The sequence below is a fragment of the Dendropsophus ebraccatus genome, chromosome 5 (assembly GCF_027789765.1).
Source record: "Dendropsophus ebraccatus isolate aDenEbr1 chromosome 5, aDenEbr1.pat, whole genome shotgun sequence".
In the NCBI taxonomy this organism is placed as follows: domain Eukaryota; kingdom Metazoa; phylum Chordata; class Amphibia; order Anura; family Hylidae; genus Dendropsophus; species Dendropsophus ebraccatus.
The window spans coordinates 34,022,462-34,139,596 of record NC_091458.1 but is presented as its reverse complement, the minus strand read 5'-3'; the positions used below and the strand labels follow the sequence as shown (position 1 = coordinate 34,139,596).

The 117,135-nt window shown below is 43.3% G+C and overlaps 1 protein-coding gene across 2 annotated transcripts; it reads right to left on the bottom strand.

Moving 5' to 3' along the window:
• Positions 1 to 634: 634 nt before the first annotated feature.
• TNFRSF19 (TNF receptor superfamily member 19) lies at positions 635 to 68,159 on the bottom strand. 2 transcript variants are annotated; one of them, XM_069972057.1, is made up of 10 exons: positions 68,029 to 68,159; positions 41,032 to 41,133; positions 36,904 to 37,014; positions 29,471 to 29,649; positions 21,229 to 21,314; positions 5,446 to 5,607; positions 4,383 to 4,508; positions 3,581 to 3,674; positions 2,927 to 3,269; positions 635 to 1,931 (listed from the first exon to the last, which is right to left on the bottom strand). In XM_069972057.1, exons 2-10 carry the CDS (start codon positions 41,101 to 41,103, stop codon positions 1,923 to 1,925), a joined length of 1,182 nt encoding a protein of 393 aa, XP_069828158.1. In that variant the 5' UTR covers positions 41,104 to 41,133; positions 68,029 to 68,159; the 3' UTR covers positions 635 to 1,922. The 2 variants fall into 2 exon arrangements, with proteins under 2 accessions (XP_069828158.1, XP_069828156.1); XM_069972055.1 differs by lacking the exon at positions 68,029 to 68,159 and adding an exon at positions 56,821 to 57,000.
• Between the last annotated feature and the right edge of the window lie 48,976 nt (positions 68,160 to 117,135).

Here is a 117,135-nt window from a genome sequence, read left to right as displayed (position 1 = left end):
GTCTGGCTATCTCCGGGCACTCCACTGTCAATCTGGACTATTTTAGAAATTTACAAATTATTGTAAGTCATTTCCATCCAACAATATCCATTTCTGGTCATAAATTAACCCTCCCCCTCGTGCTGCACCATTTTACTATTCGCTCTCCATCTACCATGCCCTTTTTAGCATCTTCCCTCATTTTCCCACTGATCTCCAGGACTCTTCGCATGCTGGACTCATTGTTTTTTCCTTAAATCACATTTGAGCTTGCTCCTAACTTTCACTGCGCTTTTGAGTCCTGTATGCAGAACACGATCAAGAAACAGACTGAATGTAGACTATGAGGCTACATCAGACCAATGAGTAGGCCTCAGTACAAATCCGCATAGCTTTACCAACATATGTGGAAAAAATGAGGTGTGAATGGTCCCTAAAAGAACCCTTTCACATTATGGGCAAAGTGGGCTGACGTTTTGTCATTAGAGATGAGCGAACCTGGAGCATGCTCGAGTCGATCCGAACCCGAACTTTCGGCATTTGATTAGCGGTGGCTGCTGAACTTGGATAAAGCCCTAAGGCTATGTGGAAATCATGGATATAGTCATTGGCTGTATCCATGTTTTCCAGACAACCTTAGAGCTTTATCCAAGTTCAGCAGCCCCAGCTAATCAAATACCGAACGTTTGGGTTCAGATCGACTCAAACCCGAACCCGGTTTGCTCATCTCTATTTGTCATTTTGTGCCATCACATTATGTTGGCTGTTTACGTGTGAAGGTTCTCAAGTCGGCCATATACCTTTGATAGCTGTCACATAACGCCCACGTACAACCTTTCGCTGAATGTGTGTTACCAATAGGAATGGAGCAGTACACTACAGTCGCCTCTCTCCATTGACAACAGTAGGATCAGGCACTAAAATTAAACATGCTCGATCGGTCATGATAGAATGTGGAGTCGCCATATATGCTGGTCCTACTGAAAATGGTGGGTTTAATTGCAAGAGTACAGGCACCTTCAGTACTACTATACTGAATATCAGACTCACTCCTGGTCCCAACAAGATCTTAGTTACAGCCTCGTCAGATCAGGCAGAAATAACGGACCATGTGCCAACACAACAAACAGCATAAACAAACATATACACATTTAAATAGCAATAGTCTAGAAAACATAGTAAGTAAAAGCAAGTATTCTTCCAAAAAAATACATCAACTATAATACAATGTTTCATATAAAAATGTATATACAGTACATCATAGAAATAGTGCTTATAGGCAATACATGTGGTGGTATCTCACTTTGACATGCGATTAATTAAATAGGTGTTCCTCAGCATAAAGGGGGATCGGGTAAGGGTCCAGCATAAGTGCGTTACATCTATAAAAGTCATATGTACAATACATAGGTGACTGTGGCTTGACCCGTTCAGGATGACAGTCAATGTATTCCGGAAAGAGTTGGAATGTGAAGACCTTATACGATACTGGGAATACCCATAGAAAATAATGGGATCCGTGCCTTAACTACATTTGTCCGATGAAGATGATCTGTTTATTTCCCATAAATAATGAAAAATCCCCTTTACATTCTGCTTCACAAGTCCAGTCAACTTCACCCAGTGGTTGCCTTTGTTCACGAGATTCCCTAGGATGTTTCCAATGTATCAACGTGCCAAAAGAAATTCCATCCAGAGGCACACAAATCCTCAGGTCCAGACCGATGTCTTAAGACGTTTTAGAATGAGCAACTTGCCATTCATAAATTTCATCCAAACGGGGAGACTTGTTGGTAAGGCAGATAAAGATGTAGATCTGCATATCTCCAGGTGGCGGATCAGAAAGCAGATCTCCAAGAACCTACCGGGTGGGTTTAGATGTAGGTCTTCAGGCGAAGCATCAGGCAGATCGTCTGGTTTGCTGATCTATACACAGATCTCACTCAGCATTCCTGAAATATAATAAAATTAATTTTATTATGATGTGATGATAAAATCACTTTCAATGGTCATAAATGGTGCAAAAGTAAAAACAATGGAATGTTGGATAATAAAGGAGTATTCCACTCAAACATAACTTTTTGTATGTTGCTGCCCATGGTGAGACTAACAATTCCTTTTATTCTTGTTATTATCTATTCAGTCTCCTTCCCCCAGTTCTGAGCTGCTGCTTTCTGCTAAAAACACAAATCTGTGTGAGCCTTTCTCTATTTCTCCCCCTCTCTTCTGAGACGGCTAATTTAAACAAGTCCATGGCTGGCTTTATCTGCAACATTGTAGCTTCTTTGTAATGCTGGGAGGGTTATTCTGAAGTCAAGTTGCTAATGAACTCATTGTGATTATCCCACCAGCATTACAAAGAAGCTACAATGTTGCAGATAAAGCCAGTCAGGGATTTGTATACATCAGCTGTCTCAGAAGGGAGGTGGGAGGAGGGGGAGACAGGGAGAAAAGCTCACACACAGATTTTTGTGTTTTCAGCAGAAAGCAGCAGCTCAGAACTGGGAAAAGAAGACTCAATAGATAGCAACAAGTATGGAAGGAATTGTTAGTCTCACCATGGGCAGCAATATATCAAAAGTTATGTTTGAATGGAACACTCCTTTAAATAAACATGGCCACTTTCTTCCAGAAACTCTTGTCCTTAAATTAGGTGTGGCTTTGCAGCTCGGTTCTGTGAATGGAGCTGGATTGTAATACCACACACAACCTGAGGGGCTCTGTTTTTGCAAGAGATTAGCTGGGATTTTTCTAATCCTGCTCAACCCCTTTAAATTTAGAGTATGAATAAAGGGGGGACAGCCTACACCATTCACTCCAAAGACAAATTATGGTGCTGTTCTCAGGAACAACGGGGACCCCAACTGATCTGCATGTTATCCCAATCTGCAAGTTCTTGGTCATGAAGACCACCATCTGCACCGGCACAATGATTAAACCACTTCACCTGATTCTCAGCTTGGACACATGAGGAGTGCTCTTCTTCAGTCTGGTTTCCCTCAGCTCCTTGACAAGCATCCGGCTCCAAGAAATGAAGATGTTTTGAAGACTCCGTCTCCGCACCGATACTCTGCACACTATTTGTGTGTAAAATACTTGGCTCCTCCGTATCTCTGTTCAAAGTGTCTGCATCTCCTCCTATTAGCTCCGGATATGGCTCACAGACAGGAGCGCTATCACTGCCAGGAGGTGTTTGCATAAGAGGCCAAGTTTCTGCAAGCTCTCTGCAGGCCGAGTGTGAAGTGGGTCCAAAATATGCTGGAATCATGTCCGCCACAGAATCTGTGTTCCTGAAACAAAAACAGCAATTATTAGAAGTGTCCCTAAATGATTCTAAGTATTAACTTGTATAAAGCCGTCTCCTACACAGTCTCTCATCCCACATACAACTGAGACTAGACTCTCCGCTCTACAGCCATGTCTCATTTTTCAAGAATGGGTAAGATACATTCTCATTCGGCCAAAAATAATACACCCCCCTCCCCCCCCCCCCCCCCCCCGTGAGCCATAGCTCCTCATTCTAGTAAATAGTGGTGGTCCGAGCTCACAAACTCCACCAATATGGCTAAATACATGAATAAGTACAATAAAACCCACTTACCCATCGTACAATGTACTGTGAGATGGGAATACACAACCATGGTCGATGCTGTACGTCTCCTCACAGCACAATGATGGAATCAGGTGAACAGGGCCTAAGTGGGGGAAACGACAAACAGTAGTTTGACTAAATGCATGCATGATCTAGTATACTCGGGTTTGTGCAGCATTTTTATTAGCGGTGGTTGCAGCCTATGGCTATGTTCACACTATGTAAGTTCCGCAGAAAGCACGGCCGCTGTTACATCGGCCGTGACTTCTGCTGTACTTCATAGTGCTGCAGGCTGAGGGAATCCCGGCCGGAGTGTATACACATAGTATACACTCCGTCCGGGATCCCTAGCGGCGCCGAAGAAAACTAACATGTCAGTTCTCTGTGGCCGCTATTCAATGAAGAAAACCCTGTCAGTTCACACAATGGAGCGAGCCGCTCCGACCGCACGATCCATTGTGTGCTGTGGGGAGTTCTGATGCAGGCGTGCACGGATGCACCCACATCAGAACTCAGCAGCGCTAAAGATCATCTGCCCGATACTGCCATACCGGCTGGGATGATATTTTCTGAGACCGGCCATTCCGTGACCGGGTCACAGAGCAGCCGGTCTCATACTATGTGTGACCATGCTTTCCAGGCAGCCTTAGGGCTGCAACCGGCTTCTACTCATCTCTTCTACTCATCTATAGTAATGATCTATCATATCAGTGTTGGATCTGGTAAAATGGAACCCAACGCATGTGGACAGAGCTGAATATCAGTATTCATGGCTGTGTACAGTGTCGGAGCATGTGAACCTCTCACTTACCACAGGCCTGTGGCGGCTCTTGCTGACAGCGGCAGTATGTCCTTTGTGGGTGCTCAGTGACTTGTGGTCTGTCGAAGCACAATAGCTCTGACCCAGTGTATTGCACTTCTTGGGAACGGCTAGACCCTGGATACCAGAGAAAGGAAGATGAGAAGCTCAATGAAAACAGTGTGTGTGGCCTTATGCAATGTCTTCATTGATAAATTTGCAGTTACATGTAGCGGTAGAGAGGAGACAATGGAGGGGGAGGAGGAAGAGGGAGAAGAAAGAGATGGTAGGAAAGGGAATAAAACCAAAGGAAAAAGGAGGGATTGAAAGAAAATGAGGAAAGATTAGAAAGGCAAAGGAGGACAGGAAGGAAAAGGGGAAAAGGGAAGAAGGAAAGGAAGGGGAATAATGGAACAGAATAGACAACAAAGAAAACAAAGCAAGATAAGGGGAACTAGGGAAGGGAGGAAATGTGGTAGGAAAGGAATAAGTGATTGTGCACTAAGAAATCTGAAACAGATCAGTTGCTATGGATAATGTGCTTAAACCTACAAGAAAAAACAAAAAACGCCAAGAACTAAATGACATGTATGGAGGGTATAACAACTTTTCAGGCTAATGAGAAAAAATATCCTATTTTCCCATACACTACACTGTAAAATAAAACCCAACTTTTATTCTATAGCCAGCCTTAAATTAAAAGCCCAACAAGGGTCCTAGGTCTATAATGAATGACCACGTTTCTACCAATTACCAGTCTCTATGCCTCCATTACTTGTGTGTCTGAAGTGCACCCGCCAATGACTGTCTCACACATGGAGCCTTGATAAATTGAAGCATTAGACAACTCCCCCTCACATGTTTCACCAAGCTAAGGTGGCCTCACCAGGGCCAATGGGGCCAGGACCATGTTGAGGGGCTTTATCTATTGGTTTTTTATTAATCTACACAATTGCAGACCTAGTATCTTTTTTTAAATTTAGGCTAATTTGTTAAGTTTATTTCATACTATAGTGTGGATATATATGTACACAAACATATATACATAAGTCAGAAGGGAAAGTTCCATACTTACAATTTGGTTTCTTTTCCATGAACTGCCTCTTGCAGTAGATAACAGAGAGGATAAGCAGAGCTAAGAGCACGGTGGATAAGGCGCTACATATAACGGCAGCAAGAGCGGTGTCCCGGGGGCTCGACGCTGTGGCTGTAATCTTCACAAGGTTTACTTTGCTGCCTGAAAGAGAACAGAAATAGCTGTAGATTAAAATGTGCCAACTTTCTGGAGGAGATGGACACATACATGCCATACTGAAGCCACGTCATCCGCCATCGGTGTCCTTTAGGGAATAAGCAGTATACACGAAGATAACTAATAGCAGAGGATCAGTCACATGTGTCTGAGCGTGTATTATATAAAATGCCCTACAGTCCAGAATTAACAATAATCCAGCACCAAGGCAGCTCTGAGGATGCCCCATTGTTGGGACGTTACTGTAATGTGCTTCTCTTAATGGAAACCTACAGTCTTAGTCATGCGGTCATATACATATATATGCTGCCAGCCAAGCTTCCCAATGACATTGATAGTTTCTGACAACAACAACCAATTCTATGAGCGAATGCTATGGCCAATATCCAAAGAGTTTATGGTCCGACCACAGTTATCAAAACCAGGAGCCAAGAACGAAAATACTCTGCGCCACCGACTGCTCCGCATTCCCATACAGATTTTCATTCTTCTATTCCAAACCTCTGAAATAGCTGAGCGCCCAGAACAAATTCATCAGAGCTCCCACGTCAGTAGACGGCGCGCCACCGAGGGGATTTTAAGGTATGAAATAGTAGAAACCAGCTTTGAAGGCGGCCACAATCAAAGCCAGAGGCGACTGTAGGAAAGCAAGAGAGGGATTGGGTTTCTTTACATAAACTCATTTAGCAGACATCTTGGCCGCTTTTTCTACATCAACTATTTCCTCCATTGACTTAGCTTTCGTTCAGATACAAGCCATGCGTGGTGGATTGTCTCATCTCGCAGAGTACAGTAGCTGCACTGCCGTCATGGTGCCAAACCTCCTGCTATAGACACAACACTAGAGGGATAGAGAAAGGCACTAAAGTAAGGTGCTTTGCTGCAGGTGGCTATACAGTATCAGGAATCCAGGGCTTTTGGGGGCCTTTAAAAATGTTGCCCAGAAATCGTTGAATGCATCTTACGTGAGAGCAGGGGCGTAGCTAGGATTTATAGGGCCCCATAGCAAAAAAAACTGTACAAGCCCCTCCTCCCCTAATCAAACTACTGCATATATAAATATATAAAAAATAAAATCTCTTGTGGCCAGAGGCAGAATCCTGGCTGCAGCTACATAAGTGACTGGCAGAGCAGAGAGCCAATGGCTACTTGCTCTGTCAGTCCACTGTAGTTAAATATAAGGATGGTTAAATACATAGGTGCAGGAGTAGAATACCTTCTGCTTAACCCCTTATATATTGCAGTGTGTAAGTGACACAAACCTTACTTACATGGGGCAACACAAAAAAAGGGTTAAAAAAAGAAGACAAGGAGCACTCTACTTCACTGCTCATGCACTGATAACCCCTGACCTCTGCAGAAGCTTTGCAGATGTTATCATTGAAGCAGAGATCTCATTGTCTTCTGCTTACTAACCCTTTCTTGTGTTGCAGCATGTAACTGAACACTGAGTTACTTACACACAGCAGTATATAAGGGGTTAAGCAGAAGGACACAAGATGGTTCTACCTTCCCTGTGCATCCCCAGGGCCCCCTCCTGGACAGGTTCCATAGCAGCTCACTATCCTGCCCAGTTTGCTACTTGGTCCCAACAACATGCTTTACACTGCAGCTCTGCCTCCTCAGATGACAAACTGAACGGGAACAAAAAGATCAGACAGATGAAATCCTACTGATCCTACTCTCATCTACCGCTGTGGGAAAGTCATGAGGTCTCCATACACATTAGATGTTTAGCCAGCCCCATCATGACCATCTTAGCTCCCTTCATGGTTATGATCACCCTTTACCATCAGTAGTCGTTGAACATCTCCTGTCATATGGCCGAATACCTTTTGGTGTAATTGGAGACAACACCTCTAAACATGACATAAAATCAACTCAAAAACATAACACTAAAAGTGAAGTGCTGAACTCGGGTCTGCAACGTGTGAAAGTTTCAGACATGTTTAAAGACTCTACTGACTGAATGGTTGTAATTTTTCATGTCATATATGCAGAACATTAAGTGTCCTGTGTCATTGTGGTATCTTCTCTCACCATCATGTCAACAGTCAGACAATGCCATCAATCACAGCCTGGCCACCCCTAGTACTCGGCCCGCAACCCTTGCAGGGAACTTGTCTGGTTGCTTCTCAAGTTTTTACTGCGTCTAAATAAGTGTCTGCTGTTCTCCAGGAAATGAGACTCATTTATGATCTGCTATATCAAGTCACTGTTTAAAAAAATATTTCTATAAGGAGAATCTTTGAGAAGGGTTGACGGAAAAAGGTTTGAGACAGCACAAGTGTGAACAGCGATTTTAAAAGAGTACTCTTTCAAATCAACTGGTGTCAGAGTTATGGTGCGTATACACGTAACGATTATTGTACGAATTTGCGCGATAACGATCGAATTCGAACGATAATCGTACGTGTAAACGCAGCTAACGATCAAACGACGAACGATACATCGCTCATTTTTATCTTTCAACATGTTATCAAATCGTCGTTCGTAAAAAATTTGCAAATCGTTCCGTGTGAACAGTCGTTCGCCGATTTAACCAATGTTTGAGATAGGCTTAAGCATTCCCAAACGATCGCAAAACGAATTTTCCGTACGATATATCGTACCGTCTAAACGCTGCTCGTTATGAAAAAAAAAAACCGTTACTCCGACATCGTTAATCGTACGATCGGGCCAATTATCGTTACGTGTAAACGCAACATTATACAGATTTGTAATTTACTTCTATTTAAAAATCACAAGTCTTCAGCTGCTGTATGTCCTGCAGGAAGTGGTAAATTTTTTCCAGTCTGACACAGTGCTCTCTGCTGCCACCTCTGTCTGAGACAGGTACTGATAGAATAAACAGGAAAGGGAAGCTACTGCCACAGTAAAGCTGGTGGTGCTAACCTAGTATTGGATCTTGGGTCAGCCCAATGTATATTAGTAAGAGTTCTCCCTAATAATTCATTAAAGAATTTGTACATTTGTACAGGCGATTTTAAGAAACTTTGTAGGCAAATATGCCATTATCTGCAGTCAAAAAGACTTTCCCCAAGTCCCCCCCTCCCTCCTCTCTCTCATTCACTGTTCATTATCAGGAAATCTCGACTCTTTTACATCAGTCAAGCCCTGTATATTCTATGGAGAGGGGAGGGAGGAGGGAGATTAGTCGGCAGCAGAGAGCAGAGAACAAAGGATTACACAGGGGGAGCTATGTGAAAGCCGGTATTCTGAGGTCAGTGCTGATTGAGAGGAGATAGCCTGGTGATGTAGCTGTAAATTAACTCTTTGTTGTCCTGTTTTGGTGCCTCATCTCCCTCCACCTCTCCCCTCTCCATAGACAACCATGAAGACAGGGGGGAGAGCTTCAAACTGCTTTTTCATGATAAAAATACATTTTTCGGCTAATAAACCCAATTACAAAGTTTCTTAAAATCACCTGTACTAATGATTTCTACAAAAAAAAAAAAATAATTAAAAATTAAACGACAGTGACACTTTAATATATCTAGTCCTCAAATAGTACCTTTCACCACCGTTTCTTATAGGTGTCCCCACTAGATTACTTAAATGGATCAAACTTCTAAAAGGAAACAATGTTTCTAATTGGCATAATAGGTAATTCATCATTGTAATTTAAAAAAAAAATTATATATATATTTATATACAGTAGTTACGAGTGAGTCCAAGGTGGAGCCTGACCAATTGACCACAAGTCTCCTGTTACACAATCCAATACTGGATGCTAGAAGATTGGCTTAATCAGTAAGTGATACACAATGGGCCGGGATTAGTAGCTGTTGATTCTAGATTAGTGATTTATAATACGGCCCATGGTATAGCAGGTTTATATACTCTAGATAAGGCTTTCCTTTCCACAAATATTGATTCTGGATAAGGCACATTATATTTTCACCCCAATGGCTGCGCGCGCTGTATATAATGTAAACAAGTGACAGGACTCGTAACCTTGCACTTTGGTTAAGTTATCTTCGCACATGGCTTAGAAAAGTTAAATTCTTCTGATGACAGAGGATCAACTGCAAGTTCCATTAGAAGAAGAAAGGAGATTCCTGTAATGTTTGCATTGAGATGAATCGCATACCAGAAGCAAATTGTAACTTTTTCTGAATAAAAGTAGTTTGTATTGAGATGTCACATGCACACAAGATTTATGTGGATTATTATAAAGAAGGATGGCTGTCATTAGATGCCCATACATTCTGGCATATTCTAGGATATACGATCACTTTATGATTAGTGAGAGTACGAGCTCTGGGACTCCACCGATCCCATGAATGAACATCGCACTTCTTCCCCTTAAAGGTACTCCAGAGAAAAAAAATGTTTTTAAATCAACTGGTGTCAAAAAGTTATATAGATTTGTAATTTACTTATATTCCCATACTTATCAGCTGCTGTATGTCCTGCAGGAAGTGGTGTATTTTCTCCAATGTGACACAGTGCTCTCTGCTGCCATCTCTGTCCATGTCAGGAACTGTCCAGAGCAGCAGCAAATGCCAAAAAAAAAAAAAAGAAAAGAAAACCTCTTCTGCTCTAGACAGTTCCTGACACAGACAGAGATGGCAGCAGAGAGCACTCAAAGTGGAAAGAACACAACAGTTTCTGCAGGACATACAGCAGCTGATGGGTACTAGAAGACCTGAGAATTTTTTTTAAAAGTAGTTTACAAATGTGTATAAATCTTTGTGACACCAGTTGATTTTTGTAAAACAAAAGGGTGTCCCACTGCAGGAAACCCCAATGTATCCTGCCAGAAAGTGTTCAATTTCTCTGCAGCACCCCCACAGGGGTAATTAGGTATTACATGGTAACCATTTACATGAATAGGCTATTCAGGAAATGCACAAAAGATCTGGGTCCTCCAGAGATTTTGTAAACCAGGCAAACCCTTTAAGATGCTGTATACGCTTTAAAACATTGCAGTGATGGACAAAAATGACGGATTTTATTATTGGCTACAACATGAATTCTATGAAGAGGAAGAGCTGCTGTAAAGCAAGTAATAAAAAGTAAAAGCACACACTGAGGCGTCCTCTTCTCCTACATCCTCTCCACAACATCTGTGCACTAGGATAAGACATAAAATAGCTTTTGTGCTTGAAATGTAAGTTTCCACAAGGATTAGAGGAGGAGGCTGCCAGCTGGGAGCGAGAACAAAGATCCCAATCGGAAGGGCATGGGCTCGGATTGCTCTGTTCAGACTCCAAATATTATCCAGAGCTCTTTCCCGAGTTGTCACCACACAATAACATATCTATAAAGGAGGACAAGCCATCGGAGGCTATAATGTAGCCTAAAACTTATAAACAGGTCAAACAGACACTGTATGGGTATGATCCCCTACATACGTGTAGTGCACCTGTAGATCCTTACACAATGTATGTAACCAAACATTGCCCCCATATAAGTTGTATTGTTTATACTTAAAAAAAAAATCTAAGAGGGCTAACACTACTGAACATACAAGTGAGGCAGCTTCTAAACATGAAGGCCTGATATTTCTATAGGGGTAGTCTGATTCGCCCTGGCTGTGGACATGACATCCACTGTATGAAGTTTCCTTGACTCCCTTACCTATAGTCAGGACACAGTAACAAGGTCTCTTGCTTTGGAGGACCTCTTATATACGGACAATGCACTGATCTGAATGGGCATTGTGTTCTGTGGTGGCACTGCTGGGAAACTAAACATTTACTGCCAGATTCCGCCACAGATCTCAGCAGGCGGAAACTTTCTGACCAACTTATGGCCGTGTTACATGGGCCACATCATTATATAGCAACGGTCAACACTGGCTTACTATGTGGTTTGGGCTATTGCTCTAAAGGTCCCCCATACACTTTATGCTAAAGTCAGCAGAACCTACTGCAGATGATGGCTTTGGCCAACAGCATATGGTGTATGAGGGCCTCCCTAGTCTCCACTGATGGTTATGTTGGTGGTGGTGGTGGTGTTGACCGGTCTTACCAAACTGTTTAGGTTCAGAAACGTCTGGCTTTTCATTCCCGTTGGCTTGCAAAGTTAGATGCCGCCCTAGGGAATCCTGAAAAACATACATGGCAGCCCTAGAGTGACATTCAACTTCTCCAGCTGCCGGGAGTCAAATACTGAACGTTGCTGAACCCGAACAGTTTGCCAGTCAACTCAACAGCGGTCAGGAGCAATGATTTTCATTGCTCAACGCTTTTGTTCTCGAAAGATAAGCAGGTGTCGTAGCTTCCCCATAGAGCACACACGAACATTTGGCCACGTATGTAGGAGGATGGGAGAGGTAACAGTTTCTCTGACAATTACTGAAGGTGTATAGGGACCTCTGCTATCAAAGGACGCCTTACCAAGTAGGGATCCTCAGTAAAATAAGGACCTTAAAGTTAATGAAAGTAGACAATCCCAACCAAAATCCAGGTGCTCCTCAGATAGTGAATGACTGTTTTAGCCGACTCAAGACAGAGTAGTAGACTGTGTATATATGTAATAGCTCCATACATATGGCCCGGGATAATACCCAGGCATGCAATAGGCTTTGGTGTTCTGTTTCTTCCGCTTATATGGATCACAGATGGATTAAAGTGGTGCACAACCCAAAGGACTTGCAGCTTGTGTAAGATACAAATGAGGGCCAAGAAACACTTTACTTTCACAGCTCATAACTGGAAATGTGCTGGGCCCAGACGCACCAGCTCTCGCCCTCCTACCTATGATCGAGTTATGAATGCTTGGCACACACATTGTTTGGCTTGACATTACATTTATGCCTTTTGTAATTAGATAAATACACACAGCTGAACGGGTCACGGAGGCACAATGAGGCTCTTTAAAACATTCTCTCTTTCAACAAAGAATACACCAATTGTTTTAGGCTCAGAGGGAAGATCAGACATCCAGTGTAATGTGACTCCTCAAATACAAGAGACTGTACAAGCCGAGAAGCCATTCATGTAGAAAGCGGGTACAGGAGACACTCTCATGCACCTCTGATGTGTTGGATGCACAATTGCTCAAGTGGCCGTGTGAGGTTTAGTGAGGAACAAAGCCATTTATTTCTTACTGCTCAGCAACTTGTGTGGAGGAATGCGGAGACGGACATGCTGGTGGTGGGTTCACTTCATCTTCTTTACATCCAGCGGTCTAGTAACAAGAAGCACAGCATGTTCCAGCCGGAAAAAAAGAGAGAGACTCGCCCTCCCCCATAATGACGATGACTAAAGCACTAAATTATAGGAAGTGTTTGGTTGGATCATTGCTGCTATAGGCAGAGAAACCGGCTATTAAAGAACAATTCAATCCCAAAGCAGAAATAACTATGCGGTTAGTATGTGAAATTCTAGGACGTTCCGTAATGTATTTATTTTATCTAGATTTAAAGGCTAGCGGTGAAATCACTTCACAGTAGGAGCTGCTTTACCAGGTTTGGGCTCTATTAACATCAGTTCAGATTCTCTTTTGATGGAATGAATAAAATGGTTCTGTTTTTTTTTCCCCATTGGCCTATTCTGAGGATAAGCCATCGATATCCGATCAATGGGATGTGGCACGATGACTGTAGCCAGAAGCAGACAGCTCCATACATCTTGTAGTGGTCATGCTGGGCAGCTCAACCCTAATTCTCCTTAATGGGAACTAAGCCGCAGTAACCCAGCATGGCCACTACACAATGTACAGAGCTATCGGTCTTCGGTTGTGTTGTGTGGGTGTAGCGGCTCTGGCAAACAGCTTATCAGTAGGATACCTGGTGCCACTTTACTAATAATACGACATGGAGAGAAAGGAGCGGCTGCACATCGCACCTATGGCTGATACTAATGCCGCTAGGCCTATTTTAAAAAACAAGGCCAGGATGTTGGTATATAATTTGATCAAACCATAATGCCCCGTGTACCACGTGCAGGTCCCCTGGCTCCCACGGGTCCCTACGCTGACTCCACACTGTGTCGGTCAGCGACCGCCAACCCCGCAAAGCGTGCACATGCAGGGGAGAGAGGCCATGGAATGGCCCTGCAACCCCAATGTCAAAGGACCAAACCCAAAATGCCCCACCAAAACCCAGCCGGCACCACCAGCGGGGAAGGCTGCCCCCAAACAACACAAGTATGAATATGGTATTGCACTCACCACTGCTGCTGCAGACAGAATGGGAAAGACATAAGGCACTGACATGTGAGCACAGGTATATTCTGCCAATTTGGGTCATGTGGCTCTTATGAAGGGGAGTGCCAGCTGCTCAGAAAAGGGAGAACTATAAAATACGACATTGAGAGAAAGAAGCGGCTGCACATCCCACCTACGGCTGATACTAATGCCGCTAGGCCTATTTTAAAAATGATGCTGCTTCCCAAGTATATGCCACCAATAAAAGTCCAAGAAAACCCTTTTAATGCATCATGTAATTCTATTCTTCAGGCCAAAATGATAGACACCATGATAAAACCCATTAGACTTCATTACTAGTGTTGAGCGGACTTAAAAAACTGTCGGGATTCGTAAACTTATACGAACCTGAACGCTTGAAATTTAATTCCCAGAAGTTACATCTGAAGAAGTTGAATGCAGCCTTAGGACTGCCAGACATACATGGATACAGCCTATGGCTATGTTCACCCGTAGTAGGAGACCGACCATTCCGTGACCCGGTCGGGTCACGGAAAAGATCATCCCGGCCGGTACTGCAGTAACGGCCGGATGATCTCTAGCGCCGCTGAGTTCTGATGTGGGCGCATCAGTGCGCACCCGCATCAGAACTTCCCACTGCACACTATGGAGTGTGCGTCCGAAGCCGCTCGCTCCATAGTGTGCACTGACAGGGTTTTCTGCGGCACAATGTAGGTTCCGTACCAATCATGGCCGTTGTAACAACGGCCGTGATTAGTACCGAACTTACGTTGTAAGAACATGGCCTATGGCTGTATCCATGTTTTCCAGAAACCCTATGGAGGCATCTAACTTCCCCTGACGCTGGGAATCAAATGTAGAGGATTCAGGTTCGTAGAAGTTGACAAACCTGGAATGTTTCTTAAGTTCACTGAACATTATTCATTGCATCTTAAGACGATAAATCTGGGAGAATTGGGGTAGCTTGGCACAAGAACCAGAGAGCTGAATCCCCATAAACCAGGGTCTCACTGGCTCTACCATGGAGTCTCAGGCTGTATCACAATCAGACCAGGTGCACATGTAGTACACAAGCCAAATGTATATATTCCATGTATTTGTTTCTATAAAGTGTTGCAGCTTTTGACCAGTTATATTATAGTTTCAAAGCCAGGCGAGAAGAATAAGCTGTAACGCAGACTGTGTGCCCAGCACAAACACTGCATCCATGCACACCATAGAGGGATAAGAAAGGCAGCAGCCTCGCAAATTGATGGCTTGAATGTCTAACATTCTTCTAACCAAGAACTTTTGATCAAGCTGTGATATGTGAAAGCTAAACACACATCAGTTCCCCCATCTGGATGGTGTTTTCAGCTGCCCTCGCTGTCACAAATGATTTAGGGACTTGAATGTTAACTAAATAACTAATGGGGGGGTCCGGGATGATTAATAATTTCTAAAATGTGGTGTCGGATTCTGCTACACAATAGCTCATCGGTAGTAATAGAAAAGCGAAGACTGTGTTATATACACAACCATCACAACATACATCATGTAACCCCTATGGGTGATGGAAGATCAGAATAGGCATGATGGTGCTGATTTTACTATGAAAGAATATAGGGGTAGCAATATAGTTTACCAATTTGTTGTCAATGTTGCAGGAAGGCGCCAATGGATTAACAATGTTCTGGGCATTTTGCACTGAGCAAGGTACTAGATTCTAGTTTTAAGTAGAGATACCCAGCTGGTATATGGTAAAAAGTATGCAAATGAGTTTGCCTCCAGAAGGATTAGGCCATCTTGTGCCACCTAGAGGTATCTACCCTGTATGCAAAGCTCAGGGATAGAGATGATCGAACATCAGGAATTTTTAGGTTCTATCGAACCTTCGTCATTTGATTCCCGATGCCTTCCCGTTCCTTGGAGAAGGTGGAGAAAGCCCAAGTACTGTCTGGAAAACAGGGACACAGCCTAGGTAATAGGGCTGTCTCCACCTTCCCCACGGAACGGAAAGGCATCGGGAATCAAATGACGAAGGTTCGAGTTCGATAGAACCTAAAAATTCCCGATATTCGATCATCTCTACTCAGAGAATGAGGAACTGGTCTGTTACATCCCATAAATATGATTAAAATACTATATTCTTTTTACTGAATTTAAAAGGAGGAATGCAATTTGTCATCGGGGGGATTTCTCAACCCTCGAAATAAATAACTCTTATCTACCATTACTGATAAGTGAGGCAGAAGGCGCCCTGGGCAAACATATAGTGGAGAGCTCCTTTACTAAATGCAGAGATTAAAAAACCTTTGTTTAGAAGACACTAAAACCATAGCAATGTAAGTGTAATTCAATAAACACTACAGGTAAAAGGTGTACTCCCTTCTCAAACATTGATGACATGGCACCCACACCAATATTGGGCACAAGTGATCTTTATCAAAGCAACCCATAGAGCAGACTAGCTGGCTTTCAAAGTCTACAGTAAAGATGGCCATCAAGAATACACTGTCAATAACCATCTGTCAAACATTCTTAGGTCCTCTATGGGGAGTGGTGGGGTAAGTCCCAACCAGACAGCTCTGGTGGCAGCATATTGCTCTCAGAACAAAAGGGTAAGGCAGAGAAAATCTAGCATTACCAGCTCTTCATCATCTGTCCGTAGAGAGTAGTAAGGCCGCCAAACGACTTACATGGGGCGAGGAGAGGGAGCTGGTATCGCTAGATTGTCCGGGCAGCTTATAGAAAATAGTGGCGGTCTGCTGCCGCAGCTCCTATTCCAGGAAGTGATGGCAGCGGTTCGCTGCTATCTAGATCGTTTATTTTTTTAACGTGTGCATGTCAGCTGATCATTGTCTTCTATTACACAAGACGATTATCGGCCGTAACGGACAATAATCTCTTCATGTAATAGGGCCTTTAGAAGTGCACGAATCCACTAGCTTTAGTATAAGGTGTATGGATGGACCTTTAGACATGTGATGGCTGAAGAGACCAACCAAGACCACCAACCAACCAATTTTTTTATTTTATTTATGGCATTATAACCTCAGCAGTCTCTGTTTTCTCTAGGTCTTCGCTCTGTAGACTGAGACACTACACTTGCCTGCTGTCTCCTTCCATAACATGTATTATAAGAAAAACATACGATTTCCACATACAAGATAAAAAAAGAAGAGTTCATCTGCCTCTCTTATTCGCGTCAAATGTTATGCCTCCTATCTTTCCCACTATGGGGATGTAAGGAAGTCTAATTTTTCCATCGAGTGACCTTGAAGCCTATGGCTATGTTCCCGCTATGTATTTTTTCGTAAAACTACGTCCGTTGTTGCCGATTGCAACAACGGCCGTGGTTAATACGAAAAAATATGATACCAGGCTGCCTATTGGATCCCGGCCGGAGCGTATACACATAGTATATGCTCTGGCCGGGATCCCTAGCAATGCCCGGCCAGGTCACGGAACGTCCGGTCTCTTGTGACGTGTGAACATGGCCTATCACTGCACTCCACTGTGAATGTCCAAAGAAAGTCTTTGAAAAGTTTTTTTTTATTTTGGGTTTCAGTCTACTGGCAAAAATTTAAAAGTAGTTGTTGTTTTTTTTGTTTTTTTTTTAAAAGAAGCTGGAAATTTCAAGGTTTTTTTGCCAGTAAAACAAGTGAGCTACTAAGAACATGGGTTACGAGGACTTGTCTGCATAGGGAATTGTAGGAGGGAAAATTTAGTGCTTTGGAGACGGCTGAACCCCTGCATATGTACGCTGTTAATGGCACAAATAAATGGGGCGTAGAATAGGGAACCTGTTCCTAAAAAAAGAAGGAGAAATCATAATTGGAAATGTTCTATAAAAGTTTTTGAAATTCCATTTTTTCTTTAAACAACTTGCTTAACCAAAATGACCCCGGAAAGTTTAGTGTTTCTACAAGGAGGTCTGCAGCGTCCCTCCTCCGGCGGAGGGTAAATGTTTAAACCGGTTTCTGTTTTCAAATATCTGAAAACCCAGGCAGTGAATAAAAGGAAGACGGGAGATTTATTGCCAGCTGGGTAATAATCAACTGCTACTAGTTCTTAGAATTTCTGATCAAAGTCTTAATAAACTCGCTACACTCTATAAGCCTTTAGCACAGGAAGTTCATGCCCCTTACAAGTGTTCACAGGCAAACAAAACACTTGCCAAAGTATCTCAGTGTTACAAAAGACTTTGTTAATTTATGGGGGCCCCACAGGCATTAACACTTTCATTTGCCACCAAAGCACTTGAAGAGAGCTTACAAATATTTGCCTCTCCCTTATAGACTACTTAGGTTTAAGGTTGAAATCTAATCTGTGTGCGCCGTCCTGCAATATATACACACACACACATCTGCTGAGTCAATGCTCCGATCAGAGCTTTCTTACAAAAATATTTCACAACTAAGATCTAAGCCGCCGACTATAGGGGAGAGTCAATTTATCAAACTCGTTGCAGCTTGGATCAACAATGGCTCTGGCTAGAGTCAACACAAAACGGGACAAGACGTTTTAATATGCTTCAGGGTTACTCTGACAGTAGTCTATTAAGAGGAGAAGAAAAAGAAGATGAAGAAGAAGACGAAGAAGATGAAGAAGAAGTGAAAGGCGAGCGGTCGGTAAGAGATGGAAAATGACGCAACTGTGTTAATAACTATGGAGAGCGGTTCTGTCGGAGGCGTTAGCATGAGATTAAGATACGATATTAAAAATTGGAAAAAGAACAATGACTGCCAAGTAAAACTAATAAAAATGTCAACCGTTTCCTACAGAAAGCCAATAAAATAAAGTATCTGTTATTGCCAATGATTTAGTTCTCCATCAGGCTATGTTTACTTTAGTAAAGTGCCATTTACTGCATGTATACACCGGAAAACCAGCCAGAAGGTATTCCAATGTATATCATGGTGCACCCATGGTGTGCCTGATATCTAATCGGTGGGGATCAAATCAACTGGTGTCAGAAAGTTATATACATTTAGAATTTTATGCAAAAATCTCCAGTCTTCTAGTACTTATTAGCTGCTGTATGACTTGCAGGAAGTGGTGTATTCTTGCCAGTCTGACACAGTGCTCTCTGCTGCCACCTCTGTCTGTGACAGGAACTGTCCAAAGCAGTAAAATTTTTCTAGGAGGGTTTGCTACTGCTCTGGACAGGTCCTGTTACGGACCAAGGCAGCAACAAAAAAAATAGCTCTTCCTACAAGACATACAGCAGGTGATAAGTACTGAAATGCTTGGGATCATTAAATAGAAGTAATTTACAAATCTATATAACTTTCTAAAAACATTTTATTTAAAAGAATATTTTTTTTTTAGCCGGAGCACCCCTTTAGGAGTGCCCAATGTCTGATATAAATGGACTATCCTGGACCATTGATAGAAAACCATTTGAAAGGGTTATCCAGGCTTAGAAAAACATGGCCGCTTTCTTCCAGAAACAGCACCTTTGTTCTCTTCAGTTTGGGCATGGTTTTTGCCTCTCTGTCCTGTTGAAGTAAATGGAGCTGAATTGCAATACCACACACAACCTGAAGACAGGTTTTTTTCCAGGAAAGTAGCTGTGTTTTTTCTAATCCCAGATAACTGCTTTAAATTTATAAAATTGTTTCCCAGCTGAATTTATTCTCTCAAGACCCAATACCAAGAAAAGCCAACAGCGGCCACAGACCATCCAGCCTGTACCTTTAAAAAATTAAGCGAAAATCTTACCTCAGATATTAAGCAAGTTACAAACCACAAAACTGAACTGACTATAAAAATCAATCAATTTACAATAGAGAAGTTTTCTCTTCATCAGATGCATAAGTCATCAATGTGAAATGTCTGCAGGAAATATAAGATCGTAACGTAATATGAAGAACTTAGATCATTGTATTACCTAATGATACTGTTTATGATTTACAAAAGAAAAATCTGACATTAAACGCCACAAATCCTCCCCATATGTACAATCTCAATCCCATATACAGGGTCACAAAGTCACATGTTCCTAATCTCTTTACTTTGTTGCAAACTTTGGGAGATAAAAGCATAGAGTTACCTAAGAGCTAAAACTGTAAAGAGGAAAAAAAAAATATATTATATACAGTGGTGCCTTGGATTACGAGCAAAATTCGTTCTGGGACCGTGCTTGTAATCCAAATCCACTCTTAAACCAAAACAAGTTTTCCCATAAGAAATCACTGATATGCAGACAATTGGTTCCACACCCCCAAAATAATGATTTTTTTATTCTGAATAACATGTAAAACAAATGAAACAAAACAATGAGAAACAGCTGAATATGTGATATGTTACTGTAGAGTATAGCAATCAGCATGTGGAGTATAATGTAAAGAAAGTACATAAGAATGAAAAAACAGCAGCAGTTTGTAGACATGGAAATGCAGGTCTCCATAATGCAGTAGCATAGTACAACAGGCTAGAATAGAAAAGCAGGGCTGCTGTCAGAGGTCTGTGTGGTCACATGACGGCAATGGGGAAGAGGGGTGTGTTCAGCATGGACCAATCAGGGAGTGAGAATCACAGAGCTGTGCAGGAGGACAGTGACCAAAACTTCTATATACAGCAGTGTGCATAGCTGAGTGTAAGTGCAGGCACATTATAGCAGGAAAGGAGAGAATGACAAACACAAGGATTGACAGACTGCAGGGCGTATGTGGGCACATAACTGCAGCACACAATGTCCGGGGAGAGAGAGGTTACAGCTATGAAGAGAATACCTCCACAGTCCTGTCCCCTGATGGAAGCCCCAGCCTTAAGTGGATCTGCTATGATTTGGAAGGTGAGGGAGGCTTCCTGGGTCAGAGTACAGGGCTGTAGACCCCGCTATGCAGACCATGCCCCTCCTCCACTTCCTGCCACCCAGTACAGGGAGCTCTTACACCAAAGCAATGCTGTGAGCTCTTCTTGCAAAACGCTCTTAATACAAGTTACACATAAACCAAGGTACACTTGTATATATATATTTCTTTTACACACACAAAAAAAATTCTATACAAGTACACATCAACAAGCATAAAGCACAGCAGCGTTGTGGCCCTAGGGCACATCAGATGCTAGCCCCGCCTCCTTGACACTTGATAAAAACAAGTACTTATCATTCAGAGGTATCATCTGTATACCTTTATTGCTTTCTAACACTACTGGTGTTTAATAGTGGTTATTCAGGGTGACAAATTTGCTTTAAGACAGCAGAATACAGCTGCATTTCTGTATTATGGGTGTGGGTTACAGCTCGATTGTAGGTCTCATGACTCAAACTACAGCTGTCACTTCAGGTCATCAATCCAACAGTCAGGCTGGGACTTGCATAGACAATACAGTCACAAAAGTGTCTGTACTATGCTAGTGTGAAACAGGCCATAGACCTCATATGAAAATGAAAGAAAAGCAAAACAATATAAAACACAAAAAAAAACATTAAAACACAAAACAGACTAAGCAAACAAAAGAAGAAGGAGCAGTGAAGAATGTGCATCTACTTACACTGAGGCTCGTACGTTGGCGGGGGATCCCCACAGGGAACACATTCCATGTCTTGAAATCCACCAAGCTTTGTCTTCCTATAAAACCTGTAACATACAATGTTCATCCGGATTAATATTAATTCTTCCCAGATTAGAATTTCTAAGATTTAACCCCACCATATTCTGCAAATGTTTTCTTTTAATGTCATTTAATCCCAGCACAATTATCATTTATTACATTGTAAAATGACGTCCATTTAGCCTTCCCCTTTACATCTGAACATATACACTGGTATAATATCCCCACATACAAGGTAAGTAGGCTGTGATGGATGCCCAAAAGTTGCCTACCTGCCCAAGTCAACCATTGATGTTGGCATCCGTCCCCCATGGACTAATGGTATCTATACATCTTTTTTTTTTTTTTAACTAAATTGTACAGTCTACTGGACTGGCCTTACCTATGACAAACTCCATATGTCATTGGCCCTCATGGAGAAGTTAAAGGGGTAATCCAGCGCTACAAAAGCATGGCCACTTTTCCCCCTCCCTCGTGTCTCCGGATTGGGTGGGGTTTCAAACTCAGTTCCATTGAAGTAAATAGAGCTTAATTGCAAACCACACCTGACCTGGAGACAAGAGAGGGGCAAAAGTGCCATGTTTTTGTAGCACTGCATAACCCCTTTAAGGCATGTCAGAAGCGTTCCCAACAAGCCTGCATTCTTGTGATCTTTCAAGCTGTTGCTTGGTTCTATCCATTGCCCCACTCCCTGTCTTATGTATATCCTGTAATATACTTCCTTTTCCTGCTGGGATTTCTAGCTAACTCTAGTGGGTAGGGATAGGTGAAATCCAAGCTAGAGTGTAAATCAGGAACAAAATGTACAGAAAGCAAGAAAGCAAGATCACAGGACTGTATAATGACTTTATCCTTATTATCACACATGTACAGATAGGTGCGCCCACAGGTGCAGCCAAGGGACCTTAGGCTGGACCTCTACAAATTGCACACTTGCCTATTCTAACATGCCTGCCATCCAGAACAGACAATTTGCTACTGTTCTCAACAGTTCCTGTCACAGACAGAGGTGGCAGCAAAGAGCACTGTGTCAGACTGGAAATAATACACCCCTTCCTCCATGACATACAGTAGCTGATAAGTACTGGAAGACTGGAGATTCTTAAAGGTGAAGTCCGGCGAAATTTTTTTAAAAGTATTATTTTGCCCCCCAAATATTATACAAATCCCAATATACACTTATTACGGGAAATGCTTATAAAGTGCTTTTTTCCCTGCACTACTGCATCAAGGCTTCACTTCCTGGATAACATGGTGATGTCAATTCCTGGATAACATGGTGATGTCACGACCCGACTCCCAGAGCTGTGCTGGCTGAGGCTGCTGAAGAGGATGATGGCAGAGGGATGCTCAGTGTCCCTCCAGTGCCCTGTGTCCCTCAGTGTCCCCCTGCCATCATCCTCTCCAGCAGCCACAGCACGCACAGCTCTGGGAGTCGGGTCGTGACATCACCATGTTATCCAGGAAGTGACATCACCATGTTATCCAGGAAGTTACATCACCATGTTATCCAGGAAGTAAAGCCTTGATGCACTAGTAAGAGCAGGGAAAAAAAACTTTATAAGCATTTCCCGTAATAAGTGTATATTGGTGATTTGTACATTTGGAGGGCAATACAATACTTTAATAAAAATTTTCGCCGGACTTCTCATTTAATAGAAGTAAATTATAAATCTCTGACACTTTCTGACACCAGCTGACTTGAAATTTTTTTTTGTAGTATCCCTTTAATGCTATATCGCAGGAAGAGAAAGTCCTCGCTACATCGTCAAACGTTTCCCCCTTTAATAAAACATGAATCTAAAGATGTTTTCGGTTATCGCGCTATCGCTCTGCAGAGAAAAGACTGTTCTGTAGCGTGAGATTACTGTGCAGCGTGTAAAAACAATCGCTGCATTCCTGACAACATGGCTGGTCTGAGTTACTTCAGTCAGGCATGGTCATTGCAACTTTGGAATCACAACAGAGAAGTCTGTGGCCTTAACCAAGCAGAGTGGAACAAATACTTTAGAAACTTACACAATCATAACCAGAAAAGCCTACAAAGAGCTGAAAAACCATCCAGTGTAGTTAGAATAAGTTACAAGCGTGCTGAAAAGTAAATGGGATTTCATAGTGTTCTGGAGGAATGTTAGCGGAGAGCGGCGACCATACGTGTGATGTTCTTCTGCAAATATAAGAATGTGCCTGTACAGCAATTCTTCAAATTAGTACTCTGGCTTCCTAAAATGTAACATATAAAGGCTCTTACTTTGTAATATGTGGATGGATGCCTGCCTTGGTAAACCCTTGTCATGTCGCAATATTCGCCACAGAGTTAGACTTTGACGTAAAAGGGGCCACCCTGGTATTTCCCTATTTGTGTTCCAATACTCGCAACCGAGTGGGACTTAAGGGGCTACGTATCAGGGTGGTTTGGTGATCTCCCCACTGGGAGGCTTCCCCTTGGCAATAGGCTTCCCTCCCCTGGAGGGATATCTGGCTATTCCCATGTTTTGAGACTCATAACAGAGACTCCGCGGACCCTTCATTTGCATATTTAAATTTACAAGGGGGCAATGCACTGGTCTCCCTGAGCTCAGCGATTGCTGTGTTTTGTTGGTCTATTTTTCATTGCCCCTGTTAGTCAGAATCCTACTCTACACTGACGAGGGGCAACAATCCCCGAAACGATCGTCTGTGGATGGATGCCTGCCTTGGTAAACCCTTGTCATGTCGCAATACTCGCCACAGAGTTAGACTTTGACGTAAAAGGGGCCACCCTGGTATTTCCCTACTTATGTTCCAATACTCGCAACCGAGTGGGACTTAAGGGGCTACGTATCAGGGTGGTTTGGTGATCTCCCCACTGGGAGGCACCTCCTTGGCAATAGGCTTCCTTCCCCTGGAGAGATATCTGGCTATTCCCGTGTTTTGAGACTCGTAACTGAGACTCCACGGACCCTTCTTTTGCATACTTTGTAATATGGGTTGCAATAAAGAGGTTGTCCATTTTTATTGATAAAAAGGGACCTACAACAATAAGCCTATCACAGAGTGTTCCACTGTTGAGGCTCCAAGTGATCAATTCCCCTATAGCACCCCCGCAGGGGAAGTTAAGCATTACAAGTAGGGATGGTCCGAACCGAGTTCATACAGAGTTCGTACGAACCCGAACAATCAGCAATGATTACCGCTGTCTGCCCGCTCCGTGCAGCGGGCGGATCCAGCGGGAGGAATGCCTGAAAAACTGGGATACAGCCATAGCCATAGGCTGTATCCCAGTTTTCCAGGCGGTCCTCCTGCTGTATCCGCCCGCTGCACGGAGCGGGCAGACAGCGGTAATCCGATGCCGAGCGTTCGGGTTCAACCGAACCCGAACCTCGGCGGGTTCGGACCATCCCTAATTACAAGGTTTCCAATGAAATCTAAGGCTTGTCAGATAAGGCATAGGACTGAATTCCAAAGAAAGGTAGAGGCAAAGGAGAGGAGTTTAAAGTGTCACTGTTGTTTATTTTTAATTTTTTTTTTGCAGAAATCAATAGTACAGGCGATTTTAAGAAACTTTGTAATTGGGTTTATTAGCAGAAAAATGCATTTTTATCATGAAAAAGCAGTTTGAAGCTCTCCCCCGTCTTCATGGTTTTCTATGGAGAGGGGAGGTGTGGAGGGAGATGAGGCACCAAAACAGGACAACAAAGAGTTAATTTTATAGCTACATCACTGGCTATCTCCTCTGAAGTCAGCACTGACCTCTCTGACCTCTGAATACCGTCTTTCACACAGGTCCTGCTGTGTAATCCTTTGTTCTCTGCTCTCTACTCTCTGCTGCCGGCTAATCTGCCTCCCCGATGCCTGATGTAAAAGAGTCATGATTTCCTGATAATGAGCAGTGAATGAGGGAGAGGAGGAGGAGGGGTGGCTGGGGAAAGTCTTTTTGAATGCGGATAATGGCATATTTGCCTAATAAACCCAATTACAACGTTTCTTAAAATCGCCTGCACTATTGATTTCAGCCAAAAAACGAGAAAAAACCCCAACAGTGACACTTTAAGAATAAGATAAAGAGGAAGTGAAGTGAAAGATCTATGGAAAGTGAAGGATCTTCTTGGATTAGGATCTGGAAAAAATGCTGGAACCAGGAGTAAGGAGAGCTTTTATTTTGCTAGAAGAATTCAGAATTGGTTTCCAGATAGAGTTACTAGAAAGACAAAGATGGGAGGCAGAGGTCAGGTATAAAAACGGGTAGGTGAATTGTTCAGCAGCATTGATGATAGGCTGTGTAGGTTGGCCATGAAGCGAATGTTCTCCAATGAGTGGCTTGGGGGCCACATATGCGACCTCGATCTAGCCCCCCCCAGCTATTGCCAACTTTAGGGGTTTTTATGCGCTAGTGGGATTTCATAGTATTACTAAAACTTGGTACTAGGGTAAAAACCTTATCACTAAGACTAGGGTAAAAGCCATATTAGAATAGGTCACTGATGATGAGAAGAGGATAGAGGTGACAGGTCAAGTGCCAAATCAAATATTATAACCCTTGTCGAAAATATATATATAAATATATATATATATATATTATATGTATATATATATATATATATATATATATATATATATATATATATATATATATAAAAACAATCTATGTAGTCTTCTGTATGTTTAAAGATCACACAATGCTTTAGAGTAGGGAAAGGTCCTTAAAGTGCTAATAAAAACTGATTTCATGGTCGTTCATCCTGGTAGAGTTGCATCTAATTCTACGTAACTCCCATCCTCGCTGTCCGATGAGAAGTGTAATATGGGCTGAGAACTCCTCCTGTCCGCCCCTACTTAATGATACCCCATGGCAGTGCTGGCTCTGCAGCAGGAGAGAGGCCTAAATACATTTACTTCAACACAAAGGAAGATGGAATTAAGGATTCAGGACAAGTTCCTCGCTTTAATTGAGAGTTCTCCTTTTTTTAATTCATTAGAAAAATATTTCGACCCTCTTCACGGTTAAGAGGGTTGATGCTTAGCGGTTTCGTACCATGTGGGGAATTCATTTAATATGGACAGACCTCTGCAATGGGCCATTGAAATGCAGAGGGGCTAATGAGCAGCAATTGAGTCGGTCTAAGCTGTATTTAATTGATCTGGGCTTGTCAAAATAACGTGCTATATCCAGCAAAGGAATATCGTAGAATGCCCACTCCACAGAAGAAAGGAGGACACATGAGAAAGACTTGGTATCCAAGAGAACGTTCCCTTAAAGGTGCCAGACACAAGTACTAGAGGAGAGTGTTGGCACAGCTCATCCAGATACGACAAAGTGTTATCTGTGGTTTTAGAGGAATTGTCTGTCTTACTCCACATTAAAGCCAGTTTACAGTTTAAAATACCCAAACCTCTATTCTCTTAACTAGAGCAGTTTTTATTATATTCTACGTTTTTTTTTATATTTCCTGTTTAATTCAAGTTTTATGTTAAACTTTTTTATTTTTATGTTTTTACTTAAATTTTCAATTCAACTATTTATATTTTAAAACAATTCTAAAATCTTGCAGTTCCCATTCTGACCACTAGGCCCAAAACTAAGCTGAGACTTCCTGTTCCATACACATAATTTCCCAGCAGTGTCCTTCTTATCATCACAGACAGGAGTGACACTAGTAAATAGATAACAGAGGTGCACACTATAGCAGATGTTCTCAATCAGTGTTCCCTGCCTGTAGGATGAGATCTATAAAAGGTCACTAAGCAGGCCCATAAACCTCATTTATCTGTATGGGAAAGGTCCTGTCTCTTGTAGTCTATGTCCATGTTTTTTTTTTGTAAAACATATTTCTAAATGCTGCTAAGGCAAGATGGCGGCCCATAATAAATGTAAATAAAAAAATATATATATTTTTATATTAATTATAATTGGAAAAGTTGCTAAACTGTTTTATTGTTTATTTAAATAGTCACTGTCATTTCAACTAAGACTGCATAAATGCATAAGTTAATAAAAAAAAAAAAAACACAAAAAGCTATGTAATATACCTGCTAAGAGACAATGTACGTCACTCTTCATTTCAATCGCCTTTCTCGGGTGTTTCTTTTCTCGGGGCACATCTTTTCTCTGTGACACAGAGCAGGGAGAAGGCCACATGACAGCGTTCATACTATTGATCGGCCCGTGTCTGAAAATTCAAACCCTGACCGATAAAAACTTTTGACGCGTCAAAGGCTTTTTTTCTGTCGGTAAGCTTAGTGGGGTATAAGGTTACAGCTGCCTATATAAGTCTATGGGAAGGGGAAGTAGATGGGGTGAGACAAAGGTAGAAACTTAGGGTGGTATTACACCGATGGGGGCTCGATAATACCTGTAAACGAGCTCCGATCTGCTAGATTGGCGCTCGTTCACTGGGCCTATTACATGGCTCGATAATCGTTTAACAAGGGCTGCAGGGACATTGTTACCGATGTCCTTGCAGCTCTTGCTTAAACTATATACATTACCTATCCACGCTCCAGGGCTGCTCCTGCGGTCCGCTTCTCCACGGGTCCCGCGTGCTCTAGCTTTAGCTGAAGCTAGAGCGAGCGGGACCCGAGAGAAGCGGACCGCAGGAGCAGCCCTGGAGCGTGGATAGGTAAAGTATATCGTCAGTCGCCAGCCGCGCACAGCTATTACACGTAGCGGTGTGCGGTCGTCGCCCGACAATTATAGGTTCTAACCTATATCAACGATCAGCTGATGATCATTGTCATCGGCTGATCATTGTATTTATTACACGGAGCGTTAATCAGCCGAATCGGGCCGATTTGGCCGATTATCGTTCCGTGTAATAGCACCCTTAAAGTGAGCATTAGATCTGAATGCTGAAATCACAGCATAGGCTGCTCAGTCTTGCTCAGTCCTCCATGCTGCTACCCATTAAGGGTATGTATACAGATATAGGGGAGCAGGATCTCATCTTCTGTGTGCTCACCGTACAAGAGACATCATAGATGTAAAGCTTCATCTAAAGGCTCAAAAACTGAGCATAACACAAAGTCATATAACAGCTAGAAATAGTGATGCTGCTACTACTACTACTACTACTAACACTACTACTACTAGTACAAACACAGGGCAGCATTTCTTAAAGGGCTACCATACATAACAGGTACACTTTTTAGTATATTATATATTGAATTATTTTAACCAGTTCAAAAGCAAACGATATCCAATAACAAATTTAACCTTGCTACACCTGTAACATGCGATTTGTCCACCTGACATACACCAAAGAATACATACATACATGAGCACAAGATGTTTACTATATAAAATTTATAGCTGATTTTCCTCATTTAATATTGTTGTGTCCGCCCATTCACGCCTTCTGGAAGGATTTCACAGACTCAACTAGGAATCCCAGTCCTGCTGACCTTGACGTTATGCCTGCTTGACCTACTGGCAGAGGAACACTGGCAGCTGTATACGGGCATAATTTTAAAGAAGAAGTCCGAGTAAAATTTACTTATTTTTTTCAAACTGCCGAGGAGGAGGTGGGTGAATAAAACATGCACTACCCTCCAAGACTATTGCTGGGGTGCGCTGTCCTCGCTCCTGTTCCTGGCCACTTCGAGGTCTGGGGACCTGGGATGTGATGTGTCAGGCCTACTCATCCAGTCAGCAAGAGAGGCGGGACACCGATACGGCTGTTGACTGGCTGATTGGGCTTGGAAGTCACGTCCTAAGTCCCCTCTTTAGACCAGGAATTGGCCGGGGACTGGGAACCAGAGTGAAGGACAGTGGAACCCAGCGATGGAGTCGGGGAGCTAAGTGCATTTCTTGTTCACCCACCTCCCCCACGGGTGTTTTGAAAAAAAAAAAAAAGAAAGAAAAAAGAAATCTGCGCTCGGACTTCCACTTTAAGGGAAACACTATTTTAGCCCGCAAAACAATAGTCTTAAAATGGATAACTGACGACCTGCTGACTAGAGTTGTAGCACCATTTGTAACTATATGTACAAACGTTTTTTCCTGTTATGGTTAACTGTTTAATTGCTGTTATTTATGTAATTTAATAAGACTGTGCTGTAACAGGGCCTTCTGTACTGGTAGAATGTTTCCATGTTTTTACAAAGCAATTCATGGATGTTTGCCATATACTTAATTTTGTTATACCCATTTATATGCAACAGTTTTTAATAAAAAGAAAATTAAAAATATATATATAATTCATACCCCGGTAAGCACTCTCCACATACGGCATTGACGGTCGCTGTGCAGTTTGCTTTCTGGTAGCGGTTGACAGATGCACAGTCTAGGCAAGTTTTGCATTTCTGGAAACCCCAGTCTTCCTTAAACCTATTAGGTCTACAGGGTAAACACTGCGCGTCCTCCCCATATCCAAAACCGCATTCCTAGAAACAAAAAACAAAACCATGATGAACAAAAGAAAGAAGCCTACATTTTTTTAGGTCTATGAACAATTATTGGCCGTATTATATCAATAAATAAAAATAAAGATTTCTGCATGTTAGCCACGGAAAACAATCCCAGTTTGAACACGTAACAAAAGCAATCAAATTCATACAGAAATACACATGGGATAATGTTTATTACTAGAGATGAGCAAAGCTCCAGCATACTTGGGTCTGTCCAATGGGAGAGAAAGAGACAAAATTGCTAAATGAATGTATTTGCAAAAATATTTTACTGGAGTCCTACACGTATAACTATATTAGTTAAGATGAGAGTACCCCTTTAAAGTGGATGTATCATCAAGTACATCCTCTTTAATCTGACGGAGGGATAGATCGGCGCCGTCACGGAGAAGCCGGTGCCACAGTCTGGTTTCTAAACCGCAGCCTGGTTCCCGTGTACGGCGCCGTTCTATCCATGGGTCCTGGACCGGGGCTGAAGCACAGGAGGCGGGCTGGCCTGCCCCCAGTGGGAAGGAATTCCCTCCCCTCTATGACGGGGCTTCATAAGAATCAATGGAGCCGTGTCAGGGGCGGGGGTTTCCTTCCACAGGGGGTGGGCCGGCCTGCCTCCTGTGCTTCAGCCCCAGCCGTGCATAAAACGGTTGTAGAAATTGTAAAAACAAGAAAAGTCACCACAATCGCGTCCACATATTTGTTATTGTCACCCTGACGACCAGAAAAGTATACACATTCTCGAAAATGACCAAAAGGGAAAGGAAACTCCAGCTTAAAAGTTGATTAAATTTACACAATTGGAATATTTATAATAATTCTTGAATTTGTTTTCTTTTATCTACAAAATTGAAAACAAAAAAAACACTAGTATAAGAAAAGTTACAAACAATTTCATATTGGGGAAAAAAAGCTGCAAAAATAATTTGGATATGGTATTAAGAAAACAGAAAAACTCTGTCTTGTGAAACTACATTGTAAAGTATAAAGTGTAAAATATTCAGGAAAATTCCGCAACAAATCCTTAACATATCAGGAAAATCAGCTGCATGCTCTATAAATCAGTGCAGGCGTTATCTGCCTCTTGTTAAGGGAGTTTTATAAACCCCCATTGACTTGCAGTGCAGTTCTAATCTGCATTCATAATCCACAACAAATCCAACATGCCTGACTGGAGCTTTCTAGCTGTCAAACCCTAATGTAGTCGGCACATCAGAAACTGCCAGATTTCTCTATTAAAGCGGAAGGAAAGTAAAAAGATATTCTTACTTATACTTTATTTCATATAGCCTATGGACAGCTTTGCTGCTCAGAATGTGGACAGTAGGGAGAATATACATGAAGGGGTAGAAAGGCTGTAGAGAGGGAGGAAAAAGATACAAGGCACATGCAGTGAATCACATGGGCTGTGCACATAGGTTGTAGCCAAGGTTTCCAGGACTCCCACCTTTAGCAGCCACTGCTAATCAAATGCTGCAATGCCAGGTTCAGATGAATCAGAGCGTGTTTAAAAGTCACTCAACTCTAAATCTGAACAGCCTGCACACTTTATATACGAGGGGTGAAGGTACCAATGAATACATAAGCAAACTTACCATTCTAGGTACATGAGCAAAATTTTCTTGAAAAATAAGGCGGGTTTCACACTGCGTTTTAGCAGTCCATTTAACACATAAACAGGGTCAACCACATTTTTGTGTAGGCTAAAAAAAACAAAAAAAAAACGCTTCCGTTTTGATCGTTTAAAAAAAAACAAAACTTTTGCATCCTTCTTTTCATAAAATGTATACGTTCAACAGACTGCAAAAACGCAGTGTGAAGCACCCAGCCTTACCCATTCTTATTTATTGCTCAGCCCCATTCTTCTGCTTCCACAAGCTGGTAGCAGGATCGTGCCATTATCCCATCGTCTCTTTACAGGAGTCTCCTTCAAACTATTTTTGCTGTTTAAACTTCAACAAGCTCATTGTGGGTATCGGTACCGGTAGAGTCTTTACCAATTTGACCGATTTAAAAGGGTATACCCATCTCTTACCTCTTCAGATCAAGGGCTCCCTGGTGCCCTCTTACCTGTTTGTTGCCACCAGAGAAGGAAGCCAAAAACATCAAGTGGCAGTGAGTTACGTAGTCTGCATATCGCTCATAGACTTTAAAGGGGTTATCCAGCGTTGCAAAAACATGGCCACTTTCTTCCAGAGACAGCCCCACTCGTCTCCAGCTTGGGCGGGGTTTTTCTGCTCAGTTCCATTGAAGTGAATGGAGCTTAATTGCAAATCGCACCTGAAGTGGAGACAAGAGTCGTGTTGTCTCAGAAAGAAAGTGACCATGTTTTTGCCTTCAATAGGCATTGAGCAAACAGTGTAGACCCTATGCAGATAGCGCCGCTAGTTAGCTTTGCCTGTTTTTGGCTTCCCAACCACCTCCAGCATCCATGAACAGGCCAGAGGGGGTCTGTGAAGTCCTTGATCTGAACATGGGTAGGACACACATGAAATGCTTTAAAGGGATTGTCCAGGATTAGACCCTGGATAAACCCTCTAAGTGTCCCAGATGGATATAGCCCTTTAAGCCTGACATCGGTGTTGTGTTTGTAGGCCAACCAATATTGGTGAGTGTAAAGGCACTTGTCATTTTTTCTACAAAGCTTTGTAAGAGCTTGGTGACATCCTCTGGATAACCTGTAAGAGTGGACGGTGCTGTCACCAAGAACCAGAAGAGGCCAGTTTTACATTTACCAGTGTACATGTCCTTTCCCATATTTACTGGATATGATGCCCATATGGACAGGTGGTGCTGCCTATATATTGGTATCCAATGTGTGTGTGTGTGTGTGGGAGGGGGGGGGGTAGTATATAATTAATTGCCTTTCTAGACCAAGCTAGTAGATCCAGCGTCTTAATGATCACTGTTCCTATCAGAAACAAAGAGTCTTCCAGCAGCTTGCAATGTGTTTTTCAGGGCTAATAATCTCCCTTACTACTATAGGCAAGAGCTAGCCATCCCCTGTGCTTGAGAAAGCATGGAGCATTTGAATGATAAAGGGTTTTCAAGGGCTCCCACTGGTGCATTATCAGCAGCTTATGGCCCAGCTCAGTGAGGTATCTGTTTTCTAATGAAGTCAGCGATGTGAATGAGCAGGAGACGTTCACACGCAGGCATTTCACTTAACCGATGTGAATAGAAACCACACCTTTCTCTGTGCATTGCCAAAGACACGTCATGTGGCGCTGGCCCCTCGCAGCAAAGCTCATCAAGCCGGACAATGGGGTAAATACACAGAAGGGGCTCTAAAACAATCCCACAAATTGCTCAAAGTTCTCAAAGAGATCAATAAATATAAAGGGTGTTACCATGAGGATGTGTGTGTATATATATATATATATATATATATATATATATATATAAATAAAAAATATTATATATGTATATAGTACTATATGTAAAATGAGAAACCCTTTACGCTTTGTTTGGCCTTTTCAAAGGGTCACTGTATGGACCAAAAATGACCATCCCCACAGAGAGCCATTTCGAGATCTATATGTTCTGGTTTTACTTTTAAAACTTTTTAATTGCTGTTACTGAATGGAATCATTACATCCTAAGGGCCAGTTCACACAGAGTAAAAGAGCGGAATTACGCAATGGAATCCCACCTGCCTCAGGGTCGTTTTGAGCGGAGATGCACGGAGAGCGGTGGCGTACGAGCCCTCCCATAGACAGCCTGTAGAAAACTGAGGCAGTCTTTTACTCCATGTGAACTGGCCATAAGGGTATGTTCACACTGAATAAAAGTGGTGGAATTCCACGCAGAGCCCGCCATGTCAATTGTTTGGGCAGAGAGATGTGGAGAGCCTAGGCACGTGCAAGTTGCCACACTGAGGTTGGTGGAATTCCGAGCAGAGTCCGTGGCTCAGAACAAAATTCCACCGACTTTTACTCCGTGTGAACATACCAAAGGTTGGAAACCTTCTCATGATCACGTCCAGTTGGCAAAAAAGTGCAAAATCCTTGGTGGACAACCCCTACCCAAGTGGAAACTGGCCTCATTGATATATCTGTTATTGGATCGTGATAACACCAGACAGAAGTTGATCTACCTACAAAAAAGGGCGTGGGGGTCCTAAGCATTACAATATGGTCAATAAACATGGGCGATACTCTATTGCCAACATGGCTAATATACAACTTACTACAACAACTAATATAACAACTTACATGGGGGGGGTTCATTCCTGTTTCCCAGGACCCTAAACATCAAATCAGTTTAGTTATGCCACCAATACGTACACAGGAGGGCATCACTTCATCATGCTTACCAATGGTCCCAATTCTGAGATCAATAACAATCAAATCTTACCCAGAAATGGCAGATTTAGGGGCATGGCTTCAATATTCCAATTTAGGGAATGACAGCAAAGTTGGGTGACAACCCGTTGAAGACTGCGTGTTGCAGCCGAGGCCGCGCTGTCTCTCCTGCCCCCAGCCCTGTACTTACCCCTCACCGTGCCCGTCCAGCTCCCTCCTCCCTTCCTGTGTTCTCCAGGCCTCGCTTATGCCGGTGCACGCGTCGTTGTCTCCTAGGGTGCGCGTGCCAGCACTGCTACAATTTAAAAGGACAATACGTCCCTAATTGGTTTATGTATCAAACACCTCCACACTATAAATACCTGCACCTGTCCTGCCCTAGCTTTGTTGGAGCCTCTGCATGCTTCCCATAGTGTGTGGTCCCAGCTCTCCGTGATTCCTGTCCTCAGCAATTCCTGCCCGCGATTCTTGCCCGTGACTGCTATCCCGGTCCTTAACTAGAGTCCTGCTGTGTCCGGCCCCGCCTGCTTCTTGCTACACCTTGTCCGCCGCCACTAGCAAGCCAAACCAGGGGTAGCAACCTGGGGGTCGCCTGCCGCAGCAAGTCCATCCCACCTTGCGGCGGGCTCTGGTGAAGACCAGCGGCCCCTTACACTACGCTCCCTGGTGCGGCTACTTCATTGATAGTGGTGGTCCAGTGGATCCACGACTCCAGTTGTTACCCCGAAATGGTGGCCAGACTCAACTCTCCTAATATGAAGCATAACAGCTAGTTTTTACACCTGGATATTAGACAACGGCTCAAGGGCTTACTTGTACATGCTAGAGCTAAATAAGACTTAATTATCCGAAGAAGAGAAAAAATCCCAATAGATTCTACAAGAAGAAAATCCCCCTCATCCAAGCAAGTTGTCTTACAGGAATCCATGTCATTCGGCTTTTACGGCCACATTCTTTCTTTTATTGAATGCCAATTCTGCAGCTCCAGAGATGTGCTCTCTCCAGCTGACTGTAAATCAAAAACATCTACATTTTTATTCATCTCGGCTTCAACAGATGTTTGAGGTTACTGCCAAATCCTAAACCTGCAATAAGCCCCAGTACATAATGTCATGCCCCCTGGATCGCTCCTTAAAGTCTAAATCTTTTCTACTGCTGCAACAAAATAACAGCAGCCTAAAAGAGAGGGAAAAAATAAATAAATAAATAAAACAACTGAGCGAAAGTATAAATGAGGCTTTTTTGTATTATGCAACAAAGGGAATGAGGAAGAGCTCATACTGATCAAGTGTGTAGAATAACAGATGTACCAGCTTTAGACTCTCTCGCTTTTGTGGCGTCCAAACACTAAATTATTCGCCTTGTTTAAGTTATCACTTAATACTCACATCAACTACATGTCAGCTAAATCAGCTACAATTGGCTACAAAAAGCTCTGGAGGATCCAACATGTTTGTGCAATACATGGGGCAGCCCATTGGTCACAAAAATAAAGTTGCAATGCCTCATTTCTCCTGAGGTGGTGCTGCACAGAAACAGAATATACCTACCAGGTACCATCACAGATTTAGTTTACCAGCTACTGTATGTCCTGGCGGAAATGCTGTTTTTTTTTCAGTCTGACACAGTGCTCTCTGCTGCCACATCTGTCAGACACAGTACTGTCCAAGGCAGGAGAGGTTTTCTATGGGGAATTGCTGCTAATCTGGACAGTTCCTGTCTCTGACAGAGGTGGCAGCAGAGAGCACTGTGTCAGACTGAAAAGAAAACATTTCCTGCAGGACATACAGCAGCTGATAAGTATGGGAAGACTTAAGATTTTTTTTATTAAATAGCAGTAAATTATAAATTTATGTAACTTTCTGAAACCCGTTGATTTGATAGAAAAAGTTTTTTGCTGGATAATCCCTTTAAAACTCCCAGCAGTGGGACGTCCAACAAAAAGACTGAGAGAATCCAACATGGAACCACCAAACATTAAGCAATTTTGTTGTATTATTTTATTATCACAAGTGCAGTTGCTTTATGTTTCTTTCCCTTTCGATGGATTGTTTCATGGAGTCATTCCCCATCTGTCAAAAAAAAAAGATTATTCCAGAAGTCGAAACCCTGGCAATCAGCTGATATAGCTGACGGACTGATTACTTATTTGCCCTGCAGCACCCACTGCAGTGAAACTGTAGTAATACATGTCATCCATTTAAAAGAATGGGCAACCATGGCATACATGGTCAGCTGGGTTGTGATCTTTGGGATCCCTCATTAAAGTGTCCTTTTAAAATATACTTTTGGAGTAGTAGACAAAAATATATACATGTCAAAATAAGAAAATAATAGTAAAAAAAAATTAATTATACATAATATATATATATATATATATATATATATATATATATATATATATTATTTTATATAGTTTAGCTGGAAAAGAAATAAGTATCTGTTTTTAAACTCAGGTGTCCAGTGGGCAGTCCTACGAGTGTATCTGTTTTTAAACTTAGGTGTCCAGTGGGCGGTCCTACGAGTTATAGGCAGCTTCCACTGTTTAAATAAAAATTCCTCGCTAGAATCACCCACTGGATTTCCAAGCCCAGCAAGAGCAGAGACCAGTGGGTATTCTTACTCAATGACTGACAGCCTTTCGCTATGAGTGTGCATAAATATACAGTTGTCAATCAATGAGAAGGACCACCCACTGGACTCCTTAGCCCAAAATGAACAGAGTTTTAAATGAAATACTTAGTTCTACTAAATGTTCTACCTACACTTTATATCAATCTGCTCAGCTCCTCTTGCTCTACAGCATGATGTCTGCAGACATTGTGTTGAACGACCTACTCCTCATGGGGTAGAGGACACGTTTTCTTCACTTCTTGTTTCACAACAAATTCACCTTTCACAACAAATTTAGTCTAGTCAGTAATGATCATTTTACCTTTGATAGTTCCTTGCCCGGGCCACACTGCCTGCAAGGGCGACAGTTTCCTGTGTTATCAAAGTATTCCTGCTCCTTACAGTCTCCAACTTCTGAAAGTGCTCTGGTAACCTAACAAAAAGTAAAAAAAAAATTCAACAAGAACATTTGCTACTTGGAGATGCCACACTGAAAGTGATGCGTTCATGCATCCTAATCCATTAAAGAAGACTGGTGCCAACGTGTAACAACAAATGCAACGCTCTGCAGTTCATTTACCTTGTATAAATAAAGCAAAATATGTCCTTTAGATTTTATCCAGTCCTACATGTATTATCAGTTCTATTTAAAGCGATTCTGTACCTACAATTTGACCCCCAACCACTTGTACCTTTGGATAGCTGCTTTTAATCCAAGATCTTTCCTGGGGTCCGTTTGGCAGGTGATACAGTTATTGTCCTAAAAAAACAACTTTTAAACTGGCAGCCCTGTGCCAAACGGTTCTCCAATCCTCCCTGCTGTCTTTGTTGACCTGGCTACAACAATGATGAGCCCATGTAGTCATGTCACCACTGTAACCAATCACTGGCCTCAGTGGTCTTGTGCCAAACACTAAAGAGGCCACCAGTTGGCTTGAGTGGTGGCATAGGTATATGGGCACGCCCTTGTCACAGCCATCTAAACAAAGGCAAATGGGGGATGACATAGAAAGGATTGAAGGGGCGAGTGTTGCTTTAACCTATATTTTACACAGTCTTATGTATAGGCGTCAAGCTCGCGTCCCTCCCTCTGTTGCAAAACTACAATTCCCATCATGCCTGGACAGCCAAAGCTAAAGCTAAAGCTTTGGCTGTCCAGGCATGATGGCAATTGCAGTGTTGCAAAAGCAGGAGGGCAGCGAGTTTGACACCCCTAATCTAATACATGAGCTAATTTTTTAAATAAGTTTGACCATCTCTTCCATATTTCAATACAACAGCCCCACAGATAAGAAGAAGGAGGGAAGACGTGATCAATGTCTCCCTCGCATGCACAGTATGTAATAATATGTGTTTGAATGATCCCAATACCATATGGAAGGCAGATGTTGGCCTGTTTGCACATTTATTAAGTAACAATTAATCTTCACAGACTTCAATGATTAATTGAATTTCGAGCGTGAATTAGTGTTTATTAACGGAACCGTGCCAATGTATGCCAGCTGCGAGGAAGGCGAAATATTACCGCTCAGAACAAATGAATAAAGTCAAGCTTTACTTTATCTAAAAATAAGTAATGCCGACTGTCCGTTTACCATTGCTGCAGGCAAAACAGGAAAAAAAGCATTGTTTGCCAGCTGGAATCAATAGAAGTCTATGGTATTCATTGTTTTCGGTGAGTTTCCCGGACGTCCTTCACAGCTCTGATGTAGTTCGGCGGATTACAAAGCAGTGTAAAAAATAATGATGATACATAAAAATTAGGGATGGTCCGAACCTGCTGAGGTTTGGGTTCGTACGAACCCGCTTTCGGCAATGATTCCCACTGTCTTAAACCTCCGTGGAGAGGGTGGATAAAGCGGGAAGACCGCCTGGAAAACTGGGATACAGCCTATGGCTGTGGCTGTATCCCGGTTTTCCAGGCGGTCCTCCCGCTGTATCCACCCTCTCCACGGAGGTTTAAGACAGCGGGAATCATTGCCGAGAGTCCGGGTTCGTACGAACCCAAACCTCGGCAGGTTCGGACCATCCATAATAAAAATATATTATCTAGAGTAGTGTACACATGTACAATGTAACCTCAGTAATGTACCCTCTTGCTGATATGAGGTATGATGGCAAATCAGTTACTGTAACTCACTAGACTGAAAAAAATTGCATCGGGTGCAAAACAACTCTAACCAAGGGCTGGGGGGTACAGGGACAGGTAAGTATACTTTCTTTATTATGTTCCCGCTTTTCTCTGCCTGCATATGATTTTTTTTTATTTTCCTAGGACTTCTCCTTTAAGAACTGGGGAATTTGGAGACAACACAGTGAATTCTTCAAACTATTCCTGAACAATTTTTGCAGTGAGGCCAAGACATTATCCTAATGAAAGAGGCCACTGTGATTACACTATCCTGCTGCTATGAGAAAAGGGGTTTGGACTGTACAGTGTCTAGGTAGATGATACCTGCCACTAACATCCACATAAATGCCCAAGGTTTCCCAGTAGAACATTGCCCATGGCATCACATTTAACCTCCACCGGATTTGTCTTCTTTTCAAAGTGCCTCCTGGTGTCATCTTTTCCTTGGGTGAGTGACATGCACCCACACAGCCATCAGCATGATGTTCAACACTGATCAGTCTATAATGACAGTCCATTAAAGTTTAAGCTGTAATGTACTGTATGTTCTGATAGTTTTCCATCATAGCCAGTATAAAAATCTGTTCTCTGGATTTTTTTCCTGTGGTTTGGACTAGACAGGTTAGTCTTCCTTCCTCTGCTATGATATCACTGAGCATTGGGTGCCCATGACCTTCTTTTAGTAAGTACCAACCACTGCACACCAGAAACACCCCACACCCGCTGCTATTGTGGACATACTATGACTAGAGATGAGCACAACTCGAACCCGAACGTTTGGCATTAGAATACTGGTGGCTGAAGAAGTTGGATGCAACCCTAGGGAATTCTGGAACACATGTATACAGCCACCGGCCATAGGATATATCCATGTTTTACAGGACTCCCTAGGGCTTCAGCCAACTTCTTCAACCACCGGTATTCTAATGCCAAACGATCAGACTTGAACGAATCTCGAGCATGCTCATTCTAGCCACCGCGATATCTATTGTACAGCAAATGCAAATTTATTGAACAGCATAGATGACTGGTGTATGTAATAACTGAGTATAACATTTTCAGCATCCATTTTAGGGCATGGACAAAACCTAATACTAAGATCTCTACAAATACTAGAAAAAACATCCCTAATGCTTTTATCTGACAGCGTATAAATACTGCTACATGATGGCACTGACAGCATCAAACTCTGCAGAAGCAATGTCCATTCCTTCCAGGAAAAAAACTGAACAACTGGAAAGTGCATGATCCTCGGCTAATCCTCGGGATGTGCAGGTGATAGCAACGTGTTTTAATTTCCGGCCGTCCGTGGCCAAAAACAAGTGATGATCGGCACTCGTTTGTGGCCACAGATGGACGAAGATCGAGTCATGTAAAAGGCCCCTAAATTCTCTCTTAGAAAGTTGCCACCCACCTCAACAGAGAAAGAGGAATAAGTCACTACCACATCTTTCATCTTTCACATCCATCTTACCATCGATATCTACAGTCGGAGGATAATAAGAAAAACCCCATATGCATGAGAAATAGTCAGCCGGCCCCATTAAGGCTACTACTGTGTATGGAGACTTGCTAAGGCTAGGTTCACACTGCGTTTTCAGCATCCGTTTAACGGATCCGTTTTTTTTAACGTCCAGAAAAATAGGGTCAGCAACGTTTTTTGGTCCGCCAAAAAAAACGGATCCGTTTTTTTTTATAATGGAAGTCAATGGAAAAACGGATGCACACAAATGAATCCGTTTTTTGCAATCCGTTTTTCATGCGTTTTTTGAAAAAAACAGATGCGTTAAACGGATGCTGAAAACGCAGTGTGAACCTAGCCTAAGGACCTCCATAAGTTTTTTTTTTTTTTTTTATTTAAAGGGTCTTCAAAAAAGAATAGAAAATTAGAATATAATAAAGTAGCGGCCAGATGACTGCAGTCCTAACATAAAAATACAATTTTTACTATACACCAATAATACTTGTGGTGGCAACTTAACAAATGGAAAATAATCCCCCAGCCAACCACAAGTAATATACAAGTTTCCTACTTGGTAGCTTATTAGCTCTAACCACACGTTTCTCTCTGTTTATATGGTATCTGGATTCAGTTTAAACAGAAAGACTTTGAAGTAGTTGAGTGTGTTATGTGGAGACACCGCAGCTATGCCGAGCGTGTTTGTACAGGACGCTATGTGATTATTCACTGGCTGCTGATAAACAGGATTCTCTAATGGGAGGCAGTATATATACTGCGAGGCGCTCTCTCTACTCAGCCCAGATCTCAAGGGATTGCCAGACTCTTCTAAAGTAGCAAACTTCTTCCAGATTACTTACCAAGCATGTCAGGAGAAACCACAACATCTTAAACAAAAGTAGTCCCTTCTTCTGAGGCGCTACACGGTCCATGTCTTCTGTTACAGCTCAATTCTCCGATACCTAAAAGAAACGACAAGCATGTCCAAGTGTGAGTTATAAAAGTCTATGGAGTATCGTCATCATGCATACGACTTTTGGGTCAAACGTAGAAAAATTAAAAACCTGGTAACTATTAATCTGTCCCTAGTATACAAAGTACATGAGGAGCATACATAAAAAGGAGACTCCATTCGGGCCTCCTTACTGGTTACATTCCCAGCATGCCATACACCAAGGGACGCCACTGACTTTAATAAGGCTCATTAGGTTTCTGATATGGGGTCCATTCATTGGACTGGATTTAATCAGACAAAATAATACTTTTGTCCAGTAGTTGGCCAGATTTTACAATGGAGGGGGAAAAGGAGCCTCTGATGCAGATGTGAACCCGGCCTTAGGGCAGCACAGTATGTGGGCCGCTCCACTCATCTATTAGCTAATACAGCAGAAAAATGATTGTGCTATTTCAGTAGAAGGAATGATCAGAGAATACACTGGACTCCATCCAATTTCTGGTGGTTTTCCTGACTGTGTATTTTTCTGTGCCATCTTGGTCTAGTCCCATACTATGCTGCCACTACACAGGATAACATTTAAAGGGGGCTTATGGGAATAAAAAAATGGAGAGTACTTTTTTCCAGAAACATCCCCACTATTGGATCCTGGGTTGTGTCTGGTATTGCAAGTTAACTTTAAACAGGCACTGTCACAAAAAAACAAAAATACTGAGGGGGAGATTTATCAAACATGGTGTAAAGTGAAACTGGCTCAGTTGCCCCTAGCAACCAATCAGATTCCACCTTTCATTCCTCACAGACCCTTTGGAAAATAATAGGTGGAATCTGATTGGTTGCTAGGGGCAACTGAGCCAGTTTCACTTTACACCATGTTTGATAAATCTCCCCCTGAGTGTTCTGCCCTGTGTTAAGTGACCTAGACAGATTTTCAATGTAGGTCTACAGGGTCCATCTGGGTTGCAGACCAAGCAGGAATAGGAGTGCGTGGCAGATCGTTCATCTCTACGCTCGTTCTATTGATCGGTCAGAGCCTGAACACTCAGATCCTGACTGATCATATGTTTTTCTGACCAATAGTTCTTTTTAGTGCTAGGTACTATGTAAAAGAGTTTATTCCAAAATCATATCTTATCTATCCAAAGGATGGACGACGACTAGCTGATCAATGGGCTCTGACCACTCTAATCCCCACCGATCAGACCCAGTACTGAATGCTACTGCTCTTGTCACTTCCAACAGTAGGCACCCTCCCAGTGATCAGTGGGGGTTTCAGATACATTTCAGATACTAGAGATGAGCGAACCTGGAGCATGCTCAAGTCCATCTGAACTCGATCGTTCGGCATTTGATTAGCGGTGGCTGCTGAAGCTGGATAAAGCTCTAAGGTTGTCTAAGGTTTACCCAACTTCAGCAGCCACCACTAATCAAATGCCAAATGATCAGGTTTGGATGGACTTGAGCATGCTCGAGGTTCGCTCATCTCTATTAACAAATTTAAAGTGACTAATACCATGTTGCAATACCAGACACAGCCTGCAGACAAGAGTGGTGCTGCTTCTGGAATAACAGGCAGACTTTTTTTTATCTTATACAAGAACTTTAAGACCTTTAACTCCACTCATTCATGCTCAAGTTAGTCCGGCTAATCTCATCTGATCTCCAAGAAACATAATCATTAACTTTCTGACAAATTCACAGCATCCCCGTCCGTAGCCCCCACACCGCCGCTCTAGGACTACACCTTCACATGGAAGTTATAATAACTTACTGATAAAAATCGCAGTCTCGGAGCGTGGCGTCGTGCTCGCTAACTCAGAGTTTATGGTGCATTTAAATGTTCCTTGATAACATGGGGCAGTTTCATGCTACATAAACCTCCGGGGACGACAGGAAATTAATTGAATAGTTTATCGTAAAACAATGGAGACTTTTAAAAAGTTCAAAGCTTCAACCGAGTCATCCTGAGCAGCTTTTTGGGAAATTAAAAAAAAAAAAAAAGACTGCAAAGTACAAACACTTAATTCTAGAGGTAAATGACTAGATGGGCTTTGTTTGTACTATATTCTTGTAAGTGCAGCAATTTCCTTCCAGAAGAATTCTCTCACACATAAAAGGAGAAGGAGACTCACATCTACATATTTAGATAATTGCAAGGTCAGAACTGAAAAGACCCAGGGTTCAGACTGCTCGGCACGGTGTCAAGACCTGCAGCTGAAGGCGTTCTCCTGCTGCCGGATCTTGGATGGCTTCGCTCTTTTAGCATTCGCTTTAGAATGATCACTTTCATCTCACTTCCCCAGGCTATCGCAACAACGGCCATTGACACAGAGCCAGAAGGCTTGGAGAACAGGTATTTCTTTTCAGAAGTTCCTTGTCCCACAAGGCTAACAAGTCTACTAATATAATGGCGGTGCTCTCATTACCTTCTACCGGCTGAGGAATAAGATTTGGGTCTGGGTATAGAGAAGGAGGACGCTATTTTATAGCCAATCTTACCAAAAATGGAGATGTTCCATACAACGCTCTTAGGAAGTCTCGCCTATTCCTCATTACTGCCAAAGACAAGATATTAGTACTGAGCGGAGATGCAGAACTGTTCAGGTTCGGAAACATTCTCCAAACCTGAATGCTTGGCATTTGACTCCCTGCAGCAGCCTATAGGTGAATCCACCATTTTCAGGATTCCCTAGGGCGGCATACAATGTCTGTAGCCGCATGTAGTCAAACACCGAGCGTTCAGGTTAGGAGAACGTTGCCAAACCCAAACAGTTCAGCATCTCCTCTCAACACTACAAGACGCATTTCAACCTGGGTTCTCTTAAGGTTACAAACCCACTTGCCGGATCTGCAGCGAGTCTCCTTGCTGCGTTTTTGCAGCGAGACTCGCTGCAGATCCTGGCCCTATACTTTCAATAGCAGAGAAACTCGCAGCAGGGATGTACATCCCTGCTGCGATTTTGTCTGCAGCCCGCCCCATTAACCCCCCGGCCGCCGGACATTATACATTACCGGGTCCCCGTTCCTGCTTGCTTCGGGGCTCCCGGTGTCTTCACGGCCCGCCTGGCCAATCAGTGTGCTGCGGCGGGGCAGCGCACTGATTGGCCGGGCGGAACGTGCCGGGAGCCGCCGAAGCAAGCAGGAGCCGGGATCAGGTAATGTATATCCTGCAGCCCCGATCGCCCCGCAGCCCCCGGCCGCACGATCGCCCACAGCCCCCGGCCGCATGATCGGCCGCAGCCCCCAGCCCCCGGCCGCACGATCGCCACCAGCCCCGCAGCCCCTGACCTCACGATCGCCCCCAGCATCGCAGCCCCGGCCGCACGATCGCCCGCAGCCCCCCAGCCCCTGGCCGCATGATCGCCCGCAGCCCCCGGCTGCACGATCGCCCGCTGGGGGCGATCGTGCGGCCGGGGGCTGCGATGCTGGGGGCGATCGTGAGGTCGGGGGCTGCGGGCGATCGTGCGGCCGGGGGCTGCGGGTGATCGTGCGGTTGGGGGCTGCAGGGCTGGGGGCGATCGTGCAGCCGGGGGCTGCAGGGCTGGTGGCGATCGTGCAGCCGGGGGCTGCAGGGCTGGTGGCGATCGTGAGGTCGGGGGCTGTGGGGCTGCGGGCGATCGTGCGGCCGGGGCTGGGGGCGATCGTGAGGTCGGGGGCTGCGGGGCTGGTGGCGATCGTGCGGCCGGGGGCTGCGGGGCTGGGGGCGATCGTGCGGTCAGGGGCTGCGGGGCTGGGGGCGATCGTGCGGCCGGGGGCTGCGGGGCTGGTGGCGATCGTGAGGTCGGGGGCTGGGGGCGATCGGGGCTGCAGGATATACATTACCTGATCCCGGCTCCTGCTTGCTTCAGCGGCTCCCGACACGTTCCCGACACGTGAAGACACCGGGAGCCCCGAAGCAAGCAGGAACGGGGACCCGGTAATGTATAATGTCCGGCGGCCGGGGGGTTAATGGGGCGGACTGCAGACAAAATCGCAGCAGGGATGTGCATCCCTGCTGCGAGTTTCTCTGCTATTGAAAGTATAGGGCCAGGATCTGCAGCGAGTCTCGCTGCAAAAACGCAGCAAGGACACTCGCTGCAGATCTGGCAAGTGGGTTTGTAACCTAAAGGTGTAACTTACAGAAATATAACTGTGCTCAATGCAAATGCAAAAAAAAAAAACTATAGTGTACTGTACTTATTTTCCTCGCAGCAAGTCCTTAACACATGTATCTTCCTGTTTAGCCAATTAGGGCCGAGGTGGAACCCCACTACGATCACTGATTGGCTGAGTGAGAAAGTCCTTGTGTGACACAGACACAAAGTAGTGCAGCACGGTGGAAAACAACACAGAGATAGTAGCAGTCACAGAGAAGCCATGGGGTAAGTATATATTTTCTTACGGTTCTGTGCCTTTAACATAAAAAAAAAATTGTTTTGTTATGCTTTAAGCAGCAGATAGTCGCCAATGCAGGGATACCAGTGGCACATTGAGTTCCCATGCTCTGCGCCGTTCTTAGGCCGTGCACCAGCCCGGCTCTATGCACTGGGGACGGGCCCATGTATTCATGTATTATTAGAAGAATATCACAGGCATAACTGCAGCTGGGACCACAGCAATCAGGCTAATTTGTGGAGTGTGCAGTTTGCCTGCAGCACCTCTACAGGACAAGTTACAAACTGCTCATTACAATCAATAGGCTGTGTAATGAATACATGTGTTAGGGTGCCTTTACACAGAGAGATTTGACAGATTTGTGAAGCCAAAGCCAGGACAGACTATAAACAGAAAACAGGTAATAAAGGAAAGGCTGAGATTTCTCCTTTTTCAAATCCATTCCTGGCTTTGGCTTCAAAAATATGTCAGATAAATCTCTTGGTATAAAGGCCTAAATAGAAGACCCCCTCCTCTATTATCTTGGGATAGCCTAACAGGGTATTTTAAAGTGATTATTCTACACCAGAAACCCTCTTTATCAGATTATATAACATAGTGGATTTCTTCCAAGAACAACTCCACACTTGTCTTCAGTTTGTGTGTGGTATTGCAGTTCAGTCCTATTTAACAGAGGTTTTCCGGTGGGAAAAAATGTTTTTAAATCAACTGGTAACAGAATGTTATACAGATTTGTAAATTACTTCTTTTTAAAAATCTCCAGTCTTCCAGCTGCTGTATGCCCTGCATGGTGTATTGTTTCCAGTCTGACACAGTGCTCTCTGCTGCCACCTCTGTCCATGTCAGGAACTGTCCAGGGCAGGAGAGGTTTTCTATGGAGGTTTGCTTCTGCTCTGGACAGTTCCTGACACGGACAGAGGTGGCAGCAGAGAGCATTGTGTCAGAATGGAAAGAATACCACTTCCTGCAGGACATACAGCAGCTGATAAGTACTGCAAGATTTTTTAATAGGAGTAATTTACAAATCTGTATAACTTGCTGATACCAGTTTGAAACCATTTTTTCCCCCCTGGAGTACTCCTCTAAGTGAATGGAGGCGAGGTGTAATACCCCACATAACTTGAGTGTGGTGCTCTTTTTGAAAGAAATCAGCTATGTTTTTTTGTAAACCTGGATAACCCCTTTAAGGACTGTTCTCGCTCATACGTCTATGCAAGCCCGGCAATGCTCCTAGCTGTATTACTTTAATAAGTGAGAGTACCTGAGGTTATGAAGACACGGCATGAGTAAACTCAGGCTGGATATTCACAGGACTTTACCGGGGTCCTCTGCAAAGCCCGACTTGGCGTAGGCTTAATCCCAGCTTCATCTAAATGAGTTACTTATCACAGCTAGTGGTATCATAAAGGGAAAATATCTGGAGGCTCAGTCCTCAGATGTGTCTTTGATATAAATCCCTCTGATCACTTGGATGGAGCGTACAGTACTTAGAGGCCAGTTCTGCACTATATCATACATCTGTCTTTTGTTCCATCTTAACCAGACTCGCAGAACAGTAGCATTTCAGGTAACCCTTGCAGGGCCACAGCCCGGCACAACAGCTCCGGAGATCAAAGATTCTGCGCTTTCAATGGTCAACGTCTTAAACCATATCTAATTGCAAGAAGAATTACCATTCTGTATCTATTTACAGTGTCCATGCCAATGAGAGAACAATGAGTTCACGTCTCCGGCAGCTTACCATAGGTTTTTTTGGCATGAGAGACGTACAAGGATAAAGTGACTGGTTTCTTTTAAGGAGTTTGTTCCACGAGTCTTAAGAATCCATTCATCTTACAATGAAAAGGAAACCTCTGCTCGCTCCTTCTGGCTAACCAAAAACCCCATCACATCTAATCTGTAAGGGATACTTTTAGAAAACAGTTCATATGCCAGAGAATGTGCCATGATAGCGAGTGAACAGGGTCACCTTTTTTTTTTTTTTTTTTTTAAGTTAACAATTTTTTTAATGGTTTTGATTTGCACGACACTTAAAGGAATTAAAGGGGGTGAACAGGATTAAAAGAAAAGGGGTCTGCTTTATCTCCCACAAGCGGCATAACTCTTGTCTATGGTCTGCGTCTGGTATCGCTGCTCAACCACATGGGGCAGATGCCGTGGACAAGATCGGAGATGTTTTAAGGATAAAAAGCAGATCCTTACTTTCTAATCCTATTCAATCTCTTTAATACATGATGTGTCTTTTTGATGCCTCTCTATAGTAAATTCTTTGAAACAATATGCAGCGCAGACCTTTGCGAGTTTTTTGTTTTTATCTAAAATTCCATGACCAGAAGTTACTTTAATAGAGTAGCCTGGAATTTAATTTAGATTATTAACTTTATGTAGGCGGGATGATAAAGGAAAAAAAAATGTACTCACCTGCTGCCGATCACCTGCTGATGCCAGTCCCTGCTGCCAATCACTGCAATGAATGATCTCAGCTATTGAATGAGTGGGCATTTCCCATGTGTCCAGAGGAGAGCAGGAAACACTCACCAGTAGGACTAAAGGCCCTATTCCACGGAACAATTATCGTCCGTATTCGGCCGATAATTGTCCCGTGGAATAGAAGGCAACGATCAGCCGACATCATTCATGTCGGCTGATCGTTGCAGTCGTTTGTGTTTCAAACATGTTGAAAAACAAGCGACTGTGATAGCAGCGATCTGCTGCCGTCGCTCTGTGGGATAGGGGCGGTGGCAGCAGACCGCCACTATCCCCTATGGGCTGCCCGGACAATCTAGCGATCACCCAGGCAGCCCCACCCCGCAGATCCCCGTGGCCTCCCCTGCACTTACACGCTCACTGCCGCCACGTGTAATAGCGGTGGCAGTGAGCGGGGGGACATCGCTCGTTTGCTCCTCACTGTCGGCCCGTGGAAAAGGGCCTTAAGGGTCCATTTACACAAAAAGATTATCTGACAAATTATCTGACAAAGATTTGAAGCCAAAGCCAGAAACAGACAATAAACAGAGATCAGGTCGTAAAGAAAAGCCTGAGATTTCTTCTCTTTTCAAATCCATTCTTGGCTTTGGCTTCAAATCTTTGGCAGATAATCTGTCAGATAATCTTTCTGTGTAGATGGACCCTAATGCTGAGTTTACACGGAACGATTATCGTGCGAATTTGCACGATAACGATCGAATTCGAACGATAATCGTACGTGTAAACGCAGAGAACGATCAAACGACGAGCGAGAAATCGTTCATTTTGATCTTTTATCTTAAATCGTCGTTCGTCGTTTGCAAAAAACTCGCCGATCGTTTCGTGTAAACAGTCGTCGCGCGAAAGTCCGGCCGCCCCCCCGCTCATCTGCAGCCCCCTGCGCCGCCCCGATCGCCACCCCCATCGCTACCCCCGCCGCCGCTCCGATCGCTACCCCCGCCGCCGCTCTGATCGCCACCCCCGCCGCCCCGATCGCCACCCCCGCCGCCGCTCTGATCGCCCCCACCCCGAGCATACTTTACCTGCTCCGCATAGCAGGTCTTCGAAATCCCCGACTCCCCTCTTCAGTGCATTGATTGGCTGAAGAGGTGAGCTGGGAATTTCAAACGGCTCCTCTTCAGCCAATCAGTGCTGAAGAGGAGCGATCGGAGCGGCGGCGGGGGTGGTGATCGGGGCGGCGCAGGGGGCTGCGGTTGACCGCGGGGCCGGGCTGCGGATGAGCGGGGAGCCGGGCTGAGAGCAGGGGCCGGGCTGCGGGCGCGCGATCGCAAAACGATCGCAAAGCGATTTTTCCGTACGATATATCGTACCGTCTAAACGCGGATTGTTATGGAAAAAAAATTGTTACTCCGACAGATGGGTTTTTTTTATTCTGCAGGATTAGGGCCCATTTACACTGCGGACTCTGTGCAGAATCCTGCCTGCTATCTGTTTGAATGGGAGGGCTTGCCCACCTCCGCTGACATGTCAATTCTTTGAGCGGAAAGGAGCACTGATTCCATAGTGTGAATAGACCCTTATAGGTTGTCAGGCCATTACTGAAACACAGTAAACCCACACTGGTGGTGGTGAGGGGAGAGGAGAACTTTCCTACTACACCTACCTAGTAATCCCTGCTGTCACAAAACACTTTTAGGGGGCCTTCACACCTACCAGATCCGAAGCGGATCTCACTTCTGCGGATTCGCAGCGAGATCAGCTGCAAATCCAGTACTATTGATGCCTATGTTAGCACATACCCGCAGCGGGATTGACATCCCGCTGTGACTATGTGCTTTAACCCCCTGGAGCCCACAGCCCCGCCGGTCGCATCAGCCCCGCCGCCGGCATCCTCTATCCCCGCCCCCATCATCCCCACCGCCCGCCCATCATCCCCGCCGCCCGCATCCTCCACCCCGGCCCCCCATCATCCCCGCCGCCCGCATCCTCCACCCCGGCCCCCCATCATCCCCGACGCCCGCATCCTCCATCCCGGCCCCCCATCATCCCCGCCGCCCGCATCCTCCATCCTCCCCGCATCCTCCCCGCCGCCCGCATCCTGCAGCCTGTCGCCGAGAGCATACATTACCTGCTCGGCGGCGCGGCTTCAGTGAGGCTCCCGGCTCCGGTCGCGCTCAGCCGATCAGCGCATGACAACACTGATTGGCTGAGCGGGATCGGGAGCCTCACTGCAGCCGCGCCGAGGAGCAGGTAATGTATGCTCTCGGCGACAGGCTGCAGGATGCCAGCAGCGGTGCTGATAGGGGGCCGGGATGAAGGATGCAGGTGGCAGGGATGATGGGGGGCTGTGATGGAGGATGCGGGCGGCGGGGATGATGGGGGGCCGTGATGGAGGATGCGGGTGGCAGGGATGATGGGGGGCCAGGATGGAGGATGCGGGCGGCGGGGATGATGGGGGGCCGTGATGGAGGAAGCGGGTGGCGGTGCTAATGGGGGGCCGGGATGGAGGATGCCGGCGGCCGGGCTGATGGGGGGTCGGGATAAAGGATGCGGGCAGCGGTGATGATGGAGGCTGCCGGTGGCGGGGCTAATGCGAGCAGCGAGGCTGTGGGCGCCAGGGGGTTAAAGCACATAGTCACAGCGGGATGTCAATCCCGCTGCGAATATGTGCTAACATAGGCATCAATGGTACTGGATCCGCAGCTGATCTCACTGCGAATCCGCAGAAGTGAGATCCGCTACGGATCCGGTAGGTGTGAAGGCACCCTTAGGCTAGGTTGACATCTGCTCCATCACAGGATGGAAAAAAGTGTCACGGCCGGATTACATACATGTAAGAAAGATTATCACATTTAGCATCTTTGACAGAATCAAATGAGAAGAGCATGCTGGAGTATTACTACTTTGCAGTGAGGTTATAAATATAACCTGTATTTGTACATATACATTAACCTCTTCCCATCAGTAATCTGTATATATAGGTTCCTACTGCACATATCCCGGCTGAGCAGCTGATGACGCGTTGTGTTCGACCAAAGATGGCAGACTGGGTCGACAGAGATTGCGTGAGTATAATGCACCACACTTTGGGGTGGGGGGAACACGGGGAAGGGGGCCATTCACTTAAATAGCACACATTACAAAGTTTATAACTTTGTAATGTGTGTTATTTAGTAAATAAATGTTAAACGCCGCACTACCCCTTTAATCAAGCAGGGCACGCAGGGTACAGGGGTATGTTTGGAAAGTGTGTTGGGTGATGTACCAGCACTTTTTTATATGTGATTGGTTCCCTGTAGAGATGAGCGATCCGGGTTCGGGTTCGAGTCGATCCGAACCCGAACGTTCGGCATTTGATTAGCTGGGGCTGCTGAACTTGGATAAAGCTCTAAGGTTGTCTGGAAAACATGGATACAGCTAATGACTATATACATGTTTTTCACATAGCCTTAGGGCTTTATCCAAGTTCAGCAGCCGCCACTAATCAAATGCCGAACGTTCGGGTTCGAATGGACTCAAGCATGCTCCAGGTTCGCTCATCTCTAGTTTCCTTTAATTCATGTAATAGGGAAGTAAAAGGCTAAGAACACAACTGCTCTGGGATCATAAAGAATTAAAAAAAAAAAAAAACACCCAAAACAACACGTACTCATTCTACAGCCCCTTGTCCACTGGTGCCACCAAATGCAAAAGAATGCACAGCCAAATTAAATATCCCCAAGATATCTGGGTGCTCAGTCGCTATTTAAGGGTACTGTATATGCACGCTATCAAAATCACACGGATAACTTCCATGAGCAATGGAATCCACTGGAAGTAGTGTGCATATACCCTTAGAAGGAATAAATACTAGCACAAAGAACAAAGTATATAGAACAATTGGCTGGCACACCAATGTAATCAAACAAATATTGTCTCTGTAAAATACATACACACACAAATCACCAAAAACATTATCCTAACCCCTAAAAATCCCCAACATCAAGCTGTAAGCTATAGTACCAGTTCGTACCCCGTCCTGCAGTATGTAAGACTACCCATAGGCAACAAATTTGCCCTAGTATATATAGTAGGATGTGTATAGTATGCTGTGCCAACAAACACTTAAAGAGTCACTGTCGTATTTTTTTTTTTTGCAGAAATCAATAGTCCAGGCGATTTTAAGAAACTTTGTAATTGGGTTTATTAGCCAAATCTGCCATTATCTGCATGTAAAAAGCCTTTTCCCAGGTCCCCCCCTCCTTCCTCTTTTTCATCCACTCTGAAAAATCTGAAAATTGTGACTTGTTGCAGGAGACGTCCCCTGTCTGCTCTAGGGAGAGGGGAGGGGGGAGGAGGAAGGAGGGAGTTAGCCGGCAGCAGAAAGCAGATAACAGAGGATTACAGGCACGGAGCTGGGTGACAGCTGTAATCAGAGCTCAGACAGGTCACTGGTGACTGTCACAGGAGATATCCCGTGAGGGATTTGTAGATTAACTCTTTGTTGTCCTGTTTTGGTCTTTTCTTTAGCTCTCTCCATAGGAGAACAATGAAGACAGGGGGGAGAGCTTCAAACTGCTTTTTCATGATAAAAATGCATTTTTCGGATAATAAACCAATTACAAAGTTTCTTAAAATCGCCTGGACTATTGATTTCTGCAAAAAAAAAATTCACGACAGTGACATTTTAAGTGCTAGTGTGTGTACAGTATTAGAAAATACAGTAAGGTATGTGTAATATACTGCACCAATAAACACTACCGTGCAAGTGCAATACAAAAAGATATAAACAATGCAGTATAAGGCTGGGTTGACACTACGTATATTTCAGTCAGTATTGTGGTCCTCATATTGCAACCAAAACCAGGAGTGGATTGAAAACACAGAAAGGATCTGTTTACACAATGTTGAAATTGAGTGGATGGCCATCATTTAATGGCAAATATTTGCTGTTATTTTAGAACAACGGCTGTTATATTGAAATAATGGCCGTTATTTACTGTTATATGGCGGCCATCCACTCAATTTCACCATTGTGTGAACAGAGCCTTTCTGTGTTTTTAATCCACTCCTGGTTTTGGTTGCAATATGAGGACCACAATACTGACTGAAATATACGTAGTGTGAACCCAGCCCAAGGCTATGTTCACACAACGCAAGTTCCGTGGGAATCACGGCCGTTGTTACAACGCCAGCGATTCCCACTGAACTTACATAGTGCTGCCTTCTGAGGGAATCCCGCCCGGAGTGTATACCATGTATATACGCTCCGGCCGGGATCCCTAGCGGCGCCGTAGAAAACTGACATGTCAGTTTTCTTGCGCCCGCTATTCAGTGAATAGCGGCCACAGCGGACCCTGTCAGTGCACACTATGGAGTGTGCAGCTCCAGACGTACGGTCAACACTGTGCTGTGGGGAGTTCTGATGCGGGCGTGCACGGATGCAGTACGGACGGGGATGATCTTTTCAGAGACCAGCCGTTCCTTGACAGGACCGGTCTCTTACGTAGTGTGAACATAGCCTAAACAAGTGAAACTACAAATATACAAATCCTAAATCAAAAAACCTAAAAAGTGCTGAGCAGAAAATTACAACACACAATATCACCAGTAAAGGCAAGCTAGGGGGTCCCAGGGTGGGGTGTATGGTACTCCAAACGTTCCATCCACCTCTTTCTCAGGGGATGTTCCTGATGGCAATGACTGGCTGTAGCAATGACCCATGACCCACCTCAGCCTGTCATTGTATGAGTGGGCATCTCCTACATTTCCAGCAGAGAGCAGGAAGCACTCATGGGCAGGTACTGACACTGACACCGCGTCATCAGCGGCAGGTGAGTACATGTGTTTTTCTTTTATTGGCTTCTGAACCACTGTAAACCCACACTAGTGCGGGAGAGACCTCCATGGGGAGAACCCATTTGTAAAGGGAACTACTCAAAAAAATGTAAAAAGGGAGTAAAAGGCCAAGAATAGATATAAGCACAAATAGAGCATGCTCAAGTCCAATTGTTCAGCATTTGAATACCGATGGCTGAAGAAGTTGGATGCAGCCCTAGGAAGCCCTGGAAAATGTGGATAGACTGTATCCATGTTTCCCAGGCTACCAAGGGCTGCATCCAACTTCTTCAGCCACTGATATTTAAATGGAAAGACTCAGCATGCTCTACTTGTGCTCATCTATAGCCAAGTACTCTACTATATGCTGCAGCAATAGGATCCGAAGCATCTAAACCAAGAGAGAAGACACAACCAAAGTATTATCACGTCAGCCCATAATGTGCAACCGAGAATATCTTCCTCCTGCACCACATCTACATGTACCATTTGCGGCCAATAGAAAACAGGATGACTCGTAAGTTTCCGGCCATGCTGGATACCTCACTACTTGATCCAGATCAGGAAGTTTTCACACTCAGCAGTTTTTTTTTTTTAGCCAAAACTATAAGTGGATCCAGCGTGAAGAAGAAGTATAAGTTGTTCATTTATATTTCCCTATTCTCTTTCAGCTTTAGTGCGAAAAAAAAAACTAATAAAAAACTGCCACAAAAAGCTGTGTGTGAACCCTCCCCCACCCCCTCTTATACAAGAATAGCTTTAAAGGTGTTTCCGTGCTAATATGATTGATGGTCTATCTCCAGGACAGGTACATCAGTCACTGATAGGAACCTGCACTACACAGTGAATGTGGCCAGAAGCAGACAGCTCCATTCACCATGTAGTGGTCAGGCCCAGTTACTGCAGCTCCCATTCAGGATCTGAGATACAGTAATCTCTGGGAGTCCCACCCTCCTCTTCATCATGCTTGAAATAAAAGAAATGCATCAAAAACACCATAAAAACACTAATACAAACTAAAATAGGTCGCCAGTTTTTGATACAATTGAGTAGGTTCCGAAATTTTGATATGGTTTATGGGCAGCAACATGTGGCCTGTCTTTCAGATACTTCACTACTATTACTATTCTACAGCTGTAAAGTTTAGCAGAATACACTTTTTCATGCGGATAACTACGGCAATACTTTACATATCATTTACAAGGAGTCCCTCTTATTTGCATAATACACATAGAAGATGTCCCGAGACACAAAGCTCCATAAAATAAATATTTGCATAAAAATGCTTCATGCTTTGAGGCTTATTTTGCTTGCAAATAAAGGGGATTTTTAGAAACATCAAATATTGTCAGCAGATAGTATTTCCTTTTTTACTAACTTAGGATAGATATAGGTTTACATTCAGTTACTGTAGATTTACCTACCACATCTGCTGAACATTTGTTCCTTGTATCTACTACTCTTTCAGTAAAGTTCTATTTTCTCCTGTTGCTCCTGCTCTTTCCCCCAATAAGCTCAGATTGCATCTCCTTGTTCTTGCTTGATCCCTCCTGAACCTTATTTAGTCCTTTACCAAATATAAAAGGTTTCGATCATGTCCCCCCTTCCCTTCTTTCCTCCAGTCTATACAGATTTTAGATCCTCACTGTTTTCCTTGTGCTTCAGATCGTCCATTATTTTTCTAGCCCGTCTTTGGACTTGTTCTATTTAATACACAATGTGAACACGGCCTTACATATCTATAGAATAATATATCACTGCAACCTGCTCCACTATTAGCCATTTGCCACCATCCTCCACAATGATGTATTTCATGACCACAAACTCTACTGAATAACTTGCATTTTTAAATTCTGCATATATAAATCCAGCCTATATTTTTATATTTTTATTACCACTTTTTTCCACTACTAAATTACATTCAATTGTATAAGAAAATGCAGTTTATTTATTTATTCATTTTACTTATTTCGGCCATAATCTAGTCTGAAACATTATTGCACATAAATGTCTCAAAACACTTAAAAATTGCCAGACGAGACCAGATTTGATAAAAAAAAAAAAAAAATTCAAAAAAGCAAAAAGAAGCTTGAAGGCCTGAGGTTAATTTTAATCTTATTCTTCAGTCTAAAAATGCGTTGTGTGAACAGAGCCTAACAGCGTAAACCAAGAGTAACTTATTCTTCAAAGAGCATGACCCAAGCCTTGCCACCAAGCTCCGTCTATAGCCGTGATCCTCAACCAGATGCTTTCCGGCTGTTGCAAAACTACAACTCTCATCGTGCCCTGACAGCGGGAGAGCCACAGATCAGATTGGGGATCATTTGGTTTTGTATAGAAATCTCTGGAGAGCAGATAGTCAGGGGTTAATAAGGGCAACAATACAATGTAACATAACGTGACATAACACCCAACAAGCTTGGGGCATTTCTAAGAATACATAAGGCCACAGAATCATCCAAATAGCAAAAAGTATAGTAAAAGTATACAAAACTATAGGTTTCTATGGCCCAAATCGACGTCCGATGGGCCGACTAACCTGTGAGTACCATATGCAATAACATGTATGGTCCATCATACTGTAACCAAACCTGTACACTACAGTTTTTATAGGGGTATGTTCACATGAGGCAGATCTGCTGCTGATCAGTTCATATAGTAAGATATATTGGGAAATAAACCACATCAGGATGATGTATACTCCATTAATAGGGAAAGTGACGGGCACCATAGTGATAGCTGTCTATATATATATATATATATATATATATATATATATATGTATATAGATGCAGTTGCAGAACTACGATTCCCATCATGCACCGACCGTCTCCACTACTACTCCCATTGTGCAGGGAATGCTGGGAGTTGTAGTTTTGCACCAGCTAGAGAGTCATAGAGGGAAACCAGGGCAAATAGAAACCTAGGCACATCCATACACTTCTCTATGAGGATGAAGGCTACATAGTGCATAGAAAGCCGTGCATAGAAAGAATTGTATGCCCTGTATCTAAGCTGTATGTATCTACACACACTGCACCCTCAGTACGAGGAGTTCTCAGCACACGGTGCCCACCTGCTGCAGCCGGCCCTCCTCCGTGCCTCCCCCGGCGCTGTTCCGTGCAGGGTAGCCCAGGCTGACACCTCACCCGGCAGCAGCCTCCCCTCAGCCAGTCAGCTCCTGCGCGGCCGCCCGGAGCTGTGTGAGCGGAGCAGCCGGGGCAGCAGGAGAGCTCAGTGGCGTCTCCTAGGAAACAAGCCCCGCCCCAGTCCCCGCCCCCTCCCAGCCTTTCTCCTCTGTAGGGGACGTCTATTGTAGACGCTGGAGCTCGCGCTCTAATCAATAGATGGGAGAGATATACAGAACTAACGTGATGCGAAAATGAAAGCTGAGTGGTTGCTAGGGGCAACAGCTCTAAATACCCTTTGCTGTGTATGTTTTCTGGGTTGACCATTGCAACCAATCACAGCTCAGCTTTCATTACTTAAACAGCTCTGGTAAAAAGAAAACCACGCTGTGATTGGTTACTATGGGTTATGGGGTTGCTATGCGCACACAGCGTTTGATGTCCTTGAAGAGTGGGGCTTCTTGATGTGATTTTTGTGGCCTTTTTTCCTATATACAGTGGTGCCTTGGATTACGAGCATAATTCGTTCCGGTACCGTGCTTGTAATCCGAATCCGCTTTTAGAGGTCTGTGTGGTCACATGACACCAATGGGGAAAGGTGGGGGGGGGGTGTTAAGAATGGACCAATCAGAAAGTGAGAATCACAGAGCTGTGCAGGAGGACAGTGACAGAAACTTTTCTATACAGCAGTGTGTATAGCTGAGTGTAAGTGCAGGTACATTATAGCAGCAGTGTGTATAGCTGAGTGTGAGAGCAGGCACATTATAGCAGCAGTGTGTATGGCTGAGTGTGAGTGCAGGTACATTATAGCAGCAGTGTTTATGGCTGAGTGTGAGTGCAGGCACATTATAGCAGCAGTGTGTATAGCCGAGTGTGAGTGCAGGCACATTATAGCAGCAGTGTGTATAGCTGTGTGTAAGTGCAGGTACATTATAGCAGCAGTGTGTATAGCTGTGTGTAAGTGCAGGTACATTATAGCAGCAGGGTGTATAGCTGAGTGTAAGTGCAGGCACATTATAGCAGCAGTGTGTATAGCTGAGTGTGAGGGCAGGTCCATTATATCAGGAATGGGGAGGATGGGAAACACAAGGGCTGACAGAGACTGCAGGGAGCATGAAGCAATGAGCAGGACAGATGTGGGCACATACATGCAGAACTCTCTGTCCGGGGAGAGAGAGGTTACAGCTATGAAGAGATTCCCTCCACAGTCCTGTCCCCTGATGCAACCCCAGCCTGAAGTAGATCTGCTATGATTTGGAAGGTGAGGGAGACTTCCTGGGTCAGAGTACAGGGCTGTAGACCCCGCTATGCAGACCATGTCCCTCCCCCGCTCCCCCTCCCACCCAGTACAGGGAGCTCTTAAACCAAAGCAACGCTCTTAAACCAAGTCACAATTTTGAAAAACTTCTTGCAAAATGCTCTTAATGCAAGTTACTCTTAAACCGAGGTACCACTGTGTATGTATGTATATATATATAGACGCAGGAGGAAGCTGCACATCCAAAACCTTGTGAAGCGGGTGCTGTACAGAGTCAGTCCCCTGGCTCGGGGGTCCCCAAAAGTATGCAAAGATATTCCGCAGCACGCCAGCATACGTGAAAAAGATGTAATTTATTACAAAAGGTGTAAAAAAAATACAGTAGATGCTGTATTATATATATATATATATATATATATATATATATATATAAATACATATCAGTATTTTTGTCCTTCAAGTCATGCAATTCTTTCACCACGTGATTCTTGGATTTTTACTAAAAAATATCAGTCACACATCAAAGCGTGCATTTTGGTCTTGTCTTTTTAGGCAGGAAAAACATATGGAGGCCTATTTGAGAAAAACACCACAAACTGGGCTGAAAACCCAGTAAATGCATGCATAAAACCAGGGAATATTGACGTGATTAAAAGAATCACGGTTTCTGACACGGGCAAAACGCGTTGTTATTGTGTCAAAAACAGTGTGATCCCATCGCTCAAAATCCCCTCCTATTGAATTCAATGGGAGCAGAGAAAATGCGTTGAAAAGATGTGATGTCACTTCTCAGCATGGTTTTGAACGGAAGCTTCTATTAAAGTCAATAGAAGCACCAGAGCTGCTGTCCGTGGCTTGGGGTCAACATGGCGCCGCTCCATGTTCAAACTTTAAAACATAGAAGTTTATTGGCAGAAAAAGATCCCCTGGTCCATCTAGTCCTCCCTTATGTATATCATCTTATATATATGTTTATCACAGTCAGGTTTACATTCGGTTGTCAACCACATCTGCTTGAGATTTGTTCCAAGTATCTACTACTCTTTCCGTAAAGTAAAGTAGAGCCACATAGAAAAAAGTGATGTCAGATCTTTTATAGCCAAGTCCTATGCCTCCTATTTAAAGAGGAAGTCCCATAAAATTGAAAAAACATCAGACAGTCAAGGGAGTTCGAGAAAATAATAAACAAGTACACTCACCCGTTCCCGTGCCTCTGTTCCACTGCTCCCAGGTCCCGTTGATGGCCACCGGATGTCATCTTCAGCTGGAAACTGGGTACCTCATGTACCCGGCTCTTCCAGCTGCAACGTCACAGCCTGGCTGAGCAACTGCCCGCTCAACCAGTCAGTGACTGGGGCGCTGTTCCTCCCCAGTCACTGGGTTGGTACATGACGTTGCTGCTAAAAGCTGCAGGACGCCAGCAGCTGTCAGCTGGACCCAGGAGTGGGGTTATGGGGCACAAGGATGGATACGTTTTCTTTATTATTTTCCCGCACCGTTCCCCGCCTGTCTGACTTTTTTCAATTTGGTGGGACTTCTTTAAATCAAGCATGAAAAGCTAGACCCATTTTGCCTGTGTGAACATACTCGTAGATGGTTTACATGTAGACAATACTGTCACTCAGGACTGAGCGCATGCATTTGGGGCAGAAATACCGCCCTGTATTGCAATGGAGAAGCTCAACGACACATATGGATTCTAAAATCTGCAAATAGAGAAAGTTTCCTCCAAACTACTTAGTTGGTGTTGAAGATCCACAGTAAATCAGCCTAGTGTGTATGTACCCTAAGAGAGTCCATAGCCGGCTATAGGTGCTGTATTATAGATTCATACAACATACATCTATATGGCTGTGTGCACTAGACCTACCACTAAGCCCAAGTTCACATTATACATTTCATATCTTTTTTTTTGCATTGGAAGGCCTGGAGCAACTAGATTTACATGTCAGAGATTTAATCATATGCGTATAATATAAATAATGCATAGTAACCTTTACATACATGACATGTCTACCGCATATGAGCTGACAAAATAATGATCAAAGCAGCAGTACACTTAGCTATATACATTAGTACTTCACACTCTCTGAGCTATCAGTATATAGCGTTGCCTCTGTTTACTTTAGGGAAGTGGTAGTTTGCATTACCGCTGACCTGTAGATAGTAATTTTCTAAATTAGGTGTGAAGTAATGTCTCCCTCTGACAAGTCTCTATTATAGTATACAATGGCCACTTGGAAATCTTCTTCTCAGGAGTGAAATACATGTTTGGCTGTAATGACAGCTCTGCGGAAATCTCTGTATGTTCTTTGTTTATTCAGTGTAAACAGGTAAGAGCATAATGGTGTTCTTCTGCAGCAATTACTTGTATGCACTAGTCATGATCGTCAATTGTGCCACGATTGGTAAATGTAAATGCACACTTGGAATCGCTGCTTTAGTCCTGGAACACGTAGCATAGCTGTGTTCTGGGGTTATTGGGAAATATTACACACACTATGCTATACCAGAAGCTGGAATCTGTACCCCCATATAATAATTACATTGCCACCATGCCAGGCCTAAATAAGGATAACACCCCAATACCATAACTGCATAAAACCTCTATACCATGACCAGATAATACCTTCATACTGTGACTAAATAACACCGTAATATGACTGGATAACACCACCATAATATGACTAGATAAGGCCATCATAATATGACAGGATAGCACCACCATTATATCACTAGATAACGCCAGATAACGCCAGATTACTAGATAACGCTAGATATGACTGGATAACACCACCATAATATGACTAGATAACACCACCGTAATATGACTGGATAACACCACCATAATATGACTAGATAACACCACCGTAATATGACTAGATAACACCACCGTAATATGACTGGATAACACCACCATAATATGACTGGATAACACCACCGTAATATGACTGGATAACACCACCGTAGTATGACTGAATAACACCACCGTAATATGACTAGATAACACCACCGTAGTATGACTGGATAACACCATCATAATATGACTAGATAATGCCACCATAATAAGACTGGATAACACCACCATAATATGATTAGATAACACCACCGTAATATTACTGGATAACACCACCATAATATGACTAGATAACACCACCATAATATGACTGGATAACACCACCATAATATGACTAGATAACACCACCGTAATATGACTGGATAACACCACCATAATATGACTAGATAACACCACCGTAATATGACTGGATAACACCACCATAATATGACTAGATAACACCACCGTAATATGACTGGATAACACCACCATAATATGACTAGATAACACCACCGTAATATGACTGGATAACACCACCATAATATGACTAGATAACACCACCATAATATGACTGGATAACACCACCATAATATGACTAGATAACACCACCGTAATATGACTGGATAACACCACCGTAATATGACTGGATAACACCACAATATTACTGGATAACACCACCATTATATGACTGGATAACACCACCGTAATATGACTGGATAACACCACCGTAGTATGACTGAATAACACCACCGTAATATGACTGGATAACACCACCGTAGTATGATTGGAAAACACCATCATAATATGACTAGATAATGCCACCATAATAAGACTGGATAACACCACCATAATATGATTAGATAACACCACCGTAATATGACTGGATAATACCACCGTAGCATGACTGGATAACACCACCGTAGTATGACTGGATAACACCACCGTAATATGACTGGATAACACCATCGTAGTATGACTGGATAACACCACCTTAATATGACTGGATAACACCACCATAGTATGACTGGATAACACCATCATAATATGACTAGATAATGCCACCATATTAAGACTGGATAATACCACCATAATATGACTAGATAACACCACCCTAATATGACTGGATAACAGCACCATAATATGACTAGATAACACCACCGTAATATGACTGGATAACACCACCGTAATATGACTGGATAACACCACCATAATATGACTAGATAACACCACCATAATATGACTGGATAACACCACCATAATATGACTAGATAACACCACCGTAATATGACTGGATAACACCACCGTAATATGACTGGATAACACCACAATATTACTGGATAACACCACCATTATATGACTGGATAACACCACCGTAATATGACTGGATAACACCACCGTAGTATGACTGAATAACACCACCGTAATATGACTGGATAACACCACCGTAGTATGACTGGATAACACCATCATAATATGACTAGATAATGCCACCGTAGTATGACTGGATAACACCACTATAATATGATTAGATAACACCACCGTAATATGACTGGATAACACCACCGTTGCATGACTGGATAACACCACCGTAGTATGACTGGATAACACCACCGTAATATGACTGGATAAAACCATCGTAGTATGACTGGATAACACCACCTTAATATGACTGGATAACACCACCATAGTATGACTGGATAACACCATCATAATATGACTAGATAATGCCACCATATTAAGACTGGATAATACCACCATAATATGACTAGATAACACCACCCTAATATGACTGAATAACAGCACCATAATATGACTAGATAACACCACCGTAATATGACTGGATAACACCACCGTAATATGACTGGATAACACCACCATAATATGACTGGATAACACCACCGTAATATGACTGGATAACACCACCGTAGTATGACTGAATAACACCACCGTAATATGACTAGATAACACCACCGTAGTATGACTGGATAACACCATCATAATATGACTAGATAATGCCACCATAATAAGACTGGATAACACCACCATAATATGATTAGATAACACCACCGTAATATGACTGGATAACACCACCATAATATGACTAGATAACACCACCATAATATGACTGGATAACACCACCATAATATGACTAGATAACACCACCGTAATATGACTGGATAACACCACCATAATATGACTAGATAACACCACCATAATATGACTGGATAACACCACCATAATATGACTAGATAACACCACCGTAATATGACTGGATAACACCACCGTAATATGACTGGATAACACCACAATATTACTGGATAACACCACCATTATATGACTGGATAACACCACCGTAATATGACTGGATAACACCACCGTAGTATGACTGAATAACACCACCGTAATATGACTGGATAACACCACCGTAGTATGACTGGATAACACCATCATAATATGACTAGATAATGCCACCATAATAAGACTGGATAACACCACCATAATATGATTAGATAACACCACCGTAATATGACTGGATAACACCACCGTAGCATGACTGGATAACACCACCGTAATATGACTGGATAACACCATCGTAGTATGACTGGATAACACCACCTTAATATGACTGGATAACACCATCAAAATATGACTAGATAATGCCACCATAATAAGACTGGATAACACCACCATAATATGACTAGATAACACCACCGTAATATGACTGGATACCACCATATGACTAGATAACACCACCGTAATATGACTGGATAACACCACCATAATATGACTAGATAACACCACCGTAATATGACTGGATAACACCACCATAATATGACTAGATAACACCACCGTAATATGACTGGATAACACCACCATAATATGACTAGATAACACCACCGTAATATGACTGGATAACACCACCATAATATGACTGGATAACACCACAATATTACTGGATAACACCACCATTATATGACTGGATAACACCACCGTAATATGACTGGATAACACCACCGTAGTATGACTGAATAACACCACCGTAATATGACTGGATAACACCACCGTAGCATGACTGGATAACACCATCATAATATGACTAGATAATGCCACCATAATAAGACTGGATAACACCACCATAATATGATTAGATAACACCACCGTAATATGACTGGATAACACCACCGTAGCATGACTGGATAACACCACCGTAGTATGACTGGATAACACCACCGTAATATGACTGGATAACACCATCGTAGTATGACTGGATAACACCACCTTAATATGACTGGATAACACCACCGTAGTATGACTGGATAACACCACCATAGTATGACTGGATAACACCATCATAATATGACTAGATAATGCCACCATATTAAGACTGGATAATACCACCATAATATGACTAGATAACACCACCGTAATATGACTGGATAACAGCACCATAATATGACAGGATAACTCCACCATTATATTACTAGATAACGCCTGATAACGCCAGATTACTAGATAACGCTAGATATGACTGGATAACACCACCATAATATGACTAGATAACACCACCATAATATGACTAGATAACACCACCATAATATGACTGGATAACACCACCATAATATGACTGGATAACACCACCGTAATATGACTGGATAACACCACCGTAGTATGACTGGATAACACCACCGTAATATGACTGAATAACACCCCCGTAGTATGACTGGATAACACCACCGTAATATGACAGGAAACACCACCATTATATTACTAGATAACGCCTGATAAAGCCAGATTGCTAGATAACGCTAGATATGACTGGATAACACCACCATAATATGACTAGATAACACCACCATAATATGACTGGATAACACCACCGTAGTATGACTGGATAACAGCACCGTAATATGACTAGATAATGCCACCATAATAAGACTGGATAACACCACCATAATATGACTAGATAACACCACAGTAATATGACTGGATAACACCACCATAATATGACAGGATAACACCACCATTATATTACTAGATAATGCCAGATAACGCCAGATTAATAGATAACGCTAGATATGACTGGATAACACCACCATAATATGACTAGATAACACCACCATAATATGACTGGATAACACCACCATAGTATGACTAGATAACACCACCGTAATATGACTGGATAACACCACCATAATATGACTAGATAACACCACCATAATATGACTGGATAACACCACCATAATATGACTGGATAACACCACAATATTACTGGATAACACCACCATTATATGACTGGATAACACCATCGTAGTATGACTGGATAACACCACCGTAATGTGACTGGATAACACCACCATAATATGACTGGATAACACCACCATAATATGACTAGATAACACCACCGTAATATGACTGGATAACACCACCATAATATGACTGGATAACACCACAATATTACTGGATAACACCACCATAATATGACTGGATAACTTCACCATAATATGACTGGATAACTCAACTGTAATATGACCAGATAACACCACCATAATATGACTGGATAACACCACCGTAATATGACTGGATAACACCACCGTAGTATGACTGGATAACACCACCGTAATATGACTGGATAACACCACCATTATATTACTAGATAACGCCTGATAACGCCAGATTACTAGATAACGCTAGATATGACTGGATAACACCACCATAATATGACTGGATAACACCACCGTAGTATGACTGAATAACACCACCGTAATATGACTAGATAATGCCACCATAATAAGACTGGATAACACCACCGTAATATGACTCGATAACACCACCATAATATGACTAGATAACACCACAGTAATATGACTGGATAACACCACCATAATATGACAGGATAACACCACCATTATATTACTAGATAATGCCAGATAACGCCAGATTAATAGATAACGCTAGATATGACTGGATAACACCACCATAATATGACTAGATAACACCACCATAATATGACTGGATAACACCACCATAGTATGACTAGATAACACCACCGTAATATGACTGGATAACACCACCATAATATGACTAGATAACACCACCATAATATGACTGGATAACACCACCATAATATGACTGGATAACACCACAATATTACTGGATAACACCACCATTATATGACTGGATAACACCATCGTAGTATGACTGGATAACACCACCGTAATGTGACTGGATAACACCACCATAATATGACTGGATAACACCACCATAATATGACTAGATAACACCACCGTAATATGACTGGATAACACCACCATAATATGACTGGATAACACCACAATATTACTGGATAACACCACCATAATATGACTGGATAACTTCACCATAATATGACTGGATAACTCAACTGTAATATGACCAGATAACACCACCATAATATGACTGGATAACACCACCGTAATATGACTGGATAACACCACCGTAGTATGACTGGATAACACCACCGTAATATGACTGGATAACACCACCATTATATTACTAGATAACGCCTGATAACGCCAGATTACTAGATAACGCTAGATATGACTGGATAACACCACCATAATATGACTGGATAACACCACCGTAGTATGACTGAATAACACCACCGTAATATGACTAGATAATGCCACCATAATAAGACTGGATAACACCACCGTAATATGACTCGATAACACCACCATAATATGACTAGATAACACCACCATAATATGACTGGATAACACCACCATAATATGACTGGATAACACCACCATTATATTACTAGATAACGCCTGATAACGCCAGATTACTAGATAACGCTAGATATGACTGGATAACACCACCATAATATGACTAGATAACACCACCATAATATGACTGGATAACACCACCGTAATATGACTGGATAACACCACCGTAATATGACTGGATAACACCACCGTAATATGACTGGATAACACCACCGTAATATGACTGGATAACTCCACCGTAATATGACTAGATAACACCACCATAATGACTAGATAACACGACTATAATGACTTTATTACACCACTATAACATGACTAGATAACACCACCATAATATGACTGGATAACACCACCACAATATGGGGTTAAGCCCGGCCGCGGCCATATCAAACAGAAACGCCGCAGCGAACCTACCAACCGTCCGGCTGGTCGTCAGGGATGTCGTCGGTTGTAATGCTACAAGGCATTGGTGAGGGATTTTAGAAACCTTATTTAATTCTGAAGCCTTGTTATTATGTAAGGGAAAAGTCCTCCACTAAAGGGGTCTTCTCTGGTTGGCCACTGGAAGAAATCTGTAAAGATAAAGTACTTGTGATACCTGAGCCGCAGTGCCCGCTGTGGGATGCAGAACCTGACATGACATTCATGATTCCTGGTCCCCTGAAGCATGTACAGATACCAGGAATGTACACTTTATCCTCTATGCTTTAGTTGTCACCCCTTTCATAGTGGAAATGATTATTTTGGGGATGTTTGCTATCTAAGAATGAAAGGATTCACTGTGATGATTCAAGTTTTGGATTTCAGAAGTAGTTTTTTTTTTTTTTTTATCCCATCAGAGTGAAATGGTTGAGGTTTGAGAAAAAGCTTACTCCTCCATACTCTTTAACTCCTCCTAGCAAACTGGGTTAAACTACATACCTGCCCTCTCACTAGGAGGGAGACTGGGCTAGGAAGGATCCACCCACAAACTCTATTATATAGTATATAAAGCTGTGTTAGTGAATGAACCTCTCTCACATGCACTTACAAGTTTTGACACTAGATGTCAGTAAAGTAAACACATCACAATGCTCATTAATGACCAGCATATGGCAGAAATGACATAGGAAATAACAGTGTAAGATGAATGTAATAAAATATAGTAACAGCACTGCAACTATACTGCATATGTGAACAACACACAAAAACCCATCATCATATTCTATACGTTATACTTGAACATGCATTGTATCCCTGGTACACCAATACCCATCCTCTAGGTCCCATTTATTCAATGGTAACTATAGCACTTTACCTTATAATATAAAGTCTAGTGGGAATCCATGGAAGCCGATAGCCTTTGTACATACACTTGTTTATGTACTGCCAGATCTAGTCTTCTTTGTAACCACCAGGCATACAATACCTGTTATTTTAGGAGCAAATTCCTTATTGCTGTGCTCAGCATGGCTTCCATCTAGTTTCTGCATATGTGCAATGTTACATCTTTTGGTATTATACCTTTGTTTGCATCTGCTTTTTGTTACAGCTTGAATACAATTTAAGCACAAACTTTCATGCAGTGTTTAGTTGAGCAATACAAGTAATTCATGAGTGTGACGGGCTTAAAGAAAATAACGCAGCGGACATGTGTCTGTATAAACTAAAACCTGGTGTTGCTGTTGCTGTTATCAATCAGGATTATGGAAAGCCTCAGGCATGGCTGCTGACAAGGAATTATGGATGAATTTGTGCCTGGACTAAAAGGTTGATCTTAAAGGGGCCTGGTTTGAATTTTCCTCTTTCCAATATTCTGTAAAGAAACACAGAGTTAATAAAAGAGCTATCATTTATGAGGCAGAAAGTAAAGAAACTACAAAGAGTTTCTCTTGTTCTGAAGAATTTATCACTCATCTAATGTACTATATGGTCAGACCATTAACTTAACTGGGCATATGTAATACTTTATTTGGCCTGTGATGGCGCTGCAGGGAAATAGAGTGTGGTATCCTACCATGGGTGTTACTAGTATATACACCCTTCGTAAAAGTCTGTACTTGTTGGACTTATGTGGTGATGAAAGTAGTGATAAAGTTTTGCCGCCAGATGTTGCTGTATTTGATATGTGTGTTTAGATGCTTCACAGCTGAAGTGTATAAAGGGTTATTGTTTCTTTGTATGTCACACGGATCTGTGTACCAATAGGAATCTGTTCTTCTTCTCTCCTATCAGCTCTCTTTACTTCTTCTATTGCACTCTTCACCCACTCACATCACACATTAGTCACGCTGAGAAAGGAAGTCACATGGGTAGAGGAAGTGGGAAGGTCTTTCGTGTTGGACATTGTAGAGGAAGGATGCAAGCTAGACAGCTCTCTACAGTGGTCCTCACTGGGCCCTGGCCCTTTGCCAGGTCCCCTACTCCAGTTCAGTCTTAGTCAGAACCCCGTATGGGTAGGATGTCAGACAGGACACAGCTAACAGTTTTCTTCTCCTTAACACTACACAACAGTATGCAGTGCTAAACCCCTTCCAAGAGAGGACAAGTCAAAGATAGCCTCAACTCTCGCCGTGGACTAGGAGTGTCGCAGAGCAGGACAGTATCCACAGACAGCAGTAAGCTAGGAACTGATCCGGATAGAGCAAAGTTGCGATAAGCCTAGGAACTCTATCTCGCAGCAAGGTTGTCAGCAGGGAACCCTCAGCATTCCGCTCATCCCAGGTAACAAGGTCTGGGGCCTTGTGTCACCCTCTAGGACGGTTCTGCCAAATCTAGTGGGCATTAGGTGGTGTTAAGACTAACAAAAGGTCAGTACACAGGCACAAGTATTCTCTTCTTCTTCTTCTAAGTATTCTTCTACCTCATCCTCCAACATCCCGGCATAGCACAGTACTACTTGGGTTGAGACTCTCACGACATCCTCCTCTCTGCTACTCTGCTTCTTTGTATCACCCAGCACGCTACTCAGTTGGCACGACTGTACTCTACACTGCATCCCTGCCACAGATTCGGTTGCTGTATTGTCAAGTATTTGTCTACAAGTGTTGTCAAGTGTATTATCAAGTGCTTTATTAAGAGAAACATCACAATTGTGTAACCTGCAGCAAACACGTATTTTTCTAGTAAAAACAAGCTTATTAATGGTAAAGAGACTCTGTAATCCTTCGCCTCACACCAACACAGCACACACCGCAACCTTGGGACATTTTCCTTTTCTGTGGGTGGCAGTTCAATCACAGGAGACAGAAGGGGGGTCACAACAGCGGATGACATGAGCGCGCACCAGAGTGAACTGCTTTTTTAAGGTTGATTTCACTAACCCTGTACCCTATACTAAGTCACATCTTTATAGGGTTAAAGGTTCTTCATTTCTGCAGACACACCTGCATAGAACATCGAAGGCCATATTCACAGAAGCAGAATACTGGTGCATTTTTGCACTTGTATTATTACAGTAAGTTTTTCTAGTCCTGGATAACCCCTTTAGGGTGCCCTCACAAAAAACACCAATGCGGAGCATGGCTTTTTTTCATGCATTTGCTTTCATTTTTTTTACTTTATTTATAAACTGTGTTTAGTCTAACTTGAAGTTTTTTGGTTCGGCGTTCAGACCTGAACACAGACTTCATCGCACCTGCGCCAGAAAGGAAAGCATTAAGTGACTCTTTTCTTGCTGGGGAGGGTGCCAGACCCAGCACACAGTTTTCTGTGTGCCAGGTCACCAAGGAAAAATAAATGGCCCTTTCCACCTTGGTACTACTAGGCTGCTGCTGTTTGGTTTTTTACCTGGCTGGTTATGTGTTATGGATCGTTAAGTGTAGTGTCAGTAAAGTACTTCAGCTTAGGGTATTTTTGCTTTACTGGGGATCAGTCCCTCTTCCTTTCTTCCTTTCCTTTGAGGGTGACTGTCCTGACTGAAGAATCCTTGGCATAGACAAGGGTTGGTCCTAGTGTCTGGATACCCCACCTCTAGGGTTCAGCACTGCATACTGGCTTTTAGGCTCTCACTAGAACTAGAACTTACTTCTGACTCCAATTGGAGCTAATTAACTCTGTCCCCTAACAAGAACTAACCTGAACTGCACAGGAAACCCCCATCTTATATAGGGTGGTGTGACAGGAAGTGAGGAGAATAGAGAGGGTAGGAGTGTAGAAAGGAGGCACCTGTGATTGGATTAACACACAAACATAGGTAATGTGTCACTGTCGTTATAACTTTCAAAATCTAAATTAACAATAGATGTGATATAAAGCAAGTTTGCAATATACATTCATTATTCTTTTTGTTGTTATCATGCTGTAAAACAAAGCTGTACTTACCAGAAATCCAGGTCCAGTCTCCTGAAGGCAGATTTTCTGACTTGTGCTGGTTAAAAAAAAAACAGACTAAAGACAGAAATTACGGCCAGTACAGAGAGTCACGGCTCAAGGTGTCCATCAATCCCATGACTGCCTTCTCTCTGTGAGCGCTCAGATGGCCTGGGATAACTAAAAAAAAAAAAAGAAAAGAATGTAAATTGCAAACTTGCTTTATATCACATCTACTGTTGATTTAGATTTTGAAAGTTATAACGACAGTGACATTTCAAACCTTTATACATACTGCAACTGTGCACTTGGAAGAGTGAGACACCTAGTGGCTGAAGTGGAATCCAGCAGCTACCAGTACTTTATGTGACACCTGAGATAGTTACTTTACCTGGGTGGTATAAAACTTAGGGAACCACCTGTGGTGGGACACAACAAGACGTCACTTAACCCCTTCCTTTCTGGCGCGGGTGCATTCAAGTCGCCATTCGGACCTGAACACAGACTTCAGGAATGAAGACCATGTTCGGGTCGGAACGCCGACCCAAAAAACAACAGATTGCACCAAATTTAATTCACAAATCAATTTTAAAAAAGCCACAAAAACGCGTAAAAAAAGCCACACACAACACTGGCATTTTTTGGTGGATTTTATTTTAAAGGCAAGAAAACCACCACTAAAAACCTGGGTGTGAGGGCACCCTTAGGGAAATCATTGTTAGCAGTGGTTATGGGAACCATATCATACATGTAAATATATTTTTTTTAATTCAAATGTAAAATTTAAATATACACAAAATATTTGGTTTATTTCTTTCTCTGGACGTTCTTTTTGACTACTGTTTGCTAAACATGGACTATTGTTTAGGAAACGTGGCTCATGAAAGACCATCAGTTTGGACAAGCAGGGAAGTATCTTGTTGAGAGGATGAATAAGCATCCAACTGCTTGTATAACTAACAATTTCCTCCAGCCATAAAGACACAACACTTGAACTTCATTTTCCAATTAGCCGCAGTCCTCGGGTACATCATGTACACACATAACAGATGGAGGCCTAGGAGAACGGCCATAAACAATTTAATGAAAATCTGCAGTCCTGCGTTTACAAACAACAACATAGACTAATCTTATTGCTAAGTAATTATGAATACTATCCAGATGTATAAATGACCAACATAGCTGCTATTATCTCTTGAAGGGAAGGTCCACTTTTTAACCTTAAGTTACATGTAACATGAAACATTAAAGTGGTACTCCGGCAAATAATATTTTATTTTAAATCAACTGGTGTCAGAAAGTTATATAGATTTATAATTTACTTCTATTTAAAAATCTCAAGTCTTCCTGTACTTATCAGCTGCGGTATGTGCTGCAGGAAGTGGTGTATTCTTTCCAGTCTGACACAGTGCTCTCTGCTGCCATCTCTGTCCATGACAGGAACTGTTCAGAGCAGTAGCAAATCACTGTAGAAATCCTCTCCTGCTCTGGTCAGTTCCTGTCACGGACAGAAGTGGCAGCAGAGAGCACTGTGTCAGACTGGAAAGAATACACTACTTCCTGCAGGACATACAGCAGCTGATAAGTATGGGTGATTTGAGATTTTTAAATAGAAGTAAATGACAAATCTATATAACTTTCTGACACTAATTGTTTAGTGTAATGCAGTGTTTACACGGAACGATTATCGTTTGAATTTTCGCGATAACGATCGCATTTGAGCCATAATCAGCTCGTGTAAACACAGCGAACGATCAAGCCACGAGAGAGAAATCGTTCATTTTGATCTTTCAACATGTTCTCAAATCGTCGTTGGTCATTCGCAAAAAATTTGCATTGCAGGCGAATTATCGATCCATGTAAACGCAGCATAATTCCACATCGTTCCTTCATTTGCTGGGATCAGATGGAGAAAACGATTGTAGTGATGATCGTAACTAACGACTATTGTTCTGTGTAATATGGTGAGCGATTTTTCGATTGTTTATTGTTAAAAATTGTTTTGTCTAATAGGGCTTCTTACCTTAAACCTCAGCAACAGTTTTTTGTACTTTGCAGCCTAAGCTCTGCAGATATGAGCACTGGAGTGACGTCACTGCAGATCGTCGCCCCAATATTTATTTGAAAAAAATGGTCTAGGCGGGTTGGATTGGTGCACTGAGAGTGGTAGCCTTGTCCCCTATGTGCCAAACCTTCTCATTAGCATATAGATTATACTACAAAGTATACAAAAATAGCGCTGAGGATCAAGGGAAGTAACTTACCTTCATCCTCAGCGCTCTGTGTGCTATAGGGACATATCAGCAGGCTAGATGCTTTTCCTTTAAATCTTTAGTTATTATGTGTCTACAGCACCTATGCAGACCCTTGCGTTTCCATAGTAACAGACTACGCAAAAATCCTGTGCAGTCTGATCACAAAACCATAAGATGATATTAACTGAAGGGGCTATTCCCATCTCAGCTTTTTACCCACTAACATATACTGTACTTGGAATATTGGGAAATTGAGATGTGAAACTATGATCAAAGGGACTTCATTTTATTTCAATTTTAGATGTATAGGAGAAATAAACAAAAATTGGTTGCAAACGCAGATCTCCACTTAAAATATTAGAATTAAAAAAAAGATTGTCCTCAGCACAGATATAGTAACTCAAACCTCTGGTGAGCATATGTGTTAGATGTTCAGACAGAAGACAGAGATGTCATCACCACACTTTGCATGATGTCATTAAACAGGTTTCTCCACATATGGATATAAAATTAGCAGTTTGCCCTCTGCTGACAAGTCTTATATTGGTTCTTCGAGTAATTTATTAATTTAATCATGAAACATTGCTGTGGAGAATATCTATTTATAGATTGGGTTAGGTGTACGGAGAATGGCCTATATATTCTATGTTATTGCTTCCATGTGGCGCTCTAAGAAGTCTTAAAGGAAGTTCTAAAGTCAAGTTGAACAAGCAGTCTGACCTACTAATATAAAGCTGTAGAGCAGAAGGAGCTGAGCAGATTAATATATATCTATGGGAAAAGAATCAGTACAAGGGTAACTACCTGAATTACATCTCTATGTTTTCTGGCCTTTGGAGTCCAGTGGGCGGTCCTAATCAGTATATGACAGCTATCTATGTGTGCATGTTTGTGCAGGGAAGATTGCCAATCACTGATTGAGACCTCCCACTTGACCCCTCAAGAATAAGCAGGGATTTCAGTCACAAAGTTATATATATTTAGTGTATATAATGCGTTTAAAAACATATATTGACCTGCTCAGCTCCTCCTCTATAATGGGCCCTATTTTAAAATGACAGCAATTATTTGCCATTAAATGGCAGCCATCCACTCAATTTCAGCAACGTGTGAACATGGCCTTTCTGTGTTTTAATGCACTCCTGGTTTTGGTTGCAAAATACTGACCAATAATACTGAGAAAAAATACAGTGTGGTAACATAGCCTGAGGCAGCGGAGCAGGAATATTAGGCAGAGACGTGTCGCTAACTTCCTTTAAGGTAGTAAGTAGATTAACCCCTAGACGACCCTGGACGTAGGGTTACGTCATGGAAGTCTGTCCCCAGACGACCCATGACGTAACCTTACGTCCTGGGTGTTTTTCCCGCTATGAAGCGCGCTCCGGAGCGGAGCGCGCTTCATAGCAGGTGGGGGCCGGCTGCAGTGAGCAGCCGGGACCTCACCGGTAATGACACGCTGCAGCGATCGCGCTGCCGCGTGTCATTAACCTCTTAAACGCCGCGACCGCGGCGCGACCGCGGCGTTTAAGTGTAAGTGACAGGGGGAGTCCCCTGTCACTTACCGATCGGGACCCCCGCAGTATGACTGCGGGGGTCCCGATCGTTGAAACGGACTGCTGGAGGTCTCTCACCTGCCTCCGTGCGGTCCGATCGGCGATCTGCTACACTGAGCCTGCACAGGCAGGCTCAATAAGGATCGCCGATAACACTAATCAATGCTATGCCTATGGCATAGCAATGGTCAGTGTAAAAATCAAAGTACTGTATGTAAAAGTCCCTCAAAGGGACTTCAAATGTGTAAAAAAAAAAAGTTCAAAACACTAACACACTACCCCAAAACCCCTCCCCCAATAAAAGTCTAAATCACCCCCCTTTCCCATTATATAAATAAAACATATAAAAATGAATAAATAGATAAACATATAATATACCGTAGCGTGCGTAATTGTCCGATCTATTAAAATATAACAAGCGTCATTGTGATCGGTAAACGGCGTACACGAAAAGAGGGGAAAAAGTGCGCAGATTACCGATTTTATGTTACATTATATATTAAAAAAAAATCAATAAAAAGTGATCAAAACGTCCGATCTTCACAAATATGGTATTAATAAAAACTAGAGATCATGGCGGAAAAAATGACACCCCATACAGCCCCGTAGGTGAAAAAATAAAACCGTTATAAGCGTCACAATAGGCCCATTTTATTAATATTTAATTGCCAAAAAAAAGGATTTCATAAAAAAAATACATATATAACATTAGAGAATCTGTGTAACCTGCATATGGTTGTGTTCGGACTGACGTATAGAATAATAGTGTCATGTCGCTGTTACCATATAGTGCATTACGTAGACACAGGAACCCCCCAAACGTTACCATATTGCATTCTTTCTTACGATTTCACCAATTTATATCTTCATAAATAATATATTTGGAATTCCATCATACATGTTATGGTAAAATGAATGACGCCATTACACAGTACAACTATTCCTGTAACAAACAGGCCCTTACATGGTCTTGTAGATAAAAAACTGAGAGTGCTGGAGCTCTTAGAAGGGGAGGAGGGGAAAACGAAAGCACTAAGATCAAAATTTGCGCGGTCCACTGGGTCATTTTGGGCCTGGTCCTCAAAGGGTTAATAAAGTTTTATGTGATTACAGACATGTCTACAATTAGAGATATTATTACATTAGTAATAACCCGAAACAGGAAAATCCGGGTCAGTCATTGACATGTTAGGGTTAGTGGTTTATAGTTTCAACCCAAGGATTTATGAGGACGTGCGGTATAACAAGATGCAACATCGGGGGATTATAATAGTATCTCTACCAATCATGGCCTATTGATGACACTATATTTGTGAAATTGTGAAAACTATCACAGAGATGAATACTTCTTATATACCGCAGCTGGTTATTACAGAGAACAACTCTGATAGTGCCCATATACTATACAGTCATGGCCAAAAGTTTTGAGAATGACACAAATATTATATTTTCACATGATCTGCTGCCCTCTGGTTTTTATGTGTGTTTGTGAGATGTCAGATGTTTTTACCACATACAGAAATATAATAGCAATCATATTATGAGTAACAAAAACTTATATTGACAGTTAGAATGAGTTAATGCAGCAAGTCAATATTTGCAATGTTGACCCTTCTTCTTCAGGACCTCTGCAATTCTCCCTGGCATGCTCTCAATCAACTTCTGGGCCAAATCCTGACTGATAGCAGTCCATTCTTGCACAATCAATGCGTGCATTTTGTCAGAATTTGTTAGTTTTTGTTTGTTCACCCGTCTCTTGATGATTGACCACAAGTTTTCAATGGGATTAAGATCTGGGGAGTTTTCCAGGCCATGAACCCAAAATCTCTATGTTTTGTTCCCTGAGCCATTTAGTTATCACCTTTGCTTTATGGCAAGGTGCTCCATCATGCTGGAAAAGAGATTGTTGATTGCTAAACTGCTCTTGGACAGTTGGGAGAAGTTGCTCTTGGAGGACATTCTGGTACCATTCTTTATTCATGGCTGTGTTTTTAGGCAAGACTGTGAGAGAACCAATTCCCTTGGCTGAGAAGCAACCCCACACATGAATGGTTTCAGGATGCTTTACAGCTTGCATGAGACAAGACTGGTGGTCACCTCGTCTTCTCCGAATAAGCTGTTTTCCAGATGTCCCAAACAATCGGAAAGGGGATTCATCAGAGAAAATGACTTTACCCCAGTCCTCAGCAGTCCACTCCCTGTACCTTTTGCAGAATATCAGTCTGTCCCTGATGTTTTTTCTGGAGAGAAGTGGCTTCTTTGCTGCCCTCCTTGAGACCAGGCCTTGCTCCAAGAGTCTCCGCAGTCTCACAGTGCACAGTGCAGATGCACTCACAGCTGCCTGCTGCCATTCCTGAGAAGGCTCTGCACTGCTGGTAGCCTGATCCCGCAGCTGAAACACTTTTAAGAGACGGTCCTGGCGCTTGCTGGTCTTTCTTGGGCGCCCTGGATTCTTTTTAGCAACAATGGAACCTCTCTCCTTGAAGTTCTTGATGATGCGATAGATTGTTGACTGAGGTGCAATCTTTCTAGCTGCGATACTCTTCCCTGTTAGGCCATTTTTGTGCAGTGCAATGATGACTGCACGTGTTAGAGATTACCATGGTTAACAGAAAAGAAACAATGATGCCAAGCACCAGCCTCCTTTTAAAGTGTCCAGTGGTGTCATTCTTACTTAATCATGACAGATTGATCTCCAGCCCTGTCCTCATCAACACCCACACCTGTGTTAATGGAGCAATCACTGAAACAATGTTAGTTGGTCCTTTTAAGGCAGGTCTGCAATGATGTTGAAATGTGTTTTGGGGGATAAAGTTCATTTTCTAGGCAAATATTGACTTTGCAAGTAATTGCTGTTAAGCTGATCACTCTTTATAACATTCTGGAGTATATGCAAATTGCCATTTTTAAAAACTGAAGCAGTAGATTTTGTAAAAATTAATATTTGTATCATTCTCAAAACTTTTGGCCATGGCTGTACATTAGAAGAATACCAGACAGAATCAGTTGATTTCAGTGGGATTGGCTGATTATCTAATACATATGGGGATTGTTTGCCATTGCCGGATGATGAGTGAAAGAAGGCTTTGAATATGCCATCGCCTTTGTTCTCAGAGGAGAAAGCCACTACATGAGTCTACTGCAGAGATGAGACCTGGGCACGGAGGTTAGTACTGGCAATTTAGCCATAAACCAATCGCTGAACATAATTGCACTATAATGAAGCAGACAAGGGTGCAACTAGAATTCATAGGGTAACTTAGGAAAGTCTGGAATTAAGGCTGTATCACTCGGCCCGATTTCTCAAATAAGGTTGGGTTCACACTACGTTTTTGCAATCCGTTTTTTTTTCATCCATTTTTTCATCTGTTTTTGCAAAAAACGGATGCATTTGTGTGCATTCGTTTTCCCATTGACTTCCATTATAAAAAAAAGGATCAAAACGCATTCGTTTTTTTCCAACGTACACAAAAATAAGGTCAGGTAAGTTTTTGTGTGCGTTAAAAAAACGGATGCGTTTTGATTCGTTTTTTTTTTTTTATTATGGAAGTCAATGGAAAAACGGATCAAATTGGATGCACACAAATACATCACTTTTTCTATCCGGTTTACCATTCGTTTTTTGCAAAAACGTAGTGTGAACACAGCCTAAGTGAACGCTGATCTGCTAGATCAATACAAATTCACTGTATTTACCGAAATGATACCATGGATGAGCTAATCTCAGCATCCATCACATATTATGGGGCGAGAGATGTGACTCACTGGGAAGTTCCATTGAAACTCATTACGTTGATGTACAATGAAATATTACAGACAATACTTTATTAGAAAAATTAGGGATCATTGAGTCAGTGACAGGTTAACAAGGACGACTTGTGTTAAAGACTCCACTTAATGAATGCTCAATAGGTTTCCTACCTGAATTTCAAGCATTTACTTGAATAGAAGCCAATTATGAGTGACGCCTAAACTGTGGCTGTCAGACTTTGTCTGTCACCATTAAAAGGTCACTCCGGCTCTTTGCTTTCATGGTGGTGTCCACAGAAGCTTTGTCCATAAAATGTGCACAGATAATCTGTCGGGAAGAACTGTGCCCTGGCTTGAAGAGAACATCAAAATGAAGAGGTCAGAGGTGATGAGATGATTGACAGGGTCACACTAGGCTCTTCAATGAAAGACATTATTAACGTCTACTCTCCTGGTTCACGTATGTGTCTGCTGTGCTGAATCTGTTGTATGTTGGATCTCTGATATGGGGTGCTACTGTCAAGTCCATGACTACAATCTGATTTAAAAGACAAAATGTATTTACATGTGCCTGGGGATTGTATAAAAATAAAAAGGAATAGGAAAAGGTATACTTACTTACCCTGATTCCCCCACAGCTACCTTGTCAACAATCCCGGCCCTGGTGCTGTTGGCTACATTCTGGTTCCAGAAGATGCTAAATCAATCACTGACTGACATGGGACAGTACTGTAGGTAGTTATTGGCCAGGTGGGGCTATTCCATCATCAGGAACTACAAAGTAGCCAAAAGGGACTGGGAGTGTTAGCAGATTTGCTGTGAGGACCAGGGTAGGTGAGTACGCTCTTTTTTTTTTCTTCCCACCATCCTCAGGCATCTGTAAAATAATTAGAATTTGTATAATGAAAGATTCTGCAATATTCTCACACACTTTGACCCACATTTATCAAACATATTAAACCTCAGCTAATGCATTGTCATACTTTTATTTGTATTGTTAGATTTATGACGGCATGTGCTCCCGTATGTCATAACATGCCAATAACTTGCACATTAGCTATAACAACATCAAGTTTTCTATGCCAAGGTGTGTGCAGAGTAGACATATAACTTTTTTCTTAAAATAACCTTTTAAGTTCTAATTCATAAACACTGCACTGCATTATAGTGCACGGAAACATTTTCCCATAGGTCTTTATTTAACATTTTGCTCACATTCTCCTCTGCAGCCGGTGTATTTTCTCTTAGAGTAAGGTCTTGTTTACAGTTAAAACCATCAGAGGGGATTCCTGGTGGTTTGGTCTATAGCCCCTCTCTCCTTTTGTGAATAATATGACCTCTTATCTGGTCAGAGGTCAACTTAGAAGATCTTCAGAAGGTCTCTTTAGTCCCTGTCGTTATAGCTTTCAAATTCTAAATAAACAGTAGATGTGATATAAAGGGAGTTTGCAATTTACATTCATTTAGTTATCATGGAGAACACTGCGCTTCCTGTTTTCTGATTCTTTTTTTTCTCAAAAATCAGTAAACAGTCAGAAAACAGGAAGTCCTGTGTATCCCAGGCCATTTGAGCGCTCACAGAGAGAAGGCAGTCATGTGACTGATGGACACATTGAGCCGTGACTCTCTGTACTGGCCCTGTATTTAGTCTCTTTTTTTGACCAGCACAAGTCAGAAAATCTGCCTTCAGGAGACTGGACCTGCATTTCTGGTAAGTACAGCTTTATTTTACAGCATGATAACAACAAAAAAAAAAATAATGAATGTATATTGCAAACTTGTTTTATATCACATCTACTATTCATTTAGATTTTGAAAGTTATAACGACAGTGACACATTAAAAATTGATTCCCTAAACTAGACATAGTTATGACAAGCTTAAAGGGGTGTTCCCATGTAAGGTTGTTATCTGCTATCCGTAGCATAGGGAAAACAACCTGATGGATAGGGCTCATACTGCTGGCACCCCAACTGACGCTGAGAACTGGGATATATTTGGCCTACAATGAATGGAGCACCCAGTTCTTCTTCATGGCCACCGATTCATTCTACAAGGGGCAGTTTAACACTCAGAAGCATTCAGTGGCCCTATAGAGAATGATAGGAAGCAGCCACTATAAGCGCTCCATTAATTACAGAGCGATTGCATTCCAGTTCTGAACATCCTATAGATAGGAAATAACAAGGGGATGGGAATATCCCATTAATGCTTTTGTGTGTCCGTTTTTTCAAGAACCTCAAAACCCAAAACCAGACCCCACAGCTTGCCCTACGCTACTAGTGTTGACCATTTTCAGGACTTTTGATTCAGAAATGGAAGAGCAAATCTGGATTTTCACTTTAATAGGGGCATAGGCTGGCATTGTATCCATGTTTTCCTGGACTCCCTAGGGCTGCATCCAACTTCTTAAAGAAGCATTCCGTTTTTTTTTTTAATTCTTCCCCCCTCTGCAAGCTGCAACATATACTTACTATTGATGATCAGTGTCCCACGGAGCAGCTTCGTTCCGGATGTACGATGCCGCTTGGATCCCGCGGCTGCCCACGTGACCTCTTCAGCTTCAGCTCTGCAGCTTAGGAGTTCAGAAGTCAGGGTCTCCAAAACATTTCTATGAGAGCGCTCTTACAGAGATGCATTGGAGACCCTGACTTTTGACCTTTAATAGACCTGTAGAAAGAAGAGATGTGATGTCACCACCAGCAGGATGCGAGCAGCGCCGCAGGGCAGGAACGAAGGTACGCTGCGGGACATGGATCATCATTGGTAAGTATATGTAGCAGTTTATATTGTTAGGAGTTTCCTAGCATAACTAGGCCCCACCTATAGACAAGAGTATACCTGAGGGGGGCCAGCAGTACTAATTGCATCTACACTAGGAGTATGGGAGTAGTCTATAAGATTGTCAAGTGTCAATTCTGGAATTTACTTAAGAAAGGAAAGTCACACTAGACAATTGTGTACTTAGAAAGAATGAAAGGAAAGTGAGTGTAAATATGCTGTAATAACCTTGGGCACAGGTATAGGCATGACAACCGCTTAAATAACAAACACCACTTACTTACTGACACCTTCAGGAAACGTACAGTAAAGAGCGTCATCCTGAGACAGGTATACGTCATCTCAAGAGATTGTGATGGGAAAGTAAAGGCACTGAACACCACTGAAAGAGAACAATATACAGTATGTATTCATGTTGCTTATGTTGCGCCAATATCACCTGCGGATTGTTCATATACACTTAAGGCTGTGCCTGTGTGACTCACAGTTTACGGCCAGGTTCACACTACGTGAAACACCAGCCGTTCTGTGCCCTGGCCGGGTCACAGAACTTTCGGTGTCAGTGAAGATCATCACAGCCGATACTACAATATCGGTGTCATGTGACATGTGACAAATCAACTAGTTTCAGAAAGTTATATAGATTTGTAATTTACTTCCATTTAAAAATCTCAAGTCTTCCCATACTTATCAGCTGTTATATGTCCTGCAGGAAGTGGTGTTTTTTTCTTTTCAGTCTGATACAGTGCTCTCTGCTGCCACCTCTGTCTGAGACAGGAACTGTCCAAAGCAGTAGAGGTTTTCTATGGGGATCTGCTGCCCTGGACAGTTCCTGTCTCAGACAGAGGTGGCAGCAGAGAGCACTGTGTCAGACTGAAAAGAAAAAAACACCACTTCCTGCAGGACATATAGCAGCTGATAAGTATGGGAAGACTTTAGATTTTTAAATAGAAGTAAATTACAAATCTATATAACTTTCTGACACCAGTTGATTTAAATGTAAAAGATTTTCTCCGAAGTATCCCTTTAAGGTCAGGTTCACATATAGTATTTGATCTAGGTTTTTATTTATTTTACGTCTTTCAGTTCAAATTCATGTATGTGGGTTTTTTTTTTTTTTCAAATAAACCAAAAATGCTATGTAAAAGAGCAGATATGTCACAGATATGACACAGCCTGTGATGATTTTGGTGCCTTGTATGTTACAGTTCATGTCTATGGCAGGGAAAAGTCCTAAAAATGCCATCCCCGGAGCGTGACGTAATTTGGAAAAAAATACCATGGGAATCAAAAACACCAAACAAAGCAAAACAAAGTGTCTCTTGAGAAGTTTATATTTTCCTATAGACCAATAACAAAAATAAAAAAAAAAACTTCAAAAGGGACTAAAGACAAATGCGAAGTAGATTCTAAAAGGAGAACAATGGTGATAGGAAAGACTCAAAGCCAGATGAGATCAGGTCATAGGAATGCAGGAAAACCTATTCCCAAAAAAAGCCTAGGGCATGTTCACACAGTGCAGTTTTGGGGCACTTTTCCAATGTCTCTACTAATGACCATTTACACACAGGACAAAGGGCCCTATTCTACCGGACGATTATCGTTCAGATTATCGTTAAATCGTTCGAATCTAAACGATAATCGTTCGGTTGAAATGCAGTTAATGATTAACGACCGAACGAGAAATCGTTGATCGCTTTATAAGACCTGGACCTATTTTTATCGTTGCTCGTTCGCAAAACGTTCGCAAATCGTTCGCATTGAATAAGACGTCGTTTGGTTGTTCGCAGTAGGTACGAACGCAATAGCGAAGAAATAGCGAAGAAAAAATTATCGCAAATACGATCATAAGTAACGATTATCGTTCCATGGAAATGAGTGAACGTTTTCAGGTCTTTCGCAAAAGCGGTCGTTTGAGATCGTTAATTGTTAACGATTATGCAAACGATAATCGTCCGATGGAGAGCAATCCCATCAAGTCATCATAACCACTCACAACCCAAGAGGCATCAAAGTGATTGATGAAATGATGGGGGTTGTGTGAATAGCACCAGCGGCCTGTAATTACCCAGCGCTAACACTCACCGTATCTCTCCAGGCCTCTGCCACATGATAATTTGGCGGGAGATTTATCAAACATGGTGTAAAGTGAAACTGGCTCAGTTGCCCCTAGCAACCAATCAGATTCCACCTTTCATTTTCCAAAGGGTCTGTAAGGAGTGACAAGTGGAATCTGATTGGTTGCTAGGGGCAACTGAGCCAGTTTCACTTTACACCATGTTTGATAAATCTCCCCCATAGTATATATAGAGTAGTACCTGGAGACGGTTATCAGGCTAGGTTCCCATATAGAGTAGTGTGAACGCTTTTTCTAGCTGGAATCAATAGAAAATCAATAGAAAAAAAAAGCATCACATATACAGACAGCTCACCTCGAAGTGACCCTCTTTTAGCCTCCCGTAGCTGCTCATCCAATGGTATATTGTTTTCTCTCTTTTTCCTATAGAACAGGCGCCTTTCTGCACATATAAGATAATTCTTTAATAGTCCCACCATGGGGAAATTCAGTGTGTTACAGCAGCATAGATATTACACATACAAAAAGCTAAAAGGTAAAGTAAAGGCATTACGATTAAGGTAGACAAAGAGAAGAAAAGGTAAAAGAGATACAATAAAAACATTAGACTATTTTAGTTCTTTCTATGGAGTGATCTCTGCATGGGTCGGTGTTGGTTGTACAGCCTAACCCTGCAGGAAGGAAGGACTTCCGATATCGTTCCTTCTCGCACTTGGGGTGAATTAAACGGTCACCGATAGGACAGCCAAGTGCTGTCACGGTCTTGTGCATAGGATGGTAGTAGAGATGAGCGAACCTGGAGCATGCTGGAGTCCATCCGGACCCGAACTTTCGGCATTTGATTAGCACTGGCTGCTGAAGTTGGATAAAGCCCTAAGGCTATGTGGAAAACATGGATATAGTCATTGGCTGTATCCATGTTTTCCAGACAACCTTAGAGCTTTATCCAACTTCAGCAGCCACCGCTAATCAAACGCCGAACGATTGGGTTCGGATGGACTCCAGCAGTGTCGGACTGGAGTGCCTTGGCCCACCAGGGGAAATCATTCTTGGGGCCCACCCTTCTGCCACCGCACTTATCTATGGTAACATTAATAAAGGTACATTAACACGGCGTGATATGGGGCAGTGTAGGGCTGCAAATGATTGCTAATCAGCAGGGCAGGAATATATAGAGATGTGCAGCCGACAGCAATGATCTTAGCCGCACAAAAGATCAAATCAGCCGACTATGGGGCATTTGCTTGCATGTCAGCCAATCTCTGGCACTTTTACATGGGCCGATCATCGGCTGAATAGACTTCCTAGGAGCACTTGTTACCGATTATTGGCCGGTGTAATCGCGCTATAAGACAATTTTCTTTGCATGATAACACTGTATGCTACCAATAACACCAGTATATAAAGAGCAAATATCCCCACACATATTACCGCTATATAGTAACTGACCAAATCCTGTATATCAAGACCGATATTACCAATAAACCAGTATACAGGAGGGAAATAGTATCACCATACATATTACCGCTATACTGTTACTGACCAAATCCTGTATACTGAGACCAAAATTACCAGTACACAAGGGGGAAATATTACCGCCACACCACAACCATCACCACCATATTGTTACTGACCAAATCTGGTATACTAAGACCAATAAACACCGCACCAGATTACAAGTAACAAATAATACCCCCACATACTGACTAACACCGCCATTTACTGACTAACACCCCAGCTGCTACTGAATAAAATCCTCTGAACAAAGATCAATATCCCCTCATACAGTCATACAGAGGTAGCCCCAGCTCTACACTATATACGTTACAGTGCACATAGATTTAGTGACTCACAGGGGACGTCTTCTCTGATCGGAGTTCTTCCCTTTTCATCTACTTCTCCATCTGCCCTGGGCCGTTATGAGAACTTCTCCGAGCCACGAATCCACAGAATCTGCCAGAGAAATATATTAGGCTCCTTACTCTGTCACCATCCTCATCTCTCTACAAACTGCACATCTGTATTGGCCTCTTTACACCTTCTCTCAGTGGTTAGCCCTGACTATTGTGTGTGTGTGTTCATATATATATATATATATATATATATATATATATATATATATATATATACATATATATATATTGTGCACACACCTTGTAGATGGCCCCTTGTTCAGTCCTCCATATAGATGGCCCTGTGTCCCTGTGTGCCTCTACTATAGTAGAGATCCCCCTCTGTGTAATCCCTTTATAGTAAATGACAACCTCTGTGCATTCCCTATTATCAGGGGTAGGGAACCTTGGCTCTCCAGCTGTTGCAAAACTACAACTCCCTTCATGCCTGCAACAACTGCAACAGCTGGAGATCCAAGGTTCCCTATTCCTGCCCTATAGTATATGGCCCCCTCTGTGTAGTCCCCTTATAGATGACCCCTCTGTGTAGTCCACTAAAGTAGATGCCCCCTATAGCCTATTGTATACACACCGCACCCAGTATAGTTAACCTTATAGATGCCCCCCATTGTTGTCCCCCTCTGTGTAGTGCCCTTTATAGATGCCTCCTCAGTGTTGTCCTCCTTATAAATTGCCCCCATCCAGTGTCCCTTATAGATGTCTCCCTGTGTTATCCCCCTTATAACTGGCCCGCTTGTGTTATCCATCCCCCCATATAGATAGCCCCCTTATGTTGGCCATCCCTACCCCCCATATAGCCCCTTATGTTGTCTATTCCCCCATATAGCCCCCTTATGTTGTCCTTGCCCCATATAGCCCCCTTAAGTTTTCCTTCCCCTGTATACAGCCCCTTATGTTGTCCTCCCCTGTATACAGCCCCTTATGTTGTCCTCCCCCTGTATACAGCCCCTTATGTTGTCCTCCCCCTGTTTATAGCCCCTTATGTTGTCCTCCCCCTGTATACAGCCCCTTATGTTGTCCTTCCCTGTATATACCCCCCTTATGTTGTCCTTCCCTGTATACAGCCCCCCTTGTGTTGTCCTCCCCCTGTATACAGCCCCCCTTATGTTGTCCTTCCCTGTATACAGCCCCCCTTATGTTGTCCTGCCCCTGTATATACCCCCTTATGTTGTCCTCCCCCTGTATACATACCCCCTTATGTTGTCCTCCCCTGTATACAGCCCCCTTATGTTGTTCTCCCCCTGTATACAGCCCCCCTTATGTTGTCCTGCCCCTGTATATAGCCCCTTATGTTGTCCTTCTCCTGTATATAGCCCCCTTATGTTGTCCTCCCCCTGTATATAGCCCCCCTTATGTTGTCCTTCCCTGTATACAGCCCCCCTTATGTTGTTCTCCCCCTGTATAAAGCCCCTTATGTTGTCCTCCCCTGTATATACCACCCTTATGTTGTCCTGCCCCTGTATATAACCCCTTATGTTGTCCCCCCCCTGTATACAGACCCCTTTATGTTGTCCTCCCCCTGTATACAGCCCCTTATGTTGTCCTCCCCCTGTATACAGCCCCTTATGTTGTCCTTCCCTGTATACAGCCCCCCTTATGTTGTCCTTCCCTGTATACAGCCCCCCTTATGTTGTCCTTCCCTGTATACAGCCCCCCTTATGTTGTCCTTCCCTGTATACAGCCCCCCTTATGTTGTCCTCCCCCTGTATATAGCCCCCCTTATGTTGTCCTCCCCCTGTATACATACCCCCTTATGTTGTCCTCCCCCTGTATACATACCCCCTTATGTTGTCCTGCCCCTGTATATACCCCCTTATGTTGTCCTCCCCCTGTATATAGCCCCCCTTATGTTGTCCTCCCCCTGTATATAGCCCCCCTTATGTTGTCCTCCCCCTGTATACAGCCCCCTTATGTTGTCCTCCCCCTGTATACAGCCCCCCTTATGTTGTCCTCCCCCTGTATATAGCCCCCCTTATGTTGTCCTCCCCCTGTATACATACCCCCTTATGTTGTCCTCCCCCTGTATACATACCCCCTTATGTTGTCCTGCCCCTGTATATAGCCCCCCTTATGTTGTCCTCCCCCTGTATATAGCCCCCCTTATGTTGTCCTCCCCTGTATACAGCCCCCCTTATGTTGTCCTGCCCCTGTTTATAGCCCCTTGTTGTCCTTACCTGTATACAGCCCCCCTTATGTTGTCCTCCCCTGTATATAGCCCCCCCTTAAGTTGTCCTCCCCCTGTATACAGCCCCCCTTATGTTGTCCTCCCCCTGTATACAGCCCCCCTTATGTTGTTCTCCCCCTGTATACAGCCCCCCTTATGTTGTCCTCCCCTGTATACAGCCCCTTATGTTGTTCTCCCCCTGTATACAGCCCCCCTATGTTGTCCTCCCCTGTATACAGCCCCCCTTATGTTGTCCTGCCCCTGTATATAGCCCCTTATGTTGTTCTCCCCCTGTATACAGCCCCCCTATGTTGTCCTCCCCTGTATACAGCCCCTCTATGTTGTCCTCCCCTGTATACAGCCCCCCTTCTGTTGTCCTCCCCCTGTATACAGCCCCTTATGTTGTCCTCCCCTGTATACAGCCCCCCTATGTTGTCCTCCCCTGTATACAGCCCCCCTTCTGTTGTCCTCCCCCTGTATACAGCCCCTTATGTTGTCCTCCCCTGTATACAGCCCCTCTTATGTTGTCCTCCCCTGTATACAGCCCCCCTTCTGTTGTCCTCCCCCTGTATACAGCCCCTTATGTTGTCCTCCCCTGTATACAGCCCCTTATGTTGTCCTCCCCTGTATACAGCCCCCCTATGTTGTCCTCCCCCTGTATACAGCCCCCCTATGTTGTCCTCCCCTGTATATAGCCCCCCTTCTGTTGTCCTTCCCTGTATACAGCCCCTTATGTTGTCCTCCCCCTGTATACAGCCCCCCTTCTGTTGTCCTCCCCTGTATACAGCCCCCCTTATGTTGTCCTCCCCTTGTATACAGCCCCCCTTCTGTTGTCCTCCCCCTGTATACAGCCCCCCTTCTGTTGTCCTCCCCCTGTATACAGCCCCCCTTCTGTTGTCCTCCCCCTGTATACAGCCCCCCTATGTTGTCCTCCCCTGTATACAGCCCCCCCTTATCTTGCCCCCTCTGATAAAAAATAAAAAAAAACCACAAGACAACTCACCTAACCACACGCTCCCCCGTCGGTCGCCGGTGTCCTCTTCTCTGACAGCAGCTCCGATGTGAAGTCCCGCCGGCGCCATCACTGACCTCAGTGTGCGCCGCGGTGGCTGGGACTTCCGGTATGCGCTGCATGAACCGGAAGTCCTAGCCGTCGCGGCGCACACTGAGGTCAGTGATGGCGCCGCCGGGACTTCGCAACGGAGCTTGCGTAACTCTTGTGATCGCAAGCAAATCTCTGCTTGCGGTCACAAGAGTGATTGACAGGGCGGGAAGCCGTAGGCTTCCCGCCCTGTCAATCACAACACTGCTTACATTTAACTGGAAGCGATTGTTGCGATCGCTTCCAGTTAAAAAGGGAGGTGCGGCCCCCGGCCCCCCTAGGAGCAGGGGGCCCACTCCAGCTCGGGGCCCACCGGGGGTTTCCCCGGCCCCCCGGTGGCCCAGTCCGAGCCTGGACTCCAGCATGTTTGAGGTTCGCTCATCTCTAGATGGGAGTCATTCTCCAGTATGGAGCTGACCACTGACAAAATCCTTTGCTCCCCCACCACCTGCACCACTTCCAGGGGGCTTCCAAGGACAGAGCTGGCCCTCCTGATCAGCTTGTCCAGTTTGTTCCTATCGCTGGTTGATATGCCGCTCCCCAGCAGGCCACTCCGAAGAAGATGGCTGATGCCACTACAGAGTTAAAGAAGGTCCTAAGGAGGGCCCCTGGACTCCAAAGGCCCTCAGCCTCCTGAGCAGGTAGAGCCTGCTGTAGCCCTTTCTGTATACTGTGTCCATGTGATCAGCCCAGTCCAGCTTATTATTGAGGACCACAACCAGATATTTATACGTGTTCACTGTCTCAATGTCCGTCCCCTGGATGTCCACTGGACTTGGAGGAAATTTGTACTTGCGGAAATCCACCCACATCTCCTTGGTCTTTCCAGCATTAATCCTTAGGTGGTTCCACTGGCACCAATCAACAAAATCCCTGTCCACCTCTCTGTACTCCCTGTCGTCTTCACCTGTGATGAGGCTGAATATTGCAGAGTCATCAGAGTACTTGTGTAAGTAGCAGGTAGGTGAGTTGTACCTGAGTACCTGAGTTGTAAATGAAGTGTACAGTGTGAAGAGGAAAGAAGCAAGAACTGTACCCTGAGGTGTCCCCGTATGACAGATGACAGTATCTGACACAGTCCCTGGCTCTCACATACTGAGGTCGATTTGAGAGGTAGTCTAGGATCCAGTTTGAGAGATGGAGATCCACTCTAATAAAGACCAGTAGCCTCGGCTGTATGGTGTTAAAAGCACTGGAGAAATCGAAGAACATTATTCTCACAGTGTTCCCCGGTTTCTCCAGGTGAGAAAGGGCTCTGTGTAGAAGGTGGATGATGGCATAATCCACCCCAATGCCCGGCCGATAAGCAAACTGGAGAGGGTCCATGGCTGGGCTCACTAGAGGGCGGGAGACGTGGTCTTAAGAAGTATTGTAGACCATATTTTATAATACAGAAATATAGAAGAAAAGACCACCTGCTCCATCTAGTCCGACCTTATAACTTTGAATAGATATATGTTTAGATATAGATATCTGCTTTATTTATTTGGCCACATGAGGTGCAGTAAAGATCTATATGTATGTGTGTATATAGAAAGACTTAAATCTGTATGCATACAGTGGTGCAGGTAGGATTTGGGGTTTTGGGGCATTCATGGTTTAGGCCTATGACTATGATGCTGATGTCATGTAATGTCTAGAGACGAGCGAACCTGCCGAGGTTTGGGTTCGTATGAACCTGAACTCTTGGCGTCTGATTCCCACAGTCTGCCCGCTCTGTGAAGAGGGTGGATACAGCCAGAGGACCGCCTAAAAAACTGGATACAGCCTATGTCTATGGCTGTATCCCAGTTTTTCAGGAGGTCCTCCGGCTGTATCCACCCTCTTCACGGAGCCTGCAGACAGCGGGAATCAGACGCCGAGAGTTCAGGTTCATACAAACCCAAACCTCGGCAGGTTCGCTCATCTCTAGTAATGTCCTACGGTCGCACCATTATTATAAAACTGTGGAAATCCACCCTCCTCCCTTTAGCACCCATTGGTCTCACTGCCCTTTAAGGGGGCATTCAAGCGGAAATCTTTTTCTTTCAAAGTAACTGGTGTCTAAAAGTTATATAGATTTGTAATGTACTTCTATTTAAAAATGTCAAATCTTCCAGTATTTATCAGCTGCTGTATGCCCTGTAGAAAATGGTGTATTCTCTTTAGTCTGACACAGTTCTCTGCTGCCACCTTTGTCTATACTAAAAAATGTTTAAAGGGGTACTCCAGTGGGGGGGGGGGACTTTTTTGCTGGGAAAAGACGTCCACTCACCTCCCCGGTTCCAGCGGTGGGTCCCGCATCGCGGCGCTCCGGTGCCCGGTTACCGGCCGCTTCCTGGTGTCTGACGTGGGCCCGAGACGTGACGTCTCTGGTCCGCTCAGCCAGTCAGTGAAGGAGGCGGGATCCGTTTCAAGTCCGCTCAGATCTTGCTTCTGTCACTGTCTGGCCGAGACGTATCGTCTGGGGCCCACGTCAGACACCAGGAAGCGGCCAGGAACCGGGGACCGGAGTACCGCAATGCGGGACCCGCCGCTGGAACCGGAGAGGTGAGTGGACGTCTTTTCCCTCAGCCACCTCCTCCCCGGTCCCAGCAAAAAAGTGCCCCCCACCCCGCTGGAGTACCCCTTTAAAGCAGGAGAAGTTATCTTTGGGGATTTGCTTCTGCTCTGGACAGTTCCTGACATAGACAGAGGTGGCAGCAGAGAGCACTGTGTCAGACTGAAAAGAATACACCACTTCCTGCAGGACATACAGCAGCTGATGGAGTTTTTTTTTCTTTACAAAGAAGTAAATTACAAATCTATATAATTTTCTAATACCATTTCATTTTAAAGAATTTTTTGCACTGGAGTACCCCCTTAACAGATCCTGCCAGAGTCCCTATATAATTGCACCATAGCAACACTATAGTACAAACAGCCACAGTGTGTTCCTTTAATAGAGACCGCAGGATCTAATACCCTATTTTGTTTTAGAACTAGAAGCTTATTTCCATTTTGTCAGTATTGCACCTCCTCTGCCAAAGAGGTGTGGCTTCAGTAAAAAGGGGTGTGGTTTATGTGTATTTAGACATATTTACTGTATGCAACTCTTTTAAACACTGTTAATTGTTGCGTATCTCCACTCAGGTGGTGTATAAACCACAAACCATGCATTACAATGTGCTGCTCCAGTGTCACCCCATGAAGGACTCTTTAAGGCTGCCATTTTTTGTAAGCACCATAAAAATTGGATTACTATAGAATCAATTAGTTAAGGCCCTATTCCACGGAACGATTATCGTCCATATTCGGCCGATATCGGCCGCTACGGATGATAATCGTCCCGTGGAATAGAGTGCAACGATCAGCCGACATCGTTCATGTCGGCTGATCATTGCAGTCGCTTGTTTTTCAACATGTTGAAAAACAAGCGACTGATATAGCAGCGATCTGCTGCCGTCGTTCAGTTGAATAGGAGCGTCGGCAGCAGACGCTGCTATATCCTATGGGCTGCCCGGACGATCGGCGATCACCCGGGCAGCCCCCCCGCAGCTCCCCGCCGCCCACTCCCGCACTCACCCGCTCGCTGCAGCCACGTTGCTCCTCTGACGACCCGTGTAATAGGCCCTTTAATCCTCCGTACGCCACCATATGAAACTATAAGAACACAGAGTTAGGGTCCTATTACACGGAGCAGTTTTTAACGATTAACGACTAACGATAAACGATCGCAATTGAGATTGTTTACCGTTAACCTGAAATCGTTCACCATATTACACAGAACGATAATCGTTAGTTGCGATCATTACTATGATCATTTATTCCTTCTGATCCCAGCAAAACAATGGACAATGTGCGGTTACACTGAACCATTAGTGAAAAAACGCGGAACTTGAGCGAACGAATGTGGAATTACAGCGAACGATTAGCGATAATTTTAGGTTCAGGTATAAATCAACGATCAACAACGTACAAACGATTTTTTATTCGTTGCCTGCAATTACACAGAACGATTATCGTTTAAATACGAACGATTTAATGATTTTTCGCACGATAATCGTCCTGTGTAATAGGGCCCTAAGGATCATGGGTACAGTCCAGTCTCCTTATCTTATAGAATCAGAGTCCTACAGAGACATAATATAACCACCCGCACAGGACCTTATCATGCAAAAGGCACCAAATATTCCAATGTTTGCTGACATGAAGCATCTCGGGTTGCTGTGACCTTCATTAGAGCGGAGAAGGAAGCCTCCTAATCCCTGAGTGACATCTAATAGCCATTTAATGTACAGGGTGCAGTATCCCAGCAGTTATTACCACTGCTGTACTGCACTGCTTTCATCTGATCTGCAATGAATACAGATCAGTAAATCCATATTATAACAAGTAGCAGGTAGGATTGCCAGATTTATTGCCGAATAATGCTGAGAATGAGATTTTGCTCAGGTTCACACCGAGGTGTTTGATGCTGTTTGTAATGACTTTTAGCCAAATCATACATCCTGAAGAGGAGGCAGTAGAATTCAAGCCCCCATTGACTTCTATAGTAATTCTCTAGTGGAATGTGCCCAAAGGGTGCGTTTACATTACGGAATCCACGTGGATAAGTTCTGGTGCTTGTACCCGCTCACAGCCGCGTGTGTCTCCACCTGTGCCATGGACACCATTCTAAAGCTGGGCCAATTCCTCTGTCTGCAGAAAGAATTAACATTTCAGTTCTCTGGGCGGAAGGCGGAATCCGCCCGGCCATAGAATAGTGTCTATGGCACAGGTGGAAACGTACGCGGCTGTGAGCGGTTACGAGTGGCGGAATCCGCCCGCAACTTATCCGCGCGGATTCCGTAGTGTAAACCCACTCAAAGAATTGACCTGTCAATTCTTTGGGCTCTTACACACTAAGTAAAGGAGGTTGAATTTACAAACAGGACTCCACTCGTAAATTTTGCTGTGTGAAAAACAGAGTGGAAATCCCATTGAACACGATGGGACATCGCTCTGCTCATATTTTATGGGAAGGATTTTAACTGGAAATTAAAAGTGGATTCTGCTTCAAATTCCTCGACTATTCCTCAGTGTGCACATACCCTTAGAACAGGCAGAAATTCTGAGCTGAACCCCCGCCACAGACTACCCACCTGCCACTGTAATGTGTTGTACTTCTCCGCTCTCGGCCAAAGAATTGACATGCAGCTAACTATCTACTCTCCTACCTCATTCTGACCCCACACCCTGTGACGGTCTCCCAATGTAGGGGATACCTCCCGTCTGGTAAGGGGAGGCCTGAGCCAGTGGTCTTCTGTGTACGTTAGGCAGGTTTTAACGGGGTAGGCTTCCCGACAGTACCTTAGCATGCCACCTCTTCATACCTCATTGTCGGGATTCTGGTGGCGCGGTCCTATTTTTGAACCACCGCCCAGTTCCTGCACACGGCACCAGTCTATTACCGGGCACCGGCTGGGTATGAAGCACTGGAGGTGGACCTGCTGACCTTCAGTGTGCCAATATCCCCTCTGTGACGTGGCTCCATTAGAATCAATAGAGCCGTGTCGCAGAGGGGAGATCATCACAGTGGGGGCCGGCGGGGGGCTTGCCCCCAGTACTTCATGCTCGGCCAGTGCTTGGGAATAGACTGGCGCCATGTGCAGGAAATGGGCGGCGGTTCAAAAAAAGACTGCTGGTACATTTGTTTTAAATTTTCTGCACTGAATAAACCTATATTTGCACAATTCTTGTGTCCACCACGTTAGTCATTTCTAAAATTTTCTCTTGACTTGAGATGGAACCCTAAAAAAGAGATTAATGTGGACCTCGTGAGCATCAGCTGGTGACTGCAGAGGATCAGTCAGTAGTCCTTATTTTGTTTTTTTTCACCTATTTTCTAGCACCACCCCCCTCCTCAGGTTGTGTGTGGTATTACAGTTCAGCTCCATTCACTTCAGTGGAACTAGGATGCAAAACAAGCCCGATACTGTTTCTGGAAGAGAGCGGCCATGTTTTTGTAAGCCTGGATAACCCCTTTAAGCTGTCTAACTTTTTTTCCCTAGCTTCACAAGCTCTGACTTCTCTAATCCTCCTATCTTTTGGCACCTGTAGGAAATTCTTTGTTGTTTTCTGCAATATCGGACATGTGTTGTATGCCTTAAAACATGAGCCAGGACCAAGTCCTAAATCCAGGAAATAAAAAAAAACCGGACAGATCAAAGTAGATGCACGCCAGCACCAACCACCGGTTATTGGAGGAGTGATCCATCGCCAAACATGAAAGAGCAGGATGTGAGCGCAGGACCTTTACTTCCTGCTAATACCAAACTGGCACCAACACAAGTTCCTTCTCGGTTATTGATTTACATACGTGGAAACATTTCTTCCATGGTGTTTGGGAGCTGGCGTTATAATAATGGCCGGGCTGGACTGGCTCACAGAAAGGAGAATGAAGATTATGTTTTGGATTCTTGCCTAGTGCCAGCGGGTTTTCCTTAATCCTTTTCATCTCAAAAAGAGACAGATCCCATGACATCACTTAGTGCTGCGGGACCGGTGACAAACACTCATCACACAGACACAGCCTGTGGCTGCATAGCACATAGCTTCCAATCTACCCCAGATGCAATACACAGCATTGCTTTCAGACACATTTAAAGTGTCAGTTTACCAGCAATTTCCCTGTCTTAACTTTTTTACTACCAGAGGTAAATGGTGCAATCAGTGGTTTATTGAGAGGAGGGAAAATCCTCAACCAACTCCTTGTCATCCAGGGTGTTTACTCCCTCAGGTCTCATGTACCTAGTATACCGCGTCCATACCATGCTCTATGCCCTGTGCTGTGACATCACTGTGTGTATTATCCCTGTATTGTGACATCACTGTGTGTATTATCCCTGTGCTGTGACATCACTGTGTATTATCCCTGTACTGTGACATCACTGTGTGTATTACCCCTGTACTGTGACATCACTGTGTGTATTATCCCTGTACTGTGACATCACTGTGTGTAGTATCCCTGTGCTGTGACATCACTGTGTATTATCCCTGTACTGTGACATCACTGTGTGTATTATCCCTGTACTGTGACATCACTGTGTGTATTATCCCTGTACTGTGACATCACTATGTGTATTATGCCTGTATTGTGACATCACTGTGTGTATTACCCCTGTACTGTGACATCACTGTGTGTATTCTCCCTGTACTGTGACATCACTGTGTCCATTATCCCTGTACTGTGACATCACTGTGTGTATTATCCCTGTACTGTGACATCACTGTGTGTATTATCCCTGTACTGTGACATCACTGTGTGTATTACCCCTGTACTGTGATATCATTGTGCTTATTATTACTATACTGTGACATCACTGTGTTTATTATATTCATATATAAAAGTGTATCGGTCAGTATGTCCTCTTACCTGAGCAAACACCATCCTGATCCAATGGGGGAACATGCCCACCGGGATGTCGTGGCAGTGCCCCCCCCTTGGCAACCTGGTTGGGAACCACTGGCGTAGCACAATGATTTCACAGTGTTATACTAGGCCTTTCTTCAAACTGTAATTTTAAGTAACTACTAGCAATATGAATGCAACCAAAGTCTCTTCTATAACACAGGATGCACATCCTCACCCACTCATTGTTTTCATTGGTAAGTTACATGCTGTGAATTTCCTACAAAAGACCTGATCATATCTGCAAGAACCACAGTGTAATATCAGGCTGTCATATTTCATGGCAGATACTATGTAGGAGAATATACCACCTGTAAGTGGGAGGAAAACTGAGCACTTCCCGTTCGGACAGTATAAATACCACACAAAATAATGGGAAAATTATATATATATACTCATATGTACACCAAGCGATAACATTTTTGGAGTATATATATATATATATATATATATATATATATATATATATATATATATATATATATATACAGTATATATTCTTTCCAGTCTGACACAGTACTGCTCTGGACAGAGGTGGCAGAGCATACAGCAGCTGAGAGTATATATATATATATATATATATATATATATATATATATATATACACAGTATATATATATATTCTTTCCAGTCTGACACAGTACTGCTCTGGACAGAGGTGGCAGAGCATACGGCAGCTGATAAGTTCTGGAGGACTAGAGTTATTTTTTTATAGAAACAAATTACAAATTTGTATAACTTTCTGACACTGGTTGTTTTAAAAACAATCATTTCTGCGAAGTACTCCTTTTGCATGCATTCATGATATTTTACACACCAGCTACTATAGGATTCCATTTTGTTTATGTTTCTTTATTACATGGGAAAAGGGGGGTGATTCAGACTTTTATTAGGGGAGGGGGCTTTTGATTGAAAACATCACTTTTTTTTTTTACTTTTACACTTATACTAGAAGCCCCCCTGGGGTTAGGGTTATTCCCCTTGGGGGACTTCTAGTATAAGTACACTGATCTCTCATTGAGATGTATGCTGTATAGATATGCAGCATAGATCAATGAGATCGGCACTCGTTTGCTTTTTGCCGAAAACAAACGACTGCCGAGTTGGGACCAGCGCCAGCACCAGACACGGAGATCGCTCCTCCGGGACAACGTCCCAGTGGTGGGGGGGGGGCGATCTCCGCCACTAGACACCAGGGAACGGCTGCATATGGTAATCGGATGCAGCTGTCAACTTTGACTGCTGCATCTGATTACCTGATTAGCGGGCACAGCGATCGGACCATGCCGGCTAATAGCCACAGTCCTGGGCTACATGCGGCACCCGAAAACGCAGCGGTTCAGAGCGGGGTCGCCGCGCGGCCCCGTTCTGAAACGCCCTTACCGACAACATGGGTAAATTATACGCCCTTTGTCGTTAAGGGGTTAGAAAAGTCTATAAAAAACATAACACCACATCTAAAACATGATGCTTATCATTAGAACATGTCAAAAACACTTAAAACCATAACATAGTATTTGTAGCCTTTTCAATGTTTGAAGTCTATAGGATTTTACTAATAACTTGAAAAGGCCACTGTCATGGGAAAAAAACTATATTTTTTGAGATGTCATAGATGTCATAATACTAAGTTTCTTCTCTTCCTACTCTGACCTACATGACCTTAATGTATATCTAAGGGACTGTCCAGGTCTTCTAGAGACAGAGTGGGAAGAGGAGAGTGCGGTACATGGAAATGCCACTTTAAAGGGGTGCTCTCTGCTGCCATCTCTGTCTGTGACAGGAACTGTCCAGAGCAGTAGCAGATTCCCATAGAAAACCTGTCAGGCTCTGGACAGTTCCTGACATGGACAGAGGTGGCAGCAGAGAGCACTGTTTTAGACTGGAAAGAATACACCACTTCCTGCAGGGCATACAGCAGCTGATAAGTACTAGAAGACTCGAGAATTTACAAATCTATAAAACTTTGTGGCACTAGATGATCTGAAAATTAAATTGTTATGAGTACCCCTTAAGGTTAACATCTGGTATTAGAATGTATGAAACGTCAGTGATATGATGCTGTGTGTGTGTGCGAATTCTGCATAAACTTCCATCACTTTGACATTAAGGCATGATAAGAGTTGAAGTTTTGCAGAATGCCACTGACCTAGAGTAATTGTCATATGTCCCCACTGCAGAATATTTCATATATACGGATAGGCCAAGGCTAGTGATGTTTATAGTGATAACTCATATTTTCTACTGATTCAATAATGATTTTTATGTCTTTGTGTATTTAATGCAGCCACAGCTAGAGGGCAGTATTCGCTTCACAATGAATGCCAATACTTGTACAGTAGCTTCTAAATAATGCAATATTCTGCATGCGGGATTACATTAAACAGAATTATATTTAATGGTATTAACCTTATAAACAATTCTGCCTTCCCTCTGTGTGAGAAAATGGCAGCAACATCTACATTAGGAAATTAACAGTTGTCAAGGATAAAATCTTAATGGGAAACTATCAGCAGGGTAGAAGCTCCCTATAGGGCACAGAGCGCTGAAGGTAAGTTTCTCACCTCCATCCTCGGCGCGGAGTTTAGAGATGCTGTTAGTGTATGCCATCAGATCTGCAGTCGGCTTGGATTCACAACCCTAAAACAGGTACAGAAATGAGCAGTGTCGGACTGGGGTATCTGGGGCCCACTAGAGGAAATGATTCTGGGGGCCCACCAATGAAGATCCAGTAAGAAACGACATGTCAGTCAGTGTTTGTGCAGGTTCTAAAGTCTTTTTATACCAGAGAATAAAAATATTTTTCTACATTCTGTAAGCACAGATAGATATATGACAGGTACGATATGTCTCCTTGCCCTAAAAGATATGTAACAGCCGTTTGGAATGTGAACTGAAGCTGACACATTCCCTTTAATAAGATTATTTGTCACTTGGTGTCACAAGATGCACGGCTGCCCCGGGGCATGTTAGTTACAACTCATCTCTATGGAAAAGGAAATAAAGCTCCACTATATAAAGTATATTGCAAAACATTAACTTTGGCGACACATAGAGATTCCTTCTGGCTGGTCTGAGGCCAAAATGGAAGAATTCAGGACGCCCCTAGGCTAATGATGCCTAAATGTCCTTCAGATTGATAGCTTAGTCTCCTAGTTTTCCCTATAGAAGGCAGGATATTCTAGTACACAGGATATTATTATTATTATTATTTTATATTATTATTATTAATATTTTATTATTATTAATATTTTATTATTATTATTATCGTATTATTATTATTTTATTATAGTATTATTATTATATTATATTATTATTATCTTATTATTATTATCTTATTATTATTATAATAATAATAATTATTATTATTATTATTATTATTTCCTGCATAGTAAATGTCATAAACAAAAAAGATTATCAGGTGCCAGAATTGCTGCTTTCTGGTCATCTTTCCACCCCTAAAAAATTACATAAAAAGTGATTAGAAACCTCTTTGTATCCTGAAATAGAATCAATAAAAGTCTAAAGTACGTCCCACAAAAAAATGCCAGCCCAGACACAGTTCCACTGAAAGGAGAATAATGTTTGGCTTCATAATATGGCATTGCTAGAATTTTTTTTTTTAATTAAAAGGTTTTTTTTTGTTTTTTCTTTAAAATAGTAAAAAAGAAATTTGGCATCTCTAATATGCATAATATAATTAAAAATTATAGATATTTTTAGGAGGGTTTCTCATTACATTAAATAAGAACAGGTCTACAGTCCTGGTTTTAGTACCTGAGTCCTTCAAAAAGGAAATCCTACCCAAAAAGTGGGCATCACATACCCACAGAGCCGAATCTCATGGACCGCCTACTTCTGGGCCTCCATGAATCCGTTTTACCCCTCATTCATGCTTAGTCTGATTATGGTGCTAAATTGACACTAACTCACTCTGCAAATTTTTCAGTGCTGTGGGAGAATACGCTAAACATAACTGATGCTTGGCCTCCCCCTTCTGGCCACAAAAGAAACTACAAGTAAAACCATCATTACAGGATATGCAGAGATTCTTAGGCAGTAACTAGAGCTGAGTGAATCTCCTAAAATTTAGGGAGGATTTATTCCAAGTTGGTTGTTGCTTCAGTTTAGGTTCAATGGCCAATCTGGATTTGCCCATACACTCACTAGACTTATTTGTTATGCAGGAGCCAGGAAAAGCTAGGAAGGAATCCCTGGGAAGCTGTAGCTGACAAATTTACCATGTTATGCTAAAACCTTTAAATTATAAATTTACCTTGTTAGGTGGATTTACCTTTTGGTGTCTTGGGATAGTTGGGTGACAATCTGTGTGGAGGTGTAATAGAGACAGCTGAACATTGTCTACCAAGATAAATCACCCTTGCTCCAGGCATAGCCTTTCAGGAACCCAGGAAAGCTAGGTAACTCACACAATATTCAGGCATCTGGGAAAAGGTGGTTACACTTTCTGTAGGCCTGCACTGGATGCCATATTAAGTGTAAAATAACAATTGCACCACTATTATATAGCAAACACACATACACATACACACACACACACACACACACACACAGATAAGGATGGGATGTGTCCTTAACAGCCAGGCACTGAATTGCCAGTTTTGATGGTGAGCTCAAAGAGAGATATCAGATGGTCACCATACTCCTGGACACTACACAGCAGAAGATCGAACCAGAAGGTATTTCTTTGGTGGTCAGATGCCCGGCTTTATGACTGCAATATGTGATCGGCCCCCAACTTCCATGCAAATTGAATAAAACCAAAGAATACAAAATAAGGACACAACACATTGTAATCAGGTGTCATATGGCCAAAAAGTCACATGACACTGAAAACAGCAGACCCCCAACTCACTAAGAGTCACTCTCCAGCACTCAGGCAAGGAAAAAACCCCTGTGGAGGAAACCTTGAGGGAGCCATGGCTAGAGAGTTGTCCCTCCCCTGGGCTTGGAGGGTAATACCAATATAAAATAGTTTAAGAACACATACAACCACACAACAAAAATAGACTATAAATATACTATACCGGATGTGAGAGAGATCTGGCTTATTAACGGCTGGGCGAAAGCACCTATTCTCCCTTACAGATCCAGGTCTACCTCTCAACAAGGTAGAGACTGGGATATAGGGGTAGTCTACAGCAGACAACCCCCCCCCCGCGAGAACCTTCAAATTACATCAAGGTTAGGGGGGAGTAAAGTAGTCAAGCTCAAGGTGGCAGTGATCCAGGCGGTGTGCCTTTCTTATATGGAACCTTCTTAATGACATAAGCAATTGTCATCGCAATTCACGGTTGCCATGGTGACTACAGGTGTCTATAGTGATCTCAAGCATTAACCCTTTAATGACTGTAAATGCACTTTTCAGAGGTCATTAAACACTCTGGTGACCAAGCAAACAGCTTATGGTTAAGGGACACTATTAACACTAAATAAAACACTTAGAGAGTATACAGGTAGCTGTACAGGTAGCCCTATATCCAGCACATACCGCTGGCCTGTACTTCCGGTAGAGGGAACTCTTGTTAGAGTCGCTCCCTGTACCAGAAGTACCACCAGTACTGAGGTCACTGGTGCGTGCTCTGCTGGGGAATCCGCAGGTCATCCCCAGAGAGTGCACATCAGCCAGGGGCCAGGCCAACAGGGGAAGAGAAGAAGACAGCTGCAGCGGGGGAGCGAGGTGTTAGGTGAGTTGTTTTTTTTATTTTTGTCTGGGAAACAACATAAGGGTGACATGTATTAGGGGGCAATCTATAAGGGGGACATGTATTAGGGGGCATTCTATAAGGGGGACATGTATTAGGGGGACATCTATAAGGGAGACATGTATTAGGGGGCAATCTATAAGGAGGACATGTATTAGGGGGCAATCTATAAGGGGGACATGTATTAGGGGGACATCTATAAGGGAGACATGTATTAGGGGGCAATCAATAAGGGGGTCATGTACAAGGGGCATCTATAAGGGGGACATGTATAAGGGGCAATCTATAAGGGCAATGGACAACACAGGGGGGGGCATCTATAAGTGGAATAACACAGGGGTGGCATATACTATAAAGGGGATCACACAGAGTCAGCCTACTCAATAAAGGGATGTAAAGGGGCCAATACAGATGTGCAGTTTGTAGAGAGATGAGGATGGTGCCAGAGTAAGGCGCTTAATATGTTTGTCTGGCAGATTCTGTGCATTTGTAGCTCGGAGAAGTTCTCATAATGGCCCAGGGCAGAAGAAGGAAGAAGAAACAAAGAAATGAAAGAAGAACAACGTCAAAGAAGACGTCCCCTGTGAGTCACTAAATATAACTACAATGTAATGTATATAGTGTACAGAGCCTGGGTAGGGCTGGCTCTACCTCTATATGACTGTATATTGATCCTTGTGCACTGTATTTTATTCAGTAGCAGGCATAAGAAAATCAGTGTTGCGCTACCCTGTGATTGTGGGAGAAGTGTTTGGGTGTGGTTAGGGGGGCATGTCTTGGGGCATAGTTGTGGTGAGGGTGTGGTTTTTTGTTTGGTTGGAACGTGTCTATGTCCCTCTTTGTACTCAAAGTTGGGAGGTATGCTATATACAGTGTCTGTGGTTGTCATTGTGACACTGCCAAAAAACATGGCCCCTTTGCCACTTTTCAGGACCTTGTGCTACTCTTACATGAGATAGTGGAAGTATAGTGGAAAGGTAGATAGGATATAAGCAGCACTGCGAGTAGATAACTTGTGGTGCCAGCAGACAGGTCTTGACCAAGGAGAAGGTAATTTATCTATCTATTACAGGGGTGTAAAACCCAACCTTGATATTTCCTTGATATTCTTTAAAGCGTACAGGCAGCACATATCTGTAACTTTCAGAGCGGCGTGCAGTGTTCCTGGCACATCAGAGCATTATGCGTCACCAAGCGCTTTGCACTACGATAAATGATATTGTAAATCCCCACAATAGTGCCCAATATAGGAACCATCCCTCCCAATAGTGCCCCCATATAGAAGTCAGTTCCCACAATAGTGCCCCATATAGCAGCCATCCCTTCCAATAGTGCCTCATATAATAGGCAGCCCCCACAATAGTGCCCTTGTAATAATGACTGGACTGGAAGCAGGCAGGTGATGAGTAGACATGGGACAACACAATCAGTGTCAATGACGGAGCAGGCAGTGCACCAAGTTACACACCAGCCCATGTTCTGACACCATACACACCGTACAAAGGATACAAGCCTGTGCCTAGTGCTGCGTAGTCACCATGGCTGCTGCCACCTTGGTACTGTTGAGGACAGGGGCACAGTTGGTCCTCTTGCTGCCTAGGGAGAAGGGCCACTCCTAGGGCAGTTTCTGGTGCCTGGCAAGCCATTGCTCTTGAGTAGGAAACCCTGTTTAGAGCAGAGACCCTTGTTCAGTTAGTCCAGGCTCCTGTTCAGTAACTAGCTGTGTAGATGTACCACTGCTTGTCCCGGGGGGTAAGTGATAATGCTGTTGCATCACCACTTAAAGGAGAAGTCCGGCAAAATTTTTTATTAAAGTATGGTATTGCCCCCCCAAAGTTCCCCAATATACACTTATTACAGGAAATACTTATAAAGTTTTTTTTTCCCTGCACTTACTACTACATCAAGGCTTCACTTCCTGGATAACGTGGTGATGTCACTTCCTGGATAAAATGGTGATGTCACGACCCGACTCCCAGATCTGTGCGGGCTGTGGCTGCTGGAGAAGATGATGGCAGGGGGACACTGAAGGACACAGAGCACTGGAGGGACACTGAGCATCCCTCTGCCATCATTCTCTCCAGCAGCCACAGCCCGCACAGCTCTGGGAGTCGGGTCGCGACATCACCATTTTTTCCAGGAAGTGACATCACCATGTTATCCAGGAAGTGACATCACCATGTTATCCAGGAAGTGAAGCCTTGATGCAGTAGTAATTGCAGGGAAAAAACACTGTATAAGCATTTCCCGTAATAAGTGTATATTGGTGATTTGTATAACTTTTGTGGGGGCAATACAATACCTTAATAAAATGGGGACAAATTCTGCCAGAAATGTACCACCCTAGGGCTACACTCACTCTTCTATATTACAGGTCAATATAAAGTTTCTTTTAACACTGGCCCAGATTTACTAATCATGGTTCCATGATGAAGGGAGCTAGCAGATCGAAACATGTTGGTTACACCCTGCTAACTTGCTGTACCATCTTCCCCCTGCCTACTGTACAGTATGTGACTCCATGATGGACTTTTAATGTTCTCAATAAAGTAACAAGATGTTTTAATCCATTGATGAGTGTCTACACCACTTTACTATATGATGTCTTTTTCAAATTCATAATAACTACAGTGCAGGTACCGGCTCTGATGTCTAGCTATAACTCGGTGGCATCTGCCATGTTAAAAAAAAAGTGCAGTATTCATGTTTTTATTGGTTCCAGTAATCTCCAGCAATTACATTTCTGCTTTTTTAATGCACTTAGTGGTTTTTTTTTCAATACACATTTACCATGTTCCAACAGATCCCTACTGATACCATTTGTAGCCCATAGGGGTTAATGGGTTACATTTACAAAGGCATATTTCATTGTGCATAGTTTGTGTGTGCAGATATGTTTCAGTTTTTATGTCTTTATTTCAGCAACATTACAGAAAAAAAGATATGGAGGAAAGATAATCTGTAACATGATGCGTAACAGAAACAGAAAAAAATTAATAATTTATATCATTCACTTATATTTGAACTATATTTTCATACATATGTATATCCCCTGTAATATGTGCACTGCTGCTCTATTCAAGCTCTATGGGACTGAAAGCTTGCCTATTTCCGTCAGTCCTATAGACTTTGAATGGAGAGGCAGTGCATATGCTTGACCATGCTATATTCAAATAGTGGGACAAGAGGACTTTTTCTTGTGATTGTTGGGGGTAAAAGTGGTGAGACCCCCAGTGATCTGCCATTTATTACATGTCGTGGTAAGGTGAGAAGTGTTCATTTTGGTAAACTCTATTAAACCACTAAACTCTATCGGCCGGGTGAACATGTAAAACAGCGGCCGTTGTTTTTACAGAATGTGAACATGACCTAATACTACAATGCACTGCTATCTGGTTCCCAAAAATAGTATTGTTATCTAAACAGAGATGAACAGTTGGCAACATGGCTCTTGTATATGCCTATTACTAAATGTAGGGTCAATGGTGGAGTCCACTTGCATGGCTGTATGATGGAAAAATTGTCTTCTAGAAACAATGATGCAATGGCGGAATGTCTCCATAATACAATCCCCACCGGAAGATGTCACAATGTTTTTATCCAGTCGGGTACATACAAAACACGAGAACAAGAGAAGAAACTATTGCCTCTTATCAGGTACATAGACCTTTATACTTATATAGAATATAGTGTTGAGCAAGCAATAAAATGCTCGAGTGCGCAATTTGAGTAATGAGTCTCATTTTATATTAATGGGAGACTTAAGCATTTAAGCAGGTGTCTCCTGCTCTGCAGAATAGAGGGGGCCTGGTTAAATCCCAAATCTGATTTTTGTACAATTCAACCCTTCAAACAAAATATAGAAAAATTTGACTTAAAATTTAAACAGTGAACAAAGAACAATGATGCTGGGAGCTCCAAAACTGTTTAAAGGGGAACTATCAGCAGGTTTGGCGAATCTACCCCGCTGGTAGCCCTCTGTAGCTCCGGGGATGCTGAGGAGGAACATTTGTGCCATACCTTCCTCCTCAGCACCGCTCCTGCTCTGTTAGTTGGAGTAAACTCCGCTCCTGAGCACAATTAGGAGCACTGCTGCATCATCTGGCCGGCTCCTACTAATGATAATCAATGGAGGACGCTGGTCTTGATAAATGTCACCCTTTATTTTAATTGGAATGCAGGCACATTCAGGTGTGCCCGCACTCCAATTTGCCACAGACCTAAACAGCACCCCGAGCACTACAAGGTGCTCAGTCAAGCTTCAAGCTCGATCAAGCACCCCAAGCTTAATTGAGTCAAAACAAAGAAAATATAATGTATACTAATATACCTAGACTTATGATAGGTTTGATCGGGTCCAACTTCTGGAACCCCCTACCTAGCCTAGGGGATGTGGCACTTGTATATATTAGTGTCATGTATTTTTCATATGAATGTGTTTCATCTTATACAGTAAGACTTTGATTTCTGCCTTCGTATGAAATCTAATCTAAGCAGATTTGATCGTCGTGCATAAATTTGAATTACACATACATTTCATAGGTAACCTAGCTGCCGCATGACACGTCTGCACTAGTTTGGCCTGAGGTCGGCTTGGACTGAGACATAAGCTAAAAACGCCTTACACAGCTTTTAATTTCTATATATTCGTTATTGAAGGCGGCTAATAAAATATCCAACCAATAAGAAGGCAATGTCTGCTGGAGAATAAATCATATCCTGACATGACTGACATCTGAACTGTACGGATTCGAAGCAGGAGGCTGTTACTGAATTCCGGAGTGGACAAAAAGAATTAATATACGAACATTAATAATCACATAACGTCCAATGCACAAGGTGATGGAATTTAGGACATGTAGGACCTTATATAGAAATCCTTCTACACATATATATGTAGAAGAGAAAGGTGAAGGGCAGTACCACCAGCATACTCTACAGCAGTGCCCCTCAAACTGCGAGGGAGGGCTCAGCAAGTGAGGCACCCCCTAGTTGCTGGTGAGGCACAGCGTGGGAGGAAGTTCTCACAAAAGTGACCACAAGCAGCACAGTCCTTTCCCTGAATGCAACAATCTCTGCTTTAGGAACATTACTGACTCATTTTGTACTTATTTCATGTTATACAGAGATTAGGACACAAATGGAGGGTAGACTAAGCAATAGTTTTTATATTTGCATGGACTTCTATCATAGATGGTGAGGGCCCAGCATCCTCTTGGTCAGTTTGGTGAGGCCCAGGCATCATTTTGTCTGTTGGGTGAGGCTCCGGTAGAAAAAGTTTGAGAAGCACTGCTCTACAGTATAATGTTTATAGCTAAGGATACTCAAGTGAATTGTCCCATACCCAGGGCCGGATTAAAGGGAGGGCACCTGGGGCACGTGCCACCACTTAGCCCCAGACACAGCATCAAATCCGCACTGTAAAATCTGCTGCGGATCTGTTGCAGATCCACAGCAGATTTGATGGTGCAGATTTGATGCTGTGTTCATTCATTTATTCAAATCTGCTGAGGATCCGCTGCGGATCTGCTGCGGATCCGCGGCAGAAAATCCACTGTGAGTGTGAAGCGACCCTAAAGGGAATTCGTCAAATCTAGATGCTGCTAAGAGCTGCAGACACTGTTTCATAGCAGAGAGTATAGAAGCAAACTGTACTTTTCCAAGGGCCAATGGTGGTGGCTCAAGTGCCACAGCCTTGATTGCTTTCTCGCAGCGCAAGTGACACCAGATATTTTGGGACACTTTGCTCAACTTAGGTAACTGGGACTGGGGCTTGTGTCACCCTGGCAGGACGGGTAGCTTGACACTACAGGGCAGAATGTGGTATAGCGACAAAGGTTGAAACAGGGGCACAAATATTCTTCTTCTTTCAAGTATTCTGTCAGGAATGTGCAGTAGCCTGGTGTGAACTGGGCCTGGTGTTTGCTTTTGTGTGCCACATCCGATTGCTTCTCAGCTTCTGGCAAAGCAGGAGTTAAGCTGAGAAGCTTCTGGACTTGATTATGCAGCTGTGTTGTCTGTGTGATTGACGGGTTTCTCTGCCTGTCTGCAATCTGGAAGATCAAAGCGCTGGTCTAATAGGGATCCAGACCGGGCTCTTGGTCAGCATAAAACAAAGCTAAGGCAGTATCCCAGCGCTGGCTATTTAGGTTCATACCTTGATCCCTGCTCCTCCTGTGTATTTCTGCGATCCCCATACCTAATCCCTCTGCTTGCTTGACTTTGTTACCTGACCTCTTACTTGACTTTTTGACTATCCGATTGTTACCTGATTTTGTACTGCGCTGCCAGTTTGGCTCTGTCCTTGCTTGTTTGAGATTTTTAATTTACTTCTATAAAAAAAACCTCCATCCTTCCAGTACTTATCAGCTGCTGTATGTCCTGCAGGAAGTGATGTATTCCTTCCGGTCTGACACAGTGCTCTGTGCTGCCACCTCTCTCCATGTCAGGAACTGTCCAGAGCAGCAGCAAATCCCCATTAAAAAAAATTCTCCTGCTCTCCAGACAGGAAAGAATACACCACTAACTGCAGGACATACAACATCGGATAAGTACTGGAAGACTATGTAACTTGAGATTTTTCTTATAGAAGAATTTGGAGGTGTGTTTAGGGTCATTGTCCTGTTGTAGGATGAAATTTGCTCCAATCAAGCGCTGTCCACTGGGTATGGCATGGTGTTGCAGAGTGATAGCCTTCCTTATTCAGAATCCCTTTTACCCTGTACAAATCTCCCACCTTACCAGCACCAAAGCAACCCCAGACCATCACATTACCTCCACCATGCTTAACAGATGGCGTCAGGAATTCTTCCAGCATCTTTTCATTTGTTCTGCGTCTCACAAACGTTCTTCTTTGTGATCCAAACACCTCAAACTTGGATTCATCCGTCCACAACACTTTTTTTCCAGTCTTCCTCTGTCCAATGTCTGTGTTCTTTTGCCCATCTTAATCTTTTTCTTTTATTGGCCAGTCTCACATATGGCTTTTTCTTTGCCATTCTGCCCTGAAGCCCAAAATCCCGCAGCCGCCTCTTCACTGTAGATGATGACACTGGTGTTTTGCGGGTACTATTTAATGAAGATGCCAGTTGGGGACCTGTGAGGCGTCTGTTTCTCAAACTAGAGACTCTAATGTGCTTATCTTCTTGCTTAGTTGTGCAACGTGACCTCCCACTTCTTTTTCTACTCTGGTTAGAGCCTGTTTGTGCTGTCCTCTGAAGGGAGTAGTACACACCGTTGTAGGAAATCTTCAATTTCTTAGCAATTTTTTGTATGGAATAGCCTTCATTTCTAAGAACAAGAATAGACTGTCGAGTTTCAGATGAAAGTTCTCTTTTTCTGGCCATTTTTTAGCGTTTAATTGAACCCACAAATGTGATGCTCCAGAAACACAATCTGCTCAAAGGAAGGTCAGTTTTGTAGCTTCTGTAACGAGCTAGACTGTTTTCAGATGTGTGAACATGATTGCACAAGGGTTTTCTAATCATCAATTAGCCTTCTGAGCCAATGAGCAAACACATTGTACCATTAGAACACTGGAGTGATAGTTGCTGGAAACGGGCCTCTATACACCTATGTAGATATTGCACCAAAAACCAGACATTTGCAGCTAGAATAGTCATTTACCACATTAGCAATGTATAGAGTGTATTTGTTTAAAGTTAGGACTAGTTTAAAGTTATCTTCATTGAAAAGTACAGTGCTTTTCCTTCAAAAATAAGGACATTTCAATGTGACCCCAAACTTTTGACCGGTAGTGTACATATATATTTATTTATTTATTTTTAACAAAATGAATGCGTTAAGTAAAATTTTTCCAGAACCTTTTACAGTATCTGCTTCTGAACATGAGATGTTTCCTGGATGTTGCCTGCAGGAAGCGCACGCACGGCTAATATCACTGCCTTGGATTGTAGGATATCACATTTCAGGAGCATCCTGCACCCACCCATCCCAAGTGTGTCAAATATTACCCTGACAGGACTGTGAACATATGTTGGTTTCACCATTGACTTTCTATTCTGTGTTACATTATAGATGCCCAACACTTCTCAGCATGCCCTGACAACTACAGGCTTTCAGGGCATGCGGAGAGTTGTCAATCCATAATAGCTAGAGAGTCATAGGTTATCGGCCACTTGTATAAAGTCAGAGAGATCCTCCTCAAGGGCCCAACAAAGCTGCCTTGGAGAAATGCAGATTCTTTGTTTGACCCTAAGACAGTCTTGATGTATGAGGCCTTAAGCGTTGAGTGTCTTCTCTTCATCCCTGATACAGTCAGTGGAGCTTTTCATGTTACAGCATTAGGCTGGGTTCACACTACGTATATTTGAGGCTGTATGTTTGAGGCTGTATAGCAACCAAAACCAGGAGTGGATTAAAAACACAGAAAGGCTATGTTCACATAATGTTGTAATTGAGTGGATGGCCGTCATTTAATGGCAAATATGTGCTGTTATTTTAAAACAACGGCTGTTATATTGAAATAATGGAAGTTATTTACCGTTATATGGCGGCCATCCACTCAATTTCAACATTGTGTGAACAGATCCTTTCTGGGTTTTCAATCCACTCCTGGTTTTGGTTGCTATGAGGACCTGACATGAGGACCAAATACAGCCTGAAATATACATAGTGTGAACCCAGCTTTATTCATTCATTTTATTGCCATAGGGTTAATGGGATCACATGGTTAACTCAGCCTCTCGTGTATTGATCAATTTACGTACGACAAATGTAACTGATCAGCGTGATGGTAATTTATAAGACCCATTTTTTCTATGCATAATGGGAAAAACAACTCAAAATGGCAACGATCTTCCACAGTTTTTTTGTATGAAAAAATAAAAATACTAAATTAAAGGGGAAGTCCATCCAGACCCATTTTTTAGCAAGTGCTGTGGAGGATAAAAGAATTAGCATGCTCTTACCTCCCTCGGCTCCAGCGCTGGTGACTGCATAACCATGTGATTGAAGGTTGAGCCGAAGCCAGGGATGGACTGTAAACAGAGAACAGGTTATTATGGAAGACTAAGATTCCTCCTTTTTTCAAATCCATTACTGGCTTTGGATTAAAAAAATCTGTCAGATAATCTGTTGGTGTAATAGGGCCCTTAGACCAGGAAGGGGTCGGGGACCTGGGAACTGAGCAGCGCTGGAGCAGGGAAGGTAAGAGCATGTTTTTTTCTTTTATCCTCCCCAGCACTTGCTGGACTTCTTCTTTAAGGCCAATAAAGGAGTACTCCAACCAAACCTGATCCACTTGTGAGATGGAGGTCAAGAATGGAAAACAGGGGCAGTAAGCGGACTGAAGATGTAGATTCCCAGTCCCAATATATAAAAAGTTCTAACACTGAAGAGCGGGAGAGGTGTCAAAAACATAGGGGAGGGGGTGTCGGTGGTGAGTAAGACCTGGGAGCTTTTGAATTTCTTTTGGGTGTGTGTGTGGGGGGGGGGGCAGCGTGTGGGAAGAACACTCCTTTAAATTCTACTAAATGGGAAATATCAGCCTTTTTTGCAGGTTATGTTACCACAATGTCTTTTGTTGGCCGTTTTACAGACATCTTATTGAAGCCAAAATACAGTGTATTATGAAAATTATGGCCATTACGGCAAATTACGGCCATTTTTGTCTGAAAAATGACAACTATCCAAAAAGATGGCTGTAAAATAACGTTGTGGTAACGTAGGCTCAAGGTGTTTTTGGATGCTGTATGTCTCAAAAAATGGACCAGAATACTACAGTATGTATGAACATAGCCCTATTTGCTGAAACCAGAACAAACCTGCAAGTAATGTGCCCCTGTAGTATACTTATATATTGTTTCCTTATGTTTCGCAGTGTCCATGCCCTATAATATAGTGGATAATTACCAGCCGTGCAGTTAGGTTCAAGAGTGCTGCTAATGCTGTTCTGTTCTGGTAGGAACATATTACACGGAAAGAATGTGGAACCCTCGGAGTATGTATGAGCATGAAGTCACTAGCAGCCTAACCCTAATCCTGGCTTCATTGTAACCTGGTGGATGCTATATTTGTGTCGGCTAAAATGTGCAGACTCAGTGAGTGCCGGGTACTCCTTAAATTACCTGCACATTGTTAGGGCACATTCACACACGGCAGATTTTATTGCAGAAATTTATACCGCTGTCCTCTTTGTTGATGAAGGAAGTCTAGGATATCAGTGGGCTCCTCTTTACCTAGCTTCTCTAGCTCTGGTTCAACAGCAGGCACTCTTTTGCAGTGTGATGCGTAGATCCACGTGCCTCTGCCTTCCACCTTTAACACTTGTAGGCGTCGCCAACAGGACTTGGTATGAACCTTCCCACCGCTCTGTAAGAGAACCAGGCCTCAGAAACTTACGCACGAGAACAAGATCTCCGGGTTTGACGTTGTGACACAGTGCTGTTGTCTCAGGTTGTTGGGCAGCGACTTGGTGATGAATGTCTCTTAGTTGACGCTGCAGACGAAGTACATAGTCCACGTTGAGGGTGTTTTGTACTTTTTGACTGGTTTCTATGGCTAAAAGCGGATGATTAGGCAGTTTTCCAAACAAGATTTCAAATGGTGATAACTTAAGTGGACCATGAGGAGTGGTCCAGATATGGGAAAGCACAAGTGGCAATGCATCAAGCCACTTCATACCAGTTTCCTTACAACACTTAGCAAGCTTTTCTTTTATGATACGATAATACTTCTCAACCTTCCCACTAGCTTGTGGATCATAGGGAGTATGCAGTTGTTGTTTTGTCCCTATCATAGTACAAATGGTTTGGAACACCTGTCCAGCGAAGGATGGACCCATGTTGCTGAAGAGGATCTGGGGAATACCATACCCACACTCTTTGCAAATCTTTGTTGCTGTTACCTGTGAATTGATCCGAGCACTTGGGTACGCTTCTGCCCAAAACTGAAAATTGGTCAACACATACCAACATATACCGCAATCTATCTACTTTCGGTAGTTTGATGGGATCAATCTGCAAAATCTGGAAAAGTCCAGAGGTCAATGAAAGGTGAGATGGAGGAGTTTTCACTGCACCCGTGGGGTTTTGTTGAGGGCAGAGGTGACAAGATTGACACCTCTTGGCTGCAAGAGCAGTGAAACCAAATTGCTCTTGGCTGTTTTGCCCCCGTGGGTCACACCATGGGCAGCAACAGCTAATGCCGACAATATGGACTTTCCATGGTCTCTCCATAACCCCTGTGAGGCCCGCTTCACACTTCTGCAAAATCTGTCCGGATTTTCTTTTAGGAAATCTGGACGGATTTCCGGAACCATAGGCTTACATTGGTGACGGAAACCCTTGAGGATTTTTCCTGAAGGGTGTCCGTTCCGGAAAATAGGTCAGGATTTTTTAGATCCTCCATCCTGCTGCCTTCCCCCCGGATTCTCTGTCCTGCTGCCCCCTTCTGGGCATCCTCTGACTGCCCCCCCCCCCCCCAGGATCCTCCATCTTCCCCACTACCCCACTATAACCCCCCATGCAGCAGCGCGGTGAGCCTGGTTGGGGGATGTCCTGGATGGAATGGATGTCATAGATCGGGGCTCTGCAGCAGCGAAGCAGTAATCCATCTCAGCGCCCCCCCCCCCAGCAGTAGTGATCCATCCAAGCCCCCCCCAGCAGTAGTGATCCATCCCAGCCCCCCCCAGCAGTAGTGATCCATCCCAGCCCCCCCCCCAGCAGTAGTGATCCATCCCAGCCCTCCCCCCCCAGCAGTAATCATTCCAACCCCCCCAGCAGTGGTGATCCAGCCCCCTCAGCAGTATTGATCTATCCTAGCCCCCCCAGCAGTAGTGATCTATCCCATTCCCCCAAGCAGTAGTGATCCACCCCAGCCCCCCAGTAGTAGTGATCCATCCCAGTCCCCTGAGCAGTAGTGATGCATTCCAGCTCCCCCCAGCAGTAGTGATCCATCCCAGCCCCCTCAGCAGTAGTGATCATCCCAGCCTCCCAGCAGTAGTCATCCATCCCAGCCTCCCAGAAGTAGTCATCCATCCCAGCCCCCCAGGCAGCAGTGATCCTCCCAGCACTCAAATTCCCCCCTAGATGTCAGCAGTGATTCCCTCCATGTGGACCTCAGCAGTGATGACCATCCAGCTGTGATTTCCCCTGGACAGCCAGAGCAGGAACCAGGAGAGGTGAGATTACCCCCCTAGAACTACAACCCCCACCATGTCCTGCTAACAGTTCACAATGGAAGTTTTAGTTTTGCAGCCTGTTGCCACCTGCAGCCATCTAGGTTGTAGAACGACAACTCCCATCATGTCCTATTGGCAGTTTATAATGAGAGTTGTAGTTCTGCAACAGATTAGAGGATGACACAGTATAGGAGGGGGAGGCAAGGGCACAGTAGAACTACATATCCAATCATGGTGTGTGGTAATATGTAGGACTACATCTCCCAGCATGGAATATAAGGTAGGATGTAGAACTACATCTCCCAGCATGGTATATAGGGTAGGCTGTAAAACTACATCTCCCAACATGGTATATAGGGTAGGCTGTAGAACTATAACTCCTAGCATGGTATATAGGGTAGGCTGTAGAACTACATCTACCAGCATGATGTGTGGTAAAATGCAGGACTACATGACATAATGGGAGTTGTAGTTCTTTAACAGATAAGAAGATGATACATGGCATAAGGGGGGATGGTGACACAAGGTGGGAAAGGGGACACGGCACACAAGGGTGATGTGGATACTTGTGATGGCATAATAGACCATATTGAAAACACAGATTTTTTTTTCTGATCAGAAAATACTGAAGGCATTTCCTGATGGTTTCCTAAAGGTAAAAAGGGATTAATGTCAGGAAATCCTGACGCTTTCCTGATGCCTAATCAGGATTTCCTGACAGTAAAAACTGACAAGGACGTGTAAATGAGGCCTAAATCTTGTGTGCAGATCGATTAAGCTTTTTTTCTGTAGGGAGAGAAGAATTTTGCAAAAAGATGAGTTTTTCTTAATCGAGTAAAGATGTTACAACAATTTGAACACACTTTTACTCGCAGCTGTTTTGCTGTATCTGCTCTGTGATTTCCCTTTGTGATCGGGTCGTGTCCATTGGTATGGGCTTGGCACTTGATAACTGCAATTGCATGTGGAAGTTGGATAGCATGTAATAGAGCAGTTATCTCTTTGGGGTAGTCTATGGGGGCACCTCTTGAAGTAAGGAAGTCTCTCATTTTCCAAATGGCTCCAAATTCATGTACTACACCGAATGCATAACGTGAGTCAGAGTAGAATGACCTTCTCCCTGACAATTGTAACACACAATCTTTTTCTTAATATCACCCTTTCCTTCCATTCCCAAGGTTTAACCCCTGGGTGGCTGCATTCTTTTTCCCCTGAATTGATAAATGTATTAATCGTTCTTTCTTTTTGAGAGCGTCATTTATATCGGCCTCATGGGAAGCAAATGCTCCAAATTCTTATCTCAGCAAGATGTTCTCATCCTATCGTGGATGCGCCGGTTCAACCCATTAATGAAAATGTGTTTTTTATGCTGCGTTTACACGGAGCGATAATTCGCCCGATCGTACGATTAACGATTTCGAAGTAACAATTTTTTTTAATAACGATCAGCGTTTAGACGGAACGATATATCGTACGGAAAAATCGTTTTGCGATCGTTAAAGCCTATCTAGCACATAGGTAAAATTGGTGAACGACTGTTTACAGGGAACAATCTGCAAATTTTTTACGAACGACGATTTAAAAACATGTTGTAAGATCAAAATGAATGATTTCTCGTTCGTCGTTTGATCGTTCGCTGCATTTACACGTACGATTACCGTTCAAATTCGATCTTTATCGTGCAAATTCAGACGATAATCGTTCTGTGTAAACGCAACATTAAACTCAATAATATTGGGTGACTGTATCATCCTCCCCACCATAATCTTCTATTATATTCAGGAATCACTGGTAGTAATCTCCAGTAATTCTCCAGGACATTGTTTGGTATTGCAAATTAATTTCCAGTCTTCTATGGGCTTAAAAGTAGTTTGGAAATTCTTTTTAATGATCTCCTAATTGTCTCTTATTGTCCTAGGAGTTGAATCAAATACCGGGGGAGTTTTAGCATAATCGGTTCCCTTCAACAACTCTACCACTTCGGTGGGTTTGAATACCACTTTTAACAGCTGAAATATATCTTCTCCTGCGGGGTTATCTAAATGAAAAGTTTGTTCCAGTTCTTCCTATGCCGACTTGGGTGTCTTTTTATAATCGCCCACTTTTCTAGTATATATTTTAACATTTCATAACGGTAGGGTTGTCTTAACCTCTATTCCTCTTTTCCATTTGTAATGACTTGTATAGGATACAAGCCTTGGGACAGTGGACTTACAACGGCTCTCATAGGCCTGCAGTAGAACTATCGAACTTCGTTACTTGCTGACAGTTTATACCGTCAACCAGTAGCGGATTATAATAGGGGCGTTCCGGGCGGCAGCCCGGGGCCCTGAGCTCCTGGGGGGGCCATGACCACCCAAAAAGACTTATACTTTCAGTGGTGTACTGTCTCCTGGCTGCACTTCCGACATGATTTGCAAAAAAATCACAGTTTTTTTTATGGCAATTTTGCACAAATCAGGACATCATGACATTATCTATACTGTACTATGAACGCCAGGCTAGTGCTGCCATAGTTACAGTGGGGTGTATCCAAGCTACTTTCTATGGGCAATTCAGGCACAACAAGTCTCCACCGAGACCAGATCTCATGGACTTATATCCCATAAGTATCCAACATACTTACCATCAGTCTCCCACAAAGAAATGCTACACATCTTACTTCCTTCCGAGAACCCTCATGCTCTATATAGCCAAGCAAATCCTTGTCCAAAGTCGAAAAATTATAAAAACGTCCTAACACATCTGAAATATTTGTGAATCTCAACTAAGCTTTTACCCAATATAACTTAAAACTTCTAAATTTGACCTACTTACTCTACCACGTATGCATACAGTTAATGATATATCAACAGTGGAATAATGCAACTGTTGCACCTGTTGCGAAATTTCACAGGGTGTCAGCATTACAATATCCAACCAGAAGAGAACACATTACAGCATTACCAATCAGAGGCTTAGGGTAGCTTCACACGTACCGACTCGCAGTGTTAATAACGCTGCGAGTCGGCTAGGTCCTGGCAGATCATTTTCACTACATACACGCAGCGGTCTGAACAACCGCTGCGTGTATGTAATTCTGCCGGCAGCTTAACCCCTTCTGCTGCCGCCCGGCTCCTGCTCCCGCTCTATATACATTACCTCTCCTCGCTGCACGGGGTCTCGGCATACTGCTCGCCTGGCCAATCAGTGGCTGCGGCTGGGCAACAAACTGATTGGCCGGGCAGGAGAGCAGTATGCC

Bases quoted from the DNA above. Each gene is read 5' to 3' on its own strand.
- TNFRSF19 (XM_069972057.1), bottom strand. From the start codon at position 41,103: ATGGACCGTGTAGCGCCTCAGAAGAAGGGACTACTTTTGTTTAAGATG. The intron at 21,315-29,470 runs GTATGAATTATA...TGTATGTTACAG, and splicing joins TGTGGAGAGTGCTTACCGGG to GTTTTATAGGAAGACAAAGC. The intron at 3,675-4,382 runs GTAAGTGAGAGG...TCCCCCACTTAG, and splicing joins AGAGCCGCCACAGGCCTGTG to GCCCTGTTCACCTGATTCCA.